Source organism: Mus musculus, chromosome 10, assembly GCF_000001635.26.
Source record: "Mus musculus strain C57BL/6J chromosome 10, GRCm38.p6 C57BL/6J".
Classification (NCBI taxonomy): Eukaryota; Metazoa; Chordata; class Mammalia; order Rodentia; family Muridae; genus Mus; species Mus musculus.
This window is the reverse complement of record NC_000076.6, coordinates 15,690,385-15,834,563: the sequence shown is the minus strand read 5'-3', so window position 1 is coordinate 15,834,563 and position 144,179 is coordinate 15,690,385. Positions and strand designations below refer to the sequence as shown.

The 144,179-nt window shown below is 36.7% G+C and overlaps 3 long non-coding RNA genes and 1 pseudogene across 7 annotated transcripts; 3 read left to right on the top strand and 1 right to left on the bottom strand.

Moving 5' to 3' along the window:
• Positions 1 to 27,498: 27,498 nt before the first annotated feature.
• Positions 27,499 to 42,787, bottom strand: C330004P14Rik (RIKEN cDNA C330004P14 gene). The gene is made up of 3 exons (NR_131087.1): positions 42,532 to 42,787; positions 32,972 to 33,148; positions 27,499 to 27,693 (listed from the first exon to the last, which is right to left on the bottom strand). It is a non-coding gene; the product is annotated as an RIKEN cDNA C330004P14 gene (long non-coding RNA).
• Positions 50,569 to 51,399, top strand: Gm9535 (predicted gene 9535; annotated as a pseudogene).
• Gm40604 lies at positions 74,491 to 136,553 on the top strand. Of its 5 annotated transcripts, none has more exons than XR_003948831.1 (3): positions 74,491 to 74,618; positions 83,542 to 83,693; positions 135,981 to 136,553. It is a non-coding gene; the product is annotated as a predicted gene, 40604 (long non-coding RNA). The 5 variants fall into 5 exon arrangements; XR_871465.1 differs by having other exon boundaries at positions 83,480 to 83,693; positions 135,981 to 136,433; XR_871466.2 differs by lacking the exon at positions 135,981 to 136,553 and adding an exon at positions 122,776 to 122,924 and having other exon boundaries at positions 83,480 to 83,693.
• Positions 95,377 to 99,649, top strand: Gm32283. The gene is made up of 2 exons (XR_380123.1): positions 95,377 to 95,838; positions 99,201 to 99,649. It is a non-coding gene; the product is annotated as a predicted gene, 32283 (long non-coding RNA).
• Positions 136,554 to 144,179: the final 7,626 nt, after the last annotated feature.

Genomic DNA, 144,179 nt, shown 5'->3' with positions numbered 1-144,179 from the left:
TTGAGTCTCCCCTTGGACTCTTTTCATTTTGTTGGCCTTTCTTGTCCAACTTCAGTGTGGTGGTTTTGTTTCTTTGTATTATATTTTAATTGGTTGTTTGGCTGTTATCTCTTAGAAACCAGTTCTTTTCTAATAAGAAACAGAAAGAGAGTTTATCAAGGTCCAGTGTAGGAGGATGAATAAAGAGAGAGGAAACTAATCAAGATATATTCTATGAAAAAAAAAAGAGTTGATTTTCAATGAAAGGGAAACAGTCAGTGTCTAATACCTCTACCTTCCTTCTATTTTGACTCCAATGAATAAGATGCAAGCAGCCTGGTACTTGTGGTGTATTGAGAGATAGGAACCCAAAGAGGCAATGCCAAATGCTAGGTAATGGAGTTCCACATTTATTAGTGAATATGTGCTATCTCTAGGAAGTGTGTTGGGTCTCAAGGGAGAACCAGAATAATTCTACGAGTGCTAGGTGATTATTTAATGAGCCCAGTACAGACTGAGTGCCTAGCATTCTGCTGTGTGATCATGTCCAGGAAGTTCTAGACAGAAAACATTGTCAGATTCACACTCTTGAATATACAGAAATCCAAGTGGGCTAAACCCACTATTTTTCTAATACTGTGTCTTAAGTATTCTACTAAAGCAATACAATGTAGGTCAAGACAGCGCATAGACAACTAAATATTTTAGACTTCAAGGTGCTGTGGATATTTAAGACATTTTGCTAATTCATTCTTAAACTACATTTTACTTTCAAAATAACTTTACAGTTAAAAAACATCCAGAAGTAGAAATGTTTGAAAGTATAACAAAATTAAAATGTTATAACATTATTTAAATGTAATTTTTCCCTTTTATGAAAACCAAAGACTACTTACCACTATTGAGTAACTGTTTTCACTACAAAAGTCCATAAATCATACCTTAATTTAACCAAAACCTTTGTACAGTTCTGCCTATGGCACTCTATAAACAGGTAGTTATTAATGTTTTGATTCAGTTGTAAAGATACATTAAATAACTGAGTTATTCAATTTACATGTTATGTTTGGATGTATGTATATGTGTGTGTGTGTGTGTGTGTGTGTGTGTGTGTGTGTGTGTGTGGAGGGTGATGGATAACAGATATATACAACCCAGAAGGCGTTTTATGAAATAGACTTCTTACTGAGGATAAATTAAAAGAGAAAATTTAGTAATAATATCATAAATTTTAATATTTGATAATTGTTATCTAGCACAATTTTGTTACCCGTATGCTGACTCTTTTACTCTACCCCAACAAAAATTGTTATTTAAGGATAACATCTTCAAGAAATAGCCTTTGGTGGTTTTTGATCCTTTGGTATTTGATATCAATTAGCCAAATGAGAAAACAGGTGGAGGCAGCAACAGATAGAGCGCTGTAGTATTACAAGTCTCTTGAAGACCTCAGGTATGAGATTTCTTAGTAGCTTAGGTATGCAAATGTCAAAGTTCATGTGTAGCCTAAGGAAATGGAATCCTTCAGCCCTTGCCTGTAGCTAATATTTTTACTCCCAGTTCTAATAGGCCTGAGAATCTCAGTACTATAAAAGGGCCTGAGCAACTGAGCATCCTCTCGGGATCCTCTGGCTTCCTGTATTTCTTCCACCTCATCTTTAAGTCTTTCTCTTCTTCTATTTTCAAGTTCTTCTTGTTTCCACCATGGTAAATCTATAAACCATATAAGTATCATTTGATGCTGAAGCTGATATTACAACTATCAGTGCCTGGTAGCCCAACTTTACATGTAAGTAAAACAAACAAAAAAAAAAAAAGGGAGAAGCTACAACTGAACCCAATAAATGAATCATTGATGAAGATGTCACAGGAAGGTGTCTCTCAACAGGCTACAGAAGCATACATGAGAGCATGCACACACGCGCATCACACACACACACACACACACACACACACACACATACAAAGACACAAGCATCCTTGAATTGTGTTTTATAGTCATCAGAGGGGCATTTGTCCATAAGCACAGCAAACTCATTAAATCATTAATAAAGAGCCATTGTATTAACACAATCAGGTTTTTATGGATTGTTTGTTTTTGCTTGCTTTTGCTTGCTTGCTTTTAGACACAAGACTTCATTATATCACTTTGACATAACTGGAACTCAAAATGGCCAGCCTCACTCTCCCCCATCTCAGCCCCCTGAGTCCAAGGATGGCAGGCATGCTCTTCCTTTCCTGTGTTTATTGTTATCTTGCAACAATTACAGAATTCCATTTTCTGGGAAATGCCCCTGCTCTCACCCAATAGAAACAGGTACAGGGTAACTACACAAGATACTTCGACCAGTCTTGGCTGTGAAAACATCTTTAGTAGGCAGAGCAAGTGATGTCTGGAATTTTTATCTGAAAATATGAAGTTCCCTTTGCAGCTTCAACTCTCAGTGAAGAATTTAGACGTTGGGGGATTGCAAACTTTTAAAACCAATCTGGAAATCAATCTGGCAGTTTCATAGAAAATTGAAAATTATTTCTACCTGAAGACCCAGCTATATAGCCCCTGGGCATATCGCTACCAAATGATGTTCCACCATACCACAAGAACACATGCTCCACTAAGTTCACAGAAACTTTATTCATAATGCACAGAAACTAGAAACAACCCAGATGTCCCTCAAATGAAGAAGGGATACAGAAAATGCAGTTCATTTACAAAATCAAATACTATTCAGCTACTAAAAAACAGGACATCATGAATTTTGCAGGCAAATTGATGGAACTAGAAAGTATCATTCTGAACAAGGTAACCCAGACACAAAATAACATGCCTGACATGTACTGATAATGCATATTATTCATAAAGTACAGAATACCCATCATACACCCCACAGACCCAATGCAGCTAAACAAGAAGGAAAGTCCATGAGAGGGTGCTTAAATCTCACTTAGAAGGGGCAATAAAATAATCATAGGAAGCAGAGAGTAGGAAAATGGGTGGGAGAGTGTAAGGAGATGGGAATGGGGGATGTCTGGGAGGAGTGGGGAGAAAAGCAAGAGAGACAATGGGTCAGGAGAGTGAATGTGCAGCCACAAAGGATAAGGAGCTAGAAGGAATCCCTAGGAAGTCCCAGAGACCTGGGATAGGGGAAGTTCTCAAGAGTCAATGTGGGTAACTTTAGACAAGAATCCTAATGGTGGGGACATAGAACCTGAATAGACCAGGCCAGACACCCCGCCCCCCGCCCCCCACCAGGTGGATGGATAAGAACACCCATCCACCCACAAAACTTTGACCAAAAACTTGTCCTGTTTAAAAAAATACAGAGACAAAGATATTGCAGAGACTGAAGGAGAATGGTCAGTCAATAATTGGCCCAACTTGAGACCCATCTCACAGAAAAGCACCAATCCGTGACACTATTAATGATACTCTGCTATACTCACAGACAGAAGCCTAGAATAACTGACCACTGAGAGGCTCTAACCAGCAGGTGAATGAAATAGATGCAGATACCCACTGTAAAGCCATCCATTGAGGTCAGGGACTCTTATGGAAGATTTGGGGGAAGGACTGAAAGTCCTGAAGGGTATAAGAAACTCCACAGGAAGACCAACAACGTTAACTAATTTAGACCACATGGAGCTCTCTCTCAGAGAATGAACTACCAACCAGAGAGCATACACAGGCTAGACCAAGTCCCCCAGCACATATATAATGCATGTAGGTCACCCACATGAATAGGGACAGCAGGGGCTGTCCTTAAAGCTGTAGCCTGATTATGGAATACCTTCCCCAACAGGGCTGGCTTGTCAGGCTTCATGGTCCAGGGTGGGCAGATACTAAGTGGGTCTCCACCCTCTCAGAAGAGAGGGGGGCGGAGAACTCTGTGAAGGGGACACCAGGAGAAGCAACATTTGTATGTAAATAAATGAATGAATAAATAAATTATAAAAATATAGAAAACTGTTTCTAAAGAAATATCAATGACAATTCTGTTAATGTTTAAGAAAAAAAAATCATTGACGTTAGGTGAAATCCTGGGAGCAACAAAAAAGGAAGATAGAGCATAAGACATGAATTTTAACTATGGCACAGGCTAGAAATGGAAAGCTTATTAATAGAGAAGAAAACTCTCAAGATGAGTGGGTTAGTGAGCCGAGGGAAAAGCCACAAATGCATCTGGCCCAGGTGTAATTCTACAGGACTTCCGATGGAACCTCCAACCCCACTTGTGTTTTCTTAGCTTCCATTCATGCACGTCCTCTCCTTAGATGACGCAATGGCAGGAAGGGCTTCAGTCTTCCTCTGAGAACTGGTTTGTTTAAAATGTTAATATTGACAGAGTATTTTCAGTCTGTACTCGGTTGACGTATCATCATTGTCTACCTTCCCTTCTGTCAGCAGGGGGGTGTGTCAAACAGCACATGATCTTACCATTGCCATTTGGGAAGTCCTGTGATTGATGTTATCCCTTATTCAAGGTTGTCAGAGTAGCAAAGAGATAGCTCAAAAGTTGACCATCTGGTAGTCTCATTTCTCAACACTGTCGCTTATTTATTAGACAGTAACATAATTGGGAGTCCTCACAAGAATTAAGAAAATCTCTTTAAATCTAATAGTGCTTTAACAATGCTGAATGGACTGCTCAGTGCCCAGTAGATCTTGGCTCCCTCTGGACTCTCTTGGTTTGGTGGGGGGTATATGAACACTTTTAAGTTTGGCTTTTAAAGGACAATACTCAGACCAATTTCAAAACAATATGATGAAGAAGGAGGAGGAGGAGAAGGAGGAGGAGGAAGAAGAAGGTAATGTTAATGGATGTTAATGATGGTGGTGGTGATGATGATGATGCTGATGCTGATGATTGATGATGAGGACAATAGTGTTTTGAAATAATGCCCCTCTGAAATATTTCAATCACTTAAAATTTATATGTCCTTGCCAGTTTAACATCCCATTTAACTATGTGCCATAATCTTGATATAATTTTGTTTTCATTAAACACATGATAATTTTAATCTCTAAGTAATAGAGGATTAACCCATGAAAACATTACAGGTTTTGCCCAATTGCAGTCAGACTTCCTTTCAACTGACCGCTTCTTTTCTGTTCACCTCTCCTAGCAATTAGGAAGACCCAGAGAAGCAGGCTTCAATAAGTCCTTAGTGGCTTTTATCGTGTGCTCTGTAATGCTTGTCTTTTAAGCTGTTTAACTGATATTGAGATTTTTCTGAAACTTTGGCCTTGAGATTTTACAGAGAGGAAAATTTATCTGAACTTTCAAGTAGTACTTTTTTTTATATCCACAAAGGATTGAAAATGTACAGGGAACAGTCAGCAAAGAGTTTATAGCTCATAAAACCTAAGGGTCCTTAAAGATAAAGGCAGTCACAAAATAAGAAAGAGATGTATTGGTCAAGTGTACACAGCCATAAAATACATCAAAAATTTATAATGTATTGCATGGTGTGGTCAGCTGTATGTATTTCAACGTGAGATTTTAAATTTGTCCTCAGATTAATAAATGATGCTATAATATGATTAAATGACTGAACTAAAATGATCTCATGTTTTGTTATTAATTTCATTTAATCTGTTTCTTCATCTCATTAATATAGTTTCTTTTGTTCCCTAAAGGTCATGATCCATCATCTACGATGCAATAAGTATCAGAAATGATGTTGCACAGTGGAAAATTCAGTGTTGTGCTATTTAATAAATATTAGGATGACATATAATACATATGGAATTATATTTAAAAACACATAGAATATAAGTACTCAGGAAGGTAATTTGCATTCACTGTTACAGAGACAACTAGAAAAACTGGTAAACTGATTTTTGCAGGAATAAGCTAGTGATACATTAGCCTTTTTAACGATAATGTGATTAAGGAAAAAGCGACTGCCTAAAAGACCAAAAGTATTTGGAAAATTGGAGAAGTTATTCACAGATATTTGCCAAAATGTTTTGTCTTGTGTGTTTGTAGAGTTTTTAAGTCAATTAGGCAATGGCAATCAAGCCTTTTAAATGGGCAATGTATTCTACATACTCTCAAAAGAGAAGCATGAGCACTAGCAAGCCACAAGCCCTTATAGTTACAATGGTGTATTATTGCCTGAAAGATTTGTTAGGGCAATGGTAGCATACAAAGCTTATTGGAGAAACCAACCAATAAAAGGTGAGTCTTAAAATAACCTTGACAAGAATCAACCCCTAGCATACTCTGTTTGTGTGACCAAGAACCCGAGACTATATAGCCTAAGCATATAGGACAAACTAAATAATGCTTGTCTAAAGGAAAATACAAAAGAAAAGAGAAGAGGAGAGGAGAGGAGAGGAGAGGAGAGGAGAGGAGAGGAGAGGAGAGGAGAAGAGAGGAGAGAGGAAAAGAGAAGATAGAATGAATGAAAGATAGAGATAGAATGACTTCTAGAGATATTCTACTACGCTCATGGATCAATGTCTTGTTCAGATATAGAAACCCACAATCAGACATTAGACAGAGAGTGACAAACCTTGAAACACTCAGCCCTAAATGAGATGTCTACATCAAATTCCACTTCTCAGAGCTTAGGGAACCCTGTAGAATAGAAAACTAAATACAGTATAAGAGCCAGAGAGAATGGAGAACACCAAGAAAACAAATACCTCTGAACCAACATGAACAGTGCTCATATGAATTCACAAAGAGTACAATAGCATACACAAACACTGGTCTATACCAAGACCTCTGTGTATAAATAATAGCTTTATGGTTAGTGTTTATATGGAATTCCTGAGTGTGCACACCAATGAGTCTCTGAATCTTGTGCCTTCTCTTGGAATTTTTTTTCTTATGTTGGTTTGTCTTGTAAAACTTCAGTGGATAGTTTTTGTTATAATTAAAATGCTATTTCTAAGTAAATATTAAACATTTTATTTTTACCTTATATTGTTACATTTTAAATATATGAAAAAATGAATGTATGAATAAATGAACACCAAGCTAGTTAGGAGTGGAATACCAATTTTATCCACTAAGGTGACACAGGACATATTAACCCTACCAGGAAGGACCTCAGGTTCAGGTGTAGTTGACCAAAATACAAATAGGATCCAGATTTTGGTGTGCTTTTATTTGCTTGCTGATTGGTGTTTTCCTTTCTATTTAAGTATGTTTTCATCTTTGTTTTCTTGGCTTTGTTATTGTATTAGATTTCTGTTTCATTTTTGTGAAAGAATTGAAAGTTGGAAGGTTAGGAAGGCAGAGACAATTTGAATGGACTTTGGGTTGGGGAAAGTCTTCTCCAAGGATCTTAGTGTTACAGATCTTTCAAAGGAAAGCATTCTCCTATGCTTTGTAATGAAACAGCTCTCTAAAATGATCATAGCTTGTGCATATACCTCTATTCAGGGTGAGCTTGTAAGTATATGCATTATTCGAGGTGAACCAGGGGTATACATGGGTTTTAGAGAGAGGGTAAGAGGTTTCAGGGTAAATGAAACTCGTTGCTTAGAGATTAAAAGGTCTGGGGATGCCTCATTTTTCTGGAGAGACATTCCAGGAAGCCCAAATATTTGCTGGGTTGGTTCTTTTTGGGAAAAGAGGAAGTTTATAGGTCTGCCAAGAACTTCTCAACTTTCCCCTGATAAAAGGTATGGGGAGTTTGGATTATCAAACAAGGTCAGAGAAGGAGAAGCCCTGCTAAGAAAAGATGTCCTCAAATCATTGAGATGTTCAGAGGTGCTATTAGGTCATGGTAAACTACAATAATTTGCAAGGACTCCCTATAGACTTGCACAGTGAAACCTTTAAAACTGCTCATATTTCTTAGTTTCAAAGCAAAGGTGAAATGTACACAGATTTATACTAAACGATATGTACATTTTGATATAAATGCACATATCAATATGAGACAAACTGAGTGACTCCAGAAGAGAAATAACTGTTGTGGTAAATCTCCTCCCAAATATGCCCTGGCAATGAAGATGTTAATATGAATACATTCTGTGCACCTAGATTGGGCAGATCTACCGTTATATAACCATCTTCCACAGCTTATGAGACCCCTTAGAACTTGTGGTTTCTCCAGGCCATTTACTTCTGCTCTGCTCTTCTTCTTCTTCCTCCTCTGCATCCTCTCCCTCTTCCATTTCCTCTTTCTTCTCTCTCCCAAACTTCCACTCCACCTTCCTTTTTATCTTCCCTTTTATCTTCCCGTTTATCAGCTCTCCTTTATTTTACAAATTAAGGTGAGAAGCAGGTATTCAGGAAATCACCTGACTGCTGACTCATTCCTTATTCAGAACCACTCACAGGAGAACAGAATTAACATCAAATATAATTAGCCCCAGGACTATCCAAAACAAATAACCATAAATGAACAAATATTATTATTTGTAACATAGAACATTTTAAAACCTGAAAAAGTAAGCTGTAGATAATAACACAGGTAAGGCCTGAGTACAATGTTGAATGAAAGATTCTAGAGCAGCAATACATAGTAGCATTCTTGTAAAATGAAACAGCTGTAATTTCATATTTCAAAACTCATCACTTATGAGGCAATAAGAAATTTCATCTACTGACATATTTATGTTTATATATGCATGTAAATATATATATATATCATGTACATGTAAATATATATGTGTGTGTATGTATGTGTATTATATATGTATATATGTGTGAATATATATATATATATATATATATTGCTATTTTATCTACTGAATGACTTATTTTAGTTGCAGTTTCTTCTACACATATTTGATTTTGTTTAGATCTCTTGTTTCTTTTAATCCTTTATCATTGCTATTAATCTGATTTTGCTTCCTCGGTATTTTGTAAAATGTCTCAGTGTTCTACTGCACTGTCTCCAGAGGGATTAGTGCCTTCTTAATGCTTTGCTAGTGGATTGAGTAGAGATAAGGGATTTGCTTCATAGCTTCACTGAGAAAGAGACAGTAGTAAACATGAATAATTAATTAGCCTGCTACCCTCTATATATTTTCTTCTACTTAGTCTGCATGAACTTTCAGATTTGATAATGTCACTATTGGTTTTATGAATGAGCAGGATACCTTAAGTAAAAATTAGCCTATTTGTGGAATCTCTTATTTTCAGTAACAAAGATTTTTGCCAGTTTAATTTTTTATTTGAAGAAAGCCTTGAAATATTTAACACATTAGAAGCCACTTGGGAAATTTTGCATTTAAAAATATGACTTGTTAAAATCACAAATTATAAATTATGTATGAAGTTATATAAAATTATTTAAATATAATTATGTAAATAATTGAAGAGATGAAGGATGTTAGATAGCTAACAGCATATTGCAAGCATGTTTATTTTGGATCTTGTATTTGAAAGAAAACAGTTTCTTTTTTATTATTTCTTTTATTTATTTGCATTTCAAATGCTGTCCTCCTTTCTGTTCTTCCCTCTACAAACCCCCACCCCATTGCCCCTCCCCTTCAACTCTAAAAGGGTTATCCATATATATATATATATATATATATATATATATATATATATTATCCCTTATCCATCCACTCACTCCTACCTCACTCCTCTAGCATTCTCCTTCTCTGGTGTATCAAGCCTTCACAAGACTAAAGGCATCCCCTCCCACTGAGGCCAGACAAAGTAGTCCTCTGCTTCATTTGTAGCTGAACCCAAGAATCAGCCCATGTATACCTTTGGTGGTGGATTAGTCTTTGGGATCTCTAAGGCATCCAGTTAGTTGATTATATATATTCTTTCTATTGGATTGCAATTCCCTTCAGTTCCTTCAGTCCTTCCCCAAACCTTCCCCTAACTCTTCCCTAGGAGTCCACAGGCTCGGTCAAATGGTTTGTTGTAAGTATATGCATCTATCTCAGTCAAGAGCTAAGCATAGCCTCACAGAGGACAGCCATGCCAGGCTTCTGTCTGCAAGTATGTCTTGGCATCAACAATAGTGTCAGTTTTGGTGTCGCACATGGGATGGATCCCAAGGTGGGGCAGTCTTTGGATGGTCATTCCTTCCATCTTTGTTCCATTATTGTCCCCGCATTTCCTTCAGACAGAAAAAATTCTGGGTTAAAATTTTTGAGAAGGGTGGGTAGTACCATCCCTCAACTGAGGGTAATGTCTACCTACTGGAGGTGATCTCTTCACGTTCTATCTAACCTGCTATTGAACATTTCACCTAATGTCATCATTATTGGGTCCTGTGAGCCTCTTGCTTCCCTGGTGCCTGGAACTTTCTAGTGGTTTCCCCCATTCCCCATCCCACACTATTGTATATGTCTATTCATTCTCCTGGCTCTCTGGGCTTCTCTTCTGTATCCCTCCATACCTGATCCTGTCCCCTTTCCCCTTCCACACCCCTCTCCCACCCAGGTCCCTCCCACCCTCCCTCTGCCTCCAGTGATTATTTTGCTCCCTAATAATTTACTTCTAAATGGGGTTGAATCAGCCACACTTGGGACTTCTTTCTTGTTAAGTTTCATATGGTCTGTGAGTTGTATCATGGGTACTCTGAAATTTTTTGTCTAATATCCATTTATCAGTGAGTACATACCATATATGTCCTTTTGGGTCTGAGTTGCCTCATTCATGATGATCTTTTCTAGTTCCATCCATTTGACTACAAAATTCATGATATCCTCATTTTTAATAGCTGAGTAGTATTCCACTGTATAAATGTACCACATTTTCTGTATCCATTCTTCAGTTGAGTGACATCTGCATGGTTTTCAGCTTATGACTATTATAAACGAGGCTGCTATGAAATAGTGGAGCATGTGTCCTTGTTATATGTTGGAGCATCATTTGGGTACATGCCCAGGAGTGTTATAGCTGGGTCTTCAGGTAGAACTATTTCCAGTTTTCTAAGGAACTGCCAGATTGATTTGCAGAGTTTTTGTACCAGTTTGAAATCCTACCAGCAATGGAGGAATGTTCTTTTTTCTCTACATCTTCACCAGCATCTGCTGTCACCTGATCTTTTTTTATCTTAGTTATTCTGATTGGTAAAAGGTAGAATCTCGGGTCGTTTTGATTTGCATATCCCTGATAACTAAAAATACTAAACATATCTTAAGGTGCTTCTCAGCCATTCAAGATTCCTCAGTTGAGGGTTTTTTGTTTAGCTCTGCAGCCCATTTTTAAATTGGGTTATTTTGTTTTCTGGAGTCTAATCTCTTGAGTTCTTTGGATATTGTGGATACTAGCCTCTACAGGATGTGGGGTTAGTAAATGTCTTTTCCCAATCTTTAGGTTGCCATTTTGTCCTATTGACAGTGTCTTTTACCTTACAGAAGCTTTTCATTTCATAAGGTCCCATTTGTCAATTGTTGATCTTAGAGCCTGAGCTATCAGTGTTCTGTTCAAAACAGTATCCTAGCATTGCCTTTCTTTTCCAGTTATCCACAAATTGTTCTCTAGAAAGTAAGGAAAAATAAGCTTCACATATTTTCACTGTTGAGTATATTTTTTTGAGAGTTGTTTGGGTCATAATTTTCTTTTGTTTTGATTCTGGTACTAATTATTTTACGTTAAATAATATATTAGGGTTTTATATAACTATAGAGAACTTTAATGAATGAAAGTGATAAGCCAATTATTTCACCTAGGATTCTGCCACGTGACAGGTTACCTGTTCGCAGGTAACATGCATCTATCTCCTCACACCTTGTGTGGTGTGTGGGAGGAAGGTTGGAGGGGGAGGGCAGAAGACAGATCTCTCAGCAGACCCACTCCCAAAATTCTTTCTCCTTCCAGATGTCCCACCTCCCATTTCCTGCCTAAGCCATAGGCCTTTTTAAATTGACAGGTGATGCATCCATAGAATGCCTAATATTATCTCTCTACATCTATGTGCTGTATACAAGCTGTGTAAATGCTAAGCACACATATTTCTATAGCAGTAAAATGGAAAACAGACACAGTATCTGAACCAGAAGTATAAAGAAGCTTGGGTAGTGATATGATTTTCTTTAAAAAAAAACTTTGAGATTATTATGAGAGAGAAGTAAGGATGTTAGATGATAAGAGGGTCAAGACATCAGTATGACACAATAGTTTTGTACTTAATGACAGTATGTCAAAATATGTGAAGACAAATCTAGTAGAAATAGACATAGACAAATACACAAAGCAAGCCAGAAACAAAAATAAATAAACAAACAAACAGACAAACCCACATATTGTGGATGGATATTTTAACAGGCTGCCCTTTGTAGATGATAAACTAGAAAAATAGTTCCGAGGACCTGAAGAATAACAAAACAAATACCTTTTCTACTGATGTGGAAAGTGACATAGATGGATAATATACTGGATCACAAGATAACACTGAATTGAAAAGGTTATAATATTTTTATGGCAAATTCTTTTACAAAGAAGATTCTAATTATGATTTTGTTTGATTAGATAGATAACAATAAGCAAACACACCATGTCTTGCTGATGGCCATAAAGTGCTAAGTGGTAGATAAATGGATACCTTAAATGGTTATATTGGAAAGAAAACATTTAATCATTATTCAGGTTATTATGTAATTCTGGAAAAATATGAGGACATTAAGTTCAAAGTAAAGAAATGAAAAAAATATTAAAGTTGCAAAGTTAATTTAAAAGTAATATGCATGGAATTGATTTATTAAGTCAGTGCAAAAGTAATTGCTGTTTTGCAATGTTGAAATTTCTTGTTCAATAGTATAATGCAATCTTAATTAATGTGGTGTGTATACATTATCTAATTTATTACATTTATCTACATACTTTGCATATATTATATTGTGTGCATATCTGCTTATCAAGCCACACATATATATGTCAGTAACAACTTACAAGAGTCAGTTCCCTCCCACTACTTTATGGGTCCTGAAAATAAACACAAATATAAGCATGTTGATAGAAAGCATTAATACTTACTGAACCATAACAGACTATAATCTATAAACTTTTAGTACACATTCCTTCAGATTTTTTGTTTGGCTAATGTCTTATTAATTTCTGTTCATTTACTTTATACTATAAAAATGATGCTAGACCGAAATTTTAATTTCTTTATTCAAGTTCAAAATAGATTGAAAAGTAATAGAAACAAATGCACAATATACTTACACTTATGGGATACACTGAAAGAGGTGCTAAGAGAAAAATTCATTGTACTGAGAATGTTCATAAAGAAATTGGAGACCTCTCATAAAAGAAACTTAATAGCACATCTGAAATCTATAGAGCAAAAAGAAGCAAACATTGTCAAGAAGAGTAGAAGAAAGGAAATAATCAAACTCAGAGCTGAAATCATTGAATTTGAAACAAAGAATCATACTAGCCATCAATGAAACCAAGAGATGGTTCTTTGAGGTTATCAAAAAGATAAACAAGCTTTTGCCCAAAGTAAGTAAAAGGCAGAAAGAGATAGAAAATGCAAATTAGGAAATCAGAAATGAAAAGGGGCACAAACATTTAGGAAATCCAAAGAAACATTAGGTCTTACTTCAAAAGCCTGTACTTCACAAAATGGATTATTTTCATTCTAGAGTCCATTTATCAAAATTAAATCAAGATCAGGCCAATGAGTTAAACAGTCATATAACTCCTAATAGTAGTCATTAAAATCTTCCAACCTAAAAAGGGCCAAGGCCAGATGGTATTGGGGTAGAATTCTACCAGACTTTTAAAGAAGTACTAATACCATTACTTCTCAAACTATTCCGGAAAGTGGAATCAAAGGGACCATTGCCAAACTCATTCTATGAGGCCATAATTACCCTGATTCCTAAACCACACAAAACTCAAAACTCAAAAAAAAAAAGCACTGTCACACGACTGTTCCTATAAACATTGATCCAAAATTGCTCAATAAAATACTCATGAAAAAACCAAGACTGCATTTTAAATAAAACAAAACAGAACAACAACAACAACAACAACAAAAACCATCAACCATAACCAAGTTAGGTTCATCCTAGGGATGTAGTAAAGTTTCAATGTATGAAAATCTATCAATGTAATCCACCATATAAACCAATGAAAAGAAAAGAACACATGATCATCTCACTAAATGCTGGAAAATCCTTTTTCAAAATCCAAATTTCCTTTATGATAATATCTTGGAGAGATCAGGGATACATAGCCCATAAGCACACATAATAAGGGTAATATACAATAAACTAATAGCCAACATCAAATTAAATGAAGAGTAGGAAAAAAATAAAACTTGATAAGTGTGTGCTTCATGATATGAACAAACAAACAAAGGAGACAAAAATAAGTCATTTCTCGATTAGATTGTTAAGTAATGACATGGGTATTATATGCAACAGTCAGTGTTGGATAAGTGTTGGATAGAGAAGTGTCAAAGTACTCCCCAATTCCCAACATAGACCAAAAAAAGAAATCATGGTCCCTGTTTGCTTTCTGCTGCTAATCTGATGCCCTATGGATTTCTGAATGTCAAAGAAACAATGGGAAAAATATGCTCAGTAAATAACTCAGATTCCCAGTATTAGGGGTTCAAAGAGGAAGGATGGGTACCTTGCCAGCTTGGAGTCAAGGAACATCACAAAAACACACCATGAAACAAGCCCCTCACACTAGAGGTTTATGGAGTGGGGTGAGGAAATACAAAGGCTGTATAGAGATTTGTAATGAGTGTGGAAGGGAAAACATGGCAGGCTGGGAAGGCAGTGGCTTGCTTTCAAAGGGTACAGTCCATGCGCTTGCTCATAAGAAGAATATGAGACCTTTGATGACAGTAAAAAAAGTATCATATTTTGGCATCTGTTGATGACATGACCACTGTTGCTGGGTTACTGAAGGTGGCTTGAAAGAGTGGAGTGGGGTTTTCCAACATCCAGGAAACTGACAACTGAAGCTTTCACTAACAAAAGGGAAAGCACAATTCTCCATGACACAATCAAGGCTTTGATGTTTAATTGTTTTGGCTATGAAGTTTGTCTTACCCACAATAGTGCCCATCCTTTCAGCAAGTAACCCCACTTCTCCATCCATCTTAATCATGCTTCGAAGGGAAAATGCTTCCATAGCCAACAGATGCAAAGAATGCTTTCTCAAAGCACTGAAACCAAAAATCAATATTTTTATGTGTCAAGAATAAGCAAACTTATTTTTCATTGGAAAAAAAATGTGTTGCTTAGCAATGGTTCCTATTTTTATTTGAATGGATGGGTTGGGCTCATAAATAATGACTTAAATTTTGTGGTCCAACCTTGTAAATGCTTTTGCATCAACCTGATATCAAAGTTAAAAGTTGATTTTTAATGGATTGTCAATATGAGAAGTCTTTGGAGAACCTTGTAGAGAAAGTAAAGCTTGAAATAAAGTACTAAAACCTGGAGGAATATTATAACTGAACCACAGAAAAACCAAATTCTTATGAACTTCACAGCCACAAATTTGGTAACTTTGAAAAATACAGCTTATCAAACTTATGAGACAAAAACCATAGACGATGCAAATGTGACTTTGACTGTATAAAAATAACTTCATAATCATGATAGTAGAGAGAACACTTAGTGCTATACTGAACACTGCCAACATCTGAGAAATAAGAAAAATCATTATTATAAAAGTCTCTAGAAAAATGAGAGAGGTTTAAAATCTGCAACCAATCTAATGAATCAATAGTGAATTTTATGGTGAAACTTAACATAGACTTTATTTTTCTGTATGAAAATTACAAGTGACTATCTAGCAAATATTGACACAATATTAATGAAATAGGTACTGGCAATTTAAAGGCAGTGATGAGTGGAAAATATAATACCTCATGATCAAGTGTGGCTTATTGTAGCCAAGCAAGATTCCCACACTCAAAGGTCTGTAGATGTTACTCACAATTTTATCAATAATAAAAAAAAACACCTGGTAATTAATGTACTAGATTTAGAAAATGAATTTCACAATATATCCACTTGATTTTTTTTTAAATCTACATAGACTAATGACTTTCTTTAAAGTAATATAGAAAAGGCACTAATTATTTCCATGAACAATATACCCACTGCTGTAATAAGATTCAGGAAATGATTTTTATTGAAGTCCCTACATCATGTACTGTAAGACAAGAAAAACAAATGTGGGCTTGGGCTTGGGCATGTGCGAAGTAAGACTATTCCCAAGTGAAATGGTTTGTGTAGAAAGCCTCAGAACAAATTACTGGAACTAATAAAGGAAGTTAATGAGTTCAAAGGATACAAAATCAAGTTTTAAAAATTCAATTATCTTTCGATAGACTTACAGTAGAAAAACAAATTTACAATTAAGACAATAATGACATTTATTATGGTATTACACATATTAAGTGTCTTGGGATAATCATAAGAAAATATGCGCAACCATCTCATACTATAAACTAAAATCAGTGCTACAAGGTTGAAGACCAAAATTGTTTAATGGAATAGCATTGCCCTAGACTGGATGTGTTCCTAAACACAACAATTAGAAGGTCTATACATGTTGTATAACATCTGATATGGATATAAAGTTTATATGATAACCTAATGATTTAGACCAGTGGTTCCCAATTTTCCTAGTGCTGTCACCTTGTAATATAGTTCCTCATGTTGTGGTGACTTCCAACCATAAAATTACTTTTTGTAACTTAATGACTATAATTTTGCTACTGTTATGAATTATAATATAAATATTTGCTATGCAGCCCCCAATGGATTTGTGACCCATATGTTGAGAACCACTGTGTCACAGCATTTAAGTCTAGAAAGAAAATAATAATAATTTGAAGATATGAGAACATGTGACCCAGTCCCAGAAACAACATTGGTGACAGCAGCGTAGCCTTAGTGTCAGAGAAATAAGGTAAATTGCTACATCCACTCCAGAAGTGACAAGCGCGACAGGCCCCGAAAACCTGGGCACTGTTCCAAGGCAAAAAGTTCACAGAAACTTAGTCTCCTCTAGAACGTGGCATCCTGTATAAAGAATGCTCCAATGTCATTGCTTTAGTTGGTAACCAGATCTGTGCGCTTTCCCTTAATATTGCTTTATTACAAGTGCTCCTAAGGACTGATATTTTGACATATAGCTAAGTTAGATTCTAGGCAGCCCTTGATCCAACCTTGGACACGGATAGCTAAGTCACTGCCCTACACAGAAACATTGAGTTTTACCCCCAGTTGGTTCCTGCCAGTTATTCCATGTTTGTATTCCTCTGTTTTGTGTAAATCCAGTAACCTCTTTGTACCTTGCCGGTGTGTCACCCAACTTCCCTATTTTTTTTCTGTATAAAAAGTCTGATGCTCTATTTGACAAATTACATTCGGATCTACACTCCCTTCTGTCTAGTCTGTCTGTCAATTCCTGCCGACTCCTTGCCCACCTGCACCAGAGACTCGTTCCATGCAGACAAGGGACCAAGAGGGTCTGTGGCAGTAAATAGTAAAAAGAAGATTGTGGGAAAGTGTCCACATGCAGACAACTCCTCACCCTACCCCCCCCCCCAAAATGGGAAAAGGTAAGGTCATTCAACAAGCGTTTTTGAGACAATGAATGAAAAATATCAGTCTGAATTGTTAACAAGTGGCAAAATAATGGAGATTATAGATCTTCCTAAAGATTTTGTAAGCAAACAGCATGATACATTTCCAATCCGATATAATTAAAGCATAAATCTAAATAAGGAAATATGGAGCTGGGGATGAGTGTTTGTCTATTGTGCCCAAAGCCTAAGTTTCAATTCTCATGCTTAATAAGTTTTACAGGGGTAGACGAGCTTGTTCCCTCTTCGCTATGTGTATACAGAGAGCTTTCTTTCTTTCTTTCTTTCTTTCTTTCTTTCTTTCTTTCTTTCTCTCTCTCTCTCTCTCTCTCTCTCTCTCTCTCTCTTTCTTTCTTTCTTTCTTTCTTTTTTGTTAACTGGTCTAGAGGGAATGGATCTTGGAAGATTTGGGCAATAAATGAGGTAGACTGGAGTCTCATCTCATCCAATGGCCAACTTTATTCAGAGTACCAGGTGATTGGTGTGATGAGGATTAAGAGACATCACAAAATAAAGTATCCAGCCACAAGGGCAAGCCACGTGTTTCACACTATGTGACAAATAATAAATAAATAAATAATAAAATAAATAAATAAACAAACAAATAATGTTTTTCCATAGAGGCATATAAACAAATGATAACAGTCAGTTTTAATAAATAATCTGAAGTAAACACGCTCCTATCTGCTACATGTGGGAAGAGCATAAAAATGTATTCCAAGAACAATTTTGTGCTCTTGAAGAAACTGAGGTCATAAAACTCTGGTTTTGTTTTCTCACAAACACTAATAATTCTGTTTATATGACTCCATTCTGGTACTGTGATCTGACAAGTAAAGATATCCTTATCTAGACAAGCAAGATTAAGTTCTGCCTGAGCCAAGTGAGCAGAACTGTCAGAAAAATAAGAAGAAAATAATGATAAATTATGATAGAAAATTCATAGTCATAACACTCTTAGAAAAAGCAAGAGCCCACTACAGATTTTAATAATTTTAGTTCTATAAATAAAAAAGATTGCAAACTCATGAGAGTAAAATAGATCACAATGTTAACATTGTGCTAATGAAAGAGTTCAAACATGAACATTCTTTACACATATCATGTTACCTGTGTAAACTTAAAACCAGACTTAACTCTATGTGAAACTGTCCATGTGGAGGAAGTGCTTTGTCATCTACCACCATGTGTCCTTGAATTTTCCTCCTTACAATCTCACTTACTTTTGTTTTGCCTCTGCACCTGCTAAAAGGAATTTTCTGCTTGCTGAGCCTTTACCACCCATTGTCTTGCAGGCTGTGCTATCTGCTTAATAGGCATCTTAGGCCATTTCTCAATCATCAGTATTAAAATGAAAATAAATATTACAAACCAAGGCATTTTTTTAACCGTTATCTCCTCTTGTGGCCATGGAAATATCGATAATGAAATTTAAAGCCATCAAGAAATATCACTTAAGTTCATTTCAAATAATTTAAGGTTATAATAGGAAAATGGCAGGCAAAGAGAATCTAGGAAATGTTATTTACTAGGAAATAACCTCCTATGTCTTTCTCTTTCAGGTAAAACTGCTTTTAATTGAAATGTGTTTACATTGAATAAATTCTGTCTATCTACAGGCCCTGAAAAATGAACATGTCTACAACATGTAGTCACTGAATGTGACTCAGTGTTACCACTTAATGTGAAATCATACATTTATAACTGGATCAAAAAGTATTTCTCTCAGATGATTTGTGAAATTTCAATTGCAACTAACAGACACACACACACACACACACACACACACACACACACACACACAGAGAGAGAGAGAGAGAGAGAGAGAGAGAGAGAGAGAGAGAGAGAGAGAGAGGCATGTTCAGAAAGTGTGGATAATATGACCAAGTATGTCTGCTAAATGACATATTAAAAGATATATGCATTCTTTATGCATTGCACTGAGTTTTGTAATAAAAATGGTCTTGTGTTCAGTTAAACAAATATGAGACATATTTCTGTTCTACTTCTTTAGTGTCTAAGGTTCGGTGATATCTGGAGGAGAATGCTAACAGTTCTTTTATTTTTCGTGAAAGCAATAGATGTGAGAGACATTTTGAAGGGGTGGAGACTCTCTAGTCAAAGGCACGTCTCCACGAAGACAGTCTCATAGATTATTGGGATAATTTCACTCAGAGTTCAGGGTTAGTACACACAGGCCAACATACTGGATATAATCCATAGGAAAACAGTAGCAATCTGGTTTGTCTCATGAGTACATGGGAAAGGAGGTCAGCAGCCATTTAACTAATTCACTCAGCAGTACAGACAATGACTGTTTTTAATGATAATGTACTACAGACCAATCTAATTGTTTTATGCCTCATGTTTAAACTGTTCTAGCTTAATAAGTATAGGAACATTGTATTTACTTTACTGGGTTTAACGGCACATGCTACTGAAAATTGACCTTTAAATGATCCCCTGTGTAGATCTGTGCTATTTGTTTTGGATTACTGGAAGTCTTGAATATTTTTAGCTAAAATGTGTGCTTTTATATTTGCATAGGTTCTCATTCGCTCCCTGTTGAGTCCATTAATGCATAAAGGATATGTTAACAAAAGCACGCCCTGAGCATCTCCTGCTAGAAAAACTAAAGACAGAGAACTCGGAAATTTGCTAATCGGAAGAATCGTTCACGAACTCCATTATCCACCTCTGCTGTGCTTGAGAAACAGAGAAGGAAGGGATTTTCTTCATTGTCTTCTCAAATATTTTAAATGAATTTACTGTGGCTTAAAAGGTTATACTTAATAGCACAAGATGTGTTTGTTTTATATTCTTTATTTTTAAAAAAATAAGTAACTTAGGCAATGGAGAGACAGCTATCTTGGAAAAAATGCTTAGTTTGCAACTGTAAAGAGTGGAGTTCTGAACACAACATGTACACAGGTAAAAGCCAATGGGTGTGGCCTCCATCAGTCATCCTAGTATTCAGAAGATGGAGGCAGGCAATCACAGCAAACTGGCTAGCTACTCTAGTAGAATGAGTAAGCTCTGGGTTCAAGTGAGAGAGACCTGCCTGAATATGCTATGGTGGTGGTGAACTAGGAACACATTTGACATTAAATTCTGACCTCCACCTGAATGCAGCCACATGTAGGGGAACACAGGCCAACACATGCACAGTATGAAAACGCACACATACATGTGAAACATTAAAGCATAAATCATTTTTTTAATTTCTTAATTGTCACAACAACAAAAATAATTAGTCTTTGCTATAGAAATTAAGTTTCAATTCTGATGAAATCCAGCACTCAAGAGTTGGGGCTTTTATGTCTTTGTTTGTTTGTTAACATCAGGCCTAAGTTCCTATTCCCCTAATACCAATGTATTATTGAGTGAGAATGCTCATTTCTTTAAGTACTAGGCATATTATCTTATTTCACTCTTCAATTTGAAGTTTGGTGCTCAGTTAAAGGGAGTTACTTCTGCTAATCTACGTTTATAAAGTACCATATGTTCTAGGACTGTTAAAAGTACAATACTCTATGCATGCATTATTTTCCCTGTTTGATACCAATTCTTCACTGCCACCCTAACTCCAGAAGTATCTTAGAATGGCCCTCAGAATTCTATTAGCCAGTCCTTTTATTTCCAGAGAAAGACTAACAAGGTGAACACTCCCAGGTTAGCTCCCTGACTACATATCCCCCTCATGTAAACATTTGAGCCATCTGCTTCCCAACCATGTGCCCAAACCACCTCTAGAGTGTTTGAGAAAGTGCTGAATACAAAGTCTCCACTGGGAACAATAAAGCCATCAAATTTAAATAAAGAGAAACAGAGTGAGATACTCAGGTAGGGAGCCAGTAAAGAATAAACATGATGTAGTGTTATAGGTTTACATCAGAAACAAATTAAATCTAACCATCAGAAGTTTGGATGTATCTTTCTAAAACTTACTTGAGTTATGCCATTCATGAATATTTAGGGAATGGTTTTCACTTATACTCTTCGGAATCTATAATTTTATTCTAGAATTTCAATTTGTATCTTTCCCTAAAGTGGTTTACCCAAACCTAATATTATATTAAATTGCATATATGTAAATCTTAAATCAAACACAAACATTCATTTCTTTGACCTTAGGGCCTATGAAAGCTGACTTTTTAATCTTAATTTTATCTTTGAGCTATCCGCAAAACTCCCAGTCTCTTATATGGCTATATATTATTATCTTATATGGCTATATATTATTATCTTGGGCGTGTGCCAATTCTAAGAAATATGCTCGAAAATATTGGAAACTTTGAGTGGAAAGCCAGCATCCAGTCTGACATTTAACAAATACTCTGAAGCCACATGATAAAGATTTTAAAAGCATAGCTCTGACTTTTACAGGTATTTTAGCAGACATTAGAGACATAAACATTCTGAATATATTTCTACCATTTGTTTGTTTTTTTTTCTTGATTCATCTCTTTATGTTGGGTCAATAACTTACTATTATTTTGTAAAATGAAGTGTGACTAGATTTCAAAGGTCACCAATGCTTTATATTTATCTGTTGCTAAGTTTGACTAAATTCAACAGAGACCGTAGAAAATAGACGAATAGGAATGAAGAAGTGTTGGCAAAATTCATGAGCTGATGTATTGTTTAATATACATTTGAGCTTTTTCACTAAGTCAACAAACATACTTTGATTGCCTGGTACTGCTTGATTAGTGTAGAAATGAACAACTATGGTAACTGTTCATATAGATACCATCTACAAGCTCAATAAATAAATAAATTAACAGATATGGAGGCAAAAGATGGGAAAGCCTATCTATAAGATCTTTAGCTTTGATAGCATCAGTTATCTGACAGCAGAAGATCCAACTATCACGTGACATTTATGTTTAACTTCTGCAAAAAGAATAAGATAACTCTCTAAATTTAGCACTTTTCTACAGGTGTCTCACAAAAGCATCTTTTTCTGCAGAGCACAGTGTTAGAAAATTAGTCTCTATGTACTAGGCCAGTGAGCTATTACTGAACTACTTACCCAGTCCTTTTTAATTTATTTTGAAACAAGACCTTCCATAATCTGCCCCTCAATCTGCCACCTACTTCTTTTATGTATCTAGGTACTTGAGAATCATGGAATTATCAAAGGAGACATCATTATTTTTTTTTTCTGTTTCCAGTTCCCAAATTATTTTTTAAACAGAAACAAGCCCTGGGCCACATATATATGCAGTGTATTTTAGGTGAAACTACTTCCTCTGTCCTCATAGCTGAAGCCCAAACCCACAGTAGAATCAGTTAGAAGGCTTTATTACTGATCTCCAAGGGAGTGAACAGATGGACATATGAGCAGTTCTTGTATGAACACTGAGTTACTCTCTAACTTTGCTCTTTAACCTCAGGCCATTTTAGATTCATTGGCTGCAAGTATCTTGCCACATAAATAAAAAAAATGTATTCTGAGAATTGAGTCAAATCGCAGCCCAGAGAATAAGGAGCTGAGCCAAAAAAAAAAAAAAAAAAAAAAAAAACCTCAAATATCATTATCAAAATCCTTGTATTCACACAAGCCAGAAACTAAAGTAATTCTGGGCTGTTCTATTATTTCTTTTCCATTTTGAAATAGTATACATTGGGTTACTTGCTTTATATTGCAAGAATGATGTCGCATAATGCAGGTGTCTTGTAAGTTATATGTAATAATAAACAAAAATATTAGTTATTGAATATATATTCATTTTCTCTACAATAGACTTATGCAATGAATAAAATAAATGCAATTTGTCAGAATTGTGTTTGAAATCTATGACATATAGTAAACATTGAAGGAAAAGTAGATACCATTTTAATCTCTTCCTGTCACATACAAACAATTAATTATCTATTTGAGTACATTTCTGCATTTTGGAATACAGAGGAGAGCAGGGTGCAGAGTTAGGGAATGGACCAATTATAGAGACATACAGGGAAAGAACAGTGATGCTGGAGATAAAGAAAATAGTAATTCTGACAGACTTTTTTTTTCCTTTTTCTATATATGTACTAAATTAAACAGATGCAAAGCTTTATACAAAACATTCTTTTTTTTCCTTATTTTATTATTGGATATTTTCTTCATTTACATTTCAAATGCTGTCCCGAAAGTCTCCTATACACTCCCTTTTCCTGCTCCCCAACCTACCTACTCCCACTTCCTGGCCCTGGCATTCCCCTTTACTGGGGCATAAAACCTTCACAGGACCAAGGGCCTCTCCTTCTATTGATGGCCTACTAGGCCATCCTCTTCTGCATATGCAGCTAGAGACATGAGCTCTGAGGGTACTGGTTAGTTCATATTGTTGTTCCTCCTATTGGGCTGCAGACCCTTCCGCTCCTTGGATACATTCTCTAGCTCCTCCATGGGGGGCCCTGTGTTCGATCCAATAGATGACTGTGAGCATCTACTTCTGTATTTGGCAGAATACATCAGGCATAGCCTCACATGAGAGAGCTATATCAGGGTCCTGTCAGCAAAATCTTTCTGGCATATGCAAAAGTGTCTGGGTTTGGTGGCTGTTTATCGCATGGATCCCCAGGTGGGACAGTCTCTGAATGGTCTCCTTCTGTCTCAGCTCCAAACTTTCTCTGTGTAATGCCCTCCATGGGTACTTTGTTCCACATTCTAAGGAGCAATGAAGTATCCACACTGTGGTTGTCCTTCTTCTTGAGATTAATGTGTTTTTCAAATTGTATCTTGAGTATTCTAGGTTTCTGGGCTAATATCTACTTATCAGTGAGTGCATATCATGTGAGGTTGTTTTTTTTTTTTTTTGTGATTGGGTTACTTCACTCAGGATGATACCCTCCAGATCCATCCATTTATCTAAGAATTTCATAAATTTATTGTTTTGTTTGTTTGTTTGGTTTTGGTTTATCTGTTTGTTTTTCAAGACAGGGTTTCCCTGTACAGCCCTGGCTGTCCTGGAAGTCACTTTGTAGACCAGGCTGGCCTCAAACTCAGAAATCAACCTGCCTGTGCCTCCTGAGTGCTGGGATTAAAGGTGTGTGACACCACACCCGGCTTAGTTTTTTGGTTTTAATAGCTGAGTAGTACTCCACTGTGTAAATGTACCACGTTTTCTGTATCCATTCCTCTGTTGAGGGATATCTAGGTTCTTTCCAGCTTCTGGCTATTATAAATAAGGCTGCTATGAACACACTGGAGTATGTGTCCTTATTACAAGTTGGAACATCTTCTAGGTATATGCCCAGGAGAGGAATTGCTGGATTTTCCAATAGTACTATGTCCAATTTTCTGAGGAACCGCCAGACTGATTTCCAGAGTGGTTGAACCACCTTGCAAACCCACCAGCAATGGAGGAGTGTTCCTATTTCACCACATCCTTGCCAGCATCTGCTGTCACTTGAATTTTTGATCTTAGCCATTCTGACTGGTGTGAAGTGGAATCTCAGGGTTGTTTTGATTTGCATTTCCCTGATGATTAAGGATGTTGAACATTTTTTTTCAGGTGCTTCTCAGCCATTCAGTATTCCTCAGTTGAGAATTCTTTGTTTAGTTCTGTACCCCATTTTTAATGGGGTTATTTGATTTTCTGGAGTCCATCATCTTGAGTTCTTTATATATATTAGAGATTAGTCTCCTAACTGATTTAGGATTGGTAAAGATGCTTTCCCAAACTGTGGATGACCTTTTTGTCTTATTGAGAGTTTCTTTTGCCTTGCAGGAGCTATGCAATTTTATGAGGTCCTATTTGTCAATTCTCAATCTTACAGCACAAACCATTGCTGTTGTGTTCAGGACTTTTTCCCCTGTGCCCATATCTTCGAGGCTTTTTCCCACTTTCTCCTCTATAAGTTTTAGTGTCTCTGTTTTTATGTGGAGGCCATTGGTCCACTTAGAATCGATCTTTGTACAAGGAGATAAGAATCAATTCACATTCTTCTACATGATAACCACCAGTTGAGCCAGGACCATTTGTTGAAAATGCTGTCTTTTTTCAGTGGATGGTTTTAATTCTTTTGTCAAAGACCAAGTGACCATAGGTATGTGGGTTTATTTCTGGATCTTCAATTCTATTCCATTGATCTACTTGTCTGTCATGAGTTTGTGACTAGTTTAGTTTACATAGAGAGAGCCTGTCTCAAATGAACAACTATTCAAAACAACACAAATAGTATTTATAATCATTAGCAAAAGTTTGAGTATTTCTGAGTATAAATAAAGGGAAATGTATTGTTATTCCTATATAGAGCTTTTCTATGATATTTAACCCACAAAGTTCTAACTTCATTCCTACTAGGAAGCTTTCATAATGCTACAAAGTGTTTTGCCTGCTTCCAAAGCAGAAAAGCAATCAACAGTCATACACAGTGGTCAATTCTTATAAGATAAACAATGATGGGTCTGGCAAGCTAAGCTCACTACTGCAGTAGTGGCAAGAACATCACTGGGAATAACCAACAACTTTCTGATTGTGGCTTCACAAGATTAAACACCTAAATGTCACCATTATCAGCCCAAACCTTATGACTCCAAAGCCCTAGAAAAAACTAAACACTATTGTGCTGCTTAATGAATATAATGTTAAATCAGTTCCTAATGACTTATCGTTATACTCATAATCAGTGCCTCTCTTGACTCTGATCTGAGATTTTTATTTTATTTTTTATTGTTTATTTTTTGGTAGATAGTGTTTAACACAGAGATGGCCATGCTGACGAGAATAACAGACTGAAGAATTCTCAGATCTAAGGAAACAAATAAACTATCATCCTTTAATGCTCATTAATCATTGCAGAACAGGGGTTTAGCTTTCCAAAAGATGACTACAAGGAGACATTCTCCAGTCATTACAGGGCAGCTACAACATGGATTCACAGTAGTTGGGACAGTATGGGCAATACCCGTAGAAACACAAGCCACAACAGGTATATAATTCTACCCCTAGCCATGAAATAATTGTCAAATGTTGTTCAGAAATGAGAGGGTCAGCTTTTCCTAACAGTGTAGCCCTAGAAAACAGACCATACTCCAATGTAAGACCACATATCAAAAATATTTAAGGTAGCACAAATTGGTCTTTAGGGTTTTAGAGTATGTTTGGTTTTGTAAAGTAGGGTAGAGAAAGAAGTGAGGGTGGATCTGGTAAGAGTTGGGGGGATTTATATGGTCAAAATATGTTTCACAAAATTAAAAACTCTTAAAGAACCAATGGATAAAATAGAACAAGAGCGTGCATCTTGGTATAGCCTTGTATCTAGTATCTGTTTGATTTTTATCCAGGAGGAACGCATTTTGAATTACTTATATCTCATGCAGCATGCTTAGCTTTTGGTCAACTATCTAAATTAAGGTTATTACTAAAAAGTTATAACACTGAGTTTGAGTAAGAGAAAAAAATGAGAATAGTATGTTCAAATTAGGGAACTCAGAAAGTGGGCCAAAAGCAGAATAGAAATAGAAAATTTTATATAGCTCATGCTTCCATAGTTAACTCTAAGATTTACAGAAATATAAATTCACTGTAGAAATTTCTAAACCACTCATTACATTTTTAGTACTTCCCAGTGGGTGGGAGAGGTGACAGAGTGCATGTTTTACATGTATAATGCTTCTGTCTTATTCTTATCACGTCCATCTGGACACTTGAGGGGTGGGGATGTAACTAAGCTGGTAGAGCATTTTCCTAGCAAGGATGAGTTCTTGAGTTTCACTCCTATGTACGCCAAAAATAAAAATGAAAAAGAAAATCTTGCATTGTCTTTGTAGTAGTTTCCAGACAAGGAAATAGTTCTGATACTCTAATTCGAAACCTACTATTCTGAGGAATTCTGTCTCTTCTTTTTCCTCCTGTGACTAAAGAATAGCAAGGGAACACCTAGAAGCCAACTACGGTACTTGATGCTACTAGGAAAGTGTATAACTGCAGAAGTTTAGTGATCATTGGAAGTCTGTGTCTTCCATGTTTGCCTTAATATCTTCTGAATCCCAAAATAAATAAATACTTGATCTTTAGTCCTATTTCAGATATCATTGTTTTATTATTACTATATTATTTTATTAAAAGTCAGCTGATTACAAGGTACTTGTACTATATTTTATTAGAAAAATTTTAAAAAGAAGGAAATACATTTATATAAAGTAAATTCAATTTGAGAAGGACAATGAGGTAAGAGTAAGAGTCAGTCATGTATCACTTTCCATCTCTCAGGTACCTGAAGAAGAAAGATATAAAAGAAAGCATTATCAGGAATGTGAAATGGTTTAGTATCAATAGTAATTCTATCACCTCAAGTCAGTTTGAGTTGAATATCTCAATAGATCCATTTTGTTGTTAACAGTAATAATGATAATATTGTGGAAATTCTCATTCTAGGGATTATGGAAGACAAAGTGTTGATCTAGTACATATAAGAATAAGTTTCCAGGTGAAGGGAGGATGGAGGGAGAGAATACTGGATGAGATAACAGAAATTAGGGGATATTTGGGGATAAGGAAACATCAATACAATGAATCTATGAGAGTGACCCTAGCTAAGACCCTTAGTAAGGGGGGAGGCAGAGACTGAACTAACCATTGCCCTTAGTCAAGCGTAATTTTCAGTGGAGGGGCTAGGACATCAACCCAGTCTCAAGACTTTCAACTTACAATTTATTCTGCCTGCAAAATGTTCAGTGGTAAAGATGGCACAGAAGTTGGGGAAATGGACACCCAATGATAGGTCCAGCTTCAGACTGACACTGCCTGGAGGGACAAATCAGAGGCTGAATAGCCTTTAGAATAGAATAAAACATGACCAGCAAGGGGAAAGAAAGAAGGGAAGAAAGGAGGAAAGGAAGAGAGAGAGAGAGAGACAGACAGACAGTCAGACAGACAGAGAGACAGACAGAGAGAAAAGAAGGAAGGAAGGAAGGAAGGAAGGAAGGAAGGAAGGAAGGAAGGAAGGAAGGAAGGAAGGAAGGAAGGCAGTCAATGTAATAATTCTTTAGGATATTCTTCTATACTCGTAGACAAGTCAGTGGAATTATACATAATGATATTCTGCTATACTCCGAGACACAGAGCCTGGCATAATCAGCATCTGAGATGATTCATTCAGCAACATGTGAAAACAGATGCACAGACCCACAACCATACATCAGGAGAATCTTACTGAAGATGGGGAAGATGGATTATAGAAGCAAGAAGGGATAAAGATGCCACAAGGAAACCCACAGAATCAACTAATCTGGTCCTATAAGGTCTCAAAGAGACTGTATCAACAATAAGGGAATCCTGCATGAGTCTTTCTTAGACCCTATGCAAATATGCTATGTTTGTATAGCTTGTATTCTTGTGGAATCCATAAAACAGGCAGTAGGGCTGTCTCTGATGCGTGTCTGTCCTTGGGATGTTTTACTTCCCAGTGAGTCTCCTTGTCCAGGCTTAACATGAGAGGAGGTTCCTAGTTTTATTGAAACTTGATATGCCGGCCATATTTGGTTTACATTTCTGGGATGTATGCCCATTTCTGAAGAAAATATAGGAGGATTAAACTGCAGGGGTTGGGGACTTGGGAGAGAAGAAGGGGGAACTGCTGTTGGGATATACTATATAAGAGAAAAATAAACAAATTGAAAAACAAAAAAAATATAACAAACAAACCACGGGTGCCATGTCCCATTACCAAGTTCCAATTAGTAAAAGCTTACAAAACTAGAGTGACAAAAGTCAGATACTTTATGAGGTTGACACAAGCTAACCTTATTTAGATTTCAAGTTCCTACGTGTACACATTTAGATGTATACATTACATATAATTTTATTATATTTATAGTTCATGGAAATATCACCTGTCATTCAAGATACTGAAAAAAAAATCACTGACTGAAGGATCCCTTGGTAACTCACAGCTTCTTAGAGCTCCATCTCCTGTAATCACAAGTCTATGCTCTAGTTCTAAAGTGGAATTTTTCAAAACTTTTATATATAAAATAAAGAATATACTGTACAGCCCTCAGGATGGGCGGCTTTCTCACCTAGCATAATTTCCTAAATGTTTATTCACATTGTCACATGTACCAGTGAGGCCCATCCAAGGTGTATAATGGTTTGTCTAACAAATCATTATCTCTAGCTTGTGACTGTTATATAAATAAAGCTGACATAACATTTTTTTAAAAGAAGAATTTTCAAGGTTATTTTTACTTAATCTTTACTTTTGCTTGTTATATCTTCTTACTCTTAAATGTCATGAAAGATTCTCTCTCTAATAGCCCATACACTATTTATAATGTATATTTAAATTGTATACCTGTTCATCTCGTCTATTTGTTTCAAAATATGCTACAGGCATTAACTTCGTCAAAACTGTTGTTGGTTATTTTGAAAGTGTTCACAACTTTTAATAGAATTTTTAATGTAACAAATGTACAACGTCATAAGATTAAACACAAAAAGATAATTATAAAAATGTGATAGATCATAATTATGATGACAGTAAGAAAAAAGATTTCATGGCAGTTAAGCAAATTTAACATCCTACACACATTTTATCAATTTGTAAGTTGCAACCCATTTGCAGGTTGAAAGACCCTTTTACAGGGGTCACCTAAGACCATCAGAAAGCACAGATATTTGTATCGCGGTTCATAACAGTAGGAAAATTACAGTTATGAGTTAGCAATGAAAATAGTTTTATGGTTGGGTGTCACCATCACAAGAGGAACTGTATTAAAATGTCACAGCATGGAGGCGATTGTGAATGACTGCATAGTGGTTAACACTGATTTTCAACTTGTTGGGTTATAAAGTAATCCAGAAGAAAAGCCTCTTAGCAGCACATGATGGAATATCTAGAACAGTGGTTCTCAACCTTCCTAATGCTGTGACCCTTTAATATAGTTCCTCATGCTATGGTGACCCCAACCATAAAATTATTTTGTTGCTACATAATAGCTGAAATTCTGTCACTGTTATGAAACATGATATAAATAGCTAATATGCAGGATATCTAATACGTAGCCCCCAAAGATATCATTACTCCCAGGTTGAAAACCACCAATCTAGACAAAGTTAACTGAGGTGGGGAGGCTCATCCTGTAAATAGGTAGCATCAGACTATGGAATAGATTCCTTAACTTTGTAAGGAGTAAAGTAAGTAAAGTAAGCTGACATGAGAATTTATTGCCCTTTCTTGTTCTCAAGCTTCCTCCCTTACCATCAGGACTTTCCTATCATATAGACTACACCCTTAAATTGGAAGCCAAAATAAACTCTTCCTTCCCTAAGTTGTTTTTGTTTGATATTTGATCACAAGAATTAGAAACACAACTAATGTAACGAGTCTAAAGACTACGGCGCATTGCTGTGTATGTGCAGACTTGGTGATGTATACATGAAAAACTCATATATAAAAGCTGTTAATTAACTAGGCATCATTTATGGTGGTTAAATAAGAATGGCCCCCATTGGTTCTTATATTTGGATGATTAATCATACAGCCCTACTTAAGTGAAATTAGGAGGTATGGCTTTGTTGAAGTAGGTCTGGCATTGGAGGAAAGGATTCCCTGAAGATAGGCTTTGGGATTTCAGAAGCCCAAACCATGGTCAGTGGCTCTCCCTCTGCTGTCTATGGATTTAGATGTACAACTCTCAGCTACTTTTCTAGTACCATGTCTGTCTCCATGACACCATGAACCCTACAATACTAAAAATGGACACAATCTCTGAAAGTGTATGTAAGTTGCAAGAAAATGTACTGTTTTATAAGATTCAACCTGTCATGGTGTCTCTTCACAGTCAAAGAACACTGAGCAAGACACTATTCTTCATCCTAAACCCAACAGAATATGTTATTTCATCTGAAATTGATTCCCAGTCATGCCCTACCTTGATGTCTTAAATCTTAATGTCTTGACCCCTTTAAAACTCTTTTCTTCTGTTCTCCAAGTTCCCAGACCTTGATCCCCATTCACCCATCCTTGATGTCTTCTACATGTCTGATTTTATCCAATGAAAATATCATTCTTCTTGAAGAACTTACTGTATTTATTTTAGTAACTATAATCCTGAGATGAATTATCTTTTATTTATTTATATTAAAAACAGGAGTGTGTTGGATATGGGTGTGTATCTGGAAGAAGTTACTGGAGGAATGATGGATGGATAGTATCAAAATACAAGGTATACATGTAATTCTGAAAGAATTGATAGGAATAATATATTAAAAGTAGATGGTTTATCTCAGTTTTAAAGTTCAAGAGTATAGTACAAGTCTCAAGATGATTCTGATAAATATCTCACAATAGCACCAAATGAGTGGCAAATGTGTGAGAGGAAAAGATTCCATCCTAACTCAGGAAGTAACAGCAGGAAGTAGGGCTTCTTCAGTGTACAATATTGATCTAATGAAGTCTAACTCAATCAAGGCTCTTACAGGAAGTACATTATCCATTGGCGGAAGTGTACTCTATGACCTGAATTGCTCTCACTACCTTAGATCTCTGAAATGTTCTACCACCTCAATACTAAACATCTGATGAACCAGCTTTCTACTCAGCAAAGCTCAAATTTACAAACAGTATCCTGACCACAAGAGGAACTCCTTTGGCTCTGAATGGACTTACTTTTTAGTGTTGTGTTCCCTCTAACCATTGTATTAAATTCTTCCATCTCTTTCTTTTATTTATTTATGATTTGTCTATGTCTCATCTATCACTTCTATTTCATGAACTCTAAGTTAAAGCACATGTGATTTCTCTTTATCAGCAAACTGTTTTGTAACGAAAAGGTTCATACTCAGTTTTCAAGGCTGACTTTCCATGGCTTAAAATACTGTCTTCAATTTTCTTTGTCTCTGAAATGCTTTTCAGATTTTTCAGAGAAGCATCTGTTCTTTCTCTATTAATTCTGGTATTTTATTCAGCATGACTCCATCATTGAAACTATTAATTGTTTAGAATGTTCTCTAACAATTACTTGGGTAACAGTAATCTCTAAAAAAGACATGTAAAATTATAAAATACCCTGTTTCTTGTTGATGAATAATGTTAATATTGAACCCTTAGTTTTGTTGAGATTTTCTTAATAATTTTTTTTTTTATGTTTCTGCCTTGGAATCGGATTCATAACATTTTTGCTCACCATGCCTGTTTCTGTAAGTTATTTTTTCTTGTTAAGACTTCTCATAAATCTTTGTTATTGATGAACTTTCTTATTTGTATAGTCTCTGCCAGATATTTTAGATTTTACCTCTCAGATGGGATTTGCTAGCTTTTCTAATGGTTGTATTGGTGCTATTGATTTATACAGACTTACAGTAAGATTTATAACTAAACATTTTAATTTTAATTCACAAATCAGTTCTGGGATGCATCTCATTTTTAGTCAATATTATAATAACATTGACTTAAAAGGTTGTGTATGATATTGTTATCATTTTATGAATTCCCATTTCCCTTCCATCCCTAAAAACTCTATAATTTTCATTCAAGGCACTGGGTTAAGTACCTGAAAATTCATCTGAGTTTGGTGAGGCCCAGTTACACTTTGTGTACTCTGCCCTTCAGTGTAGCTCTTCAAAGATCCCTTATAGAATTCCGAGCTGCTCATGAAGACTTTATCTCCTTGCTCCATGTACTATATTGCTGTTGTGTTCTTCTTGGGATATCCCGGAGTCTCCTGAAACTGAGAAAATACATTCTTCCTTCAGCAACTTACTGCCTAGGTATAGTATCCTTAATTTTGTGATCCAAGTATTCACACAGTGTCTCAAAGAAAATTGGAAAAAAATTGATAGAATTTTTGCACATTTTTTCTCAGTAGGACATTGGCTTCCTCCAATTTCTGGTAGCTATGGCACCATAAATTAAATCTCTCTCTCTCTCTCTCTCTCTCTCTCTCTCTCTCTCTCTCTCTCTCTCTCTCTCTCTCTCACATCTCTTTAGCCTTGTGAGATTACTAAAAATCTTGAAGTTTTTTGTTAACTGAAATCATTAGCTTTGGCACTTGACCAGACTTTATGGTTTATATGGTGGGGAAGCCACAGATTACCTTCACTTAGGAATATCTGCCCACAATTCCCCCTCCCGCCAGGAGTGTTTTGATATTGAAAAAATGAGTTTTGTCAACTAAACTCATATTTTCTTATTAAAAGAAATACTATTCCAGTTAAAGCTATAACAGCAGTTCAGAAAAACAGTGTTGTTTTTCCCATAAATAAAATACGTTCATTAAACTGCTATTTTTTAAATAAATATATATACTTTCAGTAAAACAGGAATAAAAACAGAGCCTTTCTGCATTTAGAAAAATCAAATCATAAGTTCTGCATCTTTGAATGCTTATACTCCCCAAATAGAAAGGAAACAGAATTATGTAGAAGTTAAACTAAGAATAAAGTAAATAAATATATTAGAGGGCAATTATTTTCTGAAATAATGAAATGCTATGTAAATTTCCTTCTAGGAAAAAGGAGAATTTTCTGCAACTAATTTTTTTCAGCAATACTCTAGATATTCTAGACTCTGAGAGGAAATTTTAAAGGTAATTTTTAAATTAGAGAGAAATTTTTAACTTAATATGATTAATGTTTGTTAAAAGTAGGCATTTTGCAGGAAAATGGTTTGAAATTTGCAACTAATTTATACTGTTACTAAGTAAACAATGTATAATACACAAAAAATTTAGAATAAAGACAATGGTAATTAAACCATAAAAAGAAAAGAGTTTTTTCTGGTGGTTAACTTCTTGAGTTCTTTACATATTTTGGATATTAGCCCTGTCAATCAAAAAAAGGGGGGGGGGTATAGAACTAAACAGAAAATCCACAACAGAAGAATCTCAAATGGCTGAGAAGCACTTTAAGAAATGTTCAAAGGCCTTAGTGATCAGGGAATTGCATATCAAAATGACCCTGAGATTCCACTTCACACCAATAAGAATGGCTAAGATAAAAAACTCAGGTGACAGCATATGTTGGAAAGGATGTGGCAAAAGAAGAACACTCTTCCATTGCTGGTGGGATTGCAAAATGGTACAACCACTCTAGAAATGAATCTGGATGTTCCTCAGAAAATTGTAAATGTATCTATCTACCTGAAGACCCAGCAATACCACACTTGGGAATATACCAAAATGATGCCCCACCACGCCATAGGGGCACGTGTTCCACTAGGTTCATTGTGGCCTTATTTGTGATAGCCAGAAGCTGGAACAAACCCAGATGTCCCACGACAGATTGGATACAGAAAATGTGCTTAGTTTGCACACTGGAATACTAATCAGCTATTAAGAACAAGGACATCCTGAATTTTGCAGGCAAATGGACGGGCCTAGAAAATATCATCCTGAGTGAAATAACTCAGACCCAAAAGGACATGCATGGTATGTACTCATGAATAAGTGGATATTAGCTAAAAAGGACAGAATACCCAAGACAATACACAGAACCCAAGAAGGTTAACAAGCTAAAGTGTCCAAGTAAGGATGCCTCAAACCCACTTGGGAGGAAGAAGAAAGCAATCACAGGGGCAGAAGGATGGAGGGACCTAGATGGGAAAGGGAACAGGAAGGGGAAAAGGAGAACATGATTGGGTATTGGGGGCTAGGACTGAAGTCCTGAAGGCCAGCAGAAAGAATAGTAACAGGCAACCTTGGGAGGTAGGAGGTGGGGGGAAACTCTAAAATGTCTCAGAGACCTGAGAGTGGAAAGACTCTCAGGACTGAAAGGGAGAGACCTTAGATGAAATGCTGTACAGTGGGCAGAGGGAACTTATAGGGTCCACTTCCAGTAGAAAGCCAGGACATCAAATGGAGGGATGGGATTATTATCCCACAGTCAAAAACTCTGACCAAGAGTTGTTCTGTCTGAAAGAACTTCAAGGACAAATATCGAGAAGAGCTGAGGAAAGAAAGTCAGTGATGGGCCCATCACTGGACTTTCTTTCCCTCAGGCTCTCCTTCTCAGCTCAAGAGGAGGCCCCAAGGCCTGACACTATTACTGATGCTATGGTATCCTTACAAACAGGAGCCTAGTATGACTGTCCTCAGAATGGCCCAACAAACAGCTGAAAAAGTCAGTTGTAGACACGTGAGACCCCTGTGATTGAATTAGGGAAAAGCTTGAAGAAGCTGAGAAGGAGAATAGGAGAACCAGCAGTATCAACTATCCTGGACCCCCAGATCTCTCAAATACTGGAACTCCAACCAGGCAGTATACACCAGCTGATATGAGGCCCTGACACATGTACAGCAGAGGACTGTCTGGTCTGGCCTCAGTGGGTGAAGATGCACCTAACCCTTGAGAACCCTTGAGAAACTCAGGGAGGTGGGTGGTCTGGTTAGGGTGGGGACATCCTCTTTGAGATGGGGTTGGGTAGAAAACATGTGGGATAAGGAACAATCAGAGGGCAGACTGGGAGGGAGATAAAGACTGGAGTGTAAAAACAGATTAAAGAATAAAAAAGAAAAAAGGACAAAACCAAAATAAACATGCGTACATACATACATGCATACATGCATACATGCATACATGTGTACATACATACATACATACATACATACAAGAGGGTAATACCAAAACAAAAAGCACAAGCAAACAAAATTCCCAACCCCAAATGTATATTGCAATTTAGAGGACATTGAATAAGCAAAACCAGTAAAAAGCAATATGAAATTTAAATTTTCTTTACATCAACTCAAATTGTGTCATACTGTTGAAAAATCTCTCCTTTTAAAACATGTACTAAAGAAAACTGTCAGGACCCTGTTATAGCTATCTCCTGAGAGGCTCTGCCAGAACCTGAAAAATAAAGAGGCGGATTCATCCAGCCAACCATTGTACTGAGCTCAGGGACCCTAACGGAGGAGAGAAAGGACTGAAGTTACTGAAGGGGTGTGCAACCACATAGCAGGAACAACAATATCAACCAACCAGACCCTCCAGAGCTCCTAGGGTCTAAGCCATCAAACAAGGAGTACACGTGGAGGGACCCAGGGCTTTAGCCGTATATGTAGCAGGGGATGCCATTGTCTGGCATCAATAGGAAGAGAGGCCCTTGGTCCTGTGAAGGCTCGATTCCCCAGTGCTAAGACAGTGAGGTGGGAGTGGGTGTGTTGGAGGGGAACACCCTCATAGAAGCAGGTGGAGGGGAGATGGGATAGGGAGTTCTGGAGGGGAAACTGGGAAAGGGGATAACATTTGAAATGTAAATAAATAAAATATCCAATGGAGGGAAGAAAAAAAGATAGAAAAATGTGACAAGAATAAATGTTAAAGAAAATGGGCTATAAGGGTATTCCTGTGACAGCCTGACCATGTTTTGGGGAGGACTGCTGAAGGACTTTGGAACTTTGGGCCAGAAGATCCATTCAGTGTTAAGAGCTTTGTCAAATGTGTAGGAGCTTGGAAGATGTTGAGAACAGTGCAGAAGATGGAGGTCTGGCTTGTGAAATTTCAGAGGGAAGATTAAAGACTTTTTTCAGGGCCATTGCTGGTATGATTGTGAAGATTCTGTGGTTCTGGTTAGCTGGGGCTGAAGAATCAGCTGTGATTAACAAGATACTAGAACTACTAAAGCAAAAACTTTGCATTACTGGGACTATTGATGCTGGTTGGCTGGAGCTAAGAAATTAGCGGTGATTAAGAAGAGACCAGCATCATTGAGGTGACATCTTCTGGGAAGTGTTTTCTGAAAGCACAAAGAGGCTGTGTTCCAGCAATAGCCAACGTTGTACTCCTGCTGTAGCGGGACTTGGTAATCTGTAAGGGTCACCCAGGTGGTACTGGTTTTGAAGGCATGAAGGGGTAGAGCAGCCAAGGCTTGGCACTGTGAGAGGCCATGGAAGGCCATTGGTGAAGGTGCAGCCTCAGTTGCAATTGATGGCCCAGGACTGAAGGGGTCATGCAGTGTTTTTGTGATGCCAGTACCATGAGATGACCACCAAAAGCAGCAGTAACAGTGGAGTACAGGCATCTGGAGCCTAGAGGACAATGTGTGTGCTACAAAGGGCATGGCTGGAGAAGGGACACAAGCCCTTGGAGGAGCCCAGAAGATCATGAGTTGGATCCCAGACATTGGATCGTTGGAGGTTGATTTTTGCTTTTGATTGTGACTGTGCCCTGATATTTTCCCTCTTTAAGGAAGAAACTATTTTAGTGGAGGCCACAGTTAAGAGACTTTTAATTGTAAAAAGACTTTGGATTTTAAAACAGATGGATATTTTGAAGAGATTGAAATTTTAGGAATATGTAAAGACTGTGGGACGGTTAAAGTTATTTAGACCTTGGGGATGAATAAGAATGTAAGGACTGAGGCTTAATAGTGATGTGTTTGTGTGACAAGTTGACAAGGGGTCAGTTGTACTGACTGGTTTGTGTGTCAATTTGACACAGCTGGAGTTATCACAGAGAAAGGAGCTTCAGTTGAAGAAATGCCTCCATGAGAACCAACTGTAAGGCATTTTCTCAATTAGTGATCAAGGGGGAAAGGCCCCTTGTGGGTGGGACCATCTCTGGGCTAGTAGTCTTGGTTCTATAAGAGAGCAGGCTGAGCAAGCCAGGGGAAGCAAGCCAGTAAAGAACATCCCTCCATGACTTCTGCATCAATCAGTTCCTGCTTTCTGATCTGCTTGAGTTCCAGTCCTGACTTCCTTTGGTGATGAACAGCAGTATGGAAGTGTAAGCCGAATAAACCCTTTCCTCCCCAACTTGCTTCTTGGCCATGATGTTTGTGCAAGAATAGAAACCCTGACTAAGACAGTGATTGTTGTCAAAATGTTTTCAATTTTTATTTATCATTTAATAATAATATATTTGTAGGCTGCATTCTGTCATATACCATAATTAATACATGTGTAATATATATATATATGTATGTATATATATATATATATATATATATATATATATATATACATACATATATGAATCAAGAGTTGCATAGCTCAGTTGCATAGCTCAGTTCTGCTTCATTAATGACTGGGATAAAAGTAATTTACTTAATTGTTGTCTTTTATTCTGAATTTTCTCATAGCAATAGTTATATGAATCATACTGTAGGAATAAGCTAAAATATCATAGGGACAATGTTCAGGCTGGTTTTGTACGTGTACTTAAAGTTATATTCATACTAATCAATATCTGCCTTAGTAGTCATGTCTATTTAATAATTACAACTCAAGGCTTATCTCACACTGTATTCATTTTGATAATACTGATTGTAAATTTCTTAGCATTTTATACAGCATATTTCATTTCTATATAAATCTGTCCAGTACAACCATATATATGTTGAGATGTAATATTATCATTCATTGCTTCATTCTTTTGTCTTCTATGGCTAAAAGCAATCTTCCTATGTTGTGGTGAATTAACTTTTTTCTAGAAAATGGCAAATGTGCATGGGGATATATTTTCCTCCTGTCTTTGTTTTTAAAGAAGAAGAGTTTTTAAAGTTCCATAATACGTTGTCTTTGAGAATTATTAAATTGTTGACAAAACATCTCAAATACTTGACTGTTATAGTCAGTTTTAATATAAAAAACAGTGACTAATTACAATTTCAATTGTTTCTCTTGAAGAGCGGTTGTAACTAGAAAGCCTGAAAAGTATTAATAGTCACATGTGAATAAGTTATTTATTTATTAATCAGAAATAATAGCATTCATTTGCAGCAATTGATTAAGTATAGGTCCTCAAGAATTAACACCATTATGTGAAAACAGGTAGGAACTGAGGATACCAAGAGCAATTTTTTTACAATTTGACATGCACATTCTCCAAAAATACCAAAATATTATCTTAAACCATTACTGTTTTTAATATATAAAGAACGAGATTATATAGCCAATCCTTCTTTTGTGAGACCTTAGTCTGCCTGAGATATAAATCCAGCATGGCATTGCCTTAAGCGGTTTTGTCCAGGCAATCCAGGACAATTATTTAAATGTCCAAAAATGGTCTTCTTAAAAGAACAGCATTTTTTCTTATGAGTAGCATAAGCAATTGCAAACTTGAGAGTTAATAGCATCTGAGGGATGAAAAATTTTAAGCAATTGTAAGCTCTGAGATATATATTGATAAATATACAAATTAAAGCTTGATTATTCAACATTTTAAAACACTATCTACAGCACACAATTTAATTATCTGTGCCAAAACAGGAGGAAACTAAAAAGAATAAGTGTGTGACCCAAATCACATATTTCTCTCATAGAAAGGCTGTTTTTAAACACAGTAATTGGGATGCATGCATGAATTTATAGAAGGTACAAAAGCACGCATAAAAACAATTTTTAATTTATCTTTAGGATAATGATTATCATTTTATTTAAAATGATGGTATGCAATAGGCCAAATATCAATATTCTGTAATAACCAAATTAATTGCTGTTTGGAACAAGGAACAGAGACTTTGTCAGGTTCTTAAGACACAATTTTTGTTATAGGTTTTCTAAAATATACGAATTTATCTTACAATTCTTTATTAGCACCACAGCAGCCTTAATAGGATGTTAAAAATGTGCTTTGAGGTGAATGCCACCTCGGCCTCTCCCGCCTCTGGGCCTCCTCCCAGGCCATAGAGGCTGAAGCGGCCAAATCTGTTGTAGGCCAGGAAGCCCAAGCCAGGGCGGCAGAGCACCCCAAGTCCTAGCAGGAAAACTACGGCCACCCCTGGTGGGGACAGGCGGATGCCCTTGGGGACAATTGCATGACCGGTGTTTCAGGCCTTCCCCTGAGGTGGCTAAAAAGGTGCCCGCTTTCTGGCAGCCTCCCGTGCCACCACTGCTCATGGAAAACAGCGTACTCCACGGCCCTGACCCACAGCAGCCAGCCAGCTCCACGTAAGCCAACAGTCGGCCAGGAGGAGAAGAAAGATGACTTTACAATAATGTTTTCTCTTGCCAAAGAATTGCTGTGGGCACATTTAATAATCATAACTAAAATAGGCAGCTAATATTTAATTACCATTGATTATAATTGATAAAAATTATAAAAGCTTAATTTATTTTCTGCAAAACCTTTTGTTCTTTGCCAGTTAACTTGTGTCTCACTTAATAGCACCTAACAAAGGCTTAAGTTCTCCTGTGGTGAGTTTAAGGTGAGGTCTTAGCCAATTAACATCTCCTGGAAGCTTTTGAAAATAAAATTTTAAGCAAATAAATTTTTCATTCTTAGATTTTTTCTATACCACAATTTTATAGTATAGCTAAAACACTAAGTATCAAAAAGATATTGCCTCTGAATCTTTTCTGGAGCAACAGCTACTCCCCAGAACTCAAAAGCTCCTTATGTGAGAGCAAAGATTTAAAGTAAACTTCCCCTTAAAAGCATTAGCTAATAAAATACTTTCCACTTAGGAAACAATATACACTGAAAGATTCATACTCTTAGCTTCTTGTATTGAAGAAGAAATAATAAAAATTTTTCTTACATAATGTAAAGCTATATTAGCCATACCTAGAGACGAAATTTTCCAGTGATCTCCAGGTCACTAGAAGCAAAACTCTTTACAATTACCAGAATGCAAAGGAAAAAAACAAACCTTTAAACCTATAATAACTTTACATGAAGTAGGCAAGCCATATTGTAATGCCTTCATAAGTTTTACAGTCTGATTGACCCTTTATAAACTTTGAATTTGAACTTTATTTAGAACAACATCTGGATAGGTCTACAACAGTGTAGCTAAAAGGAATTTTCCCTGAAGGCAAGGAGAGTGCTTTCTTAGGCACCATTTGCAAGACAAAAGAAAGTTACACATGCCCTGCAGAGGCTGCTCTGAGCATTGTTCCTCTTACCTTGAGGACAGATTTTAGAATTTTTAACTTTCTTTTGCAATATTAGACTACAATTACAACTTTGGGAAAGCAAAACCCAATTTCAAAACAATTTATCACCTTAGAATCAATATTAGAAACTTCACTATCACGTTACAATATTTGGCTGCTAATTTATACCTATGAATCCATGGCAGTGCAAGTTTTAATGCTTCATTAAAGAGACATTGTTTTAAATCTTATCTTCAATTCTACTTTCTAGGATAAAAATCACTTTAAATATTATCTCAACTAGAAGTATCCTTAGAGGCCCAACCTCTTGGCTTGCCTTATGCCACTTGTTGGAAAAACTCCAAACCTAAGTTACCAATTTAAAGCTAACTTTCTAGTAACCAGTGTTACACACATACCCACTAATCAGCTAATACTCTATGATGAAGACACGCAGAGCATATTACACCTCTAAGACCAGTAAAAAAAACAAAAACAAAAACAAAAACAAAAACAAAAAAACAAATGAAGCAGCTACACGAGTCTAATAAATTTAGACCAATCAAAGAATTTCAATTTTTCTAGCTATATTTATAAGATAAAAAAAGCACCACTTTGTCATTTGCCAAACACAATTGCAGAGAACCCTCCAGGAAAAAAACATGTATCAGCTTTTTTTTGCCCCCAAACTAAGGGGCTGCAGATTCCCTTTCTTTGAGAGCAGCTTTTCCAGCAGCGGCTCCCCTGCTGTGCCTGATCCTTGGCTAAAGCATGTGGCCACTCTCAGCTTTGCTGAACCAGCAGATAAAGTTTTAGCCATCTTTATTTTCCAACATGAAACACAGAACATTCAGTCATTCAGACAACTAGACACAAACCAAATGGATTGACATGTGGTACACCAGACATTAGACTAGACATTAGACAACACAACAAGGGCAGAGAACTTCTGCTGTAAGGGCCAGAGAGAAAAAGGCAGGGTGTCCCCCAATTTTTTCTCTGCCTCTGGGAGAATTTCAAAATCCATTTTCCTCTAAATATTTTACTCCATCATTTTAAGCCCTATTCCTCCTGTCTGATGCAGTTCTTGACTGTGGACAGCCACCTGTTTCATTATTTTTAAACCCTATTCCTCTCGCCTAGAGCAGTTTTGAAAAGCTGCGGTCAACCACCTGATTCCAGTTTCTAGTCCTGAATAATTTGTTGCTGACTTAAGTGACTCCAGCGCTGGGTTAGCACTCAATCAAGCTTAGCCCGTATCCTTCCGCACCTCCAGCAACACATTACCTGTTGCTTACCATGCCCCGATTTTTTTCTCTGATTCTTTCCTTCCCATGGAGCTCCACACCAAGCAGTGTTCCTCCAGCATTTTTCTGCCATTCCTCAGGCCCCTGGACCAGGTGCCAGACTGTTGGGAGCCATCCTGCGGCTCACAAGAAACAGGGTAGACCTGGGAGGCAGACTGGAGCTGAAAGAGAAAGAACTAGATGGTTGAGAGAAAAATGGAGCTAAGTCAAGGTTCCTGATCAAAGCTCAAATGTTTAATAGAAAACTGTGCTTATAAAGGGGGGGAGGCCCATCCCTGACTAATCCATTCTTAGAGCCTGGAACCAGCTGCAGGTGATGACAGTGCAGGATAGGGTGTTCACTCCAGAATATCTCAGGGGCCTCTCAGCAGGTAGCAAGGTCTTAAAGGAGAATAGTGGCATTGGGTGAACAATAGAGCAATCTAGGCAGGAAGGCTCCACCCCAGGTGGTCTAATTCTTAGTGGCAGCAAGGTCAAAGTCTGGATCAGCCTGTTTCAGGCTGGGGTAGGGGGGTACTCTAAACTACTTTAACTTTCCAGAAATTATCAGTAAAGGTAGTTCTATTCAGATTTACTTAAACAATAGATTCTTATTTCTATTTTATTTTCTTATGATGTTTGTTTGTATTCTAATGAGAGAGAGAGAGACAGAGCAAGAGAGAGAGAGAGAAAGTGTGTGGGTTCCTGTACATAGGAAAGTGGGGAGGAACTTTTTTAAAAAAATCTATTTATAATAAAAGTTCACAGACTTTTAAAAAAATAGGTAGATGATTGGTAAACAGGTAATAGCAATAGACAGTTGATAGATGGCAGGGATTGGCAGATACAAATATGTACCAATGTACTAAGGTACTTATTAAGATATTTTTTCAATATAAAAATGGCTTTCCCCACAAAACTTCAATGCTTCGATAGTGTACCCTGCTTTACTATTATTTGTCCAAAAGAACACTATATGCTATCATTAGTATAACTGATGGTTAACTCAATGGCAGAAATATAAATTAGTAGAACTTTAGGGTTCTAACTTGTTGTTTTCAAACCTCATTTGATGTAGTGACCAACTGAAACTGTCAGTAGGAGAGAAATCAAGACTTACATCTGCCCTCCTTGCTTCTGTGTTGCTTGCAGTTAAATATTTATACTCTGGAAAAAAATGTTTTCTCTCATTTGATATGCTTGATTTCTAGAACCATCAAGGGTGAACCCTGATTCTACCTAAAGTGTTCTCTACAGTTATCTCTGATGAGTGAACCTAATTCTATTCTGCCAGCACTTTCAGTAATAAATGATGGGCTAAGATAGTTGTTCTCAATAGAGAAAAAAAGCAAAGAATGAAAAACACAGTGAACTTTGAAGTGCTTACACAAGGAAGGAAAGGATATCTATAAAAACAACTACTAAAAATGCTGAAGGGTTTCTCAACGATTTAAATACTGTTAAATTTTTAAATGCTGTACTATCGAGCAGAGCTGCAGTAGATTGAATTAAGCTTCATTATTGATTCTCTAAGACATTGTTGGTGTGTTGCCCATTTAAACACATTACCAGATACTTAAGTGTAATTTATAATGCTTTGAAGAACATTTACCTCATTTAAAATAGCTAATCACATCATTCAAATGAGAGAAGGTGTCAGGACTCACTATAGAGAAATGCTAGATGCAGATATAATGTCCATTAGAGTAGAAACCAAACACATTGTACATAACATTTTGAATTAAATAATTCAAATAGAAAAGTCTTTTAATAATGGAGCTGCATTACAAGCTGTAATTATGAAAAGTCAATTAAATAATTGTGGTTGGGAACATCCATGACATTATGGAGATATAATAAGACATTATGTGAGAATTGGAAGAGTTCAATTCATCTACAACTCAGAAATGGCCCTCAACCTGAATACTATTTCATTTATAACATTTTTCACATTTGCATAGTTACATTGCACATAGGTTTCCACTTTTCTCTAAAAATGTGTCACCTGTAATGAATTTTGCTCAGTGCTTTACATAATGCAATCTCTAGTCAGAATTTGAAAGAGAGGGAGTATTTATTTAAGTTTACATGCATAATAATGTGAAAATTACTTACTCTCAAGTGAGTGCTAACGCGAAGCTTGTGCATTGCTTTCTTATTATTCCTCTTCCTAATAGCAAAACTAAATAAAGACTAGGATGCTATTTTTAATTTATTTATTGTAAACCTCTTTTCTATATTTACATTTCATTGAACCAATATATTGAATTAATTATTAAGAAGTCTCACTTAGTTTACCTAAGTGCATTTATTACCTTGTTTCAATAATTATCTGGCTTTTATAGGGAATAGAGCAACCTAAATTGTAATATTCAGTGTGATATTCATATTCTGATGTTTCCTGAACTAGTGGTTTTAACTTAAATTTTACTGTTTTGGTATTTCATATGAGCATGTAACAAATTTTATTCAAATCCATCCCACTCAACAGCTTCCCTCTAATTCTTCCCTAGCCTCTGAGCACCATCACCTACCAAATTAAGGTTATTTGTCTTTAAATTCACTGAGTCTACTCTCTATATGTGCAGGATTATAGGATCCTCTATGAGAGCTTGTTTAGCCTCATAAAATCACATCCATGATGAAAACTGACTTTAGATTTGCCAGCAGTAATCAGTTGCCAATAGCTCATCTGCTGTGGGTGGGGCTTTTCTTTAGCCCCAGTCAATGCCAGAATTTTGGCTCATTTCACCTTGTTTGGGGAAGGTCTTGTCTATATATACACAGCCTTTGTGAGTTTACATGTGCAATAGCTCTGTTATGCTCAGCAAATAATATTTTGCAGACTTCAACTACCTGTGCCTCCTACAATATTTTTCTTCCTCACACTAATCACTGAGCCTTGAAGAGAGAAGGTGTGTTATAGAAGTTCCATTTAGAGCTGAACAGTGCGGGTATTTATTCTCTATATATTAACCAGTTGTGAGTTTGTGTATAAACTGCATTTATTGTAAAAAGAAGCTTCTCTCATGAGAGTTGAGAGCCATACTAACCCATGTGTATAAAGGTAAAGTGTAAGGGTAGTTTATTACTATGTCTACTTAGCAACATACTATAGTTACATTCTCCCATATTACTTTGCTAGTCATGGACTTTGCACCAATTAATGGTGCAAGACTGTAGAGTGGGCTTTAAACCAAGTCAGATATTATTTACCTACTTCCATAACTTCCTAAAAAATATTGTGCCGATGAGTATAGCTTTTTAGGCTAGTCATTATTGAAATTCATGATGTATACAGCTGAAGGAAACTTTGATACCCCTTCTTTCCTAATAGAAGCTTCTGGCACAGGGAAAGATAGCTAGTAAGGATGAAAATAAGTTAACACTAGCTTGACTTTTCATGTCTTCTGACACTAGAATTTGATGTTCACCATTAGGATCTTACCATCGAGTATTGAAGATGACTATGAGCAGCAGCAGTATCTTGTATTGCTTCAGGAGAGGTGATCTGTGGGACCCCACTGACTAACAATTTGAAAAGGCATCACTTATACCTGGGACTAGTGTGTATGATGGCTAAAAATAAGCCTTTACCTCTGTTGAGCAACCAAGAGTGATGGCAATCTTCTCTATAATTGGACAAGAGGGAAAAAGGGCACACTGTGATTCTTTAACAACAAACTCACAGGGAGGTATTCTACACTTAGCCTGAGATTTCCATCACAATTCCATAGCTTCTGGGAGCATTATTATCCATTCACTCAAGTAATCTCTGTTAAAACTCTCTAAACAGATGTTTCTTGTACTTTTGTGGCCTATAAGATGAAAATTACAACTCAACCTCTGCCACAGAAAACAATACCTTAATCATATTCCAAAAACTTGTCCCATAACAAGTTCACTTTTAATTTTGTCTTCCTCAAAATATTGCGGCTGGATATATAAATAAGTGGTTAAGAATGCAAATTGCTCTTGCTCATAACCCAAATTCACTTCACACTATCCATTTTAACAACCTATGAGACAAAATTCAGGTCATTCTACACCTCCAATATCTATGGGCCCCTAAGCTTCAAAGCCTGGATCTTGGGACAGCATGGTTCTTGCTCTGTTCTCTAGCTAACTGCTCTATCATCTCTCTCTCTCTCTCTCTCTCTCTCTCTCTCTCTCTCTCTCTCTCTCTCTCTCTCTCTCTCCCATCTATCTGCCTATCTTTATCTCTATTTCTATCTCTGACTGTATATTTGAGATTTTGCTCCACCCATTGAGTTGTAGGATTATAAAGATGTGCTAACCATGTCCAATTTTTGTAGTTTCAATGAACCCAATGTAAATTTTCATTCATGAAATGGACGTCTCATAGCCAGTAAGCTCTAACCTCATACTTGAATAAAAAATAAAAAGGAAGCTGAAGGTGTATAGAATTTTTTGAACCCTGATCTCCAGGTAAAATCTCCCAGGTTGTATTCTCTGCCTTCTATCTTTCTACTGAGCAGTCTACAAAATGATTAACAGGTTATCAGGAACTTTTCTGTGGATAACTGGCAGTGATGATTTCTGGGTTCCTTATTAGTTCTCATGAACACAGAATGATTTCTTCAGATTACAACTCATTATATGTCATCTGTTTCATGGTCATTAGGTATTTGAGTACAAATACCTAATGTACTGTCTTTCACATGTTCCACTCATCAGTCTTTCATCATTATCAAGACTTCATAGTTAATGGCACCCGTGTATGACTGCTTCCAGTTATAACATTGCAAAACAAACTATGCAGAATCAAAGAACTAAAACTAGACTGAACTCATTATTATAAGGAATTTGTGACTTCTCAGTTTGACTGTAGGACTTTCTTAAATATACAGTCCCTATGTGCAAAACTGTTGCAAACTAACTTGTTCATAATTTACCTCAATTGCTATGAACATGAGTATACATTTACTATATCAGATTTTAAGGGGTTATGATTAATTTAGGACTCTAACTCTGGCTGAGTAAGGTAACATTTTAAGAAATATATTATACTTCATTTGAGTACTTAACACTGAAAAACAACTAAGAAAGAGAGAGACAGAGACATGGGGAGGCAGAGACAGGGACTGAAAGACACACACACACACAGAGAGAGAGAGAGAGAGAGAGAGAGAGAGAGAGAGAGAGAGAGAGAGAGAGAGCAGGGACAGAGGAAGGAAGTAGAGAGGGAGAGGGAGAGGGAAAGGGAGAGGGAGAGGGAACCATTAAAAATAATCTCTCTGGTTCTCTCCAGGTTAACTCTAGTTCTTCTTTTTTTTTTTTTTTTTTACTTCTTTTTTATTAGATATTTTCTTCATTTACATTTCAAGTGTTATGCCCAAAGTCCCTTATACCCTCTCCCTGCCTTGTTGCCCAACCCACTCACTCCCACTTCCTGGCCCTGGCATTCCCCTGTACTGGGGCATATGATCTTCAAAAGACCAAGGGCCTTGCCTCCCATTGATGGCCGACTAGGCCATCCTCTGCTATATATGCAACTAGAGACACAGCTCTGGGGGGGTACTGATTAGTTCATATTGGTGTTGCTCCTATAGGGTTACAGACCCCTTTAGCTCCTTGGGTACTTTCTCTATCTCCTTCATTAGGGGCCCTGTGTTCCGTCCAGTAGATGTCTGTGAGCATCCACTTCTATATTTGCTAGGCACTGGCATAGCCTCACAAGAGAAAGCTATACCAGTGACCTGTCAGCAAAATCTTTCTGGCATATGCAATAGTGTCTGGGTTTGGTGGTTTTATATGGGATGAATCTCAGGTGGGGCAGTCTCTGAATGGCTCTTCCTATGTCTCAGCTACAAACTTTGTCTCTGTAACTCCTTCCATGGGTATTTTGCTCCCCATTCTAAGAAGGAATGAAGTATCCACACTTTGGTCTTCCTTATTCTTGATTTTCATATGGTTTGCAAATTGTATCTTGGGTATTCTAAGTTTCTGGGCTAATATCTGCTTATCAGTGAATGCATATCATGTGTGTTCTTTTGTGATTGGGTTACCTCACTCAGGATGATATCCTCCAGATACATCCATTTGCCTAAGAATTTCATGAATTCATTGTTTTTAATTGCTGAATAATACTCCATTGTGTAAATGTACCACATTTTCTGTATCCATTCCTCTGTCGAGGGACATCTGGGTTCTTTCCAGCTTCTGGCTATTTTAAATAAGGCTGCTATGAATACAGTGGAGTATGTGTCCTTATTACAAATTGCAACATCTTCTGGGTATATACCCAGGAGAGGAATTGCTGGATCTTCCTATAGTACTAGGTCCAATTTTCTGAGAGACCACCAGACTGTTTCCAGAGCGGTTGTACAAGCTTGCAATCCCACCAACAATGGAGGAGTGTTTCTCTTTCTCCACATCCTCGCCAGCATCTGCTGTCACCTGAATTTTTCATCTTAGCCATTCTGACTGGTGTGAGGTGGAATCTCAGGGTTGTTTTGATTTGCATTTCCCTGATGATTAAGGATGTTGAACATTTTTTCAGGTGCTTCTCAGCCATTTGGTATTCCTCAGATGAGAATGCTTTGTTTACCTCTGTACCCCATTTTTTAATAGGGTTATTTGATATTTTTGAGTTCATCTTCTTGAGTTCTTTATATATATTGGATATTAGTCCTGTATCTGATTTAGGATTGGTAAAGATCCTTTCCCAATCTGTTGGTGGCCTTTTTGTCTTATTGACAGTGTCTTTTGCCTTACAGAAGGTTTGCAATTTTATGAGGTCCCATTTGTTGATTCTCGATATTACTACACTAGCCATTGCTGTTCCTTTCAGGAATTTTTCCCCTGTACAAAGTTCAAGTCTAAGTGGATCAAGGAACTCCACATAAAACCAGAAACACTGAAACTTATACAGGAGAAAGTGGTGAAAAGCCTCGAAAATATTGACTCTACTTCTTAAAGCTTCCATCACTTCCCAGTATTGCTACCAGTGTGGACAAAGATTTCAATCTCTGGTTGAGAAACATCCATATTAGGTCTTCATCCATGATTGTTGATAGAGCCCTTTCCAAATCTGTGCAGCTTCCTCAGTGACAGGAGTGGTGAGAATATAAATTTTAATTTTTTTCCTGGTTTTTAGAGACATAATTTCTTTGTATAGCCCTGGCTGTCCTGGAACTCACTCTGTAGACCAGGCTAGCCTCAAACTCAAATCTGTTTCCCTCTGTCTCCCAAGTGCTGGGATTAAAGGCATGTGCCACCACCGCCCAGCTAAAGTTTAATTTTTTTTAACTACTTCTATATTCATGAGAGAATTTAGGAATATTGGGATTAAGTGAATATCTTGTAGTTACAAGAACCCTTTTTAAAGTACTGATGACATTATATTAATAAGGTGAGTTTTATAAAATCAACAGAGCTGGTTGCCAAATAAGTCAAGAATTATAGTGTCAATATACTTATCCAAACCCTGCCACCGCAAAAGAGAATTAATCTATTGGAGAATCACAACAACAAATTAGTCAATCAACTATTCTTATAATATGAAACACTTCCATAGAAATTTGAAACAGTAGGGTTAGAAAGCATTTGGGTGGGTTAATAAGGATGCCCAGAGATAGTTGTGCCTGGTAATAGCAATTGCCAATCTGAAAGTACTGAATAATATATATATATATATACGTATATATATATATATATATATATATATATATATATATATATATGTGTGTGTGTGTGTGTGTATCATATATAGAATATATAGACTCATATAATATATTATATATTATAGAATATATATAGAATATTTATATATACATATATGTACATATATATAATTGGTATCAAGAAGTGACGAAAAATGTCATGATGTGTCTAATTACATTGTTCGTATCCCATAGGAACTAACTTGATGAACGAATGTGAAAGTTTGGAACTTTTGGATAAAAATCCCCTTTGATAGTGTAAGCAGAGTTTAACTGGCCACGCTGGTAGAAGACAAATATACAGAATGCTGAGAGAAATGAAGATAATGAGGGCTTGGCTTAAGAATTTTCTAAGGGTTTTCTCTCTCCTTCAGTCAAGCAACATGCCCAAAGGAAAAAAGGCCAAGGGGAAGAAGGTGGCCCCAGCTCCCACCATCATCAACAAATGAGAGGCCAAAAATATGGTCAATCTTTTATTTTAGAAAAGGCCCAAGAACCTCAGAATTGGGTAGGACATCAAGCCCAAAGGAGATGTGACATGCTTCATCAAATTGCCCCCCTACATCAGGCTGCAGCAGCAAGGAGCCATCCTCTATAAGCAGCTCAAAGTACCTCCTGCCTTTAAGCAGTTCACCCAGGTGCTGGACAGGCAGACAGCTACTCAGCTGCTTAAGCTTGCCCACAAGTACAGGCCAGAGACAAAGCAAGAGAAGAAGCAAGACTATTGACCCATGCTGATAAGAAAGCTGCTGGCAAAGAGGATGTCCAAACTAAGAGACCACTTGTACTCTGAGCAGGAGTCAATACTGTCACCACCTTGGTGGAGAACAGGAAAGCTCAGCTGGTGGTAGTGGTTTTCCTGCCTTCTTTGTGTCGAAAGATGGGTATGCCCTATTGAATTATCAAGGGAAAGGCCAGGCTGGGGAGCCTGGTCCACAATAAGACATGAACCACTGTTGCCTTCACAGAGGTTAAGTGGGAAGACAAGATGTTCTGGCTAAGTTGGTGGAAGCTATTAAGAGACCAATTATAATGACAGATATGATAAGATCCACTGCCATTGGGAAGGCAACGTCCTGCTTCCTAAGTCTGTGGCTCGCATTGCCAAGCTGGAAAAGTCAAAGGCTAAAAAACTGACCACTAAACTGGGTGAATGTACACTAAGTTTTCTGTACATAAATATAATTAAAAAATTAATCTTCCAAAAAAAGAGAATTTTCTAAGGAGAATAAGGATTCTGTTGAGAACTGGGCTATGGGCCCATTCATGAAATATTTTGGCACAGAACATGGCTGCATTCTGCCCATGTACTGATAAGTGGAGTGGGGCGGTTAGAAACACAGGTAGTGGATTAATTTGTTTGATAAACAAAATCTCAAGACAGGCTGTGGCTAGGATTTGGTTTCTGTAATATATATTCATATCTACCATGAATATGAATAGAAGTTTGGGCATAAAAAAATTTAAAGTGAAATTTAATAGGAAGAGAGAACAACAAGTTTAAAGTTACACCAGGGTTAGTGAGCAGTGACATCTGTAATTATTATGGACAAACCTCTTAGCAGTCAGAAGAATAGTATAAAAGGTGTCCTGAAAGCAACAACCTACCCCTCAAAGGCTCCCAGTTGTGAAAATACAATTTTTTTAAGGAGAGAGACAGAACTAAGAGTTTTATAATTAAAATTGAACAGCTCTAGAAGGAGTTCTTTGTGGCCATGTAATGTAACTGTGGTCCAAAAGAGTAAGGCTCTATCTGGAACTTGTTATGAATATGATATCTGGTTTACAGGCATGAAAGAAAGATTAAAAAGTTCATGCTGTCTTAATTGATAGTTTCAGAGAGATTCTAAATTCAGGCTATGGGAAGCAGGGGTAGAGTTCATGAAGAGAACCCTTTGAGAGGTTGTTTCATGAAGCTCTAATGGAGAAATTTAAAGTTTAATGGAGTCCTCCAGATGTTGGTAATGCCCAGAATATAGGATGTCTATCCTCCAAGAAAAGATAGTAAGTAGGATAGAGAATGTCCAAGCGAAGTTATGCATATTGCTGGTGGCTGAACATGAGGGATGAGACTACCCACGTACTTTATAGAGCCAATAATCTCAGAGGCTGATCATAATACTGTGGGATTTTGTTTGCTCTGGTAGTTTCAGTCCCTTTTTTCCCAAGCAATTATTCTTATGCATCATTTATTTGCCTTTAGAAGAAGGTATTTTTTGTGTTTGTTTGTTTGTTTGTTTTTCTGTGCTATTATTTGTTGGAACTTTACTTTTTTTTATGGTAGGAGCTCACTGTAATTGATTGACTTGAGTCTTGAATTTCAGATAACCTAAAAGACTAGGTTCTGAATGTTAAAATTGTCCCAATTACATTGTCTGGAGTCAGAAGACTCATCCTATATCTGCACAGCAGGATTGAATGGGTCAAGGTTCTAGATTCAATGAAATGGGGAAAGGGAGCCTCTCTCTCTCTCTCTCTCTTTCTTTCTCGACTAGACACACGTTGACTGAAAGCTACACACTACTACTCCTGTGACCGCTCTGTCATCATGACTGCCCCCTCTAACTTAGGCCAAAGTAAATGTTTCTTTTCCTACTTTGCTTTAGTTACAGGTTTTGTTCCAGAAGCATGTGTGTGACAAGCACAGTAACTTCCCCGAACACAGAAGAGGAGAAAGTCACATACTTGTGACTACAAATATGGCCATATATGTTTCTTCATATGGATGTTCATTTGTATATTTAAAACTTCCTTAATAATTATCCAGGATAGGAATCAAACACATTCCCTATATTTTGGTAATCTTTCCAGAAAAGTATTAAAATGAAGTTGCTGGGAAGAGGATTCTGGGAACCTCTTGTTTACAGCTAAATTAGACAAGCATTGTGAATCATCTCAGGGCTCAAAAAAATAACTAATATCTGAAGGAGATATTTGATAATCTAATGAAACTAGGTTGCTAAACAGGGATATCTGTTCTAAACTTCAGTATTTCTTTTCAGGATTATCTTCAATTGTAGAACATCCAGATGTTATATACTAAGATTTGAAGAGCTCAAAAACAGTGTTCTAATTCTAGAAGGAAAATTCTGTAAACAAGATAAAGAGAACCCAACTCTCCTTTAAAAATATTTGGCTGAGTTAAGAATTGTTAAATTGTGCTGAGAATGTTAATTATTTATCCTTATTGCAAGCTCACTTTAAAAACTATGTTTCCGGCTACCTTGCCAGCAGAGTCTTGCCCAACACCCGCAAGGGCCCACACGGGACTCCCCACGGGACCCTAAGACCTCTGGTGAGTGGACCACAGTGCCTGCCCCAATCCAATCGCGCGGAACTTGAGACTGCGGTACATAGGGAAGCAGGCTACCCGGGCCTGATCTGGGGCACAAGTCCCTTCCGCTCGACTCGAGACTCGAGCCCCGGGCTACCTTGCCAGCAGAGTCTTGCCCAACACCCGCAAGGGTCCACACGGGACTCCCCACGGGACCCTAAGACCTCTGGTGAGTGGATCACAGTGCCTGCCCCAATCCAATCTCGCAGAACTTGAGACTGCGGTACATAGGGAAGCAGGCTACCCGGGCCTGATCTGGGGCACAAGTCCCTTCCGCTCGACTCGAGACTCGAGCCCCGGGCTACCTTGACAGCAGAGTCTTGCCCAACACCCGCAAGGGTCCACACGGGACTCCCCACGGGACCCTAAGACCTCTGGTGAGTGGAACACAGCGCCTACCCCAATCCAATCGCGTGGAACTTGAGACTGCTGTACATAGGGAAGCAGGCTACCCGGGCTTGATCTGGGGCACAAACCCCTTCCACTCCACTCGAGCCCCGGCTACCTTGCCAGCTGAGTCGCCTGACACCCGCAAGGGCCCACACAGGATTCCACACGTGATCCTAAGACCTCTAGTGAGTGGAACACAACTTCTGCCAGGAGTCTGGTTCGAACACCAGATATCTGGGTACCTGCCTTGCAAGAAGAGAGCTTGCCTGCAGAGAATACTCTGCCCACTGAAACTAAGGAGAGTGCTACCCTCCAGGTCTGCTCATAGAGGCTAACAGAGTCACCTGAAGAACAAGCTCTTAACAGTGACAACTAAAACAGCTAGCTTCAGAGATTACCAGATGGCAAAAGGCGAACGTAAGAATCCTACTAACAGAAATCAAGACCACTCACCATCATCAGAACGCAGCACTCCCACCCCACCTAGTCCTGGGCACCCCAACACAACCGAAAATCTAGACCCAGATTTAAAAACATTTCTCATGATGATGATAGAGGACATCAAGAAGGACTTTCATAAGTCACTTAAAGATTTACAGGAGAGCACTGCTAAAGAGTTACAGGCTCTTAAAGAAAAGCAGGAAAACACAGCCAAACAGGTGATGGAAATGAACAAAACCATACTAGAACTAAAAGGGGAAGTAGACACAATAAAGAAAACCCAAAGCGAGGCAACGCTGGAGATAGAAACCCTAGGAAAGAGATCTGGAACCATAGATGCGAGCATCAGCAACAGAATACAAGAAATGGAAGAGAGAATCTCAGGTGCAGAAGATTCCATAGAGAACATCGACACAACAGTCAAAGAAAATACAAAATGCAAAAGGATCCTAACTCAAAACATCCAGGTAATCCAGGACACAATGAGAAGACCAAACCTACGGATAATAGGAATTGATGAGAATGAAGATTTTCAACTTAAAGGGCCAGCTAATATCTTCAACAAAATAATAGAAGAAAACTTCCCAAACATAAAAAAAGAGATGCCCATGATCATACAAGAAGCATACAGAACTCCAAATAGACTGGACCAGAAAAGAAATTCCCCTCGACACATAATAATCAGAACAACAAATGCACTAAATAAAGATAGAATATTAAAAGCAGTAAGGGAGAAAGGTCAAGTAACATATAAAGGAAGGCCTATCAGAATTACACCAGACTTTTCACCAGAGACTATGAAAGCCAGAAGAGCCTGGACAGATGTTATACAGACACTAAGAGAACACAAATGCCAGCCCAGGCTACTATACCCGGCCAAACTCTCAATTAACATAGATGGAGAAACCAAAGTATTCCACGACAAAACCAAGTTCACACAATATCTTTCCACGAATCCAGCCCTTCAAAGGATAATAACAGAAAAGAAGCAATACAAGGACGGAAATCACGCCCTAGAACAAGCAAGAAAGTAATCATTCAACAAACCAAAAAGAAGACAGCCACAAGAACAGAATGCCAACTCTAACAACAAAAAGAAAAGGGAGCAACAATTACTTTTCCTTAATATCTCTTAATATCAATGGACTCAATTCCCCAATAAAAAGACATAGACTAACAGACTGGCTACACAAACAGGACCCAACATTCTGCTGCTTACAGGAAACCCATCTCAGGGAAAAAGACAGACACTACCTCAGAGTGAAAGGCTGGAAAACAATTTTCCAAGCAAATGGACTGAAGAAACAAGCTGGAGTAGCCATTTTAATATCGGATAAAATCGACTTCCAACCCAAAGTTATCAAAAAAGACAAGGAGGGACACTTCATACTCATCAAAGGTAAAATCCTCCAAGAGGAACTCTCAATTCTGAATATCTACGCACCAAATGCAAGGGCAGCCACATTCATTAGAGACACTTTAGTAAAGCTCAAAGCATACATTGCACCTCACACAATAATAGTGGGAGACTTCAACACACCACTTTCTTCAAAGGACAGATCGTGGAAACAGAAACTAAACAGGGACACAGTGAAACTAACAGAAGTTATGAAACAAATGGACCTGACAGATATCTACAGAACATTTTATCCTAAAACAAAAGGATATACCTTCTTCTCAGCACCTCACGGGACCTTCTCCAAAATTGACCATATAATTGGTCACAAAACAGGCCTCAATAGATACAAAAATATTGAAATTGTCCCATGTATCCTATCAGACCACCATGGCCTAAGACTGATCTTCAATAACAACATAAATAATGGAAAGCCAACATTCACGTGGAAACTGAATAACACTCTTCTCAATGATACCTTGGTCAAGGAAGGAATAAAGAAAGAAATTAAAGACTTTTTAGAGTTTAATGAAAATGAAGCCACAACGTACCCAAACCTATGGGACACAATGAAAGCATTTCTAAGAGGGAAACTCATAGCGCTGAGTGCCTCCAAGAAGAAACGGGAGACAGCACATACTAGCAGCTTGACAACACATCTAAAAGCCCTAGAAAAAAAGGAAGCAAATTCACCCAAGAGGAGTAGACGGCAGGAAATAATCAAACTCAGGGGTGAAATCAACCAAGTGGAAACAAGAAGAACTATTCAAAGAATTAACCAAACGAGGAGTTGGTTCTTTGAGAAAATCAACAAGATAGATAAACCCTTAGCTAGACTCACTAAAGGGCACAGGGACAAAATCCTAATTAACAAAATCAGAAATGAAAAGGGAGACATAACAACAGATCCTGAAGAAATCCAAAACACCATCAGATCCTTCTACAAAAGGCTATACTCAACAAAACTGGAAAACCTGGACGAAATGGACAAATTTCTGGACAGATACCAGGTACCAAAGTTGAATCAGGATCAAGTTGACCATCTAAACAGTCCCATATCACCTAAAGAAATAGAAGCAGTTATTAATAGTCTCCCAACCAAAAAAAGCCCAGGACCAGATGGGTTTAGTGCAAAGTTCTATCAGACCTTCAAAGAAGATCTAATTCCAATTCTGCACAAACTATTTCACAAAATAGAAGTAGAAGGTACTCTACCCAACTCATTTTATGAAGCCACTATTACTCTGATACCTAAACCACAGAAAGATCCAACAAAGATAGAGAACTTCAGACCAATTTCTCTTAGGAATATCGATGCAAAAATCCTCAATAAAATTCTCGCTAACCGAATCCAAGAACACATTAAAGCAATCATCCATCCTGACCAAGTAGGTTTTATTCCAGGGATGCAGGGATGGTTTAATATACGAAAATCCATCAATGTAATCCATTATATAAACAAACTCAAAGACAAAAACCACATGATCATCTCGTTAGATGCAGAAAAAGCATTTGACAAGATCCAACACCCATTCATGATAAAAGTTTTGGAAAGATCAGGAATTCAAGGCCCATACCTAAACATGATAAAAGCAATCTACAGCAAACCAGTAGCCAACATCAAAGTAAATGGAGAGAAGCTGAAAGCAATCCCACTAAAATCAGGGACTAGACAAGGCTGCCCACTTTCTCCCTACCTTTTCAACATAGTACTTGAAGTATTAGCCAGAGCAATTCGACAACAAAAGGAGATCAAGGGGATACAAATTGGAAAAGAGGAAGTCAAAATATCACTTTTTGCAGATGATATGATAGTATATATAAGTGACCCTAAAAATTCTACCAGAGAACTCCTAAACCTGATAAACAGCTTCGGTGAAGTAGCTGGATATAAAATAAACTCAAACAAGTCAATGGCCTTTCTCTATACAAAGAATAAACAGGCTGAGAAAGAAATTAGGGAAACAACACCCTTCTCAATAGTCACAAATAATATAAAATATCTTGGCGTGACTCTAACTAAGGAGGTGAAAGATCTGTATGATAAAAACTTCAAATCTCTGAAGAAAGAAATTAAAGAAGATCTCAGAAGATGGAAAGATCTCCCATGCTCATGGATTGGCAGGATCAACATTGTAAAAATGGCTATCTTGCCAAAAGCAATCTACAGATTCAATGCAATCCCCATCAAAATTCCAACTCAATTCTTCAACGAATTGGAAGGAGCAATTTGCAAATTTGTCTGGAATAACAAAAAACCTAGGATAGCAAAAAGTCTTCTCAAGGATAAAAGAACTTCTGGCGGAATCACCATGCCAGACCTAAAGCTTTACTACAGAGCAATTGTAATAAAAACTGCATGGTACTGGTATAGAGACAAACAAGTAGACCAATGGAATAGAATTGAAGATCCAGAAATGAACCCACACACCTATGGTCACTTGATCTTCGACAAGGGAGCTAAAACCATCCAGTGGAAGAAAGACAGCATTTTCAACAATTGGTGCTGGCACAACTGGTTGTTATCGTGTAGAAGAATGCGAATCGATCCATACTTATCTCCTTGTACTAAGGTCAAATCTAAGTGGATCAAGGAACTTCACATAAAACCAGAGACACTGAAACTTATAGAGGAGAAAGTGGGGAAAAGCCTTGAAGATATGGGCACAGGGGAAAAATTCCTGAACAGAACAGCAATGGCTTGTGCTGTAAGATCGAGAATCGACAAATGGGACCTAATGAAACTCCAAAGTTTCTGCAAGGCAAAAGACACCGTCAATAAGACAAAAAGACCACCAACAGATTGGGAAAGGATCTTTACCTATCCTAAATCAGATAGGGGACTAATATCCAACATATATAAAGAACTCAAGAAGGTGGACTTCAGAAAATCAAATAACCCCATTAAAAATGGGGCTCAGAACTGAACAAAGAATTCTCACCTGAGGAATACCGAATGGCACAGAAGCACTTGAAAAAATGTTCAACATCCTTAATCATCAGGGAAATGCAAATCAAAACAACCCTGAGATTCCACCTCACACCAGTCAGAATGGCTAAGATCAAAAATTCAGGTGACAGCAGATGCTGGCGAGGATGTGGAGAAAGAGGAACACTCCTCCATTGTTGGTGGGAGTGCAGGCTTGTACAACCACTCTGGAAATCAGTCTGGCGGTTCCTCAGAAAACTGGACATAGTACTACCGGAGGATCCAGCAATACCTCTCCTGGGCATATATCCAGAAGATGCCCCAACAGGTAAGAAGGACACATGCTCCACTATGTTCATAGCAGCCTTATTTATAATAGCCAGAAGCTGGAAAGAACCTAGATGCCCCTCAACAGAGGAATGGATACAGAAAATGTGGTACATCTACACAATGGAGTACTACTCAGCTATTAAAAAGAATGAATTTATGAAATTCCTAGCCAAATGGATGGACCTGGAGGGCATCATCCTGAGTGAGGTAACACATTCACAAAGAAACTCACACAATATGTATTCACTGATAAGTGGATATTAGCCCCAAACCTAGGATACCCAAGATATAAGATATAATTTGCTAAACACATGAAACTCAAGGAGAATGAAGACTGAAGTGTGGACACTATCCCCCTCCTTAGATTTGGGAACAAAACACCCATGGAAGGAGTTACAGAGACGGAGTTTGGAGCTGAGATGAAAGGATGGACCATGTAGAGACTGCCATAGCCAGGGATCCACCCCATAATCAGCATCCAAACGCTGACACCATTGCATACACTAGCAAGATTTTATTGAAAGGACGCAGATGTAGCTGTCTCTTGTGAGACTATGCCGGGGCCCAGCAAACACAGAAGTGGATGCTCACAGTCAGCTAATGGATGGATCATAGGGCTCCCAATGGAGGAGCTAGAGAAAGAAGCCAAGGAGCTAAAGGGATCTGCAACCCTATAGGTGGAACAACATTATGAGCTAACCAGTACCCCGGAGCTCTTGACTCTAGCTGCATATATATCAAAAGATGGCCTAGTCGGCCATCACTGGAAAGAGAGGCCCATTGGACTTGCAAACTTTATATGCCCCAGTACAGGGGAATACCAGGGCCAAAAAGGGGGAGTGGGTGGGCAGGGGAGTGGGGGTGGGTGGATATGGGGGACTTTTGGTATAGCATTGGAAATGTAAATGAGTTAAATACCTAATAAAAAATGGAAAGAAAAAAAAAAAAAAACTATGTTTCCTTTAAGTAAGCTAAGCTGTTAGAGACTACTCAATTTGATCCTTTCATTGACAGCTGCCAGACACTGCCTTGTGCCCAACTGCTTTGGCAGAATACTGTCAACCTAAGAATGTTTTCTGTTAGCAACCTGCTGAGTGACATTGTGGCATCCTGGCTACTTTGAGTCTTTCAGGGATATTTATCAGGAAGAATATGCCAGATGTTTTTTTTTTTTTTTTTTTTTATTAGGCATTTAGCTCATTTACATTTCCAATGCTATACCAAAGGTCCCCCTTACCCACCCACCCCCACTCCCCTACCCACCCACTCCCCCCCTTTGGCCCTGGCGTTCCCCTGTACCGGGGCACACAAAGTCTGCGTGTCCAATGGGCCTCTCTTTCCAGTGATGGCCGACTAGGCCATCTTTTGATACATATGCAGCTAGAGTCAAGAGCTCAGGGGTACTGGTTAGTTCATAATGTTGTTCCACCTATAGGGTTGAAGATCCCTTTAGCTCCTTGGGTACTTTCTCTAGCTCCTCCATTGGGAGCCCTGTGATCCATCCATTAGCTGACTGTGAGCATCCACTTCTGTGTTTGCTAGGCCCCGGCATAGTCTCACAAGAGACAGCTACATCTGGGTCCTTTCAGTAAAATCTTGCTAGTGTATGCAATGGTGTCAGCATTTGGAAGCTGATTATGGGGTGGATCCCTGGATATGGCAGTCTCTACATGGTCCATCCTTTCATCTCAGCTCCATACTTTGTTTCTGTAACTCCTTCCATGGGTGTTTTGTTCCCACTTCTAAGGAGGGGCATAGTGTCCACACTTCAGTCTTCATTTTTCTTGAGTTTCATGTGTTTAGGAAATTGTATCTTATATCGTGGGTATCCTAGGTTTTGGGCTAGTATCCACTTATCAGTGAGTACATATTGAGCCTGGACAGATGTTATACAGACACTAAGAGAACACAAACTGCAGCCCAGCCTACTATACCCAGCCAAACTCTCAATTATCATAGAGGGAGAAACCAAAGTATTCCACGACAAAACCAAATTCACGCATTATCTCTCCACGAATATGCCAGATGTAAGTAACTTTCTAACCATAGTGTGGCTGAAACAATAGACTCTGTTCAAAATAGCTCCAGAAAATTTTACCAGACTAGAAAGACTCTACTTCTGAATGGACAAACATTGATGAACTGGAAATGAAGTGGTTGCCCTGTAGTTCTTTACAATCAGTATTGTTGGGAGAATCACTCAGTTATAGGGAACTCAGTAGAAAGCCAATGATTAACACAATATTAATCTTCAAATTAATCCTTATAAAAAGTCTTGTGATTGGTAGATTTGGAAGCTATACTGTGATAGATGGAATTTTAATCTGAACACAAACTAGCCAGAGTCCTTTTCCTTCCACTATAAACATACCATTCTGTCTTGATAATGAGTCTGGGAGGCTTCTCCTACAGACAGTGACACACATGCCTGTGCTGTGACATCAGGCATAAGTAAATGCTTCTCTAAAATGACCAGGTTCTTACTTGTGGTCTATATTATAGCTACAGCAGTAGATGCCAAGTATGACTGGCAGCAATAAGGACTCAGTAGAAAAGTTCAGAAAGTTATCAGCTGTGAGTCCAAATACCAGAAAACATGAGATATTACTACCAGTGTGGAAGATGAGTTTGAGTTAACAAGCACGGAACCTATAAGAAGCCACTAGAAGGATGTTGGAGGAATTCAGAAGGCTAAAGAAAAAAAAAAAAAGCCTGAGTATGGAATACAGAGAATGTATGAAGATCAGAAAGGAGAAGCTGAGACTCCAAGGACTGCAAGCCTGGAGACTCAGACCTCTACAGACTGTACTCTGGCCACTGGCCATTGGTGCTCTGACTAGTAGTTATCAGCTTCAGCCGTGAGCTCCCAACAAGTAAGTGACTTTATGAGCTTGGAACAGTAAGCATGTGCCTCTCAGGTATTAGGTCTGAAATCCTCTGGATTGTGGAGCTTCAGCCCATGAAGGACTCAGAACCATCAATACTAAAAAGTCTGTGACTTTTCTATGATTTATGACTGGATAGTATAACAACTCCCCACAAACTGTAGTGCATGGACTGAAAGCTGCTCTAGGTTTTGTATGCTTTGCCCATGTAAAAGACTACACAGTGAATCTGATTGGTTTGTTTAGCTTTTGTGTCTCCACTAAATTTTATAGATGCAAGATGTCTACACCTATAACAATAGAAGTATAATTACATGAGATGAAAGCATGAAGTAAACAACAGGAAAAAAATGAAAAGTATCTAGTTTAGTGCTACAGTGCAGAATACTTCCTCATGCATCACCTGTTATCAAAAATAAAACACATAATTAAGGACATTAAGAAACTTATTCAAGGATACCAAATATGCAATAGAGAAGATACACAGCTTCATATTTTTGGATATAGTGATGATTCACAGATACAAATATATATAATATATATATATACACACACACACACAAAATAAAACAAAACAAAACAGAGGTTTGCAAATAAAGAGTTCACTTTAAGCCAGGCTCTCACTTTTAGTCCCAACACTTGGGAGGCAGGGACAGGCAAATTTCTGAGTTCGAAGTCATCCTGGTCTACATAGTAAATTCCAGGATGGCTAGGGCTACACAGAGAAAAACTGTCTCAAAAAAAAAAAAAAAAAAAAAGAAAGAAAGAAAGAAAAAAGAAAAAAAAAGAGTTAAAGTTCACTTCATTAAACCACATAGAAGCTGTTTTACTTATACCTAGGGCTAAATTCTATTATGTGGCAACGTTTAGTAGTTGGATAGAGATTTATTACATATTCCTGAGTATAATAAAAGACAAAATATTTGATTCTTAGACTTGTTCAAGTGGTCTACTTTATAAAGAAATATTTTCTAGTCTGATTATAAATTTGCATCATCAATACTTATCAATACACAATATATTGAAATATAATTGATGTGGAACCACAGAAACACTTATCTAATTTACAAAGTAAACATTTATTTTCAGTATTGTGAATACACTTCATAGTTATTGATATCAAGTACTATACACATGTATACAGTGCTCTCCTGAGGAAAAGATAATAGGTTTTTTATATATTTTTTCACACACACTGATGTATTCATAAAGAAATGAATATCTGTTATAAGCATGAACACACATGCATATATTAGTGAGGAGATTTAAATGTATATATGCACAGATACATGTATTTGTGAGATTTATTAGTAATTAGCTCACACAATCATTTACCTACACCATTGCTTCTCAGATCCTTCTTAATGCTGAGTTCCTTTAATACAGTTCTTCATGGTGAGGTGTTTGCCCTCCACTAAATAATTTCAATGATACTTCATAACTGCAATTTTGCTACTATTATAAATCACAATGTAACTATCAGATATGCAGAGTATCTGATATGCAACCCTTATGAAAGAGTTATTCAACTGCGAAGGGGCAGTAATACACAAATTGAGAATCTCTAACCTACACCCTGCAGAACTAGTCAGGTCAGTGGTATAATTTGATCTTACAGGAGATGAGACTAGGAGGAAACCATAGTGTAAATGTTAGTCCAGGTTCAACACTGGTGCTCTGGGCATCAACAATGTTGGGACTAGAACAATGACATAACTCATGTTTGAAGGCTCATGATCCATCATTAAATACTAACATCAAGTGAAGGAGAACATGAATGGTCCAATTAAAACTGTGGAGCATTTGACTGTCCTCTGCATGGGACTGTCAGTTCCTGAAGAGACCAGGGAATGACCATGTGAACTGGCAAACACTATCACCTTTATTCAACTGGAGGTTTAGACTTTATTCTCTCTGTGAATACCTACAGAAAAATGTCACAAAATAGAGTTTACCATCTCTCCAAGTACCGCTTATCTCACCCAAGTTGATACATAAATCTCAAAATCAGATTTTTTCAGATACAAATCACTTCAGAAAATGAAGTGAATTCAATGAGTGAGTACGTGAAAAATTAGTAGTTACTAACTTACTGGGAAATAAATTGTTAAATACTTATTTTATAATATAAGTTTATTTGAAAAATTACTTAATCCGACCTAAAACAATTATGAACTTACATTGGCTAAGTTTTTTACAATAATGTCATTCGACAATAAAATCATAAGCCTTATTTTTCCTATACAATATATTAAATATTTTTCAACCAATGGGTATCATATCCACATGTCGTAAAGTTTGGTTACTGGCCGTGGATGTATAATAACTAATTTTAGTACAGTCACTCATTATAGATACACAGTTGGTATAATGCAGGAAATGAGAAAGAGTTGCCTTAAGCTGAATGAATAAAAATAAACAATAAACAAAATCAGTCTTAATTAACCAGATCTATCCTGCTGCTTGCTGCTGTAATTCTGAGTCTTCTGGATTTGAAGTGAAAGATTAATTGAAAAATTAGATAAATGTTGAATATTAGGTTGGAATAATGAGCATCTAAAATATTTAGAATATTAAGATTTGTCCTGAAGGCTATCAGTATCCTTTTGTCTTTAGAATCATATAAATGCATCTTGCCAAAAAAGCAGATGCAGTTGAAGGATTTTATTCTAGAATTTTTCTGCATAAACAGAAGATGATATATATGATCTTTGAGTAGGACTCTAGTAGAGTAGAAGTAGAATAATTATTTCTATATAAGTTAATAAGTTTAGATTGTCACTAGAAATTCTTAGTACTCTGTTCACTAATTTGTGAGGAATTATAAGAATATTTAGTATAAGAGTCTTAATGGTGTCATGAAAATATATATTTGGATACTCAAGTGAATTTTCTAATTACATGGGATCATGTTTCTCTCCATTATGTTTTATGTATCTTCATAAGTGAACTGTTTTATGTAGAAAATTGCTCCCTAAGCTCAGGTATTTCTTTGTTTTAATCTTTTCTTCAATATTCATAAATACATGTCAGATGTTTTAATCAAATTCAATTCAAATATCTAAACTTCAACTTCTCTCCTATGTCCACAACCAAACTTTCTTCTCTGTCTCTGTCTCTCTGTCTCTCTCTGTCTGTCTCTCTCTGTGTACCTGTGTCTCTCTGTCTCTGTCTCTGTCTCTCTCTGTCTCTTTCTTCCTATCTCTGACTCTATCTCTCTTATACTACTCACTGGAGATTTTTAGTATTCCTCCATGTATGTGCATGGGTATATAGGATCATCTATTTTGCCATAGTTAATCATGCAAACTCCTCATTGTTGAGAACAACTGAATTTCCATACCCAACATCTATCAGTTAGCCATACCTTATCAAATCGGTGCTGATCCTCATGAGTCCCTCCTCCATGTTAGGGATACCAAGTCTTGCACATACAGTCCCAAGCTCTGTAGATTCATGTGTGCAAACCAAATTCCATGTCTGCCAAATACTGTTTTGCTGCAGATACTTACTACCTCTGACTCTTACAATCTTTCTGTCTCCTCCTCCATGACAATCCCTGAATATTGCAGAGTGGGACATGAGACAGATATTCCATTTGAAACTGATTGCTTCACAACTCTTATTCCATATATGTTGACAGGACATCATTCTTTATATTAATTTTTATATACTACCAAAAATTATCTAAAGATGGTAGAAAGATACACTATTTGTGGCACTTAAGACAAGAATTTAGGGGTAGTGGATTAGGTTAGTCCCATAACAGTCATACTTCTATTGCACCAATAAGCAGGTCCATTTAGGTCAGTATTGTATAGCTCACTGAGTTCATAACTGGAATGTTGTTAACTTTTTACCATGCACAGAACCTTTCAGTACTATGAAAGTCAACTAGAAGTGATGAAATTTCCATGCATGTACTAGCTGAATTTCTTCATATCTGGTGACTCAGATATGCGGCACTTTCAGCAGTAGGGGTTTAACATCCATTTTTGGAAAGTAACAAATAGCAAAGGAAATAGCTTGTAGTATTTAAATGAGGACAAGTTTAGGGGACCCTGACAAACAGTGCTAAGAAGGGTAACCACACCTGGTACTAGAATTTTTATTTGATAGTATATGCTGCCTATAAATGACATTCATGGCTATCCCTGATCTCAATATTATGAGGTAACTCCATTAAATCAAAACACATATATTTTAGGAAGAGTCTATAGTAGTAGATTTATGTAAATGTAGTCAAAGGTCTCTATTTTTAGTTCTTTCCCCATACTCCTGTCTTTGCCCTGCCTTCCAATATTCCATCCACTTAACCCTTCCTTGTCTTCTATTTTCCTATATATTTTTGTGTCATTTGTATTCTATCCCTTCCCTTGAATACCCAACACATGGTTTTTTAGTAGTTTCTTGTGTGCGGAGGTACTCCAATTTAAACATGTTCTCAATTCTAAATGAGTTGAAACTACCATTCACATATTCACATATAATGAAGAACATGCAACATTTCTCTCTTTTGCTCTGCATTACCTTACTAATAATTATTTCCTGTGTTTTCTATTTATGCAATTTTTCATAATTTATCTTTTCACTTGTATAATTTTCCTTTGCATAAATACACTTTAATACATGAGCCCATCAGTTGATGAATATCTAAGAAGTCTTATTTTCCTAACAATTGTAAAAGTCACAGCAATGAACAGGTATGAGCAGGCACCTCTACCGTAAGACTTGGAATGCTTTTGTAATATGCACAGGAGTGATATAGCTGGATCATACAGTAAATCTATTTCTAGGTTTTTGAGGAAAATTTACAATGTTTTCATAGCACCTGTACCTGTTTGTGCTCCAACCAACAATAAATAAATGTTCATCTTTCCCCATATCCATAGGAACATTTGGTGTTATTTTCAAAGGTCTTAATTATTAAACATCTCTCCCAACACTTCCTCTTTACCTTGTTTACTAATCTCTTATCCATTTAAATGTTCCTAACTCTATCATCTGGTGTTCTGCTCTCAGCCATTATTCTAGGGTAAGATGAAAATGGAAAGTAGTATTAATTTGTGTTGCCTTAACCACTAAGGATATCAAACAGTTTAAAGTGTGTCTTAGCTCACTTTTGTCTTTCCTTTTTCTTGTTTAGAACTCTTTGTCTAGTTCAATGCCTCACTATTTTTTTTTAATTTTTAACTTTTATTGATTCTTTGTGCATGTCACATTGTTCATGCCAATCCCACTCATCTCCCTGTCTTTCCATATCTGCCATCCACCCTTCTAACATGCTTCCTCAAACAAACAAACAAACAAAGAAAAATAAAATAAAATAAATAAAATAAAATAAAATAAAATAAAATAAAATAAAATAAAATCTTTCCAGGGAAGCTACTGTGCCTCATAATGCATCACACTCTTTTGTACAAACAGCTTCACTCGTAATCTTCACCACAAAGAGTCATTGGTCTGGTGTGATGCTGCTGCCTTCTGTCACCCTTTCAATGTGGAATCCTCACCCAGACTTGTCTCATATATCCTCTTGTTGCCTTGTTCCATGAGGGTCCTGCAGCTTTAGTTATGCAAGAGCAGTCCCTTCACATGTTCCAGAAGGTCATAGATGGGGTGGATGATGGAGTAAACTAACTCAAAATCCTGGTTCTGGGTAGGTTGGGGGGTAGCTGAGTTGCCCTGCTCACAAGCTTTCCTGCATCCATACCACCAGAGCCAGATCTCCCACTTTGCCAATGTGAGCAACAGTGTGAACCCTTCTAGCTGCAGCAGCTGTCTAGAAACAGGACAGCTTTGCAGAGCCCAAGCCATCAGGACCAGCTGCCCTGCTCTCATACCCTCTGGGCCAGCTCACCTGAGCTTCCTCCAACAAGACCAGTTGTAATGTGCTAACCCATGCCCCAGTTTTTAATGGGATTGGCTTTTTTGAAATTGTTGTTTGTTACTGTTGTTGGTTTTTTGTATATTCTATACAGTATCTCTGTCACATAGATTCCTGGTAATTATGGATGGTTTTTGCATATTTAATTCCAGTATTATGCAATGTTAAAAAATGAAGGGACCTGGAGGGCATCATCCTGAGTGAGGTAACCCAATCACAAAAGAACTCACATGATATGTACTCACTGATAAGTGGATATTAGCCCAGAAACAGAATACCCAAGATACAAGATACAATTTGCAAAACACATGAAACTCAAGAAGGATGAAGACCAAAGTGTGGACACTTTGCCCCTTCTTAGAATTTGGAACAAAACACCCATGGAAGGAGTTACAGAGACAAAGTTTGGAGCTGAGACAAAAGGATGGGCCATCTAGAGACTGCCATACCTGGGATCCATCCCATAATCAGCTGCCAAATGCTGACACCATTGCATACACTAGCAAGATTTTGCTGAAAGGACCCTGATATAGCTCTCTCTTGTGAGACTATGCCGGGGCCAAGCAAACACAGAAATGGATGCTCATAGTCAGCTATTGGTTGGATCACAGGCCCCCCAATGGAGGAGCTAGAGAAAGTACCCAAGGAGCTAAAGAGGTCTGTAACCCTATAGGTTACAATATGAACTAACCAGTACCCCCCGGAGCTCGTGTCTCTAGCTGCATATGTATCAGAAGATGGCCTAGTTGGCCATCAGTGGAAAGAAAGGCCCATTGGTCTTGCAAACTTTATATGCCCCAGTACAGGGGAACGCCAGGGCCAAGAATTGGGAGTGGGTGGGTAGGGGAGTGGGGGGGGGTAGGGTACGGGAGGACTTTTGGGATAGCATTGGAAATGTAAATGAAGAAAATACCTAAAAAAAAAAAAAGAAATCTGTTTAGAAAATGTAAACTTTCCAAGTCTTCTTAAAAAAAAAAAATTCTTGAAATAATCAATTAAAATGAAAAACACAACATGTAGTCTCTGTTAACTATAATAAATATTTAGATTTCATCTACTTTGCATATTTGGATTAGAAAAATATTTTTCCACATTAATTTTAGAAATAAAATTGGGAAAATTTTGATCATATCATCAGTGTTTGAAGCTGCAATAATGAATTTATAAAGTACAGGCAGAACAAGATTATATTTTCTCTTAAAGAATTGTTCTCCCAGTCAGACACTTTTATCTGAATATATGTATAATTTTTTTTAAAAAATCCAATTATTACTTTTCAGCAGTGTCAATTATTATGTACCCTAATATTTTGAACATTTCCAATTGTAAAGCACAACTTAATCTAATATTAACATTTGGTGAATTTTATAATTTTTCTTTGAATTCATCTGGTTTTCTGTCAAACTCTAGATCCACAGTCTTCTGAAGATTAGGATCATTGATCAGTGTTCAATTCCTAATTGCTAATGTTACTCTACTAATAAGTTCACAGAGGTGTAATAATGTTCCTTCACACCGACATTTCAAAACCAAGGTTTGATTTATATAGAACTTTAGCATTCCCATTCCTTTTAGTGGATGCTAGGACATTTTAATAATATAAAAGCAATAATACTGATGAAAGATAAAATAATGGGACAATACGATATTAAATGTCAACCAAAATGCTACATTATCCAGTTTTAAATTTTTAAAAAGGCCAAGAGTGGTGTGACAATAACAAGTGTTTGAAAATAGCTTTGTAATTTGTGAACTTGTGTAACATTGCTATCTGAAAAGTAGTTTGTAAAATAGAGGCAAGTATTTGTGGCTAGTGTAAGGAAGGTGCATTAGAAAATACATTTCTCTAATATATATATATCTATATCTCAATCATCTAAAGTTAATATTTTTTCAGTATATCAGAAACAATGTAACAAATCATGACATTTAATGTGTTTAATACCTTGAGCTAGGACTTCACTGTGGAAGTCTTTCTTATATTGTCTTTTTCTCACAATCTCTGGAAACTTTATATTTATTTTTTCATCAAACACACATACAGCTTTATCTTCAGTTCTCTTCTTCACCTGTGGAAATCCCTCCACATTGGGTGCAATTGCCTTTGCCACAGTCCCTATGATTGCAATACACAGAGGACTTGAAAACCACAAGAACAAAAAACAGACAACATACCTGAGGCCCACATAGGCATTGTCTAAGTTCATTGTTGGTTTTTCAGATGTATTAGTCTCCCTTGGTAATAATTTACATTTACTTTAAAATTATATTTAAAATTACATTTCCCTTTTTCTTATAAAATAGGTCTATAAGATTCTAATAATCACTACTAATTTGGTGTATGTTTCAGTAACAACGTTGTACTTTAGTTTTCTGAATGTACTACACATGGCAAAGACTAGAGAGTTTAAATTTTAAATGGATATAATTTTCATAATCTACTCATGAAATGTTGGGCAGGTTGTTCTGGCTTCAGCTATAAATGGCCACCTTATTTAGACTCATGTTTTGAGGCCTGTGGTATTTACCAACACTGTTCTCTTAAGGACTCATAGAGTCTTCGGAGGCCATGTGAAGTAAGTAGGCAATAGAAGTAGGACTCTACACTTCCTTTTCCAATTTCTGGTCCCAGCTGTTGTCTTCCTTGATGCCCAACATGTTGTGAATAAGCATTCTTCAGGGAGTGTCATCCTCACCAGGGTTAATTTTCCCCTCTTATAAAATGAGCCATAAGTTGTATCTGTCAGATACTGTGCTTCACTGATGATATAATTCACTAATATATTTGGTTACACCCCACATCCAGTACTTATTTTCCTCTAAAATTTGACAAGTCATTTTCAACTATGTAATCATAGTACACTAGGTAGTGGTTCATCAGTGGAAAGTAATCAGTGAAACAATGCATTTCTTTAAATGTTCATGATTTTAGAATATACAAATGCTTAAGTGCTTGGTGTGAGGTTATTATTATCAAAGGATAATCTAAATGCCTCATATCCTATCACACATTATATTTTCCCCCCTTTCACTGGCCATTGAAATTTATAAATGTTTAAATTTAAGATATTCGTGATGTTCTGATGTGATTCACATACACATTGTGAGTAATTGCTATCAAACTTGGTGTATTGACCCCTTCATATAGCAATTTGTTCATAGTGCAAATATTTGAGAACTACCTAGTCTTTTTTTAATGATTTGTGAGGCAGTATGGAAGAATAAACTATATTCTATAAAGTATTATATGAAATCATACTTTTCTAGTGAGAATATTAAATATATTTTTACAAGTTTGTCATGATGGTACCTAAAAGTTGGAATTGGGAGCATTATAAGATCAAGTCTTCCCAGAGTTACATAGTTACCTCAAGAATCACCTGGATTAGACCATGTCACATAAAACCAAACACTTTGGATGAAGCTCATGGTAAAATCCTTGCTTCACCTGTACAAAATCCCCAATTCAGTTTCCTACAGAGTAAAACCAAACTAAACCAAAACTCCTTAATGGACAATATAAACATTATCAAAGAGAAACGTAAATGTGAATTTTGCCATTTGGATGAACTCTTCTGTTCAATATAGCATTCTTTGATTGAGATGATGCTTCTGAAAACTCATCATGGCCAGAATCAACTTTGAAGAAGCGTAGAATTTATTTCAGCTTAGGCTTTCAAGTACAAGATCAGTGCTGAGGGAATTCAGGACCTGAGATCAAAGAAGGAATTTAGAGGAAGGAGGAAGGAACTGAACCGGAGACTATAGAGTAAGGTTGATAATTCCGGCTTCTCCTCAACAAAAGTTCTCGTATACCCCAGGGATATTTGCCTAAAGATGGTGCCATTGAATCCTAACAGTTCTTCACAGATATGTGGATGGACTGCTCTGACCTAGGAGGTTCGTAATTTGAGGTTCCCTCTTCATAGATGACTAGTTTGTGTCAACTTGACAGTCATGGCTAACTAACACAGGTCATTCCTTCTCACCTTGACATATAAACATACCACTTTAAGCAAGCTTTTTTTTTCCTGTCATAAATATTTTATGTTAGTTCCATAATAAGAAACATAGAATAACATAGAAGTCCAAAGTCTTTGAAATAATTCCAACCATTTAAAAGTTAAATGTTTCTTTAAAAGTTCAGTCTTTTAACTGTGGCTTCCTGTAAAACCAAAACCAAGTTAAATATTTCTCATTCCAAATGTAAAAATGTTGGAATAGGAGCAATTTTATCAAAGCAAAACCAAAATTCCACAAACCAAATCCAAATTCTATAGTTCAATGTCCAATATTTCCGAGTCACCATGTCTGTCTGCGCCAAGGGTTTCAGCCCCTCCATGTCTCCTACTCTGCCATCTGTAGCATATGGAATGCCTTCCGTAGGCTCAGGCCTTCTTCAGTTCACACGTTCCAAAGTCTTTAGTGGATATCCATGGTCCTTATCTTCTTTACAACAGACTCTGTTCTTACTCTCCATGATTTCTTTAATATTGCAGTTTCCCTGCCTTCCAACGCAGTATTAGAGAGACTGTTGTTATACACTGGCAAGTTTGACTTGTCTCCTATTTTTCAGGCCACCACTTCTATGCGCAGACCCCATGAAAATATTTCATACAAGATTTTACCTCAATGATGCTGATCTCTTCATTCACACACACACACACACACACACACACACACACACACACACACACACACACACATATATATATATATATCATGTGGTCCCTTTATTTTTAATTATTTTATTTATATTCCAAATGTCACCCCCCTTCCTGATCCTTCAACCCTAGAATTCTTTACCCAATACCCATTTTGCCTCTGAGAAGGTGCTCCCCCATTGGCCTCTGGTGGGGGGGGATCCCAGGTGGCATTAGTATTAGACTGGGGTTCTCCTCTCTGTTCCTAATTATAGTAGACCTCCTGGGAGGTAGGTAGGCTATGGGATGGCTCAGGAGGGGGGCGTGGTGGACAGCAATGCTGATCTCTTTATCACAGCTGATTCTGTTGGACCAGTAATGCATAGAATTTTTCACTATAGGGCTGAGGATGTAATATTACTTATAGATAAGTCTCCAGTCCCAAATAATCAACACACAATTTTCACAATTCAAAATGTCACAAAAATAATCCCTAGCCTATTTCCTTGGTTTCTACTCCCGTCTGAAACTTTGGGAGATGAGGTAGCCATGTGATTAAGGCGAAGGCTGATGAAACTTCAGGAGCTATGTTTTTATTGTTCATTCTTATTTTAGCATTATCTTCTAAATTCACACAATTCATTAAACTCTAGCTTTTTCAACTCAAAGTACTAAATACTTTCACAATCTGCCCCCCCCCCTAATGACAAATAAGAGAGAGAGAGAGAGAGAGAGAGAGAGAGAGAGAGAGAGAGAGAGAGAGAGAGAGAGAATGGTCAAATCCTTCACAGCAGCCCCTTACTACTCTGGCATCCTTGGTTTTATTTTGTTTGCCTGCTGTTGTGGAGAAGCATCACCATGTAAAGCACTTGAGGGGAGAAAATAATTTGCTTACATTTCCAGCTTATAGCGCATCATTGGATGGAGGGAACCAGAGTAGACACTTATAAGCAGAGACCACGAAGAAATTTTGCATACTAATATCAAATCTTAGTCCTAGTTTGGTACATGCCCAGCTAGCTTTCTTACATAATTCAGACCGACTTGCCTAGGGATATACAGCCCCCATTGCTCTGGATGAACCTATATCAACTAACAGTTATTAAAATGCCTCCACAAACATGTCCATCGGCACATCCTACCTGAGAGAAATTCTTCAATTGAAGTCTCCTCATCCAATGCAACTGTAGGCTCTGTCAAGTTGAAACTAAAAATTAAATTCACATGTGGGCTTATTAATTGTTGTAGCTTATTGTGTTAGCTTGTTTTACCCTTTGACAAGCATATTATTTCTCCCTTATTTCCCTCTGTCAAGCCACACCTTTCCCTGTCCATCAACCCTTCATATTTCTTATTCCTCATCCAAAATTCTTCAAATAGATTAACAATAAAAACCCTTAGTAAAAATTGTAAAGTGGATTTTCAATATTAAAACTTCCCCTATACACAGTAAGCAACTTTTCAGATGGACATCAGAGCCCATGCCAATTACCAGCGTGATGACCATCTTTGCAGAAGAAGAAGTGGAAAGATCAAAGAATTCAAGTGTAGTGGAGATTATCTAGTTAAACCCTGGCTGTGTGTGGTTATCAGCTACTGGAAGCTCATTCTCTCATTTCTTTGCTGTGTCAATCCATACATCTGTGCAGTCAAAATGATTCATCTTTGTGTTGGACAAGCAGGTTTCATTGCAGCAGCTGCTACAATTCATGCCTGCACAGCTTCTCCAGGCTGGAGATTCTAAACTGCTAGCAAGCAGAAACAGACTGGAAGTAGACACTTGAATTTTCTATCCAGAGAAGTAAACAGAACACAGCCTACAAGTTATTATTATTTTTTTTTAATCTCCATTCGAAAGTACAGATGAAATTTAGCTGCTAGGGCATTGCTCAATCCCCCCACCATCTCAACGGGTTCATACTGTGTAAATATTGTGATCTTAATAAATAAATACTGAAGCACAGCTGGCGCCGGCAAGATATCGCTGTTAGGTTGCTGTGGCCCTGTTATCACCAGTGGGTGATGCTAATTATTCTCAGAACTGAGGCTCTGGCATACTAGGGGAAAAGGAATGCAGAGGAAAGTCAACAGAGGTTGAAACAAAAATAAAACATTGTTTGTTTCAGACCATTGCAAGGGCATTCCATCCTTATGAAAACCAGAGATACACTGAGTACAGGTATGTGAGTTGCTTTTCTCGGTAAAAATGATTTACCAACACTATTTATTTCCCAGCTTGTTTATATTGCAGCTGATTAAAATTCACACCACTTGTTTGTAAGAGCAAGAGGAGGTAATTGGGGTGTTGAAAGGACAGCACTGGGAGCCTGGAATTCTTAAATGAACGAGCAAAGAGGGAGGGTATTGAGCAAAGCGGGAGGGTATATTTGTCTTTCTCCTTGCTTTTCTGGCAGGTGTGTTAATGACCTACCTTTGAACATTATGCACCTAAATAAATAAATAAATAAATAAATAAATAAATAAATAATAGTTCATTGTGTATAACTATCTTGATTTGAAAAATCACATGCTTTTTAGAGGAATTTTCAAGCAGAGAGAAGCTGCATATGAACAATGACTTTTCTTTCTTGAAAATGCCATGGTTAATTTTTAATTGTTAGCCACTGGTGACTTCAGCATCTCTCCCACTCAAATAGAGCTGGCTCATCATATTGTCACAGCCTTTTAAGTAATGCTGTTTGACTTTGAGCAGATAGATAAGCAGAGAGAGCCCTGTTAAATGGCACCTTTGTGGTTTTCTCTGTCAGTATTGAAGATCCCGTTCTCGTGGCATGCTCTCCATATTTGCTTACTTGTCTGCACAGACAACTTACTTCAGAAAAGGCAAACTGCTGTTAGTTAGATTCTTCTCGACTCCTTCCACTGTTTCCTCTGGTTATGCCTTGGCTCCTCATGTTCAACTACTCCTCACACCTCTTCCTTGTTTAAAATGAATTTAGATTCTAAGGTAAAATGGATTGGAACCAGTTATTCTTAGGGTTCTCTATGGAGCATCTGTGCCCCTGAATGCCTATTACAAGACAGGAGACAGTTGGCAATATTCTGCTGCTTTATTCAAGAAATCCTCAGTGAAGGGAATTTGGGAGTTTTTCCAGTGTAAGGAAGAAAAACACTCAAAGATTACTGAATCTGTCATGAAAATTATAGTTGGTGTATGTGTGGCTGAAAGGTACACCATTTCACAGTTCTTATCCTTGACGCTGTTTTTCAACAAAATTACTTTCCATATTATTCTGCATCCAAAATAAATATGTAAGCCAGAGAATCAGGAGACTATTGTTGCAAAGAGGATCACATTTGGTTTTGACTCATTCAAGCTGAAGATAGTTTCTATGGCTGCCAGCTCAAGTCACTAGATTAGTAATGTGATACTCATTTCAACTAAACAGGAAGAGAAGCATTTTCAGTAATAATATCTTGCATGGTTTTAAGGTATAAAAATCGAGGATGCCAGGAGACAATTAAAACAGAAAGGCAGCTAACCTCATTCTACGAATGAACTTATAATCACAGCGTGTGATATTCCAGTTAAGCCAACTGTGTTTGCTCATCTAACTTCAGGTGGACAAACTTATTGTCACAAAAATTCAAGTTATAGATCTTTTAAATCTCCATCTAGGTCTTGACATCCCCTTCTTTGAGATTCACTGTCTTGATTCCCTCTGAATTGTTCTCTCTCTGAACACATTTGATTGCTTGCTTAATTCAAACAAATGAAACCACTAGCTTTTAAATGGAGGTACTGGATCTCCCTGAGCCACAGGACAGCCTTTTTCTGAGGCACAGGGTTGAAAATGATTTAGACTTATTCTACTACCAATGCTTCCTAACTCAGCCATCATCTCCAAAATTGGCCTGTTAACTACCTGATAGTTTCTGTTTTGTTTACAAAATAGAAATGCCATTACTTCCCAAAGGCTTCTCATATTCATTATTTCTAAGTTTTCTCATGATAGCAAATCTTTGTTTATGTCTCCCCTCTTAGAGTTATATTCTTGCTCTAGTATATGAAGTCAAGTCTAGTATATGCATTTTACTTAGAACAATCATCTTTCACTGATTGCTTCCACAAAACTCACTTTTTCCACACACACAAAAAAATCATTTCTACATTTCCCTGCAAACCTTAAATTTATTTAACATTTGAGTTCCTGTTGTTTTAATCCAGGCCCTCCCTTTCCTACTCTTAATCCCCCTTTTGAATTTCAGTCACTGAGTTCAACACAATGAAAGTAGACTTGCCATCTTCTTTGAATTCCTAGTGCCAAAAAGAGGGATACAAAATGAAATGATTACTGTCTTTTTAGATATAAGGGTTCTACCATCCACTCGTTTGGTTTTACTGAACCTACTGGTCAGTCTATCAAAGCCTTTCACTTCCCTATTTGTAGATTGCTCTGAGGCTTCCAAACTGCTTAGTCATTCAGTTAGCATCAGATCTGCCTGTTTACTCATGATGGTTGTGTGCATAGTAAGGGGGACCTAGTGATGAGCATAATGATAAACATATTCCTACCATTTGATTTGGGCCTGATATATTTAATAATGCTCCAATATTCAACTAAGGACTTTTTGTGTACCTTTGTCTTTGAAAATCATTTAATTTATAGCCATATAAGATTAGGGAGAAGGCATAGCAAAAAGCACCCTTAGTGTCTTGTGTCTTGTCTTATTTTTCTTTTTCAATTTTGTTGATACACACACACACACACACACACACACACACACACACACACACACACACACACATATATATATTTCAAACATTTTATTATTTATGAGTTTCGCATTGTCCATCCAAATCTTGCTCATCTTGCTGTCCACTCATATACACCCTTCAGCATTGCAACCTCCCCTCCAAAATAAACCACACAAGCAAATAAGCAACCATAGCAACACAAACAACAAAGAGAAAACAAAGCATAGAAGTCATCACATTGTCACAGTGTAAATACTTTAGTAAGTCACATTATTTTGTTCTTAAAAAAAACATAATGCATATAAATTGAAGGAATGGAAATCGTATTTTATTTTTGTTTAACCACAGCAATCTCTGAGATGAATATACAGAGTGGACTCTGATAAATATCTTAAAATTTAGGCCTCACCATAATTTTTAGCAATTTTTGCTTTTGATTATATGTAAATTTTATATTCCTGAAGTTATGCCATCTTCAAAATGAATGTTGAATGAAAAATGTTTTAGAAGTAGAAACATTATGACTGTGTTTCTGTTAAACAGTGAAAATTTCCTAGAAATCACTGACAAGTTTTTTGTGTGGTTTCAAGACTACAGACTCAGACTTTATTAATAAAAGAAGGGTATTTGTTTATGTTTTCTATGTTTACTTTGATTTCTATTAAATGTAGTTCATACTTAAGTATATATGTACAGGTGTGTGTATGTGTGTGGGTGTGTGTGTGTGTGTGTGTGCGTATAAATCCACAGTTTAGTAAAATAATGTCATACAAAACTGTTTAAACACTTTTTGGAATTCAAAATTAATATGACCATGATTTTCCACGGTCACTTTTATTTTCATGTTTTCTGATAAATTAAATTGTTTATATATAAACTATATTTAATCTGTCTCCTATTTATCACATGCTATTTACTGATGAACACTAACAGACTCAGCCCTAAAATGATACATGATGAATTGGAGGCATGTTACTCTCCATGAGATATGAGTCTTTACACAGTATTTCTCATTATCAACCTGATCAAAGATCATATCTTTTGAAAGTTGGAAGGCTGACAAACCAATCTCTCAGCTAGTTTTAGGACTCAGTATGTATAAAGTGCTGAGGCTTTATTTCTGTGCTCTTTGTTTCTATGATGTTAGAAGCTATAATGCAGAAGTGAATCTCCAGAGATGTCCTCCAGGGATTCCTTGCATCCTTCTTAGGAGTCAGAGCTGGAGACTGAGATAATTTCATGACTGTCAGGAGTGAAGTATGTGTACAGTATACTTCTGAGACATGGAGAAGAGTCTCTGGGGCCACTAATGTGGTTAGAATAGTTCATGAGTAAACACTATTCTAGTTAAATTCACACAAAAGCATCTTCACCCCAGGTCACCCACCTCTCAGAACAGTTCCCTCCGAGTGTAACTCTCAGGACTTTGGAAGTCTTGTTCTGCCAATTATGTGGTCCATTGTAACCTCCTTCCATGTAGCCCCCTCACTGAGGTTAAAACCCCATTGTAGTTTACAACAGAGTCTCAAAATTGCTCAGTGCTATCAGTAGGCTAAAAATGTTTAAATTATTTCTAAATTTTCAATATTTTGGAATGCATTTTAGTTAAGTTATAATTATATTATTTCCCCTTTTCATTTCCTCTCTTGTTCTCTGCCCAATTTCTAATAGTCTATTTTTCTTTTTGGTTAATATATAAAATAGCGCATATTATTACATATAATATATTTCTCTTCTCTGTGTTTGTGGGGGTGGGAGGTATATATGCTTTGCTTTTTTCAGTTTCCTTTTGAGAAAGAGTTTCACTCTGAAGTGTAGTCTGGCCTATACTAGAACTCTCTGTACAAACTAGCTTTAGTTTGATTTCGTTGTGATCCACTTGACTTGCTTATCTGTGTGCTGTGAGAGCAGGTATGAACCACCATATCTTGACTTAAAGGTAACTATTTTTGTAAATATTAGAATACCACGCAGTCATTCTCAAGAGGTAGAGGGCAGGTATGGAAAAAGAACAGAAAAATTAAAACACATCATTTATCAATATTTGCTCTTAATGATACAAAATTCCCTGTGAATGTGTTCAGTTTTATTTTTCTTTAATAAACTTTAAAGATGCCTCAGGACTAAAGATGTAGGTGAGTGACCATTTCTTTGCCTAGCATGCACAAAGCCTACAAAGTCTATATTTTGGAATAAATGTAGACTTATCTAGTGCCACAATAAATAAATAAATAAATAAATAAATAAATAAATAAATAAACAAACAAACAAATAAATAAATAATAAAATCCCTAACAAATCAAAACATCTATTTCCTCCCTAAACAAATCGATTTTCTTTTCAGTTATTTTACTCTTCATTCTTTATTCTGTACCATAGGACATTTTTAATACTTGAACTTTAAAGTCATGATCATAGAAAATTTATTATGTGGATACATTAGCTGGTTAATATGTGTGTATATGTGAGTGCACATGCATGTGTGCACAATGCATACATACAGTTGGTTATTCTAGTGTGTGTACATACAGAGACTATAGCAGGGCATTGTGTGTCTTTGTCTAACATGTTCTATCTTTTCTTGTGCCAACATAGATAGTAGGTCTAGCAATTGATCTGTCAGGGTTATCCTGCATCTGTCTATTCAGTTGATGAGGTTACAGAGGTATCTACTCATGTCTCGATGGTTTTTTTCTTTTATTTTGTGGTTGCTGGTGGTTTGAACTATGATATTGGGGGGGGGGGGATAAATGTTTTTCTCTAGTATCTCAGTCATCTCCTAAGGCCCAGTCATATTCTACATGCTGCACCTGTTTCCATGTCTAAATATATCAAAAGGGAATCACATTTCATCGTTACCATTAGAGTAATTTACATGCAACCACAGACTATTACATATAATGTAATTGGTAAGGTTGAATGATCTTGCCAAATGTGTGTGTGTGTGTATGTGGAAGAAAGTGAATGCATGAAGACCTCAGTGGATGTTCACACAAGGCTGTGAAAGTAAGAGAGCCAATTTTCTGAAGATATTAATTAATACAGAGGGAAGCATGATTGACTTCAGGTTTTAGCTGGCTGTGATGATAGCCTTGTGTACAGTCATGGTGCCCAGATAAAATCTTTCTAAGTCCCAAGCCCACTAGAGTGGCCTTAGGGAAGAGACTATGAAAGTCAAGCCTACTCAGTCACATATATTCTAAGACTGGTTCATGTCACCATGGTGTGGAACCCAATGCTGTTTTTTTTTTTTTTTCCTGAGCTTTAAAATGAAGAACAGGAGCAACTGCCAGTTGCATTGTGAAATCTAAATGATATACTGTATACACACTGACTACTTAATGGACATCCAAGGATGATCATACTGGAAGAAACAAAGAATCATACATAAATCCATTTAAAGGCATATGTGGTAACTGATCAGATTTGTGCAAAACAAGGTGGAAGATAGCCTACATGAGCCTGCAGACCACACATTACCATATTCAATGTAGTTATCTACACATTTTGTGAAGAAAGTTATATAAAAAACACAACCTGTTAGCATTTCCTTACAAACCATGAAATGTTATGCATTCCATGGTCGCCAAAGTCAAATATATTCACACTGACAATTATAGACTAAGGACTCAAATTTGGCCTAGAACTTCAGTTTGTGAGATAGGTAAACATTTTACAATTAGGAACCCAACATTCTAATATCAATCTCTAGAATCAACACACTCATACCTCCTGTTACACCACTGAAACTTGTATCGACTCAACAAATCTCTGAAACAATGAAAAACAAACATGTTTTTCTCTAGTCTGACTTTGTTGAGATAGAAGCATACTGTCAGTGTCTTTAATTTGGCAACTATGGAGGATCTAAGACCTCGACTGATCAGTCTTGGTGCTAATTCTGTCCTCTAAAGACATTACATATACAAATATCTCTACTCCAAATAAAATAAAGTTGAACAAGACAAGCATAAGGAGGCACATTCTATGGACTGTAACGTTGAACATAACATTTAAGACGTGTTGGAAGGCAGAAGGATAAAGAGGTAAGAAAGACAGAATTGGTTATGAAGGGTAACAGAGATCATAGCATTAAAAAAGGCATTGTTTGAGGAGCTAACAAGAAGGCTTGGAGAGAAAAAGATTAATGGAAGAGGATGTTTCATTGATGGGACCTGGGATGGGAAGCCTGGTTTCTGGAGCTCCTTCTCCCAGCCATGACAGATGTGTGGCCATCTGGTCAAATACTCTTTTAGTATTGTCCATTATTTACTATGCTTTATTTATTTTATTTTTTACTTTTATTTTTTTGAGAAAAGTGAGCTGACATTTATTCACGTTTACCTGTGAGTAACTAAAATTGGACTGTTGGAAGAAATATCTAGTGATATAATTAACTAATGTAAAGTTCAGTTATGAAATGCTAGACTCACTGTCTGGAAAATTGGACTTATTCAGTGTTAGCCTGTCATCTATAGAGTCACAGAGAAGCATTTCCAATGTAGCTCAAAGGCAGATTCTAGTTAAAGGGACAGTAATGAGATGGAATGGTGGTATCAGAAACTTTGGTTTCTGAGAAATTTTCTAAGACTTAATTAGTACCTGATATATTTAAGTAATGTACTCCATTGTCTAAAATTCATCATTTGCATATATAAAATGGGTTAAAAATCATCAAATTGTGCTTATGAGAATAAAAATGAAGTTCATCTATTAGATATTATTTTCAGTGTCAGATGTGTAGTATTTGTTGGATGAATTCTAAATACTTACACAATCTTTCATGATGGGTTTATTTTTGAGACCTTCAAACATATATACAATGAGAGAGGATCATCTCTAGTCCAATTTACCTCATCAACTGTCTCCATATCCTCCCTGACGTGGCTCCTCCCAACAGAATGCCTCATTTGGCTTTTGATAACCAGTTAATATAGTCAATGCCTCACATATGTCCATGAGTTTGGGGCCATCACTAGAGCATGTGAAACTGACAAGTAACTATGTTTTCAGTACAAAATGCTTTTCTCATTCCACCACTTCCACAATCAATATCAGGGGGAAGAACTTGGGTATCATCTACCTCATCTATGCTTAGGTTATGGTTTGCTGGATTTCTGCAGGTATTATACAAGGAATCACAGTTGCTGTGAAATCCTAAGTGCTTTTGCCATGTCAAGTCCAGAAGATACTACTTCACAGCACTCTTCAATTATCACTTGGATCTTATATTCATTCTACCATATCTGCTTCCCTATTCCCTGAGTATTGTTGGTGTTGGTATTAATATAGATCTCTTTTTAGGGCTAAGCATCAAGTCCATTATTTCGAGCAGTTGACGAGCAGTTGAGAAGTTAGATATTTCTTCGATGAATTTTTCCGTGAAGCTTCTTTGACCATAGTTGAAAGTTGTCAAACTTTATGGTCATAAACATAAGTAGTAGGTAGTTTAACATCATTTCTCGTTTGCAAATAGCAGGACCTAAGACTGCTCCAGATTCTGTGTTTTGACCATGGTCACTGTACCAGGCAGAGAATTCCCTCATGTGAGAAAGACTTTAAATCCAGTAAGAAAGCATTTAGGTACCCTTTAACAGTGATACCACTATTGTTCTTGTTGTTATATCATTTCTGGTAGGTCTGTATTGAAGCCTGAAAGAACCAGCCATGAATTCTTTGGCAATAAGCTCTTACCAAGGGGTTCTAGTGAATAATTAAGAGCAACAGTAATAACTTGGGAAGTTTTGGAACTTCTGACAAATAAGTCATGGGATGTATCAGATGCTTATATTGCAATTTTCATTTAATGTTACTTGTCTTCCAGGGAACATTATCCACCCATGCAGGTTTATTATGTTCCAAGCTTTTAAAATTGTATTTTCAAATTTGCTTATTAATTAGTGGGCTTCTCATAAACTTTTACATATATTCTTGGTTTTGGTTAAGCCACCCACCTACTATCCTCCATTCCCTCCACATTATCAAGTCCCTATTTCTACTTATCACTATTGTGATTATTGTTAGTAGTGATAATGCATACATGTCAAGAAAAGTGTTCAAGGAGACTAGAATAGACTTAGAATAAAACCTTTAGTTCACACCCTTCAGAAAGTGAAGAGCTTGTTCATCGGCATCCTGTTGGTGTCAACATAACCCATTGTAGCTTCATTTGCCTACTACTCCAAGAGCAGGCACTTTTACATGACATCAAAAAAGCATCTTTTTGAAGTAACAAAGGGATCCACAACTTGTCGAAATGCAGAGAAAAATGACTGTGGTATACCCAATCCTAATTTGGATTCTATAAAACTATACCTAAGGCTTTGAGGACATTGTGGATGAAGGCTAAGACAACTGCTTTTCCTGGATGTCTTCTGGACAGAACAGGGATGCTGATTCCATGAACTCTAATGATATGGCTGCCCAGACAAGAAATGCAAACTTCTAGCTGGTCTACACGTCAACATGGATGGTAAAAAGCTCACAAGTTTTCACTCCTTAGATGGAGAGATACAAGCAGTCATTCCTTTGAAGGTGAGAGAACCAACTTTCTTTTCTTTCTTTCTTTCTTTTTTTTTTTTTGTTTATTAAGAGTTGAGTATTCAATCATAAAAGATTTAATCAACCTAAACAAGGGCATAAATAATTGGACTAAGTTCTCTCTCTCTGTCTCTCTCTGTCTCTCTCTGTCTCTGTCTCTCTCTCTCTCTGTGTCTCTCTCTGTCTCTGTCTCTGTCTCTGTCTCTCTCTCTCTCTCTCTGTGTGTGTGTGTGTGTGTGTGTGTGTGTTTGTATCAAAATGTACTCACATATAAACTCTTCACAATTACAAACCTTCCTACAGACAGGCGATGGAACAATGGTCTGGTGTTATCTCTAGGGAGCACCCTAAAGAGATAGAAAATCCTAACACATATAAAGTATGCTGATAAGAGAAACCATGGTATCCTGGAAAGATTAGCTTGCAGCACTAGGAAAGCTGAATTTCCTTGTCTCTGCAGGGCATCCCATTTAAGCAGCTTGTGGGACTTCCTAGAAATTTACACCTCTGTGGAGACAACACAAATGGAAAAGTGTTAGTTTCCAAATCTGTTTCCCTCTGAGGAACCCTCCTGCTGGGTTTAAACTGACTGTTCATTTTAGGCCTCATTTACTATTTAGTCTTCAGAGGGATTTTCAGTATGAACAATGGAAATTTTTCTTTGGTTCTACTTCTTTCTTATTTTATCCATGAATAAATAAAAGCTTTGAAGTCAACAAGAATCTGAAACAGCACACTCAATTAATAATGATTGGGTGTTCATATTTAGAGTCTTTTACAATTATAAATCTAACTTATTCTTAACTGAGAAATATAAATATAAGAACTTAGCTGGGGAAGGACACCAGGAAAAGACAGGCCACTGAATCTACTAATCAGGGATCATATATGCTCACATAGTATGAAGGGGTAAGCACCAAGCCTACACTGGTCTGGACCAGGTCCTCTGTATATATATGTTATGGCTGTCTGCTTGGTGTGCTGGTGGGACTCAGAACAGTGAGAGTGGGTGTATCTCTGACTCTTTTGCCTGCTCTTGGGGATCTTCCTTTTATTGGGTTGCCTTGTCCAGTCTTGGTGTGAGGGCTTTGGCCTCATTTTAATGTAGTTTGTTTGTGGGAAAAAGAATTGTGCAGGAAAACTGATAATGATGATCTACCATCAATTTCATATGCAAAATAAAATAAATATTCCAAATGTTTTCACTGCAAAAAAAGTGTGGTGAACTTTTAGGAAAAAGTTATGCTTAGTCCAAGTTAAATTGTTACAAGCCCAAGTTAAAATTTCACAGTCTATATCTACGGATCATAACCTCATGTAGTAGTAACCCAAAATATTTCCCATTTTTTCTTGATTTAACCTATTTTCTTTCTTTTTCATTATTAATTATTTCATTTATAGTCCAGTTGTTGCTCCCCACCCAGTTCCCATGCCCAGAATTCTGCATCCCATTCCCCCTCTTCTTTGACTCTAAGAGGGAATCCCCCTATTCCCCATCCCTGGAGTAAAACGTCTCTACAAGATTAGGCATATCCTCTGCAATTGAGGCCAGACAAGGCAGCCCTTTGAGTGGGAATGTGGGAGAGAGGGTTGGATCAGTAAGTGTGTGCTCTGTAGTTGCTGATTTAGTCTCTAGGAGCTTCCAGGAGTCCAGGTTAGTTGACAATATTGATCTTCCTATGTGGTTGCCATTCCCACTAATAATAATTGGTAAAATATTAAATCAGGAAGTTGGTAAGTTAGTTTGAAAGTTGTACACCCACACATAAAGTTATATCGAATAGATATGTGACAGATAGTCAGAAAAGAGCAGAGCTCCTTCCTCTTGATGCCAGTCTTAAGCACAACACCCTTTGGCATGTTTTATGACAACAATCACCACTAGCAAAAAGAGGACAGAATCCTATGGCTGAACTGCACGTTGTATACAGTGGAGTGGAAAGCTAAGAGGTGCCTATCTCTGATATTAATTTAAGCTTGCCTTAGCAGCCATACAGAGGTCTTTTCCAAATTTGTCTTATCTACTATAATACCTAATTTCTGATTACCTACAAAGAAATTATATCCTGAAGAAAGTTAAGCCAAGCATGAATACTCTGCCTGGGAAAGGACATAAAAGTTTGTGGTATTGAGAGAATCCATGGCCTCTTCCCTAGTAGTTAAAATCTATACAGAAATATTGTAGGCTTCAATGATTATTATAAACTGTGACATGAAGCCATAAAAACTATAAAAGTTTCATACCTCGACCAGCACTTTGAATTACCCTCTGGGTTTATGTATAGATTCAGATGGACCCTTTATATAGACAGTAGTACATCATATCCACCTAGGCACATATCTTCTGCCTTATAACCATACTGTTCTTAACTTTCTAAATCTATAGCGCCCTCTTTCCAAGGAAAACCACATATTTAGTCATTGGAGTTAAGACATAAATAAATGGGTAAATGACAAAATCAATAGCTTTCAAAGATTTAAAAATCTTAGAAAATTATACATACATATGTTTCAAAATAGAATAATGAATCAAGAATTATAATTATCTTATCATGTTTTCTTACCCATTTTTCATACACAGTAGTTTCTTTATTAGCCAGAGAATAAGCAATGTCACATACTATAAATAGAGAATTAGAACATTGACAATTCACTTATTGATTAAGCTTGTATTAGAGATTATCAACTTTGAAGGCTGATCACTTCACCTGCAAAGACATTATACCCTAAAAAACATTAAGCAAAATATCATTATCTTTTCAGAAATAGGATATTCTATACAAATAATTTAGTGACACCTTGAAAAGTTATGATTTTACTTATAGACCAGAGTAAGCTGAGCATATCTATTCTTTAAGTAGCACCTTGGGTGTGGGCTTCATAGCTGTTTTTGTACAAAATTTTCTAACGTGGTTCTAAAGATATAATGAGAGTGAGGGAGAAATTTAAATTTTGATTTTAAATTGATGTGGTTAAGAAAGTGGAATGTTTTAATTTTTGTAATGTTATTCCTCTGTGTCAAAGGCAGGGTTTTGAAAATGTGAGCTTCCTCGGTAAATAATAGAACAAAAATCAAAGAATCAAACAGAATAGAATATAGGTTGATTGAAAGTGAAACATTTTGTTTTTTGTTGCTCAATTTTTATATAGATTTGAACACCTTAGAAGGTTTTAAGGACACTATATAGGAATCATCAAAATAGTCTATGTTCTTACTACTTGCATTTTATATTTGCTCAGATCAAGTCCTGAAGGATGAGTTCTAAAATCATGACCAGTGCTTTATTAACATATCTGTATTTTCTCATTCAATAGACAGTGACTGTGGAACTCAATGAAGATATTCCAATAACCATATGGAATTGGCAGGCCCTAGCAGATACTCATAATTGGTTCCAAACATTTCCTCTTCTTAACTGTTCAAAACTGTATTATTTAAAAGGGATATTGATGTGAAGAAACTGAGTAACATGGGCCGAACTGATTCTGGTTACATAAGAGGTAATTTTCAAACAAGTTGATACATGTATGCCACTATGCCAAAAGTGATAAAACTAGATTTCAATCTGCCTTTTATATTATTAATTGGGAGAATCTTTCCTTGTGTGTGTGTGTGTGTGGGTTTTTTTTTTTTTTTTTTTTTTTTTTTTTGAAATCCTGGAACTTGATTTGTCATATGACTTCAGGCTTGCCTCCTGCTCGTGGCAATGGTTGAATGTAGACCAAGGGTGGCATTACATTTCAGTCTGTTCTCTAGACCTTTCCTCACCCTCCTTCCCCATCTAAGGCTCCTGCTCAATACTCTGTTTCAGATCCTGGAAAGTCAATAGCTTTTGGAGTTCAAAATAAACAAAGTAGGTACAATGTTCATTATTTCAAGGCCCTCTTGCAACCTCCCTAGAATAGATTTCAAGATCATTAAATGCAGTGCCAGCACAATTTGTTCAGATCTTAATGGAATTTTGGACTGAGCCCAATAAAATAATAAACTTATTTTTGTTGTTTTTCTCCCCTGTGCATGAACTCCCTCAGGCTTTTTGTGGAAAATGTGTTTATTTGGGACAGGATTCAGGTAGCATTACTGTATCAGGCCTGCTATCACCAATCACTTATAAATATGCCTCCCACGTCAACCAAACCATCAGATTAATATTCCTCTTTAAGCATTCGAAAACTAACCCTTCAATTCGAGAAGAATTGAGAAATAGTTTGCTGCTAGATTTGGAAGACTAAATCTATAGCAAAAGTTTTGTAAAATTGGTTCATATGTTATTTTCTCATTTCATTGTGAAATGAATCTACTTTAAAAGTAAGAACACACACACATAACATATACACACACACATGCATGCACACACACACATAAACACACACATGTGCACACACACACATACACACACACAAACAGACACACACAGACACACTCACAAACACACACACACTTACACATACACACACACACACAAACACACACATACACATAAGGGCAGGGAAGACTTTTGCATTACTTTTCTTACATTACATTGCTCAAAGTCTTTTTTAATTTTAATTTTTTAATTAGGTATTTTCCTCATTTACATTTCCAATGCTATCCCAAAAGTCCCCCATATGCTCCCCCCACTCACCTACCCACCCACTCCCACTTATTGACCCTGGCCCTGTACTGAGGCATATAAAGTTTGCACTACCAATGGGCCTCTTTTTCCACTGATGGCCAGCTAGGTCATCTTCTGATACATATGCAGCTAGAGACACGAGCTCCGGGGATACTGGTTAGTTCATATTGTTGTTCCACCTATAGGGTTGCAGACCCCTTGAGCTCCTTGGATACTTTCTCTAGCTCCTCCATTGGGGGCCCTGTGATCCATCCAATAGCTGACTGTGAGCATCCACTTCTGTGTTTGCTAGGCCCTGGCATAGTCTCACAAGAGACAGCTATATCAGGGTCCTTTCAGCAAAAAATCTTCCTAGTGTATGCATTGGTGTGTGCGTTTGGAAGCTGATTATGGGATGGACCCCAGATATGGTAGTCTCTAGATGATCCATCCTTTTGTCTCAGCTCCAAACTTTGTCTCTGTAACTCCTTCCATGGGTGTTTTGTTCCCAATTCTAAGAAGGGGCAAAGTGACCACACTTTGGTCCTCGTTCTTCTTGAGTTTCATGTGCTTTGTATTGTGTATCTTGGGTATTCTAAGTTTCTGGGCTAATATCCACTTATCAGTGAGTACATATCATGTGAGTTCTTTTGTGATTGGGTTACCTCACTCAGGATGATGTCCTCCAGGTCCATCCATAGGACTAGGAATTTCATAAATTCATTATTTTAATAGCTGAGTAGTACTCCATTATGTAAATTAACCACATTTTCAGTATCCATTCCTCTGTTGACGGGCATCTGGGTTCTGTCCAGCTTCTGGCTATTATAAATAAGGCTGCTATGAACATAGTGGAGCATGTGTCTTTCTTACCAGTTGGAACATCTTCTGGATATATGCCCAGGAGGGGTATTGCGGGATCCTCCAGTAGTACCATGTCCAATTTTCTGAGGAACTGCCAGATTGATTTCCAGAGTGATTGTACAAGCTTGCAATCCACCAGCAATGGAGAAGTGTTCCTCTTTTTCCACATCCTCACTAGCACATGCTATCACCTGAATTTTTTATCTTAGCCATTCTGACTGGTGTGAGATGGAATCTCAGGGCTGTTTTGATTTGCATTTCCCTGATGATTAAGGATGCTGAACATTTTTTCAGGTGCTTCTCAGCCATTCGGTATTCCTTAGGTGAGAATTCTTTGTTTAGCTCTGAGCCCCATTTTTTAATGGGGTTATCTAATTTTCTGGAGTCCACCTTCTTCAGTTCTTTATATATATTAGATATTAGTCCCCTATCTGATTTAGGATAGGTAAACTTCCTTTCCCAGTCTGTTGGTGGCCTTTTTGTCTTATTGACAGTGTCCTTTGCCTTACAGAATATTTGCAATTTTATGAGACCCTGTTTATCGATTCTCGATCTTACAGCACAAGCCATTGCTGTTCTATTCAGGAATTTTTCCCCTGAACCCATATCTTCGAGGCTTTCCCCTACTTTCTCCTCTATAAGTTTCAGTGTCTCTGGTTTTATGTGGAGTTCCTTAATCCACTTATATTTGACCTTAGTACAAGGAGATAGAAATGGATCAATTCTCATTCTTCTGCATGATAACCACCAGTTGTGCCAGCACCATTTTTTGAAAATGCTGTCTTTTTTCCACTGGATGGTTTTTGCTCCCTTGTCAAAGATCAAGTGACCATAGGTGTGTGGGTTCATCTCAGGGTCTACAATTCTGTTCCATTGGTCTACTTGTCTGTCACTATACCAGTACCATGCAGTTTTTATCACAATTGCTCTGTAGTACAGCTTTAGGTCAGGCATGGTGATTCTACCAGAGGTTCTTTTATCCTTGAGAAGAGTTTTTGCTATCCTAGGTTTTTTGTTATTCCAGATGAATTTGCAGATTGCTCTTTCTAATTCATTGAAGAATTGAGTTGGAATTTTGATGGGGATTGCATTGAATCTGTAGATTGCTTTTGGCAAGATAGCCATTTTTATTATATTGATCCTGACTATCCATGAGCAAGGGAGATCTTTCCATCTTCTGAGATCTTCTTTAATTTCTTTCTTCAGAGACTTGAAGTTCTTAACATACAGATCTTCACTTCCTTAGTTAGAGTCACGCCAAGGTATTTTATATTATTTGTGACTATTGAGAAGGGTGTTGTATCCCTAATTTCTTTCTCAGCCTGTTTATGCTTTTGGTAAAGAAATGCCATTGACTTGTTTCAGTTAATTTTATGTCCAGGCACTTCACTGAAGCTGTTTATCAGGTTTAGGAGATCTCTGGTGGAATTTTTAGGGTCACTTATATATACTATCATATCATCCTCAAAACGTGATTATTTTGACTTCTTCCTTTCCAATATATATCCCCTTGATCTCCTTTTGTTGTCTAATTGCTCTGGCTAGGACTTCAAGTACAATGTTGAATAGGTATGGAGAAAGTAGGCAGACTTGTCTTGTCCCTGACTTTAGTGTGATTTCTTCCAGCTTCTCACCATTTACTTTGATGTTGGCTACTGGTTTGCTGTAGGTTGCTTTTATCATGTTTAGGTATGGGCATTGAATTCCTGATCTTTCCAAGACTTTAACATGAATGGGTGTTGGATTTTGTCAAATGCTTTCTCCACGTCTAAGGAGATGATCATGTGGTTTTTGTCTTTCAGTTTGTTTATATAATGGATTATGTTGATGGATTTCCGTATATTAAACCATCCCTGCATCCCTGGGATGAAGCCTACTTGGTCAGAATGGATGATTGTTTTGATGTGTTCTTGGATTCGGTTAGAGAGAATTTTATTGAGTATTTTTGCATCAATATTCATAAGGGAAATTGAAGTTCTTTATCTTTCTTGGATCTTTCTGTGGTTTAGGTATCAGAGTAATTGTGGCTTCATAGAAAGAATTGGGTAGAGGATCTTCTCCTTCTATTTTGTGGAATTGTTTTTGCAGAACTGGAATTAGAACTTCTTTGAAGGTCTGGTAGAACTCTGCACTAAACCCATCTGGTCCTGGGCTTTTTTTGGCTGGGAGACTATTTATAACTGCTTCTATTTCTTTAGGGGATATGGGACTGTTTAGATCACTAACTTGATCCTGATTTAACTTTGGTACCTGGTATCTGTCTAGAAATTTGTCCATTTCATTCAGGTTTTCCAGTTTTGTTGAGTATAGCCTTTTGTAGAAGGATCTGATGGTGTTTTGGATTTCTTCAGGATCTGTTGTTATGTCTGCCTTTTCATATCCGATTTTGTTAATTAGGATGCTGTCCTTGTGCCCTCTAGTGAGTCTGGCTAAGGGTTTATCTATCTTGTTGATTTTCTCAAAGAACCAGCTCCTCATTTGGTTGATTCTTTGAATAGTTCTTCTTGTTTCCACTTGGTTGATTTCACCCCTGAGTTTGATTATTTCCTGTGGTCTACTCCTCTTGGGTGAATTTGCTTCCTTTTTTTCTAAAGCTTTTAGGTGTGTTGTCAAGGTGCTAGTGTGTGCTCTCTCTAGTTTCTTTTTGGAGGCACTCAGAGCTATGAGTTTTCCTCTTAGAAATGCTTTCATTGTGTCCCATAAGTTTGGGTATGTTCAGGCTTCATTTTCATTAAACTCTAAAAAGTCTTTAATTTCTTTCTTTATTCCTTCCTTGACCAAGGTATCATTGAGAAGAGTGTTGTTTAGTTTCCTTGTAAATGTTTGCTTTCCATTATTTATTTTGTTATTGAAGATCAGCCCTAGTCCATGGTGGTCTGATAGGATGCATGGGACAATTTCAATATTTTTGTATCTGTTGAGGCCTGTTTTGTGACCAATTATATTGTCAGTTTTGGAGAAGTTACCATGAGGTGTTGAGAAGAAGGTATAACCTTTTGTTTTAGGATAAAATGTTCTGTAGATATCTGTTAAGTCCATTTGTTTCATAACTTCTGTTAGTTTGACTGTGTCCCTGTTTAGTTTCTGTTGCCACGATCTGTCCATTGATGAAAGTGGGGTGTTGAAGTTTCCCACTATTATTGTGTGAGGTTCAATATGTGCTTTGGTCTTTACTAAAGTTTCTTTAATGAATGTGTCTGCCCTTGCATTTAGAGCATAGATATTCAGAATTGAGAGTTCCTCTTGGAGGATTTTACCTTTGTTGAGTATGAAGTGCCCCTCCTTCACTTTTTTGATAACTTTGGGTTGGAAGTCGATTTTATTAGATATTAGAATGGCTACTCCAGTTTGTTTCTTCAGACCATTTGGTTGGAAAATTGTTTTCCAGCCTTTCACTCTGAGGTAGTGTCTATCTTTTTCCCTGAGATGGGTTTCCTGTAAGCAGCAAAATATTGGGTCCTGTTTGTGTAGCCAGTCTGTTAGTCTATGTCTTTTTGTTGGGGAATTGAGTCCATTGATATTAAGAGATATTAAGGAAAAGTAATTGTTGCTTCCTATTATTTTTGTTGTTAGAGTTGGCATTCTGTTCTTGTGGCTGTCTTCTTTTTGGTTTGTTGAAGGATTATCTTCTTGCTTTTTCTAGGGCGTAGTTTCCATCCTTGTATTTTTTTTTCTTCTTCTGTTATTATCATTTGAGGGGCTGGATTCCTGGAAAGATAATGTGTGAATTTGTTTTGTCATGGAATACTTTGGTTTCTCTATCTATGGTAATTCAGAGTTTGGCTGGGTATAGTAGCCTGGGCTGGCATTTGTGTTCTCTTAGGGTCTGTATAACATCTGTTCATTATCTTCTGGTTTTCATAGTCTGTGGTGAAAAGTCTGGTTTAATTCTGATAGGCCTGCCTTTATATGTTAGTTGACCTTTTCCTTTACTGCTTTTAATATTTTGTCTTTATTTAGTGCATTTGTTGTTCTGATTATTATGTGTTGGAAGGAATTTCTTTTCTGATCCAGTCTATTTGGAGATCTGTAGGCTTCTTGTATGTTCATGGGTATCTCTTTCTTTAAGTTTGGGACGTTTTCTTCTATTATTTTATTGAAGATATTTGCTAGCCCTCTAAGTTGAAAATCTTCATTCTCATCTACTCCTATTATCCTTAGGTTTGGTCTTCTCATTGTGTCCTGGATTTCCTGGATGTTTTGAGTTAGGATCTTTTTGCATTTTGCATTTTCTTTGATTGTTGTGCTGATTTCTCTATGGAATCTTCTACACCTGAGATTCTCTCTTCCATCTCTTGTATTCTGTTGCTGATGCTTGCATCTATGGTTCCAGATTTCTTTCCTAGGTTTTCTATCTCTAGAGTTGCCTCATCTTTTTTTTTTTTTTTTTTTTTTTTTATTGTGTCTACGTTGCTTTTTAGGTCTAGTATGGTTTTGTTCATTTCCATCACCTGTTTGGATGTGTTTTCCTGTTTTTCTTTAAGGACTTCTACCTGTTTGTTTGTGTTTTCATGTTTTTCTTTAAGGATTTGTAACTCTTTAGCAGTGTTCTCCTGTATTTCTTTAAGTGAGTTATTAAAGTCCTTCTTGATGCCCTCGACCATCATCATGAGATATGCTTTTAAATCCGGTTCTAGCTTTTCGGGTATGTTGGGGTGCCCATGACTGGTGGGGTGGCAGTGATGTGTTCTGACGATGGTGAGTGGTCTTGGCTTCTTTTAGTAAGATTCTTAAGTTTGCCTCTCACCATCTGGTAATCTCTGAAGTCAGTTGTTATAGTTGTCTCTGGTTAGAGCTTGTTCCTCTTGTGAATCTGTTAGTCTCTATCAGCAGACCTGGGAGACTAGCTCTCTCCTGAGTTTCAGTGGTCAGAGCACTCTCTGCAGGCAAGTTCTCCTCTTGCAGGGAAGGTGACCAGATATCTGTCGTTCGAACATGCCTCCTTCAGAAGTTGTGTTCCACTCACCAGAGGTCCTAAGATCCTGTGGAGAGTGCTGGGGCTGACTGGAAGGGACTTGTGACCCTGGTCATTCCGGGTTTTCTGCTTCCCCAATTAATGCTGTCTCAGGTCCCACACGATTGGAATGGAACAGAAGTTGTGTTCCACTCACCAGAGGTCCTAAGATCCCATGGAGAGTGCTCTGTGGACATTGGGGGTATCTGCTGACTCTGAGCCCAAGGTAACCCGGTGCTGGGGCCAACCAGAAGCACATTGCTCAAAGTCTTAACTTTGTTTCTGAAAAACTTTTAAAAAAGAAGATTTATTTATTTGATGAATATAAGTACACCATTGCGCTCTTCAGACACACCAGAAGAGAGGGCATCAGAGATCCCACTATAGATGGTTGTGAGCCATCATGTGTTTACTGGAAATTGAACTCAGGACCTCTGGAAGTGCTGTTGGTTCTCTTAACTGCTTAACCATTTCTCCAGCTCCTATGGAAGCTTTTTAAAATGTTATTTATTTCTCTCTTTTTATTTACAATTTCTATCAGTTTTAGCTAAGGAGAGGTTATGGGCCCTCTCTGCACACAGGGAAAGTAGGAGCCAAGCATTGATTGGGAGGTTGGGGAGACTTTCAGTAGAGTGAGGGGTGGGGGTGCAGATAAAGAAGAGGACTAGATTAATATATATCAGTGAGGCCCAAGATGAGGAAGACAGATATTTGCTTTCCTTTTTCTCCCTCCCTCAATCGCTCTCTCCCCACTGCCCCCTTTCCTTAAAATTTTAAATGCAGAATTGCTCATTAATACTGATGTCTAAGGTTGAAACTAGAGCCTTGAGTACCTACAATATTGAGTTATGGTTTTCTTTTTGATTTTTGTTTTCAAAAATTCTGTTAAAGGATGGGGAAGGTAGAATGATGGAGTGCTTAATCAGCATATCAAAACGCTGTCGTTTCCATCCTCAGCAGACAACACATGGTGACACAAGCCTGTTATCCTAGTGCTCAGAAGATGGAAAAATGAGGCTCAGAATTAGAAGGTCTCCCCTAGACTATAATAAGCCTGTCAGCAGCCAGGATTATGTGAGCACCTGAAAACAACAACAACAACAATTACAAAACAAACAACAAAGTAACAAAAACACGTTTTAAAATCTACATTACAATAGACAGAGTCAATAGTGACTTAGGAATTTGAACCCATTTGTAGTGAATTAATAGGACAGTGAACAGGAATCTTTGGTATTGAGAGACCCAGGCATAGGAACAATGGGCGAAGGTATAAGCTGTCGGGCATTCTAACTCCTAGAGTAGTGCTTTGACCTTACCAATGATCTGTGACAGGAAGCTCAAAGCAGATTCCTCACTGGTGAACTTCAGAGAAGTCACCTGAAGAAAATGACTGAAGAGAAACCTGGCAGACTAATCACTGCAGTCATCACTTACTGTTTCCATTGACAATATGTCAGGGTTTAATTCTGTCCTTGTCCATGCCTAGACGTACATTATTTCATATTTTTTGAATAAGCACATCTGTACATTCCTGATATAGGGTGCAAAAGCCATATACCAGTGTCCTGCTGCAGCTGAAATCACTGATGCATTTTGTCTATTCGATTACAGTCAGGCTGACAGTGCTGCTTTACCAGATAAGAAGTTCAGAAGCAGTGTCTCTGTGGAGAGTGGGAATGACTATGCACAAAGTAGAGATATCCAATTACATAACATCCTTCGTGTAAGAAAACTTTTCTTAATTTTAGAAAAAAAATTCAAATAGCACTTAAAACTTCAAAATATAATGCAAAAGTTTCTTTAAATTTTTAAATGCAACATTCCTTACTATGAAACAAGTTTATTACATCTTTATAGACCCTTGAAGTGCCAGGAGTGCTTGCTGTTTTCTAGCAGAGCCAGTTTAGCCTGGGATCCATTGTCCTCACGGTGTGCCCGTGGTATGCAGGATGTCTATTTCCTATGGGATATAATTCTACACTAAAATAATCACTACCTTACAGCAATAGAAGCCTGTCTTGAGAGATTTCTGTTATTCACTGACAGAGGTTTTATACGATTCTCAAACATAGACCATTTTACTATTACAGTTTACTATTTTACTATTACTAGTCTACTATTTTACTATTTCTTGATTGAATGTTCAAAAGGAAAGTCTGTTGAAACTGTGAATTAGGTATTTAGCAGTTATATTTTTGAGAAGTTGCACTCAGACTTACAAGATATTCAGCAGATGAATCAATGGAGGAATATCAAAAGTAGGGTACTTTCTTCCAAACCTAAAATGCTTGCCAGTCATTTTTCCTTTTGATCCTGGTAGAAAAACATATGAGGTATACTTTTCTGAGTCTCCATGTTAACTTTCAGACTCAGGGATTGACAATTATTTCTGTGACTGTGGAAGATGTTTTTTCAACACTACTGCATATGCACCTTAACAGTGAACTCACATATTTACAAGTCTGATTAATAATAGTCATTAATAGTACAATATCATCAATAGAGTAAACAAATGACATAGTAAAATGCATGCATTCTCTAGATCCCATTAGCGTAAACAATGGTAGAGCTTTGGGCAAACGTCAATTAAGTTGAGTGTGATATGTTTTTCATTTTCTTCCATATAGTAGTTGAAACTTACGTAATCCCCTCAAGTCCTTTCAGATGCACACGAGATTCTTCCTATAGCTTTAATGAAAAAGGTTTTGTATCTACAATCACAGTTTAATTTATATCTATAAATATTCATCTTATAAAACCAAACAAAATTAATGATAGACTATCTAAAGCAGTATATAGCAATATATGTATTTGTACATATGTGTACAAATACATGGCAATATATATATATATATATATATATATATGCATGCTTTGGCGGTTGCTAATTTCCAATAAAGCCTACTTGAGATTTAGAGGAGTCAGTTTCCATTTATTACCTGATGTTAGCTAAAATGACTCTTCAAGATCACTCTGAAGATATTTAAATCTTGGAATCATTATAAACACTATCCAGGGGCCATACCTAGTAGCCAGTAGAAGATTGACACACTCATCCTTCCTCCTTTTAGAGTCACCATTCATATAGCTCTCATTTTGTTTTAGGAAACACTGCAGAAATTGCTATTGTGTTGCAGGGAGAGCTTATATTACCTTATAAATTTGGAGAATAGACAATTCTGTAAAAATCATATTTATTCCTCTAAGATCATTAACTGTGAACTTATATTTGGATGGTCTATGATTTTAATTTGTATTTTAATCATACCAGTATATGCTTAACTTATTCAACCTTACATTGCAATGTAATATGAATGACATGAAACTTGCTATTCTAACATTTTAAATTATATAAATGTGAAATTTATCTTGTGAAGAAGAGAAATTGTTTCTATTTCTGAAAGATATATATCTCTAACATTGTCATTCTGTAATTGTTGAAGTGTTACATTATTACACTCTTCAGTACATTAAACAATTTCTTGCACAGAGCTGAATGTAGTTTCGTCAAAATGTCACTGGATTAGTACTATTTCTGTACTTTGGAGATTAACAAAACTTGAACACTCTTCACATATTACACTGTTCCAAGTATTTGCAAACAATTATTATTAGTTGTTAAATATTCTTTTTATGATGCTAAATTTTCTCTATCCTCTTAGCAGATGTGGAAACAGTTTTAAAATATCTACTACAAACTGAGATTCCTTTAATAAATCATTAAACTTCTACATTATACAACATAACAGAGATGGTAGGCTCAATGCAAGAGACTAAGATGCTCTTGTTTCTAATAAATACAAGATAATACATGAAAATTATATCAGAAGATGGCCTAGTCGGCTATCAGTGGAAAGAGAGGCCCATTGGTCGTGCAAACTTTATATTCCTCAGTATGGGGGAACGCCAGGGCCAAGAAGTGGGAGTGGGTGGATGGGGGAGTGGGTGGGGGACTTTTGGGATAGCATTGGAAATGTAAATGAAATAAATACCTAATTAAAAAAAAGAAAATTATAAGTGAAAATTATAAAATAATCACTATTATCATGTTTCTGAAATATTTCTGCTTAAGAGTAGACAGTTAATAATTTGACATATTTTACTAATATTCTAGGATAGTTTTCCTTTATATATAACACTTTGATGTGCTTTTGAAGTTTTTAAAAATCCTTTTAGGACTCCTATTCATTTATGATTTTGATCTTTGTTGATTAATTCCAACCAGTTACCATTTTCTGAACTCAAAACATTGCATTATTCCATTAATTGCCTCATGTGGTTTTATAATAATCCATGAATCTACTTAAATCAGATCATCCAACCACTTATCATAAGATATATGACAGACACTACTTCACAGTGTAAGTGAACTGTTCTCAGAGAACTCATATTACAGGATGGATATGAGTACATTTTTGACATCAACCTTTAATTTACCTTAGCAAAGCCTCAGAATGCATTTTGTTTGCTCCAATAAAATTTTAAGTTGCCATACAATTTGTAGCTAAAATGAAAATAATTTGGATGATAAAAGAAAACTCTAATTACATCTGAAGTAATATAATAGCCAACACATAAAGAAAATAATCTCCAAATGTTGGAAATTATTGAAAAATAAAACATATAGTATAAAGTTGCTAAATTATTAACTTGATGCATTGTGTTAATTATATGGCAATGTAGCACAGTTTTTGAAACTTTGCAGATTTCACTATTTTTTATAATATATGGCTTCCTCATATTCATTAACCATGTGGTTTTCTAACTTTCCATAGAAAATAAAATTTCTCATTGAAACAATGCAAGCAAAATCATACTATCTACCACTTGACCGAGTTTCAGAAAATATTTATGACTTAAAATGTGTTCAAAGTCTCCAAAATACTTTCTTTTAATTGATAAAGTTAGCACAGTGGCATTTTCTTTTCATTCCAAGTAGTAAGTTATAGTTATTTACATCCTAATCTCACTTTTGGGTTGTCATTTCTTTCTTTCTTTAAATATTTTGCTCTGCATCAGTTCCCATTATGGATCTCTGTCCTTCATGTTTATTTAGAGAGTGAGTTTCTGTCATTGTCTGAACAGGAAGAAGAGATCACTGAAGTGGTTTCCAGAAGTTTTTACCCTGGGTCCATCTGTGTTTCATACATGGTATTTTGACTGGCCAATTCAACCCTCTCTGGGAATAAACTCAGTCTCTGCGTGTGAAGAAGGAATAATGACATGAGTTTTGATTGTATCTGCTATTATATCCCTTTCACTAGCTATATTCCTAGTGGGAGACAGGAATTTTTTAACTTTCAGTTTAAAGCAAAACATGTCATAACAAAGGATTAAATCACCCAGAACAAATGCCTGTACACACGATGACTTTCATTTAAAATTTACCTAAAATCATTATGTGTACTGCTAGAACCGACAAGCTTTGGGGTTAACAAAAATACTTGCTTTTATAAAGGGATTCTTGGGTATAAGAAACTAGTCATTTAAATCAAACAAACGATGGATGGAAAAAATAAAGAATACGAATAAAATGCTAACCTCTCTAAGTGATTTTATTACTGTTAAGAATTATGAGTTGCTCTTAAGGTCTTGTTCTCTGCTTGTCCCTCACCTCTTCCTCTCCTCTCCCCTTCCCCTTCTCCCCTCTCTCCACCTGGCAAGTGGCTGCCCTCTACTTCTCTTCTCTTCTCCCTCTTGTCTTTCTACAATAAACACCTTCAAACCATGAAAAAGAAAAGAATTATGAGCTGTCTACAATAATAAAATTGGAAAGTATGTTTTTAATCATTGAAATATATTTTAATCTAAAACTATTACCACATACATGATAAGATGCTAGTTACTGTAGAATCTTTAAATAAAATTAATGTAATTTGGCTACAAGGCTATTCTGAACTTTGCTTACCATCCTCATTTCTGCAAAGGGAAATTTGAAGACGGTGTATGTTTGCTTTAAGATTTGGTTTGAAACATACTTACTGGGAAGATTCTGAGAAGGCAGTATAGTGTGTCTAGATCTAGATTTATCTGCCAACACACACACATACATACCCCCCCCACACACACACTTAAGTATTGTTGAAATCAAACTGATATAATTATTGTAATATCATTACAATCTATTAAATATTTACTTACAACTTCCAAGAGATGGCTTAAATAGTAAATGGAAATTCTGAACTCAGAAGCAATCCAACACTGTGGCTTCATTTACATATTTCTAGAGTAACCTGCACATAGTTTACTGTGAACACTGTAGACAAAAGGAAATTGTCTTGCAAGTGTTGAGGGTCTCTGCTTTGCCTGCTGATTGCTTCTTTAGATTGCACAAAAGTGGAATTCCAAAGTTATGTAAGGGGAGATCATGACAGTCCTGGGATTAAAAAGGTGCATGTCCAGAGCCTGCTAGGGAGGAGAATTCTTTTTAGACTGTTTCCCTAAATGATTTAGGTGACAAAAAAAAAAAAGATCAATGGGAATAAAATCATAGAAATACATGTTAGCTGAGGTTTCATCAGACACCGGAAACTTAATATGGATATGAAGTTGGAAAGATACAGTAAGAGTGAAACACGTAGTGACTGGATTAGATCAAAAGCAGTAAAATGTAAAATATATGTATTTGGAGAGGATTCGAGAGCTATATAATTGTGTATGGAATTCCTTCAGCTAAAATTTGTCCTCCTTGATGACAAAAATATTATTTTCAGCCGGATGTGAACTCTCAAACCTGTAAATCTAGCGTCAGGTAGCCAAGGTAAGAAAACTCCTCTAAATTTAAATCCAGCATAGATTAAATAGTGACTTTTGTACCTTCAAATCACTTGGAATGTAAAAGCAAATAAATATCAACACTAGTTAAAAAAAAGCCTTATTAAATATACATAGAATATCAGCAAAGTGACTACACATGAACAGGGAAATGAGCAAGATGAAAAAGCACCTAAAACACAAAGGTAATACAAAGTCCATACATAAAACAACAGCAGAAAAATACAATGTTAATACACATGGAAACTATGGACAGAAAATAAAGTGAATTTGGCAGCTGGGAATGCAGTAACTACAACCAATATTCATTAGAGAGATCCTCAGAGATTTAAATATTCAGAAAAGGAAAGAAAGAAACAGCAAAAGTAGAAAAGGGTCAAATGAAAACATGACACTTGGGAAAAGAAAAACAATTAAAAAAAACTGAAGGGTCCAAGAAACTCACTGAAATTTCATCAAAAAGACCAACATTTGCATTATGGGATTCTCCAAAAAGAGTTCTTTGAAACAGAGAAATACTATACCGATTAAAACATGAAATAATGAATGAAAATTTAAGGCACTGAAAAATATTCATGTAAACATTTAAGATGCTTAATACAGTGAAAGGAAGATGAACCAAAAGAGACTCCAGATGTAAAATATTCATCCAATTTTGAAGCCTAACAGAAAATCTTGAAAGCATCTAGAGAAACATGACTTATTAAATTTTAATTATCCACCATGAGAATCCCTGCTGATGCCTAAAAAAAAATTTTGAAAATAAGACTGGAAAATATTGGATTGAAGACTCTGAGAATTAGAGGGTCCTGGGTGTTAGGTTCTTAAATAGCCATCTGAACTGTCCTTTCAAATGTCAGGAGGCAAACAACACTTTCTAGTGAGGAAAAGAGCTGGGGAAACTGTTAACATCAGTTCTGTTTGTAAACATTTTAAGGGGTGAAATGAAATGATAAGGGCCAGAAATGTAAAGATCTATGAATGCAAACCTCAATACACATAGGTGCCTGGTTGTTCAAAGAAGCTACTGGCATTGGAACAAAGATCCAGAAGTATTTTGTTTTTGTTTGGTTTGTTAGTTTGTTTTTCATTATTAAAGAATTCACTCGTTTTTTTTTTTTTAATTAAAATATAATCAAATCACTTTCCACCTTTCCATTCCTCAATAGAATCCTCTGGTGACAATTTTCTTTTACACACACACACACACACACACACACACACACACACACACACACACACACACACAGCACAGAGCACAACATAGATACATTCCACTGAATCCATTTCTTGTTGTTTGTGTATATTTTATTTCAGAGTTGACCATTTGGTACTGGACAACAAATTACAAGTCTTATCCCAGAGGAATTTTAGCTCTTAGTACTTCAGAAGTCCTCAGTAACCTGCAGTCCTTTGTCTAGGGTTAAGACCCTTGAGATTTCCCTGCTCCATGGTAGCATCCGAACTGTCCTTAGGCATTGTCTGCTGGCATTCACCTAGGTCAGTTCTTCTTCAGACTTGAGACTTCATGGGCCTAGCTTCTGACATTTCTCAGCAATTCAGCCTCATAGCAGCTGTTACCTCTGGCTCATACATTCTCTCTTCTAAGCACAATGATATTTCTTGACCCTTAAGTAGAAGAATTGTTTTGTATATGTATGAATGGGACTTGGCACCCAAGTATCTTTTTCTCCAAACTTTGGCCAGTTGTGTTTTTTCTATAGTAGATATGTTCTTTTTTTTTTTTAAAGCTATTACTAGCCTTAAAGTTGATAGTTATTACTAATGTCTTTTTTCCAACGACATTTCAATTTCTCTATATGTTCAATGAATATTACTTATGAATAATAATTATTATTTTGGACACTCAAGCTGTGAAAGGATTTGAGAACTTCAACAACCAAATGACTGAAGGCTAAAAGTAATGATTTTATATGTTAGTGAAATCATGTTGAGTAAAAGTCAACTTAGTGTTTTGACTCTGGAATGCTAATTACAATTTACCAATATAGATACAAACTAGGTAAAGACTAGTTACAAAAGAAATAAAATTTCAATTAAGAAATTGAAATGGGTCTGCCCCAAAACTGATCCTGTGCCACAGTGCTCCTTACCCAAATTTATCTAAGAGAACACTCTCAGGAGGACTGACACAGCAGTTTGCAGGACAAATAAGCCGCAGTCAGAGACAGCAAGACCAGATAACACCAGAGATAACCAGATGGCAAGAGGCAAGAGCAAGTGAAACAATAGAAACCAAGACAACTTGGCATCATCAGAACCCAGTTCTCCCAACACAGAGAGCCCTAGATACCCCAAAAACACCAAAAAAAAAAAAAAAGCAAGACTCCAGTTTAAAATCACATCTCCTGATGATGATAGAGGACATTAAGATGGGCATAAAGAAATACAGGAGAACAGAGGTAAACAACTTGACCACTTAATGATGAAACACAAAAGTTTCTTAAAGAATTACAGGAAAACACAACCAAAAAGGTTAAGGATGTACAAGACCATTCTGCATCTAAAAATGGAAATAGAAACAATAAAGAAAACATAAAGGGAGACAACTCTGGAGACAGAAAACCTAGGAAAGAAATCGGGAACCATAGATGCAAGCATTAACAACAGAATATAGGAGATAGAAGAGAGAATATCACGTGCAGAAGACACCATAGAAAACATTGACACAACAGTTAACAAAAATTTAAAAAAGCAAAAAGCTACTAAACTAAAACATCCAGGAAATCCAGGACAAAATGAGTTGACCAAACCTAAGATTAATTGGTACAGAAGAGAGAAAAGATTCCCAAGTTAAAGGGCCAGTAAATATCTCACCAAAATGATAGAAGAAAACTGCCCTAATCTAAAGAGATGATCAAGGAAGAAATAAAGAAAGAAATTAAAGTCTTTTTAGAATTTAATGAAAACGAAGACATAACATACCTAAACTTATGGGACACACACACACACACACACACACACACACACACACACACACACACACAAAGCAGTGCTAAGAGGAAAACACATAGCCCTGAATGTCTTCAAAAAGAAACTGGAAAGAGCATACACTAGCAACTTAATTGCACACCTGAAAGCTCTAGAACAAAAAGAAGTAAAAACACCAAAGAGGAGTAGACACCAGGAAGTAATCAAACTCAGGCCTGAAATCAACCAATTAGAAACAGAAAGAACAATACAAACAACAGAACCTTGAGCTGGTTCTTTGAGATCAATAAGATAGATAAACCCTTAGCCAGATTAACCAGAAAGCAGAGATACAGTATTCTAATTAAAAATAAATAAATAAAAAGAAAAGAAAATAAATGAAAAGGGAGATAGGACAACAGAAATGGGAAATTAAAAAAATAAAAAATTAGATCTTACTGCAAAAGCCTATACTCAACAAAACTGGAAAATTTGGATGAAATGGACAATTTTCCAGACAGATACCAAATACCAAAGTTAAATCAGGATCAGATAAACCATCTAAACAGTTCCTTAACCCCTAAAGAAATAGAAAAGGTCATTAAAAGTCCCCCAAACAAATAAAGCCCAGGAACAGATAGATTTAGTACAGAATTATATCAGACTTTTAAAGAAGACCTATACTACCAATACTCTTCAAACTAGTCCACAAAATAGGAACAGAAGAAACACTACCCAATTTGTTCTATGATGCCAGAGTTATGCTAATTCCAAAGTACACAAAAACCCAACAAAGAACAAGAACTTCAGACCAATTTACCTCACAAATGTTGACGCAAAAAATATTCCATAAAATTCTCGCAAACCAAATCCAAGAATACATCAAAATGATCATTCATCATGATCAAGTAAGCTTCACCCCAGGGATTCAGGGATGGTTCAATATATGGAAATCCATCAAAGTAATCCACTATATAAACAAAGTCAAAGAAAAAGACCATATGATTATATCATTAGATGCTGAGAAAGCATTTGAAAAAATTCAACACGACTTCATGTCTTGGAAAGATCAGGAATTCAAGTCCCATAACTAAGCATATTAAATGCAACATACAGTAAACCACTAGACAACGCCAAACTAAATGGAGAGAAACTTGAAGCAAACCCACTAAAATCAGGGACTAGAAAAGGCTGCCCTCTCTCTCCCTAACTATTCAATAAAGTAGTTGAAGTTCTAGCCAGAACAATTAGAAAACAAAAAGAGGTCAAAGGAATATAAATTGGAAAGGAAGAAGTCAAAATATCACTATTTGCAGATGATATGGTAATATACTTAAGTGACCATAAAAAAAAAAAAAAAAACTCTGCTAGAGAACTCCTAAATCTGATCAACAACTTCAGCTATGTGGTCAGATATAAAATAAATTCAAACAAATCAGTAGCCTTCCTATACTCAAAGGATAAACAGACTGAGAAAGAAATTGGGGAAAGGACCCTCTTTACAATATTCTCAAATAGTATAAAATACCTTGGTTTTACTCTGACCACACAAGTGAAATAACTGTATGACAGGAACTACAAGTGTCTAAAAAAGAAATTGAAGAAGACCTCAGAAGATGGAAAGACCTCCCATGCTCATGGATTGACAGGATTAGTATAGCAAAAATGTTCATCTTGCTGAAAGCAATCTACAGATTGAATGCCCTCCCTATCTAATTTCCAACTGAATTTTTCAGAGATAGAAAGAGCAATTCTGGAATTCATTTGTAATAACAAAACACCTAGGATATGAAAAGTATTCTCAAACATAAAATAACTTCTGGGGGAATTACCATCCCTGGCCTCAAGCTGTACGATAGAGCGATTGTGATTAAAAAACAAAACAAAACAAAACAAATAAACAAGCAAACAAACAAAAAATCCTGCATGATACTGGTACCATGACAGGCAGGTAGATCAATGGAATAGAAGACACAGAAATGAAGCCACATACCTATAATCACTTGATCTTTGTCAAAAGAGCTAAAACCACCCAGTGGAAAAATGACAACATCTTCAACAAATGGTGCTGGTTCAACTGAAAGTTATCATGTAGAAGATTGCAAATTGACCCATTCTTATCTCTCTGTACAAAGCTCAAGACCAAATGGATCCAGGAACTTCACATAAAACCAGATACATTGAATCTAATAGAAGAGGAAGTAGGGAAAAGCATCAAACACATCGGCACAGGCGGAAAGTTCCTGAACAGAACACCAATGGCTTATGCTCTAAGAACAAGAAATGACAAATAGGACCTGGTACAATTGAAAAGCTTCTCTAAGGCAAAGAACACTATCAATAGGACAAAAGGCAACCAACAGATTTGGAAAAGATCTTTACCAACCCTATATCCGATATGGGGCTAATATCCAGTGTATTCTAAGAACTCAATAAGTTAGGCTCCAGAGAACTAAATAACCCTATTTACAAATGGGAAAGATAGCTAAACAGAGAATTCTAAACTGAGGAAAATTGAATGGCTGAGACCCACCTAAAGAAAAGTCCAAAATCCTTAATCATCAGGGAAAAGCAAACCAAAACAACCCCGAGATTCCACCTCATACCAGTCAGAATGACTAAGATCAAAAACTCAGATGAGAGTAGCAGATTTTCTCAAGGATGTGAAGAAAAAGGAACATTCCTCTATTGCTGGTGGGATTTTAGGTTGGTACAATCACTCTGGAAATCAGTCTGGTGGTTCCTCAAAAAACTGGACATAGTACTACCTGAGGACCCAGCTATATCACTCCTGGTCATATAAGCAGAAAATTTACCAATATATAATAAGGACACATGCTTCACTATGTTCATAGCAGATATATTTATAAATATCAAGAAGCTGGAAAAAGAAAAACAGATTTCCTTCAACAGAGGAATGGATACAGAAAATGTGGTGTAGTCTCCCCTCCCCCAGCCTGAAACCTGCTAGCTCAGGGGTGGAGCTTGCCACTCAATCGTTCTGCCACGCCCACTGCTGGAGCTTGCCGCTTTGCTGTTCCGAAGCGATCATGTGTTCACCTGCAACCTTACTCCAAGATTATTTGGCGGGAATCGGGCGCCTCCCCCTCCCTCATAACTGAGTGTCGAAAATAAAAAATTGAGCTTTGATCAGGATGACTATCTTAGCTCCGTCTTTATCTCGCACTGCCTAGCCCCTCTTCTCTTCCAGGTTTCCAAAATGCCTTTCCAGGCTAGAACCCAGACATGTGATCCGCTGGCCGAACACAACAACGTGGTACATTTAACACAATGGAATTTTACTCAACTACTAAAAACAATGACTTCATGAAATTTGCAAGCAAATGGATGAAACTTGAAAATATCATCCTGAGTGAGGTAACTCAGTCACAAAAGAATACATGGTAAGCACTCACTCATAAGTGGATATTAGCCCAAATGTTTGGAATAACAAAGATTCAATTCAAAGACCAAATGAAGCCCAAGAAGAAGGAAGACCAAAGTATGGATGCTGCAGTGCTTATTAGAAGGGGGAAAATACTCACAGGAAGAAATATGGAGACAAATTATGGAGCAGAGACTGAAGGGAAGGATCTCATATACAGTCACCAAACCCAGATACTATTGTGGGTGCAGGCAAGTGCTTGGTGACTGGAGCCTGATATAGCTGTCTCTTGAGAGGCTCTGCCAGAGTCTGACAAATACAGAGACAGATGCTCGCAGCCAACCTTTGGATTGAGTACAGGGTCCCAGATGGAGAAGTTAGAGCAGGGACTGAAGGAACTGAGCTGGTTTTGCTGGAGAGAGCAAGCAGTGTCAACTGGCCAAACCCTCTCCCCCCAGAGCTCCATGGGACCACTAACCAAAGTGTACACTTGGAGTGACCCATCACTCCGGCTGCATATGTGGCAGAGGATGGCCTTGTTGGATATCTGTGGGAGGAGAGGCCCCTGAGCTTGAGAGTATTCGATGGCCCAGAGTAGTGGAGTGCCAGGGCATGAAGACAGAAGTGGATGGGTGGCTAGAGGCAGGTTGAGGGGAGCTAAGATCGGAGGTTTTCCAAAGGGTATACCGAGAAAGCAAGACATTTGAAGACATTTGACATGTATATAAAAAAATATGCTATAAAAAAAAAAAGAAAAAAGAAATTGAAATGACTGAAGTCTGTGTATGTATTTACCCTAACATTGACACTATAACAAAACCAAAACACTACTTATAATAAAACTTTGGTGAAAATCAATACAAAACATCCTCCAAAAAGCACTAACGATTTATTTCATTAGAATATTGAGGGCTAATATCTCATGGTCAAATAGGATTTGTTCCTAGAATGTATGAGTTTGTCAACATAAAAAAAGTAACAACTAGTGTTAATGACATATTAACAAAACTAAAGGGAAAATATCAAACATTAAGTACTCTTGGTGCAGAAAAGTTTATGACAAAACTCAGCACATTTACATGGTAAAATTTACCAGAAGAATAAGAATACAAGAAAAGCATATCAACTGAATCAGAACTCTGTCTGTCTGTTTCTCTTCCCTCCCTCCCTCCCTCCCTCCCTCCCTCCCTCCCTCCCTCCCTCCCTCCCTCTCTCCCTCCCTCCCTCCCTCCCTCTCTCCCTCTCTCCCTCCCTCCCTCCCTCCCTCTGTCTTTCCCTTCTTTCTTTCTTTCTTTCTTTCTTTCTTTCTTTCTTTCTTTCTTTCTTTCTTTCTTTCTTTCTTTCTTTCTTTCTTCTTTCTTTCTTTCTTTCTTTCTTTCTTTCTTTCTTTCTTTCAATAGATAGATACATAGACAGATAGATAGATATAGAAATACAGAGAGATAGATATAATTTACAAAAAAATCTAAAGGTTTTCCTGTAAAATAATGAAGGCAAAGTGAAAAATGGTTTTGTTCAACACTTTGAAGTACAATAATATCAGAAGAAATATAGGAAAGAAAAAATATATTATTTATTTATTTACTTATATTTGTTTTGTTTTTCCAGAGAGTGTTTCCATGTATAGCCCTAGCTGTCTCTGAACTCAGTCTGTAGACCAGTGTGGTGTGCAACTCAGAGATCTGCTTGCCTTGCCTCCCACGTGCTTCGGTTAAATGTGTATGCCATCACTGCCCAACTGAAAACAATACTATGAAATTGGAAAGGAAAAATAAAATTATTTCTTTACCAGTGTATGATATTTGCAAAGAAAATAAAAAGTGTTATTATAAAAATATATTCTAAATTTATAAATAAAATCATAATTGTAAAAAGATGCATATCAGGAATTACGGGGATGGAAATGGAGAGAATCCAGAGAAAAAGAAGGTCCAGTGACAGGCCCAAAGTGGGATCCAGCTCAAGGGGAGGTCCCAAGACCTGACATGGAATGCTCACAAAATGGGATCTATCACGACTGCCCTCCAAAAGGCCAATTAAGCAGCTGAAAGAGTCAGTTGCAGTTATTTGCACCCAACCAATGGACAGAAGCAGCTGACCCCTGTGGTTGAATTAAGGAAGGCTGAAAGAAGCTGAGGAGAAGGGTGATCCTATAGGAGGATCTCAATTAATCTGGACCCCTGAAATCTCTCAAACACTGGACCACCAAACAGGCATCATACACTGAATGAAATCAGGCCCCCAACACATATAGTAGAGGACATCCAGATTTGTGTTCATTCAGAGAAGCACTTAACCTTCAAGAGACTGGAGGTCCTAGGGAGTTTAGAGGTCAGGTGGGGTAAGAGGTGGGGACATCAGTGTTTAGATTGGGTGGGTTGGGGAGGAGATGTAGGATGTGGAGCAGTTGTATAGTGGATGGGTAGGGGTAGGGAATGGAATATAGAGTATAAAATATAAATTACAAATAAAATAAATTACAAATAAAATAAAATTAAAAAACGAAAGATACAAATCAAAACAAAATTCACCAGTTTACAAATTAACGTGACTAATCTCAAATGTAACTCATGAAAAAAAATCATTTGAAATATAAGGATGCTTACATTATCAAAAACTGGTAGCCAACACTATCAACATAGCTCTTGCCAGAGTTTCACTGAGTAGTTTAGGATTAATAGTAAAACCTAACTACAAATTCATATGAAATCAAACAGGTTGCAAAGTCACTAGAGCTTGACATACCAACTTTTTTTTCCATTTTTAATTAGGTATTTACTTCATTTACATTTCAAATGCTATCCTAAAAGTCCACTATTCCCTCTCCCACCTGCTCCCCTACACAACCACTCCCACTTCTTGGCCTTGGTGTTTCCCTGTACTGGGGCATATAAAGTTTGCAAGACCAAGAGGTCTCTCTTCCCAATGATGGCCAACTAGGCCATCTTCTGCTACATGTGCACCGAGCTCTGGGGGTACTGGTTAGTTCATATTGTTGTTCTACCTATAGGGTTGTAGACCCCTTGAGCTCCTTGGGTACTTTCTCTAGCTTCTCCATTGAAGGCCCCATGTTCGATCCAATAGCTGACTGTGAGCATCCACTTCTGTGTTTGCCAGGCACTTGCATAGCCTCACAAGAGACAGATATATCAGGGACTTTTCATCAAAATCTTGCTGGCATATGCAATAGTGTCTGGGTTTGGTGGCTGATTATGGGATGGACCCCGAGGTGGAGTAGTCTCTGGATGGTCCATCCTTTTGTATCAGCTCCAAAATTTGTCTCTGTAAATCCTTCCATGGGTGTTTTTTCCCAATTCTAAGAAGGGGTGAAGGGACCACATTTTGGTCTTTGTTCTTCTTGAGTTTCATGTGTTTTGCAAATTGTATCTTGGATATTCTAAGTTTCTGGGCTAATATCCACTTAAGTGTGAGTGCATATCAGGAGAGTTTTTTTGTGATTGGGTTACCTCACTCAGGATGATACCCTCCAAATCCATCCATTTACCTAGGAATTTCATAAATTCATTGTTTTTAATAGCTGACTAGTATTCCATTGTGAAATGTACATTTTCTGTATCTGCTCCTCTTTTGAAGGACATCTGGGTTCTTTCCAGTTTCTGGCTATTATAAATAAGGCTGCTATGAACATAGTGGAGCATGTGTTCTAATTACCAGTTGGAAAATCTTCTGGATATATGCCCAGGAGAGGTATTGCTGGATCCTCCAGTAGTACTATGTCCAGTTTTCTGAGGAACCACCAGACTGATTTCCAGAGTGGTTGTACAAGCCTGCAATCCCACCAACAATGGAGGAGTGTTCCTCTTTCTCCACATCCTCGCCAGCATCTGCTGTCACCTGAATTTTTGATCTTAGCCATTCTGACTGATGTGAGGTGGAATCTCAGGGTTATTTTGAGTTGCATTTCCCTGATGATTAAGGATGTTGCACATTTTTTCAGGTACTTCTCAGCCATTCGATATTCCTCAATTGAGAATTCTTTTTATTAGCACTTTGCCCCATTTTTTTAATGGGGTTATTAGGTTTTCTGGAGTTGACCTTCTTGAGTTCTTTGCATATATTGGATATTATTCCCCTATCTGATTTAGGATTAGTAAAGATCCTTTCCCAATCTTTTGGTGGCCTTTTTGTTTTATTGACAGTGTCTTTTGCCTTACAGAAGCTTTGCAATTTTATACCATTTGTCAATTCTCTATCTTACAGCACAAGCCATTGCTGTTCTATTCAGAAAAATTTCCCCTGTGCCCATATCTTGAAGGCTGTTCCCCACTATCTCCTCTATAAGTTTCAGTGTCTCTGGTTTTGTGTGGAATTCCTTGATCCATTTAGACTTGATCTTAGTACATGGAGATAAGAATGGATTAATATGCATTTTTCTACATGACAACTGCCAGTTGAGCCAGCACCATTTGTTGAAAATGCTGTCTTTTTTTCACTGGATGGTTTTAGCTCCCTTGTCAAAGGTCAAGTGACTATAGGTGTGTGGGTTCATTTCTGGGTCTTCAATTCTATTCCATTGATCTACTTGTCTGTCGCTATACCAGTACAATGTAGTTTTTCTCAAATTTTCTCTGTAGTACAGCTTTAGGTCAGGCATGGTGATTCCACCAAGGACTCTTTTATCATTGAGAAGAGTTTCAGCTATCCTAGGTTTTTTGTTTTCCCAGATGAATTTGCAAATTGTCCTTTCTAGTTCGTTGAAGAATTGAGTTGGAATTTTGATGGGAATTGTATTGAATCTGTAGATTTCTTTCATCAAGATAGCTATTCTTACTATATTGATCCTGGCAATCCATGAGCATGGGAGATCTTTCCATCTTCTGAGATCTTCTTTGATTTCTTTCTTCAGAGAGTGAAAGTTTTTATCATACAGATCTTTCACTTCCTTAGTTAGAGTCACACCAAGGTATTTTATATTATTTTTGACTATTGTGAAGGGTGTTGTTTCCCTAATTTCTTTCTCAGCCTGTTTATTTTTTTGTGTAGTGAAAGGCCATTGATTTGTTTGAGTTAATTTTATATCCAGCTACTGTACTGAAGCTGTTTATCAGGCATAGGAGTTCTCTGGTGGAATTTTTAGTGTCACTTATATATACCATCATATCATCTGCAAATAGTGATATTTTGACTTCTTCCTTTCCAATTTGTATCCCCTTGACCTCCTTTTGTTGTCGAATTTCTCTGGCTAGGACTTCAAGTACTATGTTGAATAGGTAGGGAGAAAGTGGACAGCCTTGTCTAGTCCCTGATTTTAATCGACTGCTTCCAGCTTCTCTCCATTTACTTTGATGTTGGCTACTGGTTTGCTGTAGATTGATTTTATTATGTTTAGGTAAGGGCCCAGAATTCCTGATCTTTCCAAGACTTTTATCATAAATGGAAGTTGGATTATGTCAAATGCTTTCTCAGCATCTAACGAGATGATCATGTGGTTTTTGTCTTTGAGTTTGTTTATATAGTATGTTATGTTGATGGATTTCTGTATATTAAACCATCCCTGCATCCCTGGAATGAAGCCTACTTGGTCATGATGGATGATCTTTTTCATGTGTTTTTGGATTTGGTTGGCGAGGATTTTATTGAGTATATATGCATCGATATTCATAAGGGAAATTATGAATATCGATGCTATGAGTAATTATGGCTTCGTAGAATGAATTGGGTAGAGTGCCTTCTGTTTCCATTTTGTGGAATAGTTTGAAAAGATCTGGAATTAGGTCTTCTTTGAAGGTCTGATAGAATTCTGCCCTAAACCTGGGCTTTTTTTGGTTGGGAGACTTTCGATGATTGCTTCTATTTCTTTAGGGAATATAGGATAGTTTAGGTCTTTAATCTGATCCTGATTTAACTTTGGTACATGGTTTCTGTCTAGAAATTTGTCCATTTCATCCAGGTTTTCCAGTTTTGTTGAGTATATTCTTCTGTAGAAGGATCTGATGGTGTTTTGAATTTCCTCAGTGACTGGCTGGTTTTGTGTGTCAACTTGACACAAGCTGGAGTTATAACAGATAAAGCAATTCAGTTGGGGAAATGTCTCCATGAGATCCAGCTGTAAGGCATTTTCTCAATCAGTGATCAAGGGGGAAAAGGCCCCTTGTGATTGGGACCATCTCTGGGCTGGTAGTCTTGGGTTCTATAAGAAAGCAGGCTAAGCAAGGCAGAGGAAGCAAGCCAGTAAAGAACATCCCTCCATGGCCTCTGCATCAGCTCCTGCTTCCTGACCTGCGTGAATTCCAGTCCTGACTTCCTTGGTGATGAACAGCAGTATGGAAGTGTAAGCCAAATAAACCTTTTCCTCCCCAACTTGCTTCTTGGTCTTGATGTTTATGCAGGAATAGAAACCCTGACTAAGACACTCAGTATCTGTTGTTATGTCTCCCTTTTCATTTCTGATTGTGTAAATTAGGATGCTGTCCCTGTGCCCTCTTAGTGAGCCTCAGTAAGGGTTTATCTATCTTGTTGATTTTCTCAAAGAACCAGCTCCTGGTTTGGTTGATTCTAATAATAGTTATTTTTGTTTCTGCTTGATTGATTTCACCCCTGAGTTTGATTATTTCCTGCCATTTACTCCTCTTGGGTGAATTTGCTTCCTTTTATTCTAGAGGTTTTAGGTATGCTGTCAAGCTGGTAGTGTATGCTCTCTCTAGTTTCTTTTGGGGGTGGGGGGGGGTGGGGCTCAGAGCTATGAGTTTTCCTCTCAGGAATGCTTTCATTGTGTCCCATAAGTTTGGGTATGTTGTGGCTTTATTTTCATTAATTCTAAAGAGTCTTTAATTTCTTTCTTTATTTCTTCCTTGACCAATTTATTATTGAGGAAAGTGTTGTTCAGTTTCCATGTGAATGTTGACTTTGTATTACTTATGTTGTTATTGAAGATCAGCTTTAGTCCATGGTGATCTGATAGGATGTGTGGGGTAATTTCAATAATTTTGTATCTGTTGAGGCCTGTTTTGTGACCAATTATATGGTCAGTTTTGGAGAAGGTACCATGAGGTGCTAAGAAGAAGTTATATCCTTTTGTTTTAGAATAAAATGTTCTGTTAAACATTTTATCCTGTTAAACATTTTATCTGTTAAATCCAATTGTTTCATAACTTCTGTTAGTTTCCTTTGTCTCTGTTTAGTTTCTGTTTCCATGATCTGTCCATTAATGAGAGTAGGGTGTTGAAGTCTCCCACTATTAGTGTGTGAGATGCAATGTGTGTTTTGAGCTTTACTAAAGTTTCTTTAATGAATGTGGCTGCACTTGCATTTGGAGCCTAGATATTCAGAATTGAGAGTTCCTCTTGGAAAATTTTACCTTTAATGAGTGTGAAGTACCCCTCCTTGTCTTTTTTGATAACTTTGGGTTGGAAGTCGATTTTATTCGATATTAGAATGGCTAGTCCAGCTTGTTTTTTTAGACCATTTGCTTGGAAAATTGTTTTCCAGCCTTTTACTCTGAGGTAGTGTCTGTCTTTTTCCCTGAGATGGGTGTCCTGTAAGCAGCAAAATGTTGGGTCCTGTTTGTGTAGCCAGTCTGTTAGTCTATGTCTTTTTATTGGGGATTTGAGTCCATTGATATTAAGAGATATTAAGGGAAAGTAATTGTTGCTTCCTGTTATTTTTGTTGTTAGAGTTGGCATTCTGTTATTGTGCTCCTCTTCTTTTAGGTTTGTTGAAGGATTACTTTCTTGCTTTCTCTAGGGTGTAGTTTCCATCTTTGTATTGCTTTGTTTTGTTTTGTTTTTTTTTTTTTTTTTTTTTTTTTTTTCTGTTATTATCCTTTGAAAGGCTGGATTCGTGGAAAGATATTGTGTGAATTTGGTTTTATCATGGAATACTTTCCATGTATGGTAATTGAGAGTTTTGCTGGGTAAATGCCTGGGCTGGCATTTTTATTCTCTTATGGTCTGCATAACATCTGTCCAGGATCTTCTGGCTTTCATAATCTCTGGTGAGAAGTCTGGTGTAATTCTAATAAGCCTGTCTTTATATGTTACTTGACCTTTTTCCCTTACTGCTTTTAATATTATATCTTTATTTAGTGCATTTGTTATTCTATTTTTATGTTTCAGGAGGAATTTCTTTTTTGGTCCAGTCTATTTGGAGTTCTGTAGGATTCTTGTATGTTCATGGGCATCCCTTAAGTTGAAAATCTTCATTCTCATCTACTCCTATTATCCATAGGTTTGGTCTTCTCATTGTGTCCTAAATATCCTGGATGTTTTGAGTTAGGATCTTTTTGCATTTTGCATTTTCTTTCATTGTTGTGCTGATGTTCTCTATGGAATCTTCTGCACCTGAGATTCTCTCTTCCATCCCTTGTATTCTGTTGCTGATGCTTGCACCTATGGTTCCTAATTTCTTTCATAGGGTTTCTATCTCCTGAGTTGTCTCTCTTTGGGTTTTCTTTATTGTTTCTACTTCCATTTTTAGATCCTGGATGGTTTTGTTCAATTCCATCACGTGTTTGGTAGTGTTTTCTTGTAACTCTCTAAGGGATTTTTGTGTTTCCTCTTTAAAGCTTCTAGCTGTTTACCTGTGTTTTCCTGTATTTTCTTCTTAAAGTCCTCCATCATCATCATGAGAAGTGACTTTAGATCCATGTCTTGCTTCTCTGGTGTGATGGTCTTTCTAGGACTTGCTACGGTGGAAGAGTTTGGTTCTGATGATGCCAAGTACCCTTCATTTCTGTTGCTTCTTTTCTTATGCTTGCCTCCTGCCATCTGACTACCTCAAGTGCTTGCTGCCCTCAATATGTCTGATTGGAGCCTGTATTTCTTATAATCCCACTTGATTCAGGAGTCCTCAGAGTTCAGCTTTCTCTGTGATCCTTTGATTGTTGGCTCCTGTGAACCCAAGATTCTGGGTGTGTCAGAGTTTTTGGCAGTCAAGCCTCCTCTGAGATACTGGTGTGACCCAGCTCCTGTTATCCTGGGATCCTGTTGTCCTAAGATCCTGGAAGTGGTGTCTCCTTTGTGGACCGTGGAGCTGCCTGGTCTGTTCAAAACCAAGGTAAACCAGAACTGATCAAAAGGAACTCAAGTCTCTGGTTAGGAAGGGCTCTGTTGTCCTTGTTCCTGCAGTCACAGGCCCATCACAATTGGATTGGAACACATGTTGTGTTCCACTCACCAGTGATCCTAAGTTTGAGTGGAGAGTCCTCTGGGGACCCTGGGTGTGTCTGCTGACTCCTTTACCTAGGTGACCTCGTTCTGGTGCCGACCAGAAGGGCGACATATCAACTTCAATAAAAAAAAAAAAAAACCTCACAAGGCCCTACCCTTATATGGAGGGGATTAGACAGTCAATGGTTGCTGTAGTACAGAGTGGAGCTCTCCAGAAATGAGCTTCCAGTTAGGTTATCACTCATCCAAGTGATTAGTCCTAAACACTGAACGTCTTAATGTGCTCATTAGCTTGTGTGTCTGTGTGACTGTGTGTCTGTATGTCTGTGTTTTGTGTGTGTAATAATAAAGAGGAGGTCATGAACTTGAGAGTGAAAAACACTGAGTCACATGGTAGGAGTTGGAGATAGGAGGAGAGAGGTAAATGATGTAAAGATAACACTCACATGTGAAACTCATAAACCATTCAGGGATCTAGAAAATGGAGATATTTGTACAACCTTTGCAGTGTGCTCAATAATATGGAATTTTACACATAAAATGATTATGAAGATACATTTTTCATGTGTGTATACCTGTAATAAAATTATAGGAAAATGTGTTAAAGGGCAAAAAGGAAACTTGCTTCCTGTTTTAGATTTAATTACTTGGGTACTTCCTGTGAATTATACCAACCCCATTTTTAAAGACATGTCTGTCAATTAAAATGAAGCAAATATAGTTCCTGCTACATCATTTTTGTTTAATTAAAATGTCACAATCAGCCTCTATCTCATAACAGAACCTGGACCCAAGTAGGAAAAGTCAACAAATGGAAAGACAAATGCAGAAAAATAAATCTGAGAAGCAATTTAATAAGTAGGCATAAATGATGTATGTTGATGAAAACTCAAAATGCATTTGCCTCTTGAATTTAATAAGTAATCATTCTCCACTAAATAATATTTGAGTAAGTGCCAATCCTATATCCCATTTCATGTATTCTTGTAAACATCAGAATTATATTTCTGCTTTGGTCAGCAACAGAAATCAAAACAGCAAAAGTAATCAAAATTAGATTGCCTGTATACACAAGATAATTTGGTGCAGAGATACAGGCTTAGGATTTATTTTTAAGGCATAATATTGGATTTTAAATAAAACAAACTTTAATGTGCCAGTGCGGCCTTAAGAAAAGTATTTTCAAATAACTGAAAATGCTATATGTAGTTTTGTTTTATTAACATTTTATTTTGGCCACAGGCATAGGAATAACTTACAGTAATTTCCTTTAGGATTGTGGAGTTGAAAGGAAAAAAATTACACTGCTAATGTATCATAGTTGTATCCATGCCCATGTGCAGAAATAGAAATCAATGTTAGGTCTCTTATTCTATAAAATGTAGATAAATTTGTAGGTAGTGAGTAGCATCATTTAATTCTCAGATGTGTGTACGACATAAGAAAGTGATTTGTTATAAATACCCATTTTGCTATTCCTTCCAGAGTTGTAAAGCTTTCTATGTACCATAATTAGAAAAATTGGATAAACCTAGACTCCTTTCTGATAGCTATTTATTGAGTTAAATTCCCACTGCTGAGACAGTGTACCTGAGATTATTTTAAAAGATCAAGGGTCTGTTTTGTCTTCAGCATTTCAGAAGTTTCAAGTATGGCTTTTCAAGAGTACTTTGAGATCTTTGCAAGAAACACATTATGCATGAAACTTGTAAAGAGAGAGGGGTGCTCTTTTTCAAATAGGAAGTAAAAAAAAAGTAGAAGTAAGAATAAATCAATGATAAAATATGCCCTTTAAGGGCACACCCCCAACAAATTTATTTTCTTTGAATAAGCCATACTTCCTAAAGTTTCTAACAAATATATACCACCAATTTATCGTTCTAATACTCAATAATTCATATAACATATCATAGCACATATAATACATTCTATTACCTAAAAAATAAACCTCTAAACTCTGCCCGCTGAGGACTAAACCTATAGAACCTGCTCAATAGAAGCATTTGAGGTCCATACCCAAACATATCCTCACTCTCCCAGACTGTACTTGACAACATATGTATGCATATATGCCAGTCTTTTACAGGATAGGAGTTAATTGCATTGGAAATCACTGCTCCATCATTTGTAATTTTATATGTCAGTTAGTTTGACTTGAATCTATTGGTAATATTATATACAAAAAAAAATCTTCCCCTATCTTCTGTTCTTCAGTGGAGGTGTTTAAATTAAATTTTATCACTAGTTTCTCCAGGCAAATTTGTCACCAACCAATCAAAGCCACATTTTCTGTGTTATAACTTTTTAAATGAATCATTGATTTTTTTGAGATTATAATTATATAATTTTGTCTTTCCCTTTTCCTCCTGCCAAATCCTCCTATATTCTTCTTCTTCTTCCTTTCTTTCAAATTCAAGACCCCTTTATTCATTGTTCTTACATTCACATTTGTATATGTATATACATATTTATTTCTAATACATAAATGGAACTTCATGTTTTGTTGATGTATGAGAGCTGACCATTTGTTATTGGATAACTAGTGTGTTTTTTCCTCTGGAAGACTTTTTCTCCCTCTCTCACATTCCCGAGGGTGTTTGTAGTTCTTTGGGAAGGGTGGAGGATTCATGTTAGTCTTTTCCAGTTCTCTATAGCATGTTTCTTTTTGTTGTTTTTGGTCTGCTTACCAATAAGGAACCTTAGCCATCAATGCATGGTTAGTAATGACTGAAGTCATGGTTCTTGCAGAACTTACAATCACCAGTTTACTAAGTTAACTGTACTATTTCTTGAACTCCAAATGAAAATTAAAAGTTTGAAATCTCCTTCACACTCAATCGGCATGACATTCATACTTTCATAAAACTAACATGTTATAAAATAAACCATCACATTTATGGACCAGTCAGACTTTTTTAGAGAACCTGTCTTAAAAAAACAGTCACACTCTGAAAGACAGGTGATATGGATTTCAACTTAATATATTTGAAGAAACTTTCAGTCCATGAGAATGGATAAGAACATTAGGTAAGGAACTGTCAGAAACTATATTTACATGACAAATTTCACCAGTTATTTATTTGTCAAGTTCCTGAGCCCAATATTTTACATTCATATTGTGTTACACATGAATGGTTATCCCAGAGTACCCAATTTAGGGTTGTTTTGGGTCAGTATACTAGTCCCTTTTGTTATAATAATAAAATACTCTCACCAAGAAGCAACATAGGGGAGGAAAGGATTTATTTGGCTTTCTCTTCCAGGTCTCAGTCCATCGTTGAAGAAAGATATGGTAGGGACTTAAATAATCATTGAAGTAGAACCTTGGAGGAATACTGATTCATGGCTATTGGAAGGCTAGCTTCCTTATGTGGCACATAAGGGGAAATTTGCCTATGGATTGTGCAATTCACAGTGGACTTGGCTCTGCTACATTGCTTAATAATTAAGACAGTCCCCTACAAATAATACAACAATCTCATATAGACATACCCTCTACCAATATTGCTTTCTCAAATGACTCTAGACTATGTTGGTCAACAATCAAAACTAACTAGGACAGATGCTGTTTTTTGCTTACCATTTAAATAAGTGCTGTGAATGATTTAGAAATATAGGTTAAGTTAAAAATATCATCATATTAATTCATGCAAAAACAGCTGATAAATATCAACAACCAGATCCAAAAGTAAAGCCCAATACTAAGCTAGAGCTAAATGAATAATAACTCATAAAACTTATTACCAAGCAGTCTAATACAGAATTACAAATAAAATTATATGGAGTAAATAACAGTGGCATGCAGTATTTATATCTAGATAGAACATCTATTTTAAAGCCCCTCTCTGCTCATGAAAGCTCACTACTATCTCCAGAGCTACTGGCAGTTGAAGGCTGGTTGGGGTGTGAGAATTAGATTTCTTTAAGGATATGGATTCTTGTAAATTCCTCAAACACCAGTAGACAATGCTATATCCATCCACATATAAGAAGCACCAACTATATTCAGCTGATTATAAATCTAGAACATGAAATTAGGAAGTAGATATGTTGGGGGAGTGGGACTCTGGGAAGTTAGGGAAGTAGAGGGTTGTAATAAAAATATATTTTATAAAACCATATATGAAATTCTCAATGAATAAATTAAAATGTATTTTAAGACCTTTTCGTACCCCAAAATAATGATCTAGCCTATATATTTTAGCATTATTGAAATTGTCAACAACTCATATGGAACTAAAGGGTAGAGTATGATATATTATCAGGGTTTTTTTCCTCTTCTGATTAACTCTTGATTGTTTAACAGTTATTACATTGTTGAAACTCATTACAAAAGATCATGGGAAATACTTGTAGTAGTGTGATATTTTAATCTGCTATGTGTATAAGGAGGGTTTGAGCCACACTTTCCCTTGGGAAGTACAGGAGTATTGAACATAATAACATCCATCTTTCAAATGTGCTCCTCATGGAGAGCAGTTGTTTCTAATTTTTGGTCTTAGTCAGTATATGTGTATCAGAAACTGTCATGCAATTTTCTACAAGAGGAAAAAAAAAGAGATTCTTATTTTTATCTTGCTTCTATAGCAATATTAAAAACTTTTATAATTTCTTCTAATCACTGGCATAATCAGTTTTGAGATTACTATTTCTATTTTCACACTGTCTTTTAGTCTAAAAATTTATTCCAATGACTTGTTTAAATGCTTGAAATATGAATTTGTACTAGAAGACCAAGATTTATTTACACATCAGCACCAAGAATAGTTGCCACACAATGCATTGTCATTTTCAAAGGAAAGGAAAATCCAATACTATGAGTATGTGTATATGAATATAAATTTATTTTAAACAACCAGAGCATGAGATTATAGAGCTAGAAATTTCAAAGCCTGTATTTACATAGCACTCCCATTGTTTTGATTATTATCAGTAATGCATACAATGTTAAAATATTTGAGGAGACATGTTTATAATAGGAAAATAACCATAACCTTTTTATATAAAAGAGATTTAAACAGCTATGGATATTAGTATCTGCAATGGGTACTGAAGAAAATTCTCTACAGTTACCATGGGTTAAGTACAGTTTCCTCTGATGTGTATTTTCAGTGTGTTCTTGGTCCTGTTCTTGTTTGTTTTTATCACATGAATTATTTTTTTGAGTATATGCCTATAATTTTCATGCTTGAATAATGTCTTTTGTGCATGACTTGGTTATCATTTATAGTGATACCTCATTGTTTTCAGAGAACTATCTACATTAATCATTAGAAAATCCTATAAAAAATATTGTACATTTTGGTAGCAAAATTGATTCTTCTAATCAACATATTCTTGAAAGAAACATGAACATTCAATTTCAGAGGTTAAGCTGGCCAACCTAATCCTATTTTGTTTTCATTTATTTGTTTATTTATCTGTGGGGCATATACAAATATGTGTCTGCGTATATTCATGCATGTGGGCATTTGTGGAGGCCAGCAATTGATGTGGAGTATTTTGCTAAGTGGTTTGGCACCTAGTATTAGAGAATAATATTTCTCAATGTACCTGGAGCCCAAGGTTGAAGTAGAATACCTGACCAGTGACCCCCAAGAATGCCTGTCTTCCTATCACACCAGTCAGCATTAAAGTGACATTTACTGTTTACTTTGCTTTGTTTTCTTTCTTCTTTCTCCTTTTCTGTTGTTTTTGGATTTGTTTGTTGTTTTTCTTGTTGTTCTATTATTGTTTGTTTGTTTGTTTGTTTGTTTGTTTGTTTTGTTTTCAGACAAGCTTTCTTTCTTATGCAGTTCTGGCTGGTCAGGAACTGATTTTGTAAAGCAGGCTGGCTTTGAGCTTGCGAGTTGCTTCTGCTTCCCTAGTACTGAAATTAAAGGAGTTCCATAGTCACTCAGTGTCTGAACTCCAGCTTCATGTTTAAAGGGCAAAGGCAAGCACTTTACCCTACTTCAATTCCTACTAATTGTTTCTTAGCTTTTCTTTCTACCTATTTTTCTCTACACAAGATCTGTAGAAATTCAAAGGATGTACAAATGCTTCTCAGTAGTGCTGTATTTCTTTCTCCAAGTTTTCATAGATTTGTACTTTATGAGTACTTCTTGGTTTTAGTGAGTACATCTACATGCATATGCATTCTGTTTTCCTTTGAAATTGCAAGCACTACCACTGCAACAAGTGGTTGGTTTTTTGTTTGTTTGTTTTTTGATTGTTTAATTTTTTTTTGTTTTTTTGGGTTTTTTTCTTTTGCTATTTCTTCATTTTCAATCAAATATGACATTGGCCCTTGCATTTCTGTTCTTTGAAATTAACTGCTGTGAGTTATCTCTTTTTATTCTCTTACATTTTTCCAACATCTTTAATATATCACATTTTCACATGGTGTATTACTGTGTACTTGTGAGTTTTTTTTCTTAAATATTTTTATTTGATTCAACAGGCATCTTGATCTTAAAAATGAATCCATCACCAACAACTCTATCAGAGGAAGACATTTAAACTTCTCCTATCATAATATATAGGAAGACATATTGTATAAATTTACTAATTGGTAAAATGCTATCATTTCAATTTGTTTATTTGTATAATATTTGTCTGTGTGTATAATAGCTATTTCTGAGCTGGGCACAGAACTGAAAAAGTGATGTGTGAGTCTACATATTCTTCTTCTATGGCCCTCTGAATTATAATAATTATTTTGTTTCTACTTTGTATATTATGAATATTTTGTAGCTGCTTAAATTAATATAATTTTTCCTTCAATAAATAATGAAAGTCATTAAGTACATTTTATTTTGTATGTGTTCTCTCTCAGTCTGTGCCAGTTTGTAACTTAAGATCTATACTATCAAAATACAGCCCTGTAATATAAATATAGTGGTTTCCTTCCAGCCATTGATTAGTCTGGAATTTGTGAGCAAATTTACATAAGATTTAACACAACTCTTATGCCAATGATTGCCTATTTGTTTTACTGTGTGAAGTTTATTCTTTCCATATGGGCAAAGGCACAAAAATAACAGCAACATACAGATATTAGATCTTTTAATGCCACTGTGGAAAATCACATAGACGTATGACTAAGTTGACATTGTGTAGCTAGGATGCCATTCAGTTATCTTCTTGCTGTACATAAGTCAGATTCCAGTTTTAATTTCCTGCCCTTGTTAATGAGCATGGCTACCATTTCTTTGTAAAAAAATTACTTCAAATTTTAAGACTAATAAGAAATAATCTTAATACTGACTCTTTGGGGCCTATCTTCCCCCATGTATATGTATATGACATCATTTCAATACATAGGTTCTAACTATGTTTTACTTCGGAGTATACAAGTCAATTGTAAATCTTTGTATGTATCTTATTTCTGTCATTTCCTTTTATGGGTCTTCTGTAGCCTGTATGCTGGAACTTTGCTATCTCCATGCTTCACCTGCTACCCATTGTATATCATTTCCTCCTTTCCACCTTATGGTGGAAATATTTCCACCTATTCTGATTGTAGCAATATCTGTTATATTTGTTGAATCTCTTGCTTTTTATAGCTTAATGTTTCAAATGAAAATTAAGTTTTTTACTTCCTGAATGGTCTTATGACCGATTTTCCCCTTTAAAATATGACAAAACTGCTTTCTGAGAGTTGTTAAAATTTTTGAGATAATAAAACAATCCGAGAAGTTCTTCCTTGCCTGTCTGCTCATACTCTGCCCCATGCTCCTTCAAATTCATGGCTTCTTTTTTTATTATTAATTGTTATTGCATACATATGTAATCCTAATTATAACCTGCTCATTCTGTATAATGTTACTTGTATGTATATTTTCAGAGAAGACCACTTGGTACTGAACAACCAATTGCTGCGCTCTTCTTCAGAAGCTTATTCCTCCCTCATCAATCCCAGCATTTCACAACCGCCTATAGTGCTCTCTGTAGGGCTCAATCCCATGGGATTTTTCCAGGTCCAGTTTTTCATTCTTAAATTATGCTATTCAAATATAGCACCTTTCAATTTCATATGCTCTCTGATATAAGCTTCTCGGGATTTTAGTATCTGTTACTCTCCTTCTTTTACTTCTTGTTGCACATGTCTCTTCTCTTTCCATTCATCACTCACCCTGTGCTTTTCAATATATGTCTATTCTAAATCATTCCTTCCAAGTGCTGGATTTAAAGGTAAAATAAAGCTGTCAGCACATTGTAGACAAATCTGAGGATTTATTCAATTTAGCATAACATAGCTTTTTTATTCTTATCTCTCTTAAAGTCCTCTCTTAGTTGACCATGAACAAAATTTGGAAATAACCTGTGTCTGTGTTCCTAGGATGTTCCTCTGAGATAACTCTCTCAATGCATGTAGCAGAATTATTATTCTGGACTTTGATTGCCATCAAAATTGTAGTCATGTTCTTTGTCATCCTTATGTTATCTTTCAAATATATACTGTAGTCAAACAGGTCTTCTTGCTTTCAACAGACAATTTTCACTTCATTTTAGCATTTGATGTTTATGGATATCTCATTTTGTTACCCAACTGCTCTCTCTAGAGTGGGTAGAATTATTCCTATAGATTCAATCATTATTTCCCAAGTGTCACTAATGTTTTGTTCTTTATATCCAAAAGACTAATGGGAAATTAGAATGCAAATGCTTAAGCATTTTCAGCAGAGCTTTCAATGAATTTACTAAGGAAAGGAAAGAATTGCACCTCATGTTTAGAATCACCTACTTGAATTCATCTCGAAAATGAATCACATACAATGAATATGATTTAAATAAAGTTTAATATATTTTCACTGCTGGGTCAGAGGACATGAATAATAGTATAATAAATCTCTCTTGTTACACAGTTTATTATTTCCCTTTTCTATCATATTTGTTCAGTTATTGTCATAAATCTCCCCTGCTGTTTTTTTGCACTGCATTGTGACAGATGTTTAATGAAAGTTGAAAGTGTTTTTATGCAATGCCATAAGCTTTTCAGAAGAAAGACAGTATGCAAATGTAAATCATAAATAACTGAAGTGCAAATCAGGATGCTTTCTCCAAGGAATGCATAAGTAGTATCTTAAAAAGAGATAAAAATGTAATGGTCTAAGATTTAAAGGATTAGAAATTGAAGACTGCATAATTCCAAACAGCTTCATTATTTTTGGAATCATGTTTAATTTCATTTCACTGGAGTATCAACCTAAAGGAGAGTGACTGGAAGGCATATTAGGTAAATGATTATGCCAAGAACTGCTATACATCCAGAAAATAGCTGCACGGGGAGAGAACTAAATACACCGGAAGACCACTAACAGTATGAGGGACTTGAGTTGAATTTTGTATTTTCTCCTTTTCATGGAATATTGATTTTTAAAAGATAATATTAAAAGTTCAAATAAGTGTTCACACAAAAGATTTTCTACATAATTAAATACTCTACTAAGGCGACAAGTAATTCTACACATTTCAATCCAAATGGATATTGGTATTGCACACCTTAACTCTGATACCATTTTAATCTTTCCATGAGAAATAGAGAAAGTTCATTTTTAAAAATTTCTTTCAGGAAAAAAAATGCCTTAAGTTCAGTTCCTTTCTATAGTTTTATTATTGGGACCAAGCAATTTCCATAATCCAGAATTGTTTTTCTTTATAACTTCAACGTCACCAGGGTAACACTTTGAGCTTCATAATTTCTGCTCTAATGTTTCCCCTAACTAGAAGAGACTTTCTTTGGGTTTTGTGTTATCTGGTGTGCACTGCTACCACCTTATCTTTGCTTTATTTTTCTTATTTATCACAAAGTATACCACAACTAAAAAGGTATGGAAGGATTAATGATCACCATCAAATGACTTCATTAATTTATCCAAATGTGTAGCATCTCAGTGATCTCATGTTCTTGGGAAGACACATCTGTGGCTTAACAGAACGATTCACATCTAGTAATTTATAGCTTATGAGACACTCTTGTGATTTCTACTACCCAGAACAATGATTTACAAGGCTACAATAACAATATTTCTCAATCATAATGTGAGAAGATGATGTACAGCCTAGATGGCTGTCTGTGGTTCTAGAGATAAGCTCAAATTAATTTATTCACCTGAACACATGTTTTCACAACCAAATTTCAGGCAGAACACTGAAGGTACTAGAAGAATTAAATCATTATACAGTTACTAATGTCAGGTGTAAAGTTTAAGTCTTAAAGAAAACAAACCAATGTAAGAGTGAATAGTTCATGTGTGCACTACCTTATAGTTAGTGCAAGCAGCAAGCAGCTACGAGGAATAACATTTCACCTGCTCATTGAAATTCATGGACAGTTTACAGTATCTCCTTGAACTTAACTATAGACTAATAAAGCTTAAGATTATTAGAGAATTTTATTTATTTTAAAGACATATCAATGTTTCAAGTTATAGTTTATATTTAAATATAATTATAATTAAGTATATAAATATAATTAAATATTTAGATATAAATATCTGAATAGGCTAATATTTTCTTCAAAAAGTTGTGCAGTCATACTTTTGAAGTTTTAAAGGAAGTATGCCAATATGTTTCTAATAATTAGTAATCCCACTAGTGTACATTAGATTATTTTTATTTTTATATTTCCATTTTCTTTGTATTCAAAAATATTTACATGGGTATCCAGAGAGTAAAGAATGAAAAAACAGTGCTGGGTCAACTAAGCATGGAGTTGGCTGTGAATTTAAATTTTGAACGTTTTGTTTAGATACTTGGTAGATAGAAACTCAGAAAGAATTATAAACTGAAATCTTCCTTCATCATGGGAACAATATGGGAACTTTGATATAGAAGTCATAAAAGCAAATAAAGATAACTAATGTCCATATTAGGACAATACTGTTGCCTGCCAGATGTGCTGGCTTATTTCCCACCAAAACAATGCATTTTATCTATGTCTTTCTCTATGATCTACAAGAAAAATGGAAAAGCCTGCTCACTACCATGCATCTCATCAACCTCTCCAATGTAATGAGCCAATATGTAGACATGGAGTTCATTCACATTGTTGTCATAGTTTTTTCTCTTATTCCTAGGAAAGTAAGAGAATGCTACTATAAATGAAAACCCTCCTGCGCTATTAATTTAGGAGCAAACAAATCAACATAAACATCACCAGTGATGGGTGGGTCCTATAATTCTGGTTCCTCTCCTTTCATTTTCATTTTCTGTACTTACCATGTATGTGATCTGGAAAGGACAAGAAACTTACCTTCCTAATTTCCGCATTACTCTTATATTAGCAGCTTCAATGAAATTCCCTAACTGTGTGCTCTCTATCTAGCAATAGTAAAAAGTACACTAATGTATTTATTAATGAAACAAATGTTTAAATGGTTTGTACATCTGTACTAGGGACTTTCTGAAGTGTGAGAAATAATACTGTTAGGTACGGTATTAATACAAAGGTGATTAAGATACATTATTTTCTTTACCTATTCACACATAGTAAAATGTGCTAAGGATTAACTTAAAGGTATAATGGTTCTATGATGCTATACCTCGAGAATTTAAAGAATTCCAGTGCTTCTACCACAGTGTAAATAAAACACTGGTTATAGTAGGACAAAGTAAAAGTGACGCTTTAGTTTGCTCATGAAGGATTCATGGAATAGAAATTTGTAGCAAAATTATAGAGCAGAAGACATAAGTAGATATATGTTAAATTTCTCATTATATGATGCTATTGTGAAATAATATGTACTACATTGAAAGAATCCTCTTCAAAGAAAGAAAAGAGCCTCATGAAACTAAGAAAGTAAACAACACACGAATCTAAGAAAGTTACTAAAAGGTACTGTAAGTGTCCATGATTTGCCAAAGAATAATACGAAGGACTCAAATAGAATGTAACCACAAGGGGTGTTTTATTCTGCAGAAGTCCAGCATGCTGGGGCCTTCTATTACCAGAATAGAGAGGCATCCAAGTGAGCTTGCAGGCCTGATTTAAAGCACATTGGGGAATTATGTGGAAGGTAACCCCTGTGTTAATCTGTGGGATCCATCCTTACAGATGTTCCATTACTGGAGTATGGGGGCTGGAAACTTGCTGGGGAGGTCTAGAAACTGTTGTTGAGTAAGTAGACTAGGAGGTCTGGAAACTACTACTGACCCATTGTCCTTGCCTCAGGCCAGGAGGCAGGGCAGCTTCTGAGGCCTGGACTTGCCTGGAATTGTGAAGTTCTAAGGCCTAGTGTCCTCAACTGCCAAGTTGAAATCTGTCATGGAAACAGCCTAGCCTTCTCATTACAAGATTCATAAGGCCCTTGCCCATGCTTCTGGTGGCAGTAAACAATTACTGGGGAAAAGAGACTCTCTTACTCCCCAACCTAATAATAAGAGACTCTTAATTGTTCTGCCAGTCTACCTTCAGGTCTCAACAGAGAGCACCAGGGATACAGCTTTGATGACTCATCATGAAGTTGCAATTTTTAAAAAATACAGTTGGTTCTTAGGTGTACCCTAGTAGCTAATTTGATCTATAATCCTTTTAGCACAAGAAAACTCAATGGTTTGCCAGGAAGGATTTCAGTAGCCATTTATTTGATCTATTGTTGGTGTCCTATGTGGTGTGAACAGACATTTGTTCGAGTAACCTTAACAAAAGTCACACAAGAGAAGGGAGCTGCCAATACAAGAGAACTACTGTCTTAGGAAGTTATCTAAGTGAGAGGGAACCACTCTATTATTTATTTATTCTATTTACTTGGATTTAGTGCTTTTTGCAGATTAATTTTTAAAAGTTTTAGAATCATAATTATCATTTTCAATAAGATTTTTTTAAGATTTCAGAACTATAAAGAGGATTCTCATGAGCCCCATAATTAAAACAAATGCAGAGTATTTATTGTTGAACACAATGTACCATTTTATGAGAAGGGAAAACAATGAGATAATTGAGATAGACTATACTTTATGTAACTTTTATTCAGAAGTAAGCATAGAAGCCTTATTTAACATTTTGTTCTGCCCAAGCCAACAATGAAATCTAATGAGAACGCTTTATAGAGTGATTGACAACATTTGCAACCAAAATGTTAAGTATAAACTAAATATTTCTGTGTAAGTAAATTTGGAGAAAGACGAAAGAGAACTATATAATTCTGTTTCACTTAACATTTATGGTTGTTTTCTTTGTCAAATTAGGTGGCCTTTGGGCTACAAAGTTTAAACATTATTTCTGGGAATGTTTTCAAGAGTTCTAGATGTGACTAAAATGTAATGCTACACTTAGGAAAACATTTAAAAACACAGTAAAGAAGTTTTTCCCCCAAAGTCAGGGTGACCAACCAACCTGATTATTGAAGGCACTGTTAGGTAATAAAATGTGGAGAAAATAGAATTTACATCTTTGCTTCCTGCTCACTGAGGTGGAAATCACTGTCTGACCCTTGACCAGGATTTACTTCTCAGACTATCAATGAGCATTGCAAGTGTTCACAGCTTTTCTGGGGTTCTGATTCTAGATATCAGACTGTGGGATTTATAAGCCTATATATGTGTGTGTAAGCTGAGTTTTGTAATAAACAATTCCAAGAACATCTCTTCAAATATATTGTTCTTTATAAATATAATGTTCCAAGCAAAAATTCACAGACTCAAATTTCACGAAGTACACAAAAAAATTCTTGGCATCTTTCACATCAAAGAGAACAAAGCAGAGCTTCGTAGAGACAGATGGCTAGCTTTCAGAGGATAGCAAGTCTCAATTTATATATATTTAATGCTTTTCTCCAACAACATTTACTGTCACTTAATCACCTATTTAAGTTTATTGGATGTGTGAACACTGCCTAACTACTAAGAATCATTCCAGTTTATTCTCAATTTCAGGTTTTTCTTTTAATCCTCAACATTTTTTTTTAATGACTACCATATGTTAACATTGCAGGTAGTGATTATGGAGGTGAATGAAACGTCCTACTTTCAAGATCCTCACAGTTTACAAGGGAGACAGTCATATAAATAAGTGCCTATAATAATGTATGATAAATGATAGCTGTGAAATTTTATATTAAATAGTGAGGGAGCAAAAAATGAATGAATAAATCTGCTTGACTATGTTAATCATATCTAAATGTGAAATTGGAGTAAATAAAAATATTAAGTAAAATTACATGTTGTGGCTTGGAAAGTTAAAATAAATCTAATAACCATGTTTATCTGGAGCAAGTATGATGATATTTTTCCCCTAAACTGCCATATAATGTGACAGTCTTTCAAATTGATGACCTGTTCTATAATTTCAAAAAATGGTTTCATTCTTTACAGCCTTGATGCTGCAGCAGAGAGCAATTCTGAATCCAAAAATGGCTCGTCATCATATGGTATTAAAGTATCTTTGGCTCCCTTTAAGAATTAAATATAATGAAAGAGGTTTTACAAATACATAAATTGAATTTATTAGTAAGGCTTATCTCTTTATAACCTTTATTTCTTTATATCATATTTGTAAATTTACAAATTTAATAAATCACTTTCTTCCACTATAGCTTCGATTTGACCAGCAGCATAAAAAATAAACAAACAAACAAACAAAAAAAACAGAAAACATACTCAGCCCCATGAACACAAACCAACCAACTACAGAGACAAATAGTACTAGTTCCAAATTTGAGACATAATAAAATAAGCTAATATTTTGAAACATACTATGCCTAGGTTAATATATATATAAAATTTTCACATTGTCCCAACACTCTGTTTGCTATTTTTTCATGACATCTCTTTCAAATTGTATGTTAAGACCAATCAAAGTGATGGAATAAAGTCAGATACAGAGAAATTTTGAAGAAGAATAAAAGGGAACCTGACTACAATGCAGAAAATTGCAAGTCCAGATTTTTAAAGCGAAGTTACTGAAGTGTATGAGAATAATATAAATATTTTGAAGACAGCATGCATTTGAAATATTCAGTAAGCTCTGTATTGTATACAAAATTATTATCAGACTCTACAGGAAGTTATTGCTTTTAATTGGCTAAAGGTTTTAATTGCACACTGACAGGTATTAAGCAAGAACAAATATATAGGCACATCACTGATGTGCTTGCATGCAGTTGTAATTGAAGGGCAGATTTTTTTTTTCTTGAATGTATAGCCACATTCACAAACAAAATATTGTAAAGAAGCTTCGTCTGCTATGGAAGATTTTGTTCTAGTCCTAAGAACCTATGTTGATACTGGACTGGCTTTGATTCCTCTCCTGCAAGCACAATCTCAGTCAGCAGGGACTGTTACTCAATAATACTTAAGAGGTTTATAAGCTAATATGCAAACACAATTTTCTTAGAAGTATTGCCAGATTAAAAGAAAATCTTTGGAGTATTTCCTAAAAATAAGAGTGAAAGTCTCTGGAAATTGAGTTTCTGTGTGTTTTCAAGTTCCTTTGAACCATCTCAGCGGGGTAGACCGAGAATATGCAGAGTAGTGTCCCAGCTCTGTGAAGTACAGACAATAGAGCAGAGAAGCTGTTCTCAGTTCATATGCTGTCGGCCAAGTTTGCTGGTGAACTTAGCTAATAATTATTTCTAGTTGGAAAGTTGCTGGATTCTTAATCTCCTTGAAATCTACCAGAGTCTGACTTTACCTTTTAGAATAGCAATTCTTCTTCACCGGGAGCTAAATGCCTACTGCACTCCTGGGAGGGTACCATTCTGCTCATTTTCTTCTCAGTAGTCTTTAGCTCTGTGCATCTTCAGCTAGCATCAGTTCACACTCTGTTTCCTCGATGGGGCTCAAAACTTCCCTTCCATCTGCCTTTCCAGACAGCTGTATGGAATAGGAAGACAAATAAAATTTACATATTTTGCACATTTGAGGAGTTGTCTGTATATCTTGTAAAAAATGAAGTTAATGTCATACTGTTTTAACAGTAATAAATATTTGTAATAACTGTTAGTGTTTTTGATGGGCAATGGAACTTGTGGGATGTGATAGTATCTGTCTAACTAACCTGATGTAAAACATTAAGACAATGCGCTATTCATCATGACACACTTGGGCTTTTAACTACGAAGTCATTGGAGACAGGAGCATTGAAAAGGATCTTTTGAGAAAAAGCAAAAAAATAAAAAAATAAAAAAAATAAAAATAAAAAGAAAGAAAAACTATACAGAATAAAAGTTCCTTTGTCTAATCTTATAGGCCTTAATGTCAAGATCTGGACACTACCATCTGTCAATATTTATCTGTAGGACTGAGATTTCTCTAATAAAATTTTCTATCATTTAACTATCTCACAATGTTTCATATGTTGAAATGAATTTATTTTTATTGTGAAACCTGTAAATGAAAGGGTTGAGGAGTCAACTATTTTACTTGCATTTATGTCAGGAACTGTCCCAACTTTACAAAAGTCACTCTTTATTCAAGGTTTTCAATCATTGAAGAAGGTCAGTATCTTACCCATAGTTGTTTATACAAAAATTATTTAGGACCAATTTTACTAAATGACCTTCAAAATTTTCAATAAATAACACACACACACACCCACACACACACACACACACACACACACACACACACACACAGAGAGAGAGAGAGAGAGAGAGAGAGAGAGAGAGAGAGAGAAATAGTATAATAAATAATTACAAAGTAACACAAATAAATGAAATGATTGTGAATATACAAATCATTGGGTGAAATGTAAGTTCTTCATTCAGAACTCTTGTGAACAACACAAAGTTCTCCATCTAGAGACAATGAGTCATTACTCTCAGTAATAACAGTGCACACTTTAATTACCTGCCCCTGCCCCTCAGTCTTTTATAGACTTTCATATGACTCTGTATGGTTCCTACATACTTTGTTGATAGCATTGTTTTGAATTAAAACCCAGTGTTTCTTACAGTTGCTTATTTGCTTTTTTGTTTTTTTTCACTTTTTTTAAATGGATATTTTATTTATTTACATTTCAAGTGTTATCCCCTTTTCCTGTTTCCCCTATGCAAACCCCTATCCCATCCCCACTTACCCTGCTTCTATGAGGGTGCTCCCCAATCCACTTACACACTCCCACATCACTGCCCTAGCATTCCTCTACACTGGGGCATCAAGCCTTCACAGGACCAAGGGCCGCCTTTCACATTGATGACAGATAAGGCCCGTCAGCTCCTTTAGTCCTTCCCCTAACTCCTCCCTTGGGGTCCTTGTGCTCAGTCCTCCGATGATTGGCTGTGAGCATCCACATCTGTATTGATCAGGAACTAGCAGAGCCTCTCAGGAGACAGTTGTATCAAGCGGCTGTTTGCAAGTACTTCTTGACATCAGCAATAGTGTGTGGGTTTGGTGTCTGCAAATGGGATGGATTCCCAGGTGGGGCAGACTCTGGATGGACTTTTCTTCAGTCTCTGCTCCACTCTTTGACCATGTATTTTCTTAGGCAGGAACAATTCTGTGTTAAAAGTTTAGAGATGGGTGGGTGGCCCCACCCCTCATCTGTGGGGCAAGGCCAAACATCTGGATATGGTCTTCCTCCATTTTGTGGAATATTTTAGCTAATGCCATCCCCTTGGGGTCCTGGGAGGGTCTTGCTTTCCTGGTATCAAGGACAGGAGAGATGGCATAGCCGAGAAGAGCACTGACTGCTCTTCCAGAGGTTCTTAGTTCAATTCCCACCAACCACATGGTAGTTCACAACCATCTGTAATGGGATCTGATGACCTCTTCTGGTTTGTCTGAGGATTGGATTTAAGTTCTTCCATGTAACTAAACCATAACCATGTACAATATGAAAGTATGCTGTTTAGTCCATAGTACATACACAATTATTTTTTTTCATTTTTGCTTGTCACTTTATTGATATGACTTATATGGAGAAAGAATCATTGCTTAAGTATTAATGACATTAATTAGTAATTGTTGACATAGTCCTTTGTGTAAATTGTTATTTTAAATTTTAATAAAAACATCTACAAAATGGGTTACTCAAACACTAAAAAAAAACCTTACAGGTTTTGTCATGCTACTGAATGCCAGAATATTTCCTTTACATTATCAATGGAAATAAACCTCCTATTTCTACAAAAATGTCCATGATTTGAAGAGCTGTCATGTGTTTTGATATGAAGCATTATCATAAGAGATGTATACAATCTAAAGTTTTGAAAAAAAGGTTTTTTTTTTTTTGTAATTCTTATTTTCGTGCAGTAAGTAGTCCAACAGCATCAAGGTGAACCATAGACTAATCTACTTCTGATTAATGGCGCTTTCCTGCTGGTTATTCCCTACACTTTACATAGAGTATTAGACTCAAACACTGTTTCCATAGAAACAGGGCACTCAGCCTTATCAAATGGAAATATGTTTAATTTTTACATTTTTGTAAATATTTATGCAGCTTATGACAGTAATTAAAGAAACTAAGGTTAGTTATTTCCTGACAGCAAGAAAGAGGTGGCTTGCTAGCCCATGGGCTAATAATATATTTAAATAGTCATTAGTGGCAAAATATCTCCTAAACACAGTTAATGTTTTCTTGCATATTTCTTCCTTAATTTTGGTCATTTATTCTACAACTATATAATACACACCAAGAAAAATATACTTGGTAATAAAACTTCATTGTGGTAAATATGAAATTAAAATGCACATACAGTATCCCATTTCTTATTCATCCATAACCAATATGGAGAGGACACAAATTATTTCTTTTAAATATTGGTAACTGGCAACTAAATTGTAAAATAGTGTATCTATCAGGGTCCTCTATGGGCCCTATTTATACTAAACACATTATGTAGAATTTCACTGTCTAAATATTAAACATTTATTCTATATTATAATACCCTTATCTCTTTAACTAAAAGAAATGGCTAGTAGTTTCCTATCATAATCCTGTTTCCTGAGTTATAAATATACATTGTAATATCATTTCTTACATGTCTCTTGGCTACCTAAAATGTACACTGTCAGAAGGTTTGTAATTCCAGTATTTGGGATACAGAAACAAAAAGATCAGGCAGGCATTTAAGGCCATCCTCAGCCTACATTGCAAGATCGAGACTACCCTGTGATTAAGGGACCTTGCCTTATAATAATGAGTAAAACAGAATGGCTAAGGTCAAAACCTCAAGAGACAGCACATGCTGGCAAGGATGTGGAGAAAAGGGAAACACTCCTCCATTATTGGTGGGAGTGAAAACTTCTACAACACTTTGGAAAACAATTTGGCAATTTCTCAGAAAATGGAATAGTTCTACCTCAAGACTCATATATAACACTCCTGAGCATATACCCGAAAGATGCTCCATCTCACAAATACACTTGCTCAACTATGTTCATAGCAGCTTTATTTATAATAGCCAGAAATTGGAAACAACCTAGATGTATCAAAGAATCAATGGGGGTGACTTTAGCTGTGACTCACTACCCTGGGGGTATGGAACCTGAAGAGTCCACATCCTGTATCCAGACAGGAACCCCAGTGGAACAATAGAGACACCAATTCACCCACAGAACTTTCAACCCTAAATTTATCCTGTCTACAAGAAGTGAAAGCACAGGGGATGGAGCAGAGCCCGAGGGAATGGCCAACCAATAACCAGTCCAACTTGAGACCCATCCCATGGACAAGCACCAATCTCTTACACTATTAATGATATTCTTTTATGCTTGCAGAAAGGAACCTAGTATGATGGTGCTCTGAGAGGCTTTACCCAGCAATTGACTCAGACAGATGGAGACACCCACAGCGACACAGTGGACAGAGCTTGGAGATTCTTATGGAAAAACTGGAGGAAGGATTGTGAGTCCTGAAGAGGAAGATACTTCATAGGAAGACCAACAGAGTCAACTCAACTGGACCCTTTGGGCTCTTAGAGTATGAACAACCAATCAAGGAACATATATAGGCTAAATCTAGGCCTCCCCTCTCATATGCAGCAGATGTGCATCTTGACCCTCATGGAGAGTCTAAACAATTAGAGCAGGGGCTATCTCAAAATATGTTGCTTGTACTTGTATGTTCTTCTAGTTGGGCCGCCTAGTCTAACTTCAGATGGCGAGGAAGCACCTAGCCCTATAGAGACCTGAAGTGCCATAATGGGTGGGATGCCCAGGGGCATGGGGCAACCATACAGAGGATAAGGGGAGAGGTGAAGGGGAGGGCTATCAGAGAGAGTGACCTGGAGAGGGGCAGTGAGACTGATATAAAGTGAATAAGTAAAAAAGAAAAAAATTAAATTAAAAAAACCCTAAAAACCTCAATTATTATTCCATGGATTTTATTATTACACATAAGTTTTATGGCTGATACTCCAAATAGTTTTATGTTCCTCATGTTTTAATGACTATTTTAAAAAATATTATGATGATTATATTAGGGAATATTTTTTTAAATTCGTTTGGGCTGAGAAGTGTAAGATTTTATTAAAATATTTTGCTGTGACACCAGCACATTTGCAAGCACCATTGTAAACCATTCAAATACTCAGAATATTATGTTGCTTAATTTTTTGGATATTTATTTACTTTTAAAATGTTATAACCTTTCTCTGATCCCCCCCCAACCCATGTTCTATCCTCCCCCTGCTTCTATGAGGGTGTTTCCCATCCATCCACCCACCCACTCACCCACTCACACCCCCTCCCCACTGTCAAATTTCCCTACACTAGGCATCAAGCCTTCACTACAGGACCAAGGGCCTCTCCTCCCACTGATGTTAAACAAGGCCATCCTTTGCTACATATGCAGCTGGTACCATGGTTCCCTCCATTTCTACTCCTTGGTTGGTGGTTTAGTCTCTAGTCTCTGGAAGCTCTGAGGAGTCTGGTTGTTCTTCTTATTGACTTGCAAACCCCTTCAGCTCCTTCAGTCCTTTCTCTTACTCCTCCATTGGGGACCTCTTGTTCAGTCCACGGTTGGCTGTGAGAATCCATCACTGTATTTGTCAGATTCTGGCAGAGCCTCTCAGGAGACAGTTTTATCAGGCTACTGTCAGCATGCACTCCTTGGCCTTGGAGTCTGCATTAGTGTCTGGGTTTGGTGATTGTATACAGGATGAAGCCCCAGGTAAGGCAGTCTCTGGAAGGCCTTCCCTTCAGTCTCTGATCCAAACTTTTGTCTCCATATTTGCTCCTGAGAGTATTTTGTTCCCTTTTCTAAGAAGGACTGAAGTGTCCACACTTTGGTCTTCCTTCTTCTTGAGCTTCATGTGGTCTGTGAATTGTATTTTGGGTATTACTAGCTTTGGGGCTAATATCCACTTATCAGTGAGTGCATACGATGTGTGTTCTTTTGTGATAGGGTTCCCTTACTCAGGATATTTTCTAGTTCCATTTGTTTGCCTAAGAACTTCATAAAGTCATTGTTTTTAATAGCTGGATAATATTCCACTGGGTAAATGTGCATTTTCTATATCCATTCGTCTGTTAAAAACCATCTGGGTTCTTTACAGCTTCTTTCTGACTATTATAAATAAGGCTGATATGAACATAGTAGAACATGTGTCCTTGGGAAATGTTTGAGAAACTTTTGGGTATATGCCCAGGAGTGGTATAGCTAGGTCCTCAGGTAATACTGTGCCCAATTTTCTAAGGAACTGCCAAATTGATTTCCAGAGTAGTTGCACCATCTTGCAATCCCACCAGCAATGGAGAAGTGTTCCTCTTTCTCCACATCCTCACCAAGATCTGCTGTCACCTGAGATTTGAGTTTAGCCATTCTGACTTGTATGAGGTGGAATCTCAGGGTTGTTTTGATTTGCATTTCCTTGATGACTAAAGATGCTGAACATTTCTTTTTTTTTTTTTAATTAATAGTTTTTATTACATATTTTCCTCAATTACATTTCCAATGTTATCCCAAAAGTCCCCCATACCCTCCCCCCCACTTCCCTACCCACTCATTCCCATTTTTTTTGGCCCTGGCGTTCCCCTGTACTGGGGCATATACAGTTTGTGTATCCAATGGGCCTCTCTTTCCAGTGATGGCCGACTAGGCCATCTACTGATACATATGCAGCTAGAGTCAAGAGCTCTGGGGTACTGGTTAGTTCATATTGTTGTTCCACCTATAGGGTTGCAGATCCCTTTAGCTCCTTGGGTACTTTCTCTAGCTCCTCCATTGGGAGCCCTGTGATCCATCCAATAGCTGACTGTGAGCATCCACTTCTGTGTTTGCTAGGCCCTGGCATAGTCTCATAAGAGACAGCTACATCTGGGTCCTTTCGATAAAATCTTGCTAGTGTATGCAATGGTGTCAGCGTTTGGATGCTGATTATGGGGTGGATCCCTGGATATGGCAGTCTCTACATGGTCCATCCTTTCATCTCAGCTCCAAACTTTGTCTCTGTACCTCCTTCCATGGGTGTTTTGTTCCCAATTCTAAGGAGGGGCATAGTGTCCACACTTCAGTCTTCATTCTTCTTGAGTTTCATGTGTTTAGCAAATTGTATCTTATATCTTGGGTATCCTAGGTTTTGGGCTAATATCCACTTATCAGTGAGTACATATTGTGTGAGTTCCTTTGTGAATGTGTTACCTCACTCAGGATGATGCCCTCCAGGTCCATCCGTTTGCCTAGGAATTTCATAATTTCATTCTTTTTAATAGCTGAGTAGTACTCCATTGTGTAAATGTACCACATTTTCTGTATCCATTCCTCTGTTAAGGGGCATCTGGGTTCTTTCCAGCTTCTGGCTATTATAAATAAGGCTGCTATGAACATAGTGGAGCATGTGTCCTTCTTATCGGTTGGGACATCTTCTGGATATATGCCCAGGAGAGGTATTGCTGGATCCTCCGGTAGTACTATGTCCAATTTTCTGAGGAACCGCCAGATTGATTTCCAGAGTGGTTGTACAAGCCTGCAATCCCACCAACAATGGAGGAGTGTTCCTCTTTCTCCACATCCTCACCAGCATCTGCTGTCAGCTGAATTTTTGATCTTAGCTATTCTGACTGGTGTGAGGTGGAATCTCAGGGTTGTTTTGATTTGCATTTTCCTGACGATTAAGGATGTTGAACAGTTTTTCAGGTGCTTCTCTGCCATTCGGTATTCCTCAGGTGAGAATTCTTTGTTCAGTTCTGAGCCCCATTTTTAATGGGGTTATTTGATTTTCTGAAGTCCACCTTCTTGAGGCTGAACATTTCTTTAGGTGGTTCTTCACCATTCGATATTCCTCAGTTGAAAATTGTTTGTTTAACTCTGTACCACATTTTTTGATAGGGATATTTGATTCTCTGGAGTCTAACTTCTTGAGTTCTTTGTATATATTGGATATTAGCTCTCTATCAGATGTAGGATTGGTAAAGATCTTTTCCCAATCTGTTAGTTGCCATTTTGTCCTATTGACAATGTCCTTTGCCTTACAGAAGATTTGAAATTTTATGAGATCCCATTCTTCAATTCTTGTTCTTAGAGCATAAGCCATTGGTGTTCTGTTCAGGAAAATTTCCCCTGTGCCCATGTGTCCGAATTTCTTCCCCACTTACTTTTCTATTAGTTTCAGTGTATTTGGTTTTATGTGGGGGTCCTTAATCCACTTGGATTTGAGCCTTATACAAGGAGATAAGAATGGATCGATTTGCATTCTTCTACATGCTGACCTCGAGTTGAACCAGCACCATTTGTTGAATATGCTCTTTTTTTTTTCCACTGATGTAATAGTGCCTTTGTCAAAGATCAAGTTACCATAGGTGTGTTGGTTTATTTCTGGTTCCTTTGACCTTCCTGACTGTCTTTGGAACAGTACCATACGGTTTTTATCATTATTGGTCTGTAGTACAGCTTGAAGTCAGGGATGATGATTCCACCAGAAGTTCTTTTATTGTTGGGAATATTTTTCACTATCCTGTATTTTTTTTTTGTTACTCTGAATGAATATACAAATTTCTCTTTCTAACTTTATGAAGAATTGAGTTGGAATTTTGATAGAGATTGCATTGAATCTGTAGATTGCTTTTGGCAAGATGGCCATTTTTACTATATTAATCCTACCAACTCATGAGCATGGGAGATCTTTCCATCTCCTGAGATCTTTGATTTCTTTCTTCTGGCTGAAAGATCTGTCATACAGATCTTTCATTTCCTTGGTTACAATCACACAAGATATTTTATATTATTTGTGAAAGGTATAGTTTCCTAATTTTTTTTCTCAGCCTATTTATCCTTTGAGTATAGGAAGGCTACTGATTTGTTTGACATAATATTTTATTCAGTTACAATGATGAAGTTGTTTATCAGGTTGAGGAGTTCTCTGTTGTAATTTTGGGGGCTACTTAATTATACTATCATATCACCTTCAAATAATGATATTTTAAATTCTTTCTTTCTAATCTGTATCCCTTTGACCTCCTTTTGTGTCTAATTGCTCTACCTAGAACTGTACTCTAGTGTATTGAATAGATAGGGAGTGATTGTACATCTTTGTCTAGTCCCTGATTTTAGTGGGATTGCTTCAAGTTTCTCTCCATTCAGTTTGATGTTGGCTACTGGTATGCTGTATACTGCTTTGACTATGTTTAGATATGGGCCTTGAGTTACTAATCTTTCCAAGGCTTTTACCATGAAGGGGTGTTGAATTTTATCAAATGCTTTCTCAGCATCTACTGAGATGATCATGTGGTTCTTTTCTTTGAGTTTGCTTATATAGTGGATTATGTTGATGGATTTTTGAATATTGAACCATTCTTGCATCCTGGGATGAAGCCTATTTGATCATGGTGAATGATCATTTTGATATGTTCTTGGATTAATTTTTTGAGAATATTATTATTTTTGCATTGATATTCGTAAGGGAAATTGATCTGAAGTTCTCTTTCTTTGTTGAGTCTTTGTGTCGTTTAGGTATGAGAATAAGTGTGGCTTAATAGAATGAATTGGGTAGTATTCCTTTTGTTTCTATTTTGTGGAATAGTTTGAAGGATATTGGTATTAGGTCTTCTTTGAAGGTCTTATAAATTCTCTACTAAACCTATTTGGTCCTGGACTTTTGTTGTTGTCTTTGTTGTTGTTGTTGGGAGATTATTAATGAATGCTTCTAGTTCTTTAGGCATTATAGGAATGTTTAGATGGTTTATCTGATCCTGATTTAACTTTGACACCTGGTATCTGTCAAGAAAATTGTCGATTTAATCCACATTTTCCAATTTGGTTGAGTACAGACTTTTGTAGTAGGATCTGATGATTTTTTAAATTTTCTCAGTTTCCCATTGTTATGTGTTCCTTTTCATTTCAGATTTTATTAGTTTGGATACTGTTTCTGGACCCTCTAGTTAATCTGGTTAAGGGTTTATCTATCCTGTTGATTTTCTCAAAGAACCAGCTCCTGGTTTGGTTGATTCTTTGTGTAGTTCGTTTTGTTTCAACTTGGTTGATTTCAGCCTTGAGTTTGATTATTTCTTGCCATCTACTCCGCTTGGGTATATTTGCTTCTTTTTGTTCTACAGCTTTCAGTTGTGCTGTCAAACTGCTAGTTTATGCTCTCTCAAGTTTCTTTTCAGAGGCACTTAGAGCTGTGAGTTTTCATCTTAGCACTGCTTTCATGGTGTCCGTAAGTTTTAGTATGATGTACCTTCATTTTCACTACATTGTAAAAAGTATTCCATTTCCTTTTTAAAATTACTTTCTTGACGACGTTATCATTAAGTCGAGCATTGTTCATCTACCTTGTGTATGTGTGCTTTCAGTTGTTTTTGTTGCTATTAAAGACCAGCCCTATAGCTGTCTCGTGTGAGGCTATGCCGGGGTCTAGCAAACACAGAAGTGGAGGTTCACAGTCAGCTATTGGATGGATCACAGGGCCATCGATGTAGGAGCTAGAGAAAGTACCCAAGGAGCTAAAGGGATCTGCAACCCTATACGTGGAACAACATTATGAGCTAACCAGTACCCCCTGGAGCTTCTGTCTCTAGCTGCATATGTATCAGAAGATGGCCTAGTCGGTCATCAGTGGAAAGAGAGGCCCATTGGTCTTGCAAAATTTATATATGCCTCAGTACAGGGGAATGCCAGGGCCAAGAAGTGGGAGTAGGTGGGTAGGGGAGGTGGGAGGGTATGGGGGACTTTTGGGATAGAATTGGAAATGTAAATGAAAAAAATACCACTGAGACTCCGCCAAAAGTAGTCTGCACAGGTGAAAGTGTGCACTACAGAAACTAACAGCTTCTGTGACAGGCCAAAGCAACACAGCTTATGAGAAAGGTGCTGTTTTTGGGCCTTCATCTTCGGCCAGGAGGTAGGTCCAAACGCCAGATATCTGTGCACCTTCCCTATAAGAGGAGAGCTTGCCTGCAGAGAGTGCTCTGACCACTGAAACTCAGAGGAGAGAGCTAGTCTCCCAGGTCTGCTGATAGAGGCTAACAGACTCACCAGAGGAAAAATCTCTAAACAGAGACAACTATAACAACTAACTCCAGAGATTACCAGATGGAGAAAGCTAAACATAAGAATCTTACTAACAGAAACCAAGACCACTCACCATCATCAGAACCCAGCACTCCCATTTTGCCCACTCCAGGGCACCCCAAAACACCCGAAAAGCTAGACCCGGATTTAAAAGCATATCTCATGATGATGGTAGAGGACATCAAAAAGGACTTTAATAACTCACTTAAAGAAATACAGAAGAACACAGCTAAACAGGTAGAAGATCTAAAGAGGAAACACAAAAATCCCTTAAAGAATTGCAGGAAAACACAACCAAACAGGTGATAGAATTGAATAAAACAATCCAAGACCTAAAAAGGGAAGTAGACACAATAAAGAAAACCCAAAGTGAGGCAACGCTGGAGATAGAAACCCCAGGAAAGAAATCTGGAACCATAGATGCCAGCATCAGCAACAGAATACAAGAGATGGAAGAGAGAATCTCAGGTACAGAAGATTCCATAGAGAACATCAGAACAACAATCAAAGAAAATGCAAAATGCAAAAAGATCCTAACTCAAAACATCCAGGAAATCCAGGACACAATGAGGAGACCAAACCTACGGATAATAGGAGTAGATGAGAATGAAGATTTTCAACTCAAGGAACCGACAAATATCTTCAACAAAATTATAGAAGAAAACTTCCCAAACCTAAATAAAGAGATGCCCATGAACATACAAGAAGCCTACAGAACTCCAAATAGACTGGAGCAGAAAAGAAATTTCTCCTGACACATAATAATCAGAACAGCAAATGCACTAAATAAAAATAGGATACTAAAAGCAGTAAGGGATAAATGTTAAGTAACATATAAAAGCAAGCCTAACAGAATTACACAAGATTTTTCACCAGAGACTATGAAAGCCAGAAGAGCTTGGACTGATGTTATACAGACACTAAGAGAACACAAATTCCAGCCCAGGCTACTATACCCAGCCAAACTCTCAATTACCATAGATGAAGAAACCAAAGTATTCCACGACAAAACCAAATTCACACATTATCTTTCCACGAATCCATCCCTTCAAAGGATAATAACAGAAAAAAAAAAAAAAAAAAACAATACAAGGACAGAAACCACATCCTAGAAAAAGCAAGAAGGTAATCATTCAACAAACCTAAAAGAAGACAGCCACAAGAACAGAATGCCAACTCTAACAACAAAAATAATAGGAAACAACAATTACTTTTCCTTAATATCTCTTGATATCAATGGACTCAACTCCCCAATAAAAAGACATAGACTAACAGACTGGCTACACAAACAAGACCCAACATTTTGCTGTTTACAGGAAACTCATTTCAGAGAAAAAGATAGACACTACCTAAAAATAAAAGGCTAGAAATATTTTTTCCAAGCAAAGGGTATGAAGAAATAAGCTGGAGTAGCCATTCTAATATCTAATAAAATCGACTTCCAATCCAAAGTCATCAAAAAAGACAAG